Source organism: Bos grunniens, chromosome 24, assembly GCF_055505025.1.
Source record: "Bos grunniens cultivar Pamir isolate PY7600 chromosome 24, Bosgru_T2T1.0, whole genome shotgun sequence".
In the NCBI taxonomy this organism is placed as follows: Eukaryota; Metazoa; Chordata; class Mammalia; order Artiodactyla; family Bovidae; genus Bos; species Bos grunniens.
Window position 1 is genome coordinate 25,431,532 of NC_141188.1, and position 144,179 is coordinate 25,575,710.

A 144,179-nucleotide genomic window follows, 5' to 3' on the forward strand; every position below is an offset into this window, starting at 1 on the left:
TGATATATTTAGTCCTTTACTTCTTTATTCTGCCTTCCTTTTAGTCTGACGAAGTGCCAGATCTGATGAGCTCTTGTTAATGGTCCGCCATCTTCACTTCTACATCCAGGCTTCTGAATAGTGATGGAGAACATTACACAATAATCCATATTTGAGATATTATGCATTCATGGTCTCCAACCTCAATGGGACCTTTAATAGTGCTCTGAAATCATTCTATTTGTCAACCTGAACCTTCTCTAGTATTCTTTGGTGGCTTCTCCAGTCCTCTCTTTTGTTTAGGTTTCCAAATCCTCCTCCTCACTACTCTTTCATCTCTTACTCCTCAAAGAAAATAGGAGACAAAATAACAGAAATACCTCAAACCCCCTTATCTCACCTATGAACATTCTTGAATTCCACAAACACAATCTCTTTGTCCTTCTGTGGAATATTTCCCCCTTCACCACAATGGCTCCCCCTTCACCTGCACTCCATCTTCTGCCTTTGCAAGGATCTTGTTCCAGCAGGCATTTTTCTCACCATCCTATCTTCCAGATCCCCTTTTTTTCTTAACTCACTCCTATCAACATTTAAAATATTGATTTTTCTTGTTTTCAGGAAATTTTTTTTCATTGCATGCATACTCTTAAATATATCCATCCCCCTTTCAGTTTCTCTTCTCATTACACTTAACATCTGAAAAGAGTTGCCTAAATTTATTATCTCTGATTCCTCACCTCCCAAATACTCATTCATTCTTTGCAGTCTGTATTTGGCCCCCATTATTCTAATGCCAAAGACTGCTCATACTACTGAACAATTGCACTCATCTCACACGCTAGTAAAGTAATGCTCAAAATTCTCCAAACCAGGCTTCAGCAATATGTGAACTGTGAACTTCCAGATGTTCAAACTGGTTTTAGAAAAGGCAGAGGAACCAGAGATCAAATTGCCAACATCTGCTGGATCATGGAAAAAGCAAGAGAATTCCAGAAAAACATCTATTTCTGCTTTATTGATTATGCCAAAGCTTTTGACGGTGTGGATCACAATAAACTGTGGAAAATTCTGAAAGAGATGGGAATCAGACCACCTGACCTGCCTCTTGAGAAACCTATATGCAGGTCAGGAAGCAACAGTTAGAACTGGACATGGAACAACAGACTGGTTCCAAATAGGAAAAGGAGTTCGTCAAGGCTGTATATTGTCACCCTGCTTATTTAACTTCTATGCAGAGTACGTCATGAGAAACACTGGGCTGGAAGGAGCGCAAGCTGGAATCAAGATTGCTGGGAGAAATATCAGTAATCTCAGATATGCAGATGACACCACTCTTAATGGGTGGCTCAGAGGGTAAAGAGTCTGCCTACAATGCGGGAGACCTGGGTTCAATCCCTGGGTTGGGAAGATCTGCTGGAGAAGGAAATGGCACCCCACTCCAGTGTTCTTGCCTGGAAAATAGCATGGATGAAGGAGCCTGGTTTCAGTCTACAGACTACGGTCCATGGAGTCGCAAAGAGTCAGACATGACTGAGCAACTTCACTTTCATTTTATGGCAGAAAGTGAAGAGGAACTAAAAAGCCTGTTGATGAAAGTGAAAGAGGAGAGTCAAAAAGTTGGCTTAAAGCTCAACATTCAGAAAACGAAAATCATGGTATCAGGTCCCATCACTTCATGGGAAATAGATGGGGAAACAGTGGAAACAGTGTCAGACTTTATTTTTGGGGGCTCCAAAATCACTGCAGATGGTGACTGCAGCCATGAAATTAAACGCACTTACTCCTTGGAAGTAAAGTTATGACCAACTTAGATAGCATATTGAAAAGCAGAGACATTACTTTGCCAACAAAGGTCCATCTAGTCAAGGCTATGGTTTTTCCAGTAGTCATGTATGGATGTGTGAAGAAAGCTGAGTGCCGAAGAATTGATGCTTTTGAACTGTGGCATTGGAGAAGACTCTTGAGAGTCCCTTGGACTGCAAGGAGATCCAACCAGTCCATTCTAAAGGAGACCAGTCCTGGGTGTTCTTTGGAAGGACTGATGCTAAAGCTGAATCTCCAGTACTTTGGCCACCTGATGTGAAGAGTTGACTCATTGGAAAAGACTCTGATGCTGGGAGGGATTGGGGGCAGGAGGAGAAGGGGACAACAGATGATGAGATGGCTGGATGGCATCACTGACTCAACGGACATGAGTTTGAGTGAACTCCGGGAGTTGGTGATGGACAGGAAGGCCTGGCGTGCTGCAGTTCATGGAGTCACAGAGAGTCGGACATGACTGAGTGAGTGAACTGAACTGAACTGAACTGATTCTAATGAAAATATCTTCAGAAAAGTAACTTGTTTTTTTCTGTTATCTGTTGCTTCATGCATGCGTGTACACACACACACATACCAGAACTTTGTGGCTAGAACAAGACATTTATAGTTTTAGCAGTTATACTTAAATCTTTGAGACATTTTACATCCAGGAGACATGTATGTACTTGAAGCCAAAGATAATGGTGGATTAAAAATTGCTACCCTGCTCCTTTCTATCTCCTTACCTTAACAGACAGTCTATTCTCTCAACCTTTAAACATAGACTTGGACTTGTGACTTGTTTTAAACAACAAATGTATCAGAAGAAGTGTCATACAGCTTCTAAGAAAAGTCTCAAGAGGCCTTGAAGCTTCTGCCTTTGCTCTCCTGGTGCCATAAGTTCACCAGGTAAAGAAGCATAATCTAGCCTCCTTGAAGATGAATGACCAAGTAGAGGGACAGGCCCAAGCTACAGCAGTCACAAAGCATCACTTGTGAGTGAGGTTGTCTTGAACAAACTATCCTAGTCAAGGGGCCAGATGACTGCATTAGTTTGAGGTCATATTAGTGACCAAAAAATCACACAGCTGAGCCCATCATACATTGGTGACTGACAAAATTATGAGCAAATAAAATGGGGATTGTTTTTAGCCACTGCGTTTAAGAATGGTTATTATGCAGCAGTAACTCTGCATTGTTGAATATGACCCTAAAGTATACAGGCATATCTGCATATTATGCCACAAATTGTGAGTAAAAGTGAGTAAATTGGAAAATTTGATTCTGTATATTGTTGAAAATGAAACTTGCTCCTTCTAATTTACATGCTTCATAATATACTTTTATATTTGGTAGGTAGTTCCATCCTTTTTTTTTTTTTTTTCATTTTTAAGTGTCTTTGACTATTCTGTTTTAAAATTTATTTGGCTGCATTGGGTCTTAGTTGCAGCACGTGAGATCTTTGTTGCCTCATGCGGGACCGTTTGTTAAGGTGCATGGACTCTCTAGTTGTGGCAAGTGGGCTCCGGTGGTTGCAGCACACAGGCTGTCTAGTCGTGGCATGCAGGCTTAGGTGCTTGGCAGCCTGTGGGATCTTAGTAACCAATCAGGAGTTGAACCTGTGTCCCCTGTATTTTAAGGCAGATTTTTAACGACTGGACAGCCAGGAAAGTCCCTAAACTCTCACATACATGGGTAATGAAATGATTACTTATTTTAGTCTGTTTTATATTTGAATAATGACACTCATGTGTGCATGCGTGCTAAGTTGCTTCAGTTGTGTCCAACCCCTTGCGACCCGCCAGGCTCCTCTGTCCATAGGATTCTCCAGGAAAGAATACTGGGGTGGGTGGCCATTTCCTCCTGCAGGGGAATCTTCCCGACCCAGGGATCGAACCTGCATCTCCTGAGACTCCTGTGTTGACAGGCAGTTCTTTATTGCTAGCGCAGTTGGGAAGTCCAAAGAAACTCATACCAAATTTCGTTTTTCTCTTTTATAATATTGTGGAGAAAAGATATATATGCCTTCAATTTATTATTATATTCACTTATGTTCATTCCAGTATTTCTGTTATATTTGAATAAATTCTTATTTTTCATGTTATAAACTTCTTTCAAATATTTGGATACTCTTTTTTGTCCTTGTATTTATAAATGATAAACCAGACTGATTACTGGTTGCTGGCATAAGTTTTTGCTGTTTTTTGTTGCTGTTATTATTTGTTTGATTTTTAGCAACTATCAGAGTCTGCTTACCTCAAAGGCTTTTGTCCAGCATATAAAAATTTCTACTCAGGCTCTGTGTAAATAGGAAGTAGTATGCTTAGGCAAGAAAGTTGTGGGCCTTTCCTTTTGCCTTAATAAGCTTACTTTTGGGTTCATAGCCCCTTATAATCTTTTCACTCATTTGTTCATCTGCTTTTGTTTTCCCACATGGACTTATTTGCATCTATCTATGTAAGATTCTGCCGGTTGGGGAGGCTCTATTTTGCTTCTCTCTAGAGCAATAACTTAAGTTCTTAGATATTCTCTCCAACTTGGGCATATCTCCAATGTGATTGGAGAATTTTTCTCATGGCAATGTCTAGAGGGTAACTTTTTGGCTGTGTATTCTGGATTCTTTGGATGGAAAGCAGCAGACTGCCGTGACCTATCTCATCACAGGCAGCCCCTCCATTATTTACTTTGGTTCAGTTCAGTTCAGTTCAGTCGCTCAGTTGTGTCTGACTCTTCGTGACCCCATGGACTGCAGCATGCCAGGCTTCCCTGTCCATCACCAACTCCCAGAGTTTACCTAAACTCATGTCCATTGAGTTGGTGATACAGTCCAACCATCTCATCCTCTGTCGTTCCCTTCGCCTCTTGCCCTCAATGTTTCCCAGCATCAGGATCTTTTCTAATGAGTCAGTTCTTCACATCAGGTGGCCAGAGTATTAGAGTTTCAGCTTCAGCATCAGTCCTTCCAAAGAATATTCAGGACTGATTTCATATAGCACTGACTGGTTTGATCTCCTTGCAGTCCAAGGGATTCTCAGAGTCTTCTCCAGCACCACAGTTCAAAAGCATCGATTCTGTGGCACTCAGCTTTGTTTATAGTCTAACTCTCATATCCATACAAGACTACTGGAAAAACCATAGCTTTGACTAGACGGACCTTTCTTGGCAAAATAATGTCTCTGCTTTTTAATATGCTGTCTAGGTTGGTCATTACTTTTCTTCCAAGGAGCAAGTGTCTTTTGCTTTCATGGCTGCAGTTACCTCCTGCAGTGATTTTGGAGTCCAAATAAATAAATAAATAAATAAAGTCTGCCACTGTTTCCACTGTTTTCCCACCTATTTGCCATGAAGTGATGGGACCAGATGCCATGATCTTAGTTTTCTGAATATTGAGCTTCAAGCCAACTTTTTCACTCTCCTCTTTCACTTTCATCAAGAGGCTCTTTAGTGCTTCTTTGCATTCTGCCATAAGGGTGGTGTCATCTGCATATCTGAGGTTATTGATATTTCTCCTGGCAATTTTGATTCCAGCTTGTGCTTCATCCAGCCCAGCATTTCTCATGATGTACTCTGCATATAAGTTAGATAAGCAGGGTGTCAATATACAGCCTTGACGTACTCCTTTTCCTATTTGGAACCAGTCTGTTGTTCCATGTCCACTTCTAACTGTTGCTTCCTGACCTGCATACAGATTTCTCAAGAGGCAGGTCAGGTGGTCTGGTATTCCCATCTCTTGACAAATTTGTTGTGGTCCACAAAATCAAAGGCTTTGGCATATTTCAATAAAGCAGAAGTAGATAATTTTCTGGAACTCTCTTTCTTTTTCTATGATTCAACGGATGTTGGCAATTTGATTTCTGCTTCCTCTGCCTTTTCTAAACCCAGTCATGTCTGACTCTTTGTGACCCCATGGACTGTAGCCTACCAGGGTCCTCTGTCCATGGAATTCTTCAGGAAAGAATACTGGAGTGGGTTGCAATTTCCTTCTCCAGGGAACCTTCCCAACCCAGGGATCGAACCCAGGTCTCCCACATTGCAGACAGACACTTTACCGTGTGAGCCACCAAGGAAGCATTTACTTTGGTTATCAGCAGCTTATTCTCACATACTGGGAATTTTTCATGAGTTCCACACAGAAACTTTTCACCTTCCCTGAAATGGTCTCCACTTGTTTCTTTTTAAAAAAATTTATTTATTTCTTTTTAATTGGAGGATAATTGCCTTATAATATTGTATTGATTTCTGCCATACATCAACATGAATCAGCCATAGGTATACATACGTCCCTTCTCTCTTGAGCCTCCCTTGCACCTCCCACTCCATCCCACCCCTCTCTGTTGTCACAGGGCGCTGGGTTTGAGCCCCTTGCTTCACAGAGCAAAGTCCCACTGACTATCTGTTTTATATATGGTAATGTTTATGTTTCAGTGTTACTCTTCCAATTCATCACTTCCTCTCCTTCCCCACTGTGTAGTCTGTTCTTTATGGCTGCATCTCCATTACTGCCCTGCAAATAGGTTCATCGGTATCATTTTTTTAGATTGCGTATATATGCATTAATATGTGATATTTATTTTTCTCTTTCTGACTTAGTTCACTCTGTATATTAGGCTCTAGGTTCATCCATCTCATTAGAACTAACTCAAATGTGTCCCTTTTAATGGCGGAAGAATATTCTATTGTGTATTTGTACCGCAACTCCTTTATCCATTCATCTGTTGATGGATATCTAGGTTGCTTCCATGTCCTCGCTTCCACTGGTCTCTTCTGAGTTATACTTTTCTTTGCTCCATTTTTACCATCAGTCTCATCTGATTACTCTGTTTCTGAAAATTCTCAAATATATTGTCCAGTGATCTTACTTATGTGCCTGTATATTTTTCTCCAAAATTTTGGTGTGATATGGGAATTGAGATCACGTATGTCTGATTTAAAATGTTGAATTGGATATTATCCATGAAATCCATAACACTCTAGCTATATATTCTGTGTTTTTGGTAGTTTGTACCTTTTATAGCCCAAGGTAGTGTTAGAATACATCTGTACAACATAACTCCTACCAAGGATTTTATAATCCAGCAGCGGGATAATTCTACGAAAAACTAAATATTTGTAAACTTAACATGTAATTATGTGGTTTCCACTTTATGGTAGGATATTGAAATTTAATGGATAGTATGCACTTCCGATTGTGTGGAAAGTCTGTTAGGAGAAAATGGAATTTGAACTGACTGTTAGGGTAAAGGTAAAGTTCAGAAACAGGTGAAGGGTGAGAACAGTTAAGTGAGACTGATAACAAAAGCATAAGGCTAGCTAAGATAAGGGTATGCTTGTTGTGGAAACAACAGAGTATAATTTGACAGGAACAGGAGAATGTAAAGTAGAGTGTTTACAATTTTGTCAGTGAGTTAAGGTGTTAGTTAAATCTATTATTGATTTGAGATGTTAAAAATTTGACTTTCATCTTTTATTTTGACAGTTTGAAACTTCTTTGGAAGAATGGTAAGAACATTTCACGCTTCTTTTACATTTTTATGTTCAAATTTTTATGATTAATCTGGTGTAGGTAAGTTTATTTCAAAAGAAAAAAGATATTGAGAGCAGAATTTTATGTTATGTATTAATATTTATTTTTAAAAATGTAAGAATCAGGATGTCACTGGAAATAACAGAATAGGAATCTCCAGGGCTCTGTCCTATCATAAAAGCATCTATAACTTTTGGCAAAAATTGGTCAGAGTCACCTTCTGCAAAAATCTGAAATCTAGTTCAAAACTTGCAACAATAAGGGGAAAAGTTAATGCAGAAGGAGTGACTGTCTTGCCTGAAGGAAGGGCTGTGGCATTTGATATGTCCCACTTGCCATCTTCCAACTCTCAGATCAGTGGTGGTCATGAAGCAATAGCCTGAACTTGTGCAGATTGCTAGTGCCAGATGGAACAATATACATCTTATTCTCAAAGAATTATAGTTCAGTGTTTTGACAAGTCTGATGACTCCCTAAAGGGACTAACACAAAGATTGACTTTGTTTTTCCTGATTTAGAGAAATTACAGAGCTGGAGCCACCTCCAGGCAGTGTTTGCTGAAAGTATTTAAGGTCATATACTTGTCACCAGTGTCTAAGATTGTGGATAATTTGGGACAGACACTGAAAATATCAGAATGCCTGGGGATGAAGAATTTGGGGAAAGAGATATTATAAATGGGGGAATATGATTTTTCAAAGTTCTCATTTATATTGGAGAATTAAAAAATGCACAAATATGAACAGTGTTGGACATATGCTCAGGAAAGCCCAAGAAGACTTAATCTTTTATCTCTGGCTAGCCTTAGGATCTACACAGGCAAGAATTGAAGGTAGAGGCAGAGTTATAAACATCCTGAATAAGCATGAAAGAAGTACTCCAACTAAGAGCCAGTCCGCTAAGATTGGGAGCAAGCGTATAGTTTTCCCTTTTTCTTTTCTTTTTTTTTTTTCCTGACCTCAAATATTTAAGGTAACTTGGATAAAACTCAAGTTCACCAATAAGCTAAGAAACACTTTGGTGACCCCAAGTGAAAAAGAATGTGATATTAATACTACAGTAAGTGTTTGGAAGAATCGCTAAACAAACAAAAGCAACCCACAACAAACATCAAAAATAAACACAATAGAGGGATGGTAATCTTATTTTCATATCACATTGAGTACTCAAAATTTCCAGGTTTTTATAAAAATTATGAGGCAGGGGAAGAATAAAAGAAAATTTACTCCCATTATTAAGGGGAAAAACAAATGAAGAAAATACTCTGAGGAAGCATGACATTGTGCTTATTGGACGAAGACTTTAAATCAACTGTCTCAAATATCCTCAAAGGGATAAACTGTGGACAAAAATACAACAAAACCAGGAGATTAATGTCTCAACAAATATAGAATATCAATGAAGAAAAAGAAATTATAAGGAAGATCCAAATAGACATTTTGGAGCTAAAAGGTACAATAACTGAAATGAAAAACTAGAGATGTTCATCAGCTGAGGAGGAAACCTAGAAAATTCATATATATAAATAAATTAGACAGCATGCTATAAAAAACCAGAGAGACAATTTGTAATCTCTGGAAGTAATTAAAAGCACTTTGAGATGAATGAGAATCAAAACACTGTGTATCACAACTGAAGAGATGAAGTAAAAGCAGTGCCCAGAGAAAAATTCATAGCCATAAATGATTATACTAAAAGAAAGACACCTAATCCAGTAACCTAACTGTATGATCTAAGATCAAGAACAAAACAAGGATAGCCATCTTGCCACTTTTATTGAACATTGGAACCCTCATACAATGCTACTGGGAATGAAGAAGTGGACCAACCACTGTGAAAATGTTTGCTGTTTCCTCAAAAAGCTAAACCTAGAATTACCATATGACCCAGCAATTCCACTCTGATATATGTACCCAAAAGATTTCAAAACCAGTGTTCACCCAAAAACTTCTGTATAAATGCTTGTTATCATCAGTATTCACAATAGCCAAAAGGTAGAAACAACCTCAAATCCTTCAATGGACTCATAGATTAATAAACAATGGTATATCTGTACAATGGAATATTATTCAATTATAAAAAGTAATGAAGTTCTGATACATGCTACAACATGGGTAAAATGAAATATTCTGCTTTGGTATTAGTTATTTTCTTGTGACTTTTATCAGAGGAAGTGTGCTTCTTTTTATACACATTGGAAAGGGCTGCACTGGTGACTCAGTGGTGAAGAATTCACCTGCCAATGCAGGAGACATGTGTTCAATCCCTGGTCCAGGAAGATCCCACATGCCCTGCAGCAACTAAAGTCTATGTGCCGCAACTACTGATCTTGTGCTCTAGAGCTAGGAAATGCAACTACTGAGCCCATGTGCAGCAATAAAGATGTAGCACAGTCAAAAATAGAGTAAATATAAAATAAATACAATTAAAACTAGTCTAGTATTCAACAATTGGACCAGATAAATACTGATAATGAGAAATGTTTCCTTATTCAATATATGGAACTTTCACTAGCAAAGTTCTTCAGAAAAGAAAATTTGGATATTTTTCTAAAACATTATTAACTTCAAATATGAAATCATACTTTTGCTCCTTACATTTTGTATTGTCTTCCCAGAAACTGCTAAACTGTAATTGGAGAAATAACTCTCAAATTATTTTCAGTAAGTTCTCTTTTTTTTCCTGATAGCAACTTTCTCAGAAGAGACTAATATCATTTAAAAAAAATACTGCTTTACTATCTCTCAAAAAATTTCAAGTCATTTTAACAAATTCTAAATTACTGTTAATCTACCATGAAGTATAAATGTCATTACCAATTAGAATTTTGCTATTTTAATTTCTTAAGTAGTACCATTATCATGTATAGTAAGTGTCACTGTAGACATTTAAAACTCATTGTAAAAACATCACCTAAAATTTGTTTGACTAACTGTAAGTACTGCTGCTGCTGCAAAGTTGCTTCAGTCATCTCCGACTCTGTGCAACCCCATAGATGGTAGCCCACCAGGCTCCCCGGTTCCTGGGATTCTCCAGGCAAGAACACTGGAGTGGGTTGCCATTTCCTTCTCCAGTGCATGAAAGTGAGACTTGAAAGTGAAGTCACTCAGTCGTGGCCAACTCTTAGCGACCCCATGGGCTGCAGCCCACCAGGCTCCTCCGTCCATGGGATTTTCCAGGCTAGAGTACTGGAGCGGGGTGCCATTGCCTTCTCCGAACTGTAAGTACAGTCCTTCTTTATTAATTGATTGCTTCTTTTCTGTTATAAAGGAGCAGAACTTCTTTCACAGAAGACCTGAAAAAAGATCTGAGTGTTGCTACACTGGTGAAAGAGCCCAAACCAGAAGAATTGAGAGGTAAGACTGTAACTCATATAGATAAGCAGAATTACATTTAAAAGCTCATTAGCTTTTCATTTATGTATTTCTGATATTCACAAGAGTCATGTATGAGTTTTATAATTCTTTTGAGTGTCTAGCAGAAGTAAGAGCCTTCTGTACTGTTTGATTAAATACTTGTTCAACAAATATGTATTAATTACTATAATATACTATATACTGCTCTAGGTCCTTCCCTGTCTACTTCTCAGGAAGTAAATGGTAATCCAGTACTGTCCATTAGGACTTTCTGTGATAATAGAAATATGTTTTGTCTCATTGTCCAGTAGGGTAACTACTAGCCACATGTAGCTTGCGAGCACTTAAAATGTGGTGACACTGAGGAATTTAAATGTTAAGTTTAACTTTAACTTGCATTTAAATGTAAATTAATCACATGTGGTTCATGGCTACCATATTGGACATTACAGCTTATATATATATATAAATATATATATATATATATATATGGTTCAGTTCAGTTCAGTTGCTCAGTTGTGTCTGGCTCTTTATGACCCCATGAACCACAGCACGCCAGACCTCCCTGTCCATCACCAACTCCCAGAGTCCACCCAAACCCATGTCCATTGAGTTGGTGATGCCATCCAACCATCTCATCCTCTGTTGTCCCCTTCTCCTCCTGCCCTCAATCTTTCCCAGCATCAGGGTCTTTTCAAATGAGTCAGCTCTTCACATCAGGTGGCCAAAGTATTGGAGATTCAGCTTCAACATCAGTCCTTCCAATGAACACCCAGGACTGATCTTCTTTAGGATAGACTGGTTGGATATCCTTGCAGTCCAAGGGACTCTCAAGAGTCTTCTCCAACACCACAGCTCAAAAGCATCAGTTCTTCGGTGCTCAGCTTTCTTTACAGTCCAACTCTCACATCCATACATGACCACTGGAAAAACCATAGCCCTGAAGACTAGCCTTCTAGCACAATTTTCAAATATAAATGTATAAAACTTTTATACTGGTATAAAAATTTGTATTAAAAATTATTTCAACATATTTGAATATATCTTTGACATTATTTTAAACACTTCTTCCTACTTATGCAACAAAACTTTGTTAAATGCCTTCCTTTAGTGAAGGATAACTAATAAACTCAGGACTCTGTAAAAGCATGAACATTTTGTATTTGCCTTTTATAATGAAAGTGAAAATCTGATTCAATTATTTCTTAAGTTTTCAGTAACAAATTCTAGGAGAAAATATCAATGTATTAATGGTCACAATAACTAATTCCAATTATGTTTATTATAAACATGTATATTTAACTCTAAAACACAAGGCAGTATCAGGATGAGGAACATTTATTGTAATTGTTTCCACTGATAAAAATGGGATTTTCCAGGTGGCTCAATAGGTAATGAATCCACCTTCAAGGCAGGGATATGCAGGAGATGTGGGTTTGATCCCTGGGTCGGGAAGATCCGCTGGAGGAGTGCATGGCAACCCTCTCCAGTATTCTTGCCTGGAGAAACCTATGGACAGAGGAGCGTGAGTCTTTCCATAGGGTTGCAAAAAGTCGGACATGGCTGAAACGCCTGAGCACACCCACACCCTAATAAAAATGCAGGTGGTTGCTCACTTATTCAACATGAAACAAAAAAACTAATTGAGATGGTATTCTGGAAAAAAATCCAGAGAGATGTTAAATAGAATTGGAGACACCTTAAGTTATACACCTGGAGAAGGCAATGGCAACCCACTCCAGTACTCTTGCCTGGAAAATCCTGTGGGCGGAGGAGCCTGGTAGGCTGCAGTCCATGCGGTTGCTAGGAGTCGGACACGACTGAGCGAATTCACTTTCACTTTTCACTTTCATGCATTGGAGAAGGAAATGGCAACCCACTCCATAGCATTTGTTTTAGACTGCTATTGTAGAAACAGTATAAAAGACATCTTGTATAATGGACACCTTTGGTAAAACACATATATATCTAATCAGAAGTGCTTCAATTTTAAGTGGCATTAACTCCATCATATCTTTCCAACTGAAGCCCTGTTATAGAAATTGAATGAACGCTGATTGGAGAACAGTGTTTAATAAGTATGTTGTAATAAAAAACAGACCGTTTATTAGAAGATAAAGTGTCTAAGATATTGTGGAATTTGAAAAATAAAGACAATAGACCAAATAAATAAAACCCAAATAAAAGATCAGGCTGGAAAAAGTTAATTTTGTGCATTACAATAGAAAAACCTTTTTCTCAAGAATTCTTTTCAAGCATATGCTGAATTTCTTTAACAAGCCCACTAGGTTAGAAATAAAAACTGTGTGAGTGGTGAGCTTGTACTAATAACCATTATGTAATACTATTTTCCAGCAAAAAGTAATGTCTTTATTGTTCAAAAGAAAGAGAAAACAAAATAAAAGAAAGTTTACTGTTAGTTGCCTTTCTTCCTGATCCAGTTTCACTGTTTGTCCTCCAGCCTCAGCTCTTTAGAGGCTTTGCCTTTTTTGACACTCTGTTTATATCTTTTTGTCATGTCACATTTTGGCAAAAGCCACTGTTTACAAGTATGAATTTCACCAGAATAGGAGTCATATCCATCTTTCTTACTGACCAACCTCCAGGGAGAGAGCATATTGTCTAGAATGTAACAGGCTCTCTACCCATTTCTTGCATAAATAGATGAATGAATACCCATGTTAATCATTTTGTTAACATTAAACCTTATCATTCCAGAGCTGTGAAGCAGGAGTCCCAAATGTTTTCATAAAGAAGTTAATTGTATTATAACTGAATAAATAGAATTTGTAAACGATGATGAATTTCTGGCAAGGCTAACTAGGGATGTTATTATCTGATAAGATAAAGAATATAAAGTGTCTTGTTCCTAAGAACCATCTGAGGATTTTCAGTATTTATCTGATGTAATCACTAGGGTTTGCTTTTCCCATAGAGTAGGAGAAAACAGAAGCATATTTTCAAAATAAAGCTCTATAATACAGCTTGTGAATGGAACATGTTTTTTTTCCACTCAAAAATATTATGTGTGAAGCTAGTGGTTGAGACTTAGTTACTCTGATTGTCATAAAATATCCATTTCAAAATCTGTCTTCAAAGGTTATAATTAATGTTATGATTGTATTATAATGAAACTTGTCTTTACAAGGCTCATTCATTTTTCTAAAATTCTCTTGGTAAATGTATAAATATTAAAAGATAGCAATACAACTGGTTCCCTAGCTCCCCCTTCCACTACCATCCAGCTTACAGGCTGATTTTATTAGCAAATATGAATACATATTTCCCTTTTAAGATGAAAAGTGTCCTGACTTGAAGCAAAAAATGGAAACATTGCTATCAGAGGCCATCCATCTCATTAAAAGTCTGGAGACCGATCGGGCAGAAGCTGAAGAAGCTTTACAACGACAAAAATCAAGAAAGAAAAGGATTACCACACAAATTGATTCTTGGTCAATCTGGAAACTTCAAGAAATCCCATTAGCTGTGCAGAACGGTAATAATCAGGATTTTTCATATTGTCATTTAGTTTATTGGAGAGGCATGGATGATTAATTGACCTCTGAATTAAAAAATTACTTGTGCTTAAAGTGACCATATTATATTGCATGCAAACCAGTGTATATTTGAAACATACTATTAGTGATAATGCTGTGTTTGCAGACATAAATTGGGACTTCACTGAACAAACCTGGACCAGCTGTCATTTGGTATTTGTTGGAAATTCCATTGAATTTATGGTACCCAAGGAGCATGCAAACATTTGGCACATATTTCCTGTAATGACTATAATATTTCAGTTACTAGAAATTTAAAGTGATTTCCAGTTGGTGGCATCAGCTACATATTTAAACCTAGGAAAATGAGAGACATCTAAGTGATATTTTAGGAATTATATGCATCTTCTTTTGTGAATTCAATGGTAAATTCACATTGGGAACTTCTAGCAAGCACAGAAACCTAGGATGTTTCCAAAAGTCATGTAGAGTGCACTGGGACGACCCAAAGGGATGGTACGGAGAGGAAGGAGGAGGAGGGTTCAGGATGAGGAACACGTGTATACCTGTGGCAGATTCATGTTGATATACGACAAAACCAATGCAATATTGTAAAGTTAAAAAAAAAAAAAGAACTAAAAAAAAAACCATGAAAAAAAAAGTCATGTAGATAACACATGTTTAAAAGGGAAAACTCTATCTTTTAAGTTACAGAAGGAGGGACATGTGATCAAGTGTTAAATAATCTAAAGGTTTTGGATTTTTCATTTTCAAATGTGGTATTTATCAAGCATACCAGACTACTTGATCCTTCTGAGGCTGGAAGCTTTTCTATGTTCTCATAGGGTAACAGCTTTAATTCAGGGTCCACATGCTTTATAAATGGGTGACATTAAGATTCTTATATAACCCATAATTTAAACCAAAACACCGAGAGAAAAAAAGATGATATTAGTTACTGCTGTTAGTCACATTCTTCAGGCAATAGAAGTAACATGTCTAAATCACAGATGTGTGACAAGAAACTCTCTTTATCCAAAGGAGAGGGTAATGAGCTACTGCTCTTTCTTCTGATGACTCTCCTTGATACTGAGCTGTTTGTATTTTCTATAGAAGTCAGTTAGACTTCAACTGCTTTTGTTGCCTCTGTTAGGATTCTTGAAGTTATACTGGTTCTAGACCAGTGAATTAGACCATTACTAATTTCTTAGCTTGAGTTTGATATCTAAATCTTTATAAGTTTTAAATATGGGTTTTTATTTCTTTGAAGTCATTATTTTTCTACCCAGAGTCCAGATAATGAGTTTTCTATTCATGTGTATTTAAGTCCAAAATTGTTAACATACTTTTAATAGCTAATTTAATTTATTTACTGGTTTTGAATCTCTTTTCTCTTTCTTCTTGAGTCAGTTTTCATCATTTGAGCCTTGTAAATAATTTGTCCATGTCACTGTAATTGTTTTATTTGCTTGCCCAATCTTGTTCCTAATAACTGTTTTGATATTTATAATAGCAGTAAAGATGACATATCTTTTGTACTTGATTTTGGTAATTTGTACTTTCTCACTCTCTTTTCTTCCCATCTTGGTTTATCAAAAGGCACAACAATTTTGTTGATCTATTTAAAAATTCAATGTTTGCTTGATTTCTCATATTTTTTTTAGCTTTGGTATAATTGATTTCTTCTCTGATTTCCTTTCTCATGCTTTCTTTGGGAGTTATTTAACGTACTATTTTTCTCTTCATAAAGTGGAAGCCTTGATTATTTGTTCAATACCTTTCTTCTTTTCTAGAGCAGACATCTGAGAACTGAAGTTACTTTTAGAACTTTATTAGTTGGATTTCATACATATTCATATGCTATGAGCTTATTTTAATTAGGTAAAATATTTTAAAAATTATTTTTGTGATTTCTTTTTGGATCTATTATTTATTTAGACATTGCTGTTTAGTTTGAAATTCTTTAGGGATATTTTGCAATTTTTCCCCAACCTTTTTTTCTTTTGATTTCTAATTTAATTTAGAAACATTTTATTCACATTAAAATTGTTTAGAATAAAAATTATTCAGCATTTTAAATATTTTGGAGAATATTCTGTGTTTGGTCAAAATTAATGTACATTCTGTTGTTTGGTGAAGTATCTATAAATGTGTTAATTGGTTGATGGTGCTGTTTAAGGCTACTCTCTCTGATTTCTCTGTGTAGTTGTTTATTGAGTTGTTGTGAGTTGGGTGTTGAAATCTCCAACTATGGTTTCTCTGGTGAATCTGAGAAGAAACTAATGATACCAAAACTTTTTCAATTGCCAGGTTTTGTTCATTTATTTTAATTTTTAAAAAATCTTGAGTAAAAGACCCTGATAAGTTTTAAATAAATTAAGAAATGCACTACAACCAACATTTAAGTTTGGAATGGGACTTTTTTGGCGATTAGGCATCAGTGACAGATTTAGCCATGAGGGAATCCCTGAAATCCTAATATCCTTCTGTTCCCATTTTGATCCATCTATTTGGTACAGGAGACTTGGGGATAAAGCCTGAGTCTCAACCAAATGACAAGTCCGGTTAGAAGTCATTACATGAAGCTGAGAGTCCAAAGGTCTCCATTCCAGCATTAAGCATGAATCATGAGTAAATCTATTGCTGCAGTTGAATAGCAAAGAAAGTTGCTTGTTTCACTTAGTTAGTCGAGAAAAGCAGACAGTATTCCAAGAATTCTTAAAATACTGATCTAAATGGATTTGGGACTGATATTGGAGAAGGCAACGGCAACCCACTCCAGTATTCTTGCTTGGAAAATCCCATGGGCCGAGGAGCCTGGCGGGCTACAGTCCATGGGGTCGCTAGCAGTTGGGCACGACTGAGCAATTTCATTTTCACTTTTCACTTTCATGCATTGGAGAAGGAAATGGCAACCCACTCCAGTACTCTTGCCTGGAGAATCCCAGGGACGGGGGAGCCTGGTGGGCTGCCGTCTGTGAGGTCGAACAGAGTCGGACACGACTGAAGCGACTTAGCAGCAGCAGCATTCCTGCTGTCTGTGAGTCTGAAAATACACAGTGGAGAATATCATTTAAATGTTCTGTGGGCTGGTGGTAAAGCTAGGCATCTTCAGGAACAAAGACAGATGTTCTTTTTTGAAAGACTGAAAATTCGATCTAGGTATCAGGGAACTGTCTCAGAGTCTCAAGATAAGAAATAGCTTCCCCCCCCCAAAAAAGAGAAAAGAAATAGCCCAATATCAAGTATCATAAAACACAAGAATACAGATTCGGTAAGTGTAAGTTAGTAGAAACAGACAGCGTAATCTTACTCAAAAAGTTTTCAGATATTGGATTGCACATGACATTATAAAATTATTTTATTTAATGGGCTTCCCTGATGGCTCATGGTAAGAATCCTCCTGCTAATGCAGGACACCCAGACTCAATCCCTGGATTAGGAAGATCCCTTAGAGGAGGAAATGGCAACCTACTCCAGTATTCTTGCCTGGAAAAATCACATGGACAAAGGAGCCTGGCAGGCTACAGTCCATGGTATTGCAGAGAGTTGAACATGACTTAGCAACTGAGAATATTTAATATGTTTTATGAAATAAAAAGAGAAGTCTGAAAATAAAAGCAAGGACTAAGAGACTATTTTTAAAAGAAAGAAAAATGGGAATAAAAAAGACTTACTAGAAATTAAAAATCTACTACTTGAAATTAAAGACTCAATAACTGGTTAAATGGTCTGTTAGACTAAGGAACAGAAAAGTAATAAAAATAAATCCAGAAAAATTTACATGAAATGCATCAAAGGTACACAAGGAGAAGGAAAATATGAATTAAATACTTAAAGACAAGGATGATGAATATCTAATAGAAGATAATTAAGGAGATAATGATGATAATACTTAATGGGATGGTGACTGACTTTTTAAAACAAAAATACTACTGTCTAATTAGGATAAAATTAAAAGTGAATGGTGTCAAACATTTCACAAATATAAGAAATTAGAAAACATTTAGAACTGTATCATTAAAACTTATTAAAATTATTTTCACATAAATGAAAAAAGCTAAATTATTATTTAAAGAAAAGTCAATAGCTTTTATCATATTTGGGGAAGAAGATGATATCAAAATTATTGAAATATATAACTAGAAAAATAAAAGCAAAATAAATACAAAGAAAAAACAGAAAGCCAATAACAAAATAGTTAAATAATGAAATATATACAATTCTGAAGAGCTAAATGTTAGATCAATAAAAGAATAATCAGATCAGATCAGATTAGTCGCTCAGTCGTGTCTGACTTTTTGCGACGCCATGAATCACAGCATGCCAGGCCTCCCTGTCCATCACCAACTCCCGGAGTTCACCCAGACTCACGTCCATCGAGTCAGTGATGGCATCCAGCCATCTCATCCTCTGTCATCCCCTTCTCCTCCTGTCCCCAATCCCTCCCAGCATCAGAGTCTTTTCCAATGAGTCAACTCTTTGCATGAGGTGGCCAAAGTACTGGAGTTTCAGCTTTAGCATCATTCCTTCCAAAGAAATCCCAGGGTTGATCTCCTTCAGAATGGACTGGTTGGATCTCCTTGCAGTCCAAGGGACTCTCAAGAGTCCTCTCCAACACCACAGTTCAAAGGCATCAATTCTTCGGCATTCAGCCTTCTTCACAGTCCACTTCTCACATCCATACATGACCACAGGAAAAACCATAGCCTTGACTAGACGAACCTTTGTTGGCAAAGTCATGTGTCTGCTTTTGAATATGCTATCTAGGTTGGTCATAACTTTCCTTCCAAGGAGTAAGTGTCTTTTAATTTCATGGCTGCAGTCACCATCTGTAGTGATTTTGGAGCCCAGAAAAATAAAGTCTGACACGTTTCCACTGTTTCCCCATCTATCTCCTATGAAGTGATGGGATCGGATGCCATGATCTTCGTTTTCTGAATGTTGAGCTTTAAGCCAACTTTTTCACTCTCCACTTTCACTTTCATCAAGAGGCTTTTGAGTTCCTGTTCACTTTCTGCCATAAGGGTGGTGTCATCTGCATATCTGAGGTTATTGATATTTCTCCCGGCAATCTTGATTCCAGCTTGTGTTTCTTCCAGCCCAGCATTTCTCATGATGTACTCTGCATAGAAGTTAAATAAACAGGGTGACAGTATACAGCCTTGATGAACTCCTTTTCCTATTTGGAACCAGTCTGTTGTTCCATGTCCAGTTCTAACTGTTGCTTCCTGACCCGCATACAAATTTCTTAAGAGGCAGATCAGGTGGTCTGGTATTCCCATCTCTTTCAGAATTTTCCACAGTTTATTGTGATCCATACAGTCAAAGGCTTTGGCATAGTCAAGAAAGCAGAAATAGATGTTTTTCTGGAACTCTCTTGCTTCTTCCATGATCCAGAGGATGTTGGCAATTTGATCTCTGGTTCCTCTGCCTTTTCTAAAACCAGCTTGAACATCAGGAAGTTCATGGTTCACATATTGCTGAAGCCTGGCTTGGAGAATTTTGAGCATTACTTTACTAGCATGTGAGATGAGTGCAATTGTGCGGTAGTTTGAGCATTCTTTGGCATTGCCTTTCTTTGGAATTGGAATGAAAACTGACCTTTTCCAGTCCTGTGGCCACTGCTGAGTTTTCCATATTTGCTGGCATATTGAGTGCCACACTTTCACAGCATCATCTTTCAGGATTTGGAATAGCTCAACTGGAATTCCATCACTTCCACTCGCTTTGTTCATAGTGATGCTTTTTAAGGCCCACTTGACTTCACATTCCAGGATGTCTGGCTCTAGGTCAGTGATCACACCATCGTGATTATCTGGGTCATGAAGATCTTTTTTGTACAGTTCTTCTGTATATTCTTGCCATCTCTTCTTAATATGTTCTGCTTCTGTTAGGTCCATACCATTTCTGTCCTTTATTGAGTCCATCTTTGCATGAAATGTTCCTTTGGTATCTCTGATTTTCTTGAAGAGATCTCTAGTCTTTCCCATTCTGTTGTTTTCCTCTATTTCTTTGCATTGATTGCTGAAGAAGGCTTTCTTATCTCTTCTTGCTATTGTTTGGTACTCTTCATTCAGATGTTTATATCTTTCCTTTTCTCCTTTGCTTTTCGCTTCTCTTCTGTTCACAGATACTTGTAAGGCCTCCCCAGACAGCCATTTTGCTTTTTTGCATTTCTTTTCCATAGGGATGGTCTTGATCCCTGTTTCCTGTACAGTGTCATGAACCTCATTCCATAGTTCATCAGGCACTCTATCTATCAGATCTAGGCCCTTAAATCTATTTCTCACTTCCACTGTATAATCATAAGGGATTTGATTTAGGTCATACCTGAATGGTCTAGTGGTTTTCCCTACTTTCTTCAGTTTAAGTCTGAATTTGGCAATAAGGAGTTCATGGTCTGAGCCACAGTCAGCTCCTGGTCTTGTTTTTGCTGACTGTATAGAGCTTCTCCATCTTTGGCTGCAAATAATATAATCAATCTGATTTCAGTGTTGACCATCTGGTGATGTCCATATATAGAGTCTTCTCTTGTGCTGTTGGAAGAGGGTGTTTGTTATGACCAGTGCATTTTCTTGGCAAAACTCTATTAGTCTTTGCCCTGCTTCATTCCGTATTCCAAGGCCAAATTTGCCGGTTACTCCAGGTGTTTCTTGACTTCCTACTTTTGCATTCCAGTCTCCTGTAATGAAAAGGACATCTTTTTTGGGCGTTAGTTCATAAGGTCTTGTAGGTCTTCATAGAACTGTTCAACTTCAGTTTCTTCAGCATTACCGATTGGGGCATAGACTTGGATTACTGTGATATTGAATGGTTTGCCTTGGAAACAAATAGAGATCATTCTGTCATTTTTGAGATTGCATCCAAGTACTGCATTTCGGACTCTTTTGTTGACCATGATGGCCACTCCATTTCTTCTGAGGGATTCCTGCCCGCAGTAGGAGATATAATGGTCATCTGAGTTAAATTCACCCATTCCAGTCCATTTCAGTTCACTGAATCCTAGAATGTCGACATTCACTCTTGCCATCTCTTGTTTGACCACTTCCAATTTGCCTTGATTCATGGACATGACATTCCAGGTTCCTATACAATATTGCTCTTTACAGCATTGGACCTTGCTTCTATCACCAGTCACATCCACAGCTGGGTATTGTTTTTGCTTTGGCTCCATCCCTTCATTCTTTCTCAAGTTATTTGTCCACTGATCTCCAGTAGCATATTGGGCACCTACCAGCCTGGGGAGTTCATCTTTCAGTGTCCATCTTTTTGCCTTTTCATACTGTTCATGGGGTTCTCAAGGCAAGAATACTGAAGTGGTTTGCCATTCCCTTCTCCAAAAGAATAATAATAAAGGAAATAATGGAATACCAATGGCAAGATTAATGAAGAACACAGAGAAAATATATGAGTAAATCCAATTAGAAATGCAGATGGTATCTAAAAATGGAGCAGTGATTAATAATAAGGAAGATATACAGAACAAATGCCTTAGAGTATTATTGAAACCTTGATGAACTGGATAAATTAACAGAAAAAAAATGGACTGATGAATAGATAGCCAAATATACATATAGCCATTAAAGGAAAGATATTGACTTAATAAATAAAAATCCTTTCTTGCAAAACACACACGTGCATGCATACGTACATACTAGGGCAATAAAACTTTACATGCAATTTCAAACTTCCACAAAATCATAGAGAACAGAAATTAAAGAAACTACAACAGATACAAGATGCTAGCATAAATTGTAAGGCAAATTAGATGAATACAGTACAAATATGCAAAATTACAGGCCAAAATCATGAGCATATATGCAAAGTATCCTCAGTGAATCCGACACCAAAACCCACCAAGAAGTTTATTTTAAAAAAGATGGAAAGATCCCCAAGCTAGCCAACTGAAGTTTATTCCAAGAGTTCAAGGTTAGGGTAACCTTAGAAACTTAATGATATAATGAGGAAATCTTTTATATAGTTTCTCTAAAATTGTCCTAGTCTGTTAATCGACATTTAATTTAATTTATAATTTGTTTCTATTTTATTTAAAAGAAATTTCCGTATGTACCATTTCAGATATTTTTATATGGAACAAAAGTTTTTTATCCATTTATTCAAATTCCCATTTCTATTGTTTGAGAACGTTTTGTCATTTCTTCCTATAGGCCGTGCTATACTCAAGGTAGGTCTGTCACTAGATCTGTGCATCTTTGTTTGTCTTAATTTTGCTGTGTGAGATCATTCTGATTTCACTATAAGATTTATTTTTGTGGATAAACATTATTTCTTATATTAATATTGATTTTTATGAGTTATTATTTTTATAATTTCAAGTGATTTTTGTAGTTTAATCCCTTTGATGGTGAATGAAGGAATACTAAAATAATTTAAGGACCTCCCAGGCTGCCCAAGAGTTTAGACTCTGCACTTCCACTGCAGGGAGCATGGGTTCCATCTGTGATAGGGGAACTAGGATCCTGCATGCCACATGGCATGGTCAAAACATAAAAATAAAAAACAAGTAATTTCTGAAACTAAAATATTTAATCAGTTCAGTTCAGTTGTTCAGTTACGTCCGACTCTTTGCGACCCCATGGACTGCAGCATGCTAAGCCTCCCTGTCCATCACCAACTCCCGGAGTTTACTCAAACTCATGTCCTTTGAGTTGGTGATGCCATCCAACTATCTCATCCTCTATGGTCCCCTTCTCCTCCTTCCTTCAATCTTTCCTAGCATCAGGGTCTTTTCAAGTGAGTCAGTTCTTCACATCAGGTGGCCAAGTATTGGAGTTTCAGCTTCAACATCAGCCCTTCCAATGAACATTAAGGATTTCCTTTAAGGATGGACTGGTTGGATCTCCTTGCAGTCCAAGGGACTATCAAGAGTCTTCTCCAACACCACAGTTCAAAAGCATCAATTCTTTGGCACTCAGCTTTCTTTATAGTCCAACTCTCACTTCCATACATGGCTACTGGAAAAACCATAGCCTTGACTATACGGACCTTTGTTGGCAAAGTAATGCCTCTGCTTTTTTATATTCATATTTCATATCTACTATCAAACAAAGATGTCCTTCTGGAGCTTTTGTTTTAAATTTAGATTTTCTTTTTGTCCTTTCACCGTATGTCTAGAACATGAGGCCTATTTGAGAGATATAATAGAACTACGATGGCACTTTGAAGATAAAACTCGTCAACGAAAACATCTGGAAGAGCAAAAGGAGAAATTAGCAGAAACTAATTCAAAGCTTAAAGCAGACATAGACTATATGATTAAACAGCACCCTCTACTGCTTGCAAAGCGAGACCACGAACTTATATCTCTGAGGGAATATTACCAGAAAAAATTTGAGGTAAGTGAATAAAGAAATGGCTGTACATTTTACAGATTGTTTCTTAATTATAAGATTTCAGCTCTAAGAAGTTAACATACGTTGAAAGGTTCCATTCTCATTGAAAATTGGCCTACTATTTATCTTTTAAAGAAATTATCAATCAATACAGTTGATTGATATTCATTTAAAGTGTGTCTTCTTACCTTACGTTTAAACTTAAAAATATTAATTGTATTTAGTCTGTCTACTAATATGATTTTGGAGGTATTAAACAATGTGGTATTCAGTTCAGTTCAGTTCAGTCGCTCAGTTGTGTCCGACTCCTTGCGACCCCATGAATTTGAAGCTATAAATTGAACTGAGAAAGAATGGAAGTATACTATATCAGTAAACTTCATTCCTGATGAAAACAAAAAACCTACATGTAAAGTCTTTTTAATGATTAACATTTAATCTCCTCTTGTGGGATCATATCATAGAAAAATAAATTATTTCTCATGGCTACTAAATGGACAAATTTAATTTTGTATCATGTTTGTTCTTGATCATTTAAAGTTAGTAAATTAAGTCATTAAATGTCTCCTATACTTGTTCCATTTTCCTTCATCATTCTCCAAAAGATAACCTCATCATGAACTTCTGTTTCCAGCCAAAATTTGAACAATTTTATACACACATATACATCTTATATACACTACATACTGTTTATCAAACATTCTGTAACTTTCTGTAATGTTTTTTGTTTGCTGTGTGCTTAGTTGTTCAGTCATGTATGACTCTCTGTGACCCCGGGGACTGTAGTCTGCCAGGCTTCTCCTACTGGCAGGGTATAGCCTTCCAGGCTCCTCTGTCCAAGGGAATTCTCTTGGTGTGAATACTGGAGTAGGTTGCCATGCCCTTCTACAGGGAACTTTCCCAACCCAGGGATCAAACCCAGGTCTCCCATGTTGCAGGCGGATTCTTTATCATCTGAGCCACCAGAGAAGCCCGAGAATACTGGAGTGGGTAACCTATCCTTTCTCCAGAGGATCTTCCCGACCCAGGAATCAAGCCAGTGTCTCCTACATTGCAGGTGGATTCTTTACCAGCTGAGCTATTTATTTTTTAATCTGACGTTATTCTGGAGCTCCAGCTACTATCGATATACACAGATTTAGTCCATTCATTTTACTTTCCAATTCCACCAAATAGATATCTCTGGTCTTGTGTGTTATTTCCCATATTTAGCTACAGTGCTGATTTGACTATAAACAATAAGAAGCCCTGATCATGTTCCTTTTTGTGCATGTGAATTTTTCTTGGCTACATGTCTAGTGGAGTATTTACTGAGTCCTGGGTTATATACACTTTCAACTTCATTAGTTAAAATCACACTGCTCTCCAGAGTGTCTTTGACAGTTTATATTCTTAAAGTAGTAGCAGTGCTGGAGATGTCCCATTTATCTACTATAAACAAGGGTTCTAGCAGTATCCTTTTTTTAATCATAATAGACCCCTTATTTAATACTGGACAGGGAAGCCTGACATGCTGTAGTCCATGGGGTCGCAAAAAGTTGGAAACAACTAAGTGACTGAACAAAAAACAACAAGTAGCCCCCGTTAGTTGGATGGCAGTGTGTCAGGGTAAAGGTCATTTCTCAATTTGCCTTTACTCATGATATTTCTAATGCGATGCACGTAGTGGTTATACAGGGTTTTTCTGGGAAAGCTTTTTGAAATGGACTGACTCAGTCAGAAGCCACACCCTTTTGTATTCAGCCATTTTGTAAACTTACAGCAACCCCGATATGACAGCTGCAGTTCTGACGTACATTTTATAGCACAGGGCAACCTTGAGAATGGAGGCCAGTATCCACGATGGCTGAATAGAAAGGCAGAAGAAGCCGTGTATCCATTTCTGGGAGAAAAAAAGAAACTGAAGTCTTGTTCATTTGACTTATTTCTCCTACAAACAAAGCCAATCCTAACTGTTACACCTTACATTTTTGTCAAGGTTTTGTTGTGACACTTTAAATTTTGTCAGTAGGTGTGTGAATTGGTATCCCTAAAGTAATTTTAGTGTGTTTCTCCCTGATAGTGGACATAGATATGCCTAGGGAGGGAAAGCACAGTTGTTGAAGATCACACTTGCGAATGGGTTCAGTTCAGTTCACTCAAGAGTCGTGTCCAACTCTTTGCGACCCCATGGACTGCCACACGCCAGGCTTCCCTGTCTATCATGAACTCCCGGAGCTCACTCAAACTCATGTCCATTGAGTCAATGATGCCATCAACCATCTCATCCTCTGTTGTCCCCTTCTCCTCCTGCCTTCAAACTTTTCCAGGATCAGGGTCTTTTCCAATGAGTCAGTTCTTCACATCAGGTGGCCAAAGTATTGGAGTTTTAGCTTCAGCATCAGTCCTTCCAATAAATATTCAGGACTGATTTCCTTGAGGACTGACTGCTTGGATCTCCTTGCAGTCCAAGGGACTCTCAAGAGTCTCCTCCAACACCAAGGTTCAAAGGCATCAATTCTTCAGTGTTCAGATTTCTTTATGGTCCAACACTCACACATCCATACACGGCTACTGGAAAAACCATAGCTTTGACTAGACGGACCTTTTGTTGGCAAAAGTAATGTCTCTGCTTTGCTATCTAGGATGGTCATAGCTTTTCTTCCAAGGAGCAAGCGTGTTTTAATTTTATGGCTGCAGTCATCATCTGCAGTGATTTTGGACCCCAGGAAAATAAAGTCGGTCACTATTTCCATTGTTTCCCCATTTACTTGCCATGAAGTGATGGGACTGGATGCCATGATCTTAGTTTTTGAAAGTTGAGTTTTAAGCCAACTTTTTCACTCTCCACTTTCACTTTCATCAAGAGGCTCTTTAGTTCCTCTTCACTTTCTGCAATAAGGGTAGTGTCATCTGCAAATCTGAGGTTATTGATATTTCTCCCGGCAATACTGATTCCAGCTTGTGCTTCATCCAGCCCAGCATTTTGCTTGATGTATTCTGCATATAAGTTAAATAAGCAGGGTGACAGTATACAGCTTTGACGTATTCCTTTCCCAATTTGGAACCAGTTCATTGTTCCATGTCCAGTTATAACTGTTGCTTCTTGACCTGCATACAGATTTCTCAGGCGGCAGGTAAGGTGATCTGGTATTCTAATCGCTTGAAGAATTTTCCACAGATTTTTGTGATCTAGGCAGTCAAAGGCTTTGGCATAATCAATAAAGCAGAAGTAGATGGATGTTTTTGGAATTCTCTTGATTTTCTTATGATCCAATGGATATTGAGAATTTGATCTCTGGTTCCTCTGCTTTTTCTAAATCCAGCTTGAACATCTGGAAGTTCTCTGTTCACGTACTGTTGAAGCCAGGCTTGGAGAATTTTGGGCATTACTTTGCTAGTGTGTGAGATGAGTATAATTGTGTGGTAGTTTGAACATTCTTTGGCATTGCCCTTCTTTGGGACTGGAATGAAAACTGACCTTGTCCAGTCTTGTGACCACTGATGATTTTTCCAAATTTGCTGGCAATATTGAGTGCAGCACTGTTGCAGCATCATCTTTTCAGATTTGAAATAGCTCAACTGGAATTTAATCACCTCCACTAGCTTTGTTCATAGTGATGCTTCCTAAGGCCCTCTTGACTTTGCATTCCAGGATATCTGGCTCTAGGTGAGTGATCACACCTTCATGGTTTTCTGGGTCATGAAGATCTTTGTTGTATAGTTCTTCTGTGTATTCTTGCCACCTCTTCTAAATATCATCTGCTTCTGTTAGGTCCGTACCATTTCTGTCCTTTATCGTGCTCATCTTTGCATGAAATGTCCCCTTGGTATCTCTAATTTTCTTGAAGAGTTCTCTAGTCTTTTCCATTCTATTGTTTTCCTCTACTTCTTTGCACTGACCACTGAGGAAGTCTTTCTTATCTCTCCTTGCTATTCTTTGGAATTTTGCATTCAAATGGGTATATCTTTACTTTTCTCCTTTGCCCTTTGTGTCTCTTCTTTTCTCAGCTATTTGTAAGGCCTCCTCAGACAACCATTTTGCCTTTTTGCATTTCTTTTTCTTGCAGATGGTCTTGATCACTGCCTCCTATATAGTGTCACGAACCTCTGGCCATAGTTCTTCAGGCACTCTGTCTATCAGATTTAATCCCTTGAATCTATTTGTCAGTTTCACTGTATCATCCTAAGTGTTTTGATATATTCATACCTGAATGGTCTAGTGGTTTTCCCTACTGTCTTCAATTTAAGTCTGAACTTTGCAATTAGAAGTTCATGATCTGAGCCACAGTCAGCTCCCAATCTTGTTTTTGTTGATTATAGAGCTTCTCCATCTTTGGCTGCAAAGAATATAATCAATCTAAATTCGGTATTGACCATCTGGTGAATGGGAGGAAAATTTAAAAATATATTCTTGCAGATCAAGAAAATAGTAACCTTTGTGTAGAGATTATCAGTGGTGCTCTGATGGTTGATATTTTCTGTAAACTTGACTGGGCCAGGATGCTCAGGTTTTGATCAGATATTATTCTAGGTGTTTTGTGAAGTTTTTTATCTTTTTGGATGAGATTAACATTTAAATCAATAATCTTTTAATAAAGTAGATAGGCAAGAAAAATAAATAAAAGGATCTAGACTGGAAAAGAAGTAAAATTATTTGCAGAAGACACATTCTTCTATATAGAAAATTGGAAAGAATTCACAAAACAAACTATAGAGTAAAAACAAGTTTAATGAAGTTGTAGATTCAATCTCAATACAAAACTCAGTTTTATTTTCATATACTAGTTGTGAAGAATACAAAAATGGAGTTAAGAAAACAGTTTTCTTTGATAAAATATGAATAAATTTAACCAATAAGCTGAAAGACTTGTTCACTAAAAACTATAATGTTTTGCTGAAATCAATTAAATTAGACTTAAATGAACAGAAAAGTAACCCATGTTCACAGATTTGACTTTATATTGTTTAGATGTCAGTAGTACCCATAGCTATCTTCAGATTAAATGGAGTTTCTGACAGAGTCTCAAAGAGCTTTTTGCAGAAATGGGAAAGCCTGTTCTAACATTCATTTAAAGTTGTAGGAGGTCGCAAATAGCCAAAACAGTCTTGAAAAGGAAGGACACCTTTGAGGACTCACAGCTTCTGATTTCAAAACTAACTACAAAGCTTTAAGAAGCAAAAATGAGTGTCATTTAATAAATACAGGAAAGTAGTTCAGTGGAGTAGTGTTGAGATTCTAGAAATAAACCAATATATCTGTGGTTAGTTGATTTTGACAAGGGTGCCGAGACCAATTGTTGAAATGAGTAGTCTCTTCAATACATGGTAATGGGACATTGGATATCCACATGCATTCAAAGAGTAAAGTTGGACCTCTGCTTCCTAGCACATACAAAAATTAATTTAAAATGGATCATAACTTTACACATAACAACTAAAACTATAAAACTCTTAAAAGGAAAGTGAAGTCACTCGGTCGTGTCTGACTCTTTGCGACCCCTTAGACTGTAGCCTACCAGGCTCCTCCATCCATGGGATTTTCCAGGCAATAGTACTGGAGTGGATTGCCATTTCCTTCTCCAGGGGATCTTCCCAACCCGGGGCTCAAACCCAGGTCTCCCGCATTGTAGACAGATGCTTTACCGTCTGAGCCACTTAAAAGGAAACTTGTGGATAAATCTTTATGACCTAGAATTTGAGAATGAATTTAGATATGACACTAAAAGCATAAGCAACATTAGAGAAACTGGACTTCATCAAAATTAAAACCTTTTGTACAGCTAGGTACACTATCAAAAAGGTAAAAAAACAACCTACAGAATGAGAGAAAATATTGCAAATTATATATAATTTTATTTTAATGTATGTACTAGTTATATATTAATTTTGTACTAATATATACTTATTATATAGTAATATTATATTAATATATACTAATTCTATATTAATATATCTTCCTACAGATTTGTAGTAAGTTTTAAAATCAGAAAGTGTGAGTTCTCTAAGGTGCCCTTCCTTTTCAAGACTGTTCTGGCTACCTGAGGACGCCCCTGCAATTTCGTATGAATGTTAAAATAGGCTTTTCCATTTCTGCAAAGAGCTTTTTGAGACTTCATCAGAGGTTGCATTTCATCTGAAGATAGCTTTGGGTACTACCGACACCTTAAAAACATGTAGTACCCAGAATATATGAAGAACTTTTATAATTCAACAGCTAAAAAAGATAAACACCCCATTTTAAAATGGACAAAAGACTTAAGTAGATGTATCTCTGAAAGACAGAAATGAGCAGCAAACACATGAAATGACAGATGCTCAACATCATTAGCCATCAGGAAAATTCAAACCAAAACCACAATGATGTAACTACTCATGCCCATTAGGATGCGATTAAAAATAGAGTGCAAAATAACCAGTTTGGGTGAGGATGTAGAGAAACTTGAACCATTGTACTTTGCTGAACGTAAAATGGTGCAGCCACTGTAGAAAACAGCTTGGTGTTTCCTAAAAAAGTAAAATAGAATTAACATATGCTTTAGCAACTCCAAGCCAAGATATATACCCCTAAAGAATTGAAAACTGATGTTAAAAAACAAAACCTTGTGCAGAAATGTGCTTACCAGCACTGTCTACAATAGACAAAAAGCAAAATCATTCCAGTGCCCATCAATTGATGTATGACTAAACAAAATGTGATATAACCATACCATGGAGTAATAGTCAGTCATAAAAAGAATGAAATACTGGTACAGATCATAACATGGATAAACTTCAAAACATTATGCTAAATAAATAAGCCAGACACAAAAGATCGCATATTATATGATTTCATTTACCTGAAATATCCAGAATAGGTAAATCCATAAAGACAGAAAGCAAATTAGATTGCTAGGGGCTCGGGGAAGTGTAAGATAGAGTTTTGCTTGTAATAAAGCTTTGCTTTTTCTGTTTTATTCCGCTGTCTTGACTGAGACCTTAGCTAGAGGCCTGCTGAAGTAACCCAGCTACTTAAATAATGCAAGACCTCTTGTCAATGTGCTTGAGCCTCAGTACATTGCAAACCAACCTCAGTGGCTTAAGGTGACTTTCAGATTCTACAAGCAGCTTAATCACATAACACAGTGGAGCCACAGAAATATTGTTAACATCAATGTAGAGAGTATCCATGTGGGACAGCTGAACCACTCCCACAATGAGCCAGCCAAGGAGCTTTCCATATGAATTTGCCTCATACGATATAAGCAAAACCCCCGAACCTGAGATCACCCCAGCAATACCTACAGGACAGATTGGATACAGGGAGTTATTTCTTGCTTTTCTTCCTTTCATGGTGTAAATTTCCTGAGCTCTGTGTTTGCTTATCTTATCATCTTGGTATAATCCTTGCTCTCTGCTTGACTGTATAGCCCTGCATTCCTGTGCCTAAAGGAAAATCTTGTAGTTTACTAAAATCTGTGCTATTCTAAAAATTAATGTGAACATAAAGAACACTATTGCATAGGAACCTGGAATGTTAGGTCCATGAATCAAGGTAAATTGGAAGTGGTCAAACAGGAGATGGCAAGAGTGAACATCAACATTTTAGGAATCAGCGAACTAAAATGGACTGGAATGGGTGAATTTAACTCAGATGACCATTATATTTACTCCTGTGGGCAAGAATCCCTTAGAAGAAATAGAGTAGCCCTCATAGTCAACAGAAGAATCCTAAATACTGTACTTGAGTGCAGTCTCAAAAATGACAGAATGATCTCTGTTCATTTCCAAGCCAAACCATTCAATATCACAGTAATCCAAGTCTATGCCCCAACCACTAATGCCAAAGAACCTGAATTTAAACTGTTCTATGATGACCTATAGGACTTTCTAGAACTAACACCAAAAAAGATGCCCTTGTCATCATAGTGAACTGGAACGCAAAAGTAGGAAGTCAAGAGATACCTGGAGTAACAGGCAAGTTTGGCCTTGGAGTACAAAATGAAGCAGGGCAAAGGCTGACAGAGTTTTGCCAAGAGAATGCACTGGTCATAGCAAAGACCCTCTTCCAACAACACAAGATATGAATCTACACGTAGACATCACCAGATGGTTAATACCAAAATCAGATTGATTATATTCTTTGTAGTCAAGGATGGAGAAGCTATATACAGTCAGCAAAAACAAGACCAGGAGCTGACTGTGGCACAGACCATGAACTCCTTATTGCCAAATTCAGACTTCAATTGAAGGAAGTAGGGTAAACCACTAGACCATTCAGGTATGAAATATATCAAATCACTTAGGATTATACAGTGAAAGTGACAAACAGATTCAAGGAATTAGATCTGACAGAGTGCCTTAAGAAATATGGCCAGAGTTTTGTGACATTGTATAGTAGGCAGTGATCAAAACCGTCTGCAAGAAAAAGAAATGCAAAAAGGCAAAATGGTTGTCTGAGGAGGGCTTGCAAAGAGAAAAGAAGAGAAAGCTAAAGGCAAAGGAGAAAAGGAAAGATATACCCATTTGAATGCAAAATTCCAAAGACTAGCAAGGAGAGATAAGAAAGACTTCCTCAGTGGTCAGTGCAAAGAAATAGAAGAAAACAATAGAATGGGAAAGACTTGAGAACTCTCCAAGAAAATTAGAGATACCAAGGGAACATTTCATGCAAAGATGAGCACGATAAAAGACAGAAATGGTATGGACCTAACAGAAGCAGATGATATTTAGAAGAGGTGGCAAGAATACACAGAAGTATACAACAAAGATCTTCATGACCCAGAAAACCATGAAGGTGTGATCACTCACCTAGAGCCAGATATCCTGGAATGCAAAGTCAAGAGGGCCTTAGGAAGCATCACTATGAACAAAGCTAGTGGAGGTAATCGAATTCCAGTTGAGGTATTTAAAATCATTAAAAGATGATGCTGTTAAAGTGCCATATACAATATGCCAGCAAATTTGGAAAACTCATCAGTGGCTACAGGACTGGAATAGGTCAGTTTTCTCATTCAACCCAAAGAAAGGCAATGCCAAAGAATGTTCAAATTACCACACAATTACACTCATCTCACACGCTAGCAAAGTAATACTCAAAATTCTCCAAGCCTGGCTTCAACAGTACGTGAACAGAGCAATTCTAAATGTTCATGCTGGATTTAGAAAAGGCAGAGGTACCAGAGTCAAATTGCCAACATCCATTGGATCATAGAAAAACAGGAGAATTCCAGAAAAACATCTACTTCTGCTTTATTGACTACGCCAAAGCCTTTGACTGTCTAGATCACAACAAACTGTGGAAAATTCTTCAAGAGATGGGAATACCAGATCACATTACCTGCCTCCAGAGAAGTCCGTATGCAGGTCAAGAAGCAACCATTAAAACTGGATGTAGAACAACGAACTGGTTCCAAACTGGGAAAGGAATACATCCAGGCTTTATATTGTCACACTCTTTATTTAAGATATAAGCAGAGTACATCATGCAAATTGCCAGACTGGATGAAGCACAAGCTGGAATCAAGATTGCCAGGAGAAATATCAATAACCTCAGGTATGCAGATGACACCACCCTTATGGCAGAAAGGAACAAGGAACTAAAGTGCCTCTTGATGAAAGTGAAAGAGGAAAGTGAAAAGCTGGCTTAAAACTCAACATTCAAAAAACTAATATCATGGCATCTGATCCCATCACTTCATGGCAAATAGATGGTGAAACAATGGAAACAGTGACAGACTTTATTTTCTTGGACTCCAAAATCACTGCAGATGATGACTGCAGCTGTGAAATTAAAAGATGCTTGCTCCTTGAGAGAAAAGAAATGACCATCCTAGACAGCATATTAAAAACCAGAGATATTACTTTGCCTACAAAGGTCTATCTAGTCAAAGGTATGGTTTTTCCAGCAGTCATGTATGGATGTGAGAACTGTAGTACAAAAAAAGCTGAGCACCAAATAATTGATGCTTTTGAACTGTGGTGTTGGAGGAAACTCTTGAGAGTCCCTTGGACTTGCAAGTATATCCAAGCAGTCCATCCTAAAGGAAATCAGTCCTGAATATTCTTTGGATGGAGTGATGCTAAAGATGAAGCTTCAACACTTTGGCCACCTGATGCAAAGAACGTACTCATTGGAAAAGACCCTGATACTGGGAAAGATTGAGGGCAGGAGGAGAAGGGGATGACAGAGAATGAGATGGTTGGATGGCATTACTGACTCAATGGACGTGAGTTTGAGTAAACTCTGGGAGTTTGTGATGAATAGGGAAGCCTGGCATGCTGCAGTCCATGGGGTAGCAAAGAGTCAGACACGATTGAATGACTCAACTGAACTGAAGGACAGTTTTGCCTCCCTGTTGGCTCAGATGATAAAGAATTTGACTGCAATGTGGGAGACCCGGGTTTGATCTCTAGGTCAGGATCATCCTCTGGAGAAGGGCATGGCAACCCACTCCAGCATTCTCGAGAATCCCATGGACAGAGTAGCCCTGTGGGCTATAGTCCATGGGGCCGCAAAGAGGCAGACACGTTTGAGCAACTCTCACTCACTCAACTCAAGTACAGTTTTATTTCCTTCTGTTCATAATCTGTATACATTTTGCTGTATTGCTTTTAATAAGGCTTGGTCCTTTCTTGGCCAAGATCTCCAGTGACTGAAGTAAAGTATTAATTGCTCAGTTGTGTATGACTCTTTGGGACCCCATGCCCTCCAGATTCCTTTGTCTGTGGAATTCTCCAGGCAAGAATATTGGAGTGGGTAGCCATTTCCTTCTGCAGGGAATCTTCCTGACAGGGATTGAACCCAGGTCTCCTGCATTGCTGACTGTAAGTGGTAATATTTTGCATCATTGTCACAGTCCCGGTTTCAAAGGGGAAGCATTAAAACAATCTTTTTTATATTCAGGAAGATGTTACATCTTACTCAAGATGTTGCTAGATTTGATTTGCTAATTATTTGCTTAGGGGATTAAGTCTAAGTTCATGAATAAGAAAATAGTATAATTGTTTAATACTGTCCTTGTCAGGTTTTGTTTTTAAGGGTTTGCTAGGAGAAGGCGATGGCACCCCACTCCAGTACTCTTGCCTGGAAAATCCCATGGATGGAGGAGCCTGGCAGGCTGCAGTCCATGGGGTCGCTGAGGGTCGGACACGACTGAGCGACTTCACTTTCACTTTTCACTTTCATGCATTGGAGAAGGAAATGGCAATCCACTCCAGTGTTCTTGCCTGGAGAATCCCAGGGACTGGGGAGCCTGGTGGGCTGCCGTCTATGGGGTCTCACAGAGTCGGACACGACTGAAGTGACGCAGCAGCAGCAGCAGCAGCAGATTTAAAGGTAACTTGGGAGTATTTCTTCTTTCTCTACTATCTGGAAGAGTTTGCAAAAGACTAAGATTATTGATGGCATCTAGCTAAAGTTTTCCAGTTTTGTTTTTTGTTTGTTTTGGAAAGGTTTTTAATTACAAATTAAATTTCCTCAATAAGACTCTTCTATTTATTCCTGTGTCCATTTTGGTTATTTCTAGTTTTATAAGATTATGTCCATTTCATCAAAATTTTGTACTTTTTTTGGAACAGAGACTTTCTTAGTATTCTTTTGTTTCCTATGCTGTACTGTGCTTAATTCTTCACTTCTGTCTGACTCTTTGCAACCCCATGGACTGTAGCCCACCAGGCCCCTTTGTCCATGGGGAGTCTCCAGTTGCAAATGCCAGAGTGGGTTGCCATGCCCTCCTCCAGGGGATCTTCCTAACTCAGGGATCAAGCCCAGGTCTCCTGCATTGCAGGCAGATTCTTAACCATCTGAGCCACCAGGGAAGCCCAACAATACTACAGTGGGTAGCCTATCCTACTCCAGGAATACTTCCCAACGCAGGAATCGAACCAGAGTCTCCTGCATTGAAGGCGGATTCTTTATCAGCTGAGTTACCAGGGAAGCCTATTTTGTTTCCTATAAGTCTATAGAATATGTTGTTTAGTTGCTCAGTCGTGTCTGACTGTTTTGTAACCCCATGGACTTCAGCCCGCTGGGCTTCTATGTCCATGGGATTTTTCAGGCAAGAATACTGGAGTGGGATGCCATTTCCTACTCCAGGGAATCTTTCTGATCCAGGGATACAACCCATGTCTCCTGCAAGTCTCCTGCACTGCAGGCAGATTCTTTATTGCTTAGCCACTGGGGATATATAGTGGTCTCCTTTTTCATTCCTGGTATTTATTTGTGCCTTCTCTTTTTTTTCTCTTAAACATGACACATTTCATCCATCACCATACAGTTAACACATTTCACCCATTTGGCCTCCCCTTTCTCTCTGTTGTCTGTACCTGCATGTTTGTTTTGGTTTGGTTTGTTCACTTACTTGGATGTTTTTGTTTGTTTTTTATATTCTGCATATGAGCTAAATCATATGATATTTGTCTTTTCTCCATGTGACTTATTTCTCTTAGCAGAATACCCTCAAGGTCTTCCATGTTGTCACAAATGGCAAGATTTCTTTTTTTGTGATTGAGTAGTATGCTTTCAAACCAGTCAATCCTAAAGGAAATCAACCCTGAATATTCTTTGGAAGGACTGGTAATGAAGCTGAAGTTCCAGTACTTTGGCCACCTAATGCAAGGAACCAACTCATTAGAACAGGTCCTGATGTTGGGAAAGATTGAGGGCAAGAGGAAAAGTGGGTGATAGAGGATGAGACGGTTAGATGGCATCACTAACTCAGTGGACATGAGTTTGAGCAAACTCAGGGAGATAGTCGCTTCAGGACAGGGAAGCCTGGCGTGCTGCAGTTCATGTTGCAAAGAGTCAGATATGACTTAGTGACTGAACAACAGCAACAAGTATTCATTCTATATACCACATCTCTTTATGCATTCATTCCTTGATGGAATCTTCAATTGTGTGGCTATTATAAATAGTGGTGCAGTGAACACAAGGGTGCTTATATCTTTTCAAATTAGTGTTTTCACATAACTTGGGTTAATACCCCAAAGTGGACTAGCTGGTCATATCCTAGTCCTCTTCTTAATTTTTCGAGGTGTCTCTCTACTGTTTTCCATAGTGGCTGCACTAATTTACATTCCCACTAACAGTGCTCAGGGTTCTCTTTTTTCCACATTCTCTCAACACCTGTTATTTCATCTTTTATTTTTTTGTATATATAATAACCATCATCATGGTCATGAGGTAAAATCTCATGGTGTTAATTTTTTCATTTCCATAATACTTAGTAATGTTGAACACTTTTTCATGTATGTGCCTATTGGTCATCTGTATATCTTCTTCAGAAAAATGTGTACTGCTGTCCACCTGAAACTAATGCAACATTGTAAATCAATTATACCCTAATAAGAATTTAAAAAAGAATGTAACAAGACGACAGGACCCCCCAAAGAAGTCTATTCAGCCCTTCGGCCCATTTTTAAAAATCATGGTTGATTTACAATGTTGTATTGATTTCTGCTGTACATCAAAATGATTCAGTTAACATGTACATACATATATATTATTTTTTTTATTCTTTTCCATTATAGCTTATCACAGAATATTGAATATAGTTCCTTGTGCTATACAGTAGGACTTGTTGTTTATCCCCTTTGCCCATTTTTATTTGAGTATTTGGTTTTATTGCTGTTGACATGTATGAGTTCTTTATATATTTGGATATTAACCTCATATTGAATATATGATTTGCAAATACCTTCTCCTATTGGGTAGGTTGTCTTTTTGTTTTGTTGATGGTTTCCTTTGCTGTACAGATTATGTAATTATGTATCAGATCAGATCAGTCACTCAGTCATGTCCAACTCTTTGCGACCCCATGAATAGCAGCACGCCAGGCCTCCCTGTCCATCACCAACCCCCAGAGTTCACTCAGACTCACATCCATCGAGGCAGTGATGCCATCCAGCCATCTCATCGTCTGTCATCCCCTTCTCCTCCTGCCCCCAATCCCTCCCAGCATCAGTCTTTTCCAATGAGTCAACTCTTCTCATGAGGTGGCCAAAGTACTGGAGTTTCAGCTTTAGCATCATTCCTTCCAAAGAAATCCCAGGGCTGATCTCCTTCAGAATGGACTGGTTGGATCTCCTTGCAGTCCAAGGGACTCTCAAGAGCCTTCTCCAACACCACAGTTCAAAAGCATCAATTCTTCTGTGCTCAGCCTTCTTCACAGTCCAACTCTCACATCCATACATGTCCACAGGAAAAACAGCCTTGACTAGACGAACCTTTGTTGGCAAAGTAATGTCTCTGCTTTTCAATATGCTATCTAGGTTGGTTATAACTTTCTTTCCAAGGAGTAAGCATCTTTTAATTTCATGGCTGTAGTCACCATCTGTAGTGATTTTGGAGCCCAGAAAAATACAGTCTGACACTGTTTCCACTGTTTCCCATCTATTTCCCATGAAGTGGTGGGACTAGATGCCATGATCTTCGTTTTCTGAATGCTGAGCTTTAAGCCAACTTTTTCACTCTCCACTTTCACTTTCATCAAGAGGCTTTTGAGTTCCTCTTCACTTTCTGCCATAAGGGTGGTGTCATCTGCATATCTGAGGTTATTGATATTTCTCCCGGCAATCTTGATTCCAGCTTGTGTTTCTTCCAGTCCAGCATTTCTCATGATGTACTCTGCATATAAGTTAAATAAGCAGGGTGACAATATACAGCCTTGATGTACTCCTTTTCCTATTTGGAACCAGTCTGTTGTTCCATGTCCAGTTCTAACTGTTGCTTCCTGACCTGCATACAAATTTCTCAAGAGGCAGGTCAGGTGGTCTGGTATGCCCATCTCTTTCAGAATTTTCCACAGTTTATTGTGATCCACACAGTCAAAGGCTTTGGCATAGTCAAGAAAGCAGAAATAGATGTTTTTCTGGAACTCTCTTGCTTTTTCCATGATCCAGCGGATGTTGGCAATTTGATCTCTGGTTCCTCTGCCTTTTCTAAAACCAGCTTGAACATCAGGAAGTTCATGGTTCACATATTGCTGAAGCCTGGCTTGGAGAATTTTGAGCATTACTTTACTAGCATGTGAGATGAGTGCAATTGTGCGGTAGTTTGAGCATTCTTTGGCATTGCCTTTCTTTGGGATTGGAATGAAAACTGACCTTTTCTAGTCCTGTGGCCACTGCTGAGTTTTCCCAATTTGCTGGCATATTGAGTGCAGCACTTTCACAGCATCATCTTTCAGGATTTGGAATAGCTCAACTGGAATTCTATCACCTCCACTAGCTTTGTTGGTAGTGATGCTTTCTAAGGCCCACTTGACTTCACATTCCAGGATGTCTGGCTCTAGGTCAGTGATCACACCATCGTGATTATCTGGGTCATGAAGATCTTTTTTGTACAGTTCTTCTGTGTATTCTTGCCACCTCTTCTTAATGTCTTCTGCTTCTGTTAGGTCCATACCATTTCTGTCCTTTATTGAGCCCATCTTTGCATGAAATGTTCCTTTGGTATCTCTGATTTTCTTGAAGAGATCTCTAGTCTTTCCCATTCTGTTGTTTTCCTCTATTTCTTTGCATTGATCGCTGAAGAAGGCTTTCTTATCTCTTCTTGCTATTCTTTGAAACTCTGCATTCTGATGTTTATATCTTTCCTTTTCTCCCTTGCTTTTCTCTTCCCTTCTTTTCACAGCTATTTGTAAGGCCTCCCCAGACAGCCATTATGTATACATGAACTTTAAACATGTCCACAGATGAATTACAGTTGAATACAAAGGTAAATTTTTTTAAATTTTATTTTATTTTTAAACTTTAAAATATTGTATTAGTTTTGCCAAATATTGAAATGAATTCGCCACAGGTATACCCACGTTCCCCATTTTTAAATCCATACTTTCCTATATACCAGAAACAAATCTGAAAAAAAAAAGTTTACTAAAAAATAGCATTCACTAAAGCATAAAATATAAAATATCTAGAATAAATGTAACAAATGACATGCACAGCCTCTATTAAGAAAACTATGAATATTTCTGAGAGAATTTGAGAAGTGCTATATTGATAAATGATGTTAATACCTTAAAAGGCTAAATTTTGTAAAATTCTCTCCAAAATGTTCTGTAAATTGAATGCAGTCACAAAATCTCAACAGGTCTCTTTGTGGAGCTTGACAAGCTAATTCTTCTTTTTTTTATTATTATTTTTTTAAAATTTTAAATTATTTAACTTTACAATATTGTATTGGTTTTGCCATATATCAAAATGAATCCGCCACAGGTATACCTGTGTTCCCCATCCTGAACCTTCCTCCCTCCTCCCTCCCCATACCATCCCTCTGGGTTGTCCCAGTGCACCAGCCCCAAGCATCTAGTATCGTGCATCGAACCTGGACTGGCGATTCATTTCATATATGATATTATACTTATTTCAATGCCATTCTCCCAATTCATCCCACCCTCTCCCTTTCCCACAGAGTCCAAAAGACTGTTCTATACATCAGTGTCTCTTTTGCTGTCTCGTATACAGGGTTATTGTTAGCATCTTTCTAAATTCCATATATATGCGTTAGTATACTGTATTGGTGTTTTTCTTTCTGGCTTACTTCACTCTGTATAATAGGCTCCAGTTTCATCCACCTCATTAGAACTGATTCAAATATATTATTTTTAATGGCTGAGTAATACTCCATTGTGTATATGTACCACAGCTTTCTTATCCATTCATCTGCTGATGGGCATCTAGGTTGCTTCCATGTCCTGGCTATTATAAACAGTGCTGTGATGAACATTGGGGTACATGTGTCTCTTTCAATTCTGGTTTCCTTAGTGTGTATGCCCAGCAGTGGGATTGCTAGATCATAAGGCAGTTCTATTTCCAGTCTTTTAAGGAATCTCCACACTGTTCTCCATAGTGGCTGTACTAGTTTGCATTCCCACCAATAGTGTAAGAGGGCTCCCTTTTCTCCACACCCTCTCCAGCATTTATTGGACAAGCTAATTCTAAAATGTATGTGATGTATGCATGCAGCAGAATATAATTCAGCCTTAAAAAAAGAAGGAAAACTGCCATATTTGACAGCATGGATGAACCTGGAGAGCATTATTATGCTAAGTACTAAAGAGGTCACAGATGAATACTGCATGATTCCACTTGTATAAGACATCTGTAAAAGCTACCTTCATAGAAGCAGAGAGGGTGATTGGTAGGGACTTGAGGGGAGATGGAGAGCTGCTTTTCAGTGGGTGTGAAGATTTAGTCATGCAAGATGAGGAAGTGCTAGAGATCTGCTGCCATCATAATGCCTGCAGTTTACTGCATTGTACACTTTGTTGTTGGACTCTGTGCCACCGTGGACTGTAGCCTACCAGGCTCCTCTGTATGGGATTTCCCAGGCAGGAATACTGGAGTGGGTTGCCATTTCCTTCTCCAGGGGATCTTGTACACTGAAAAATTTGTTAAAGGATAGACAATCATGTTAAATGTTCCTTTCACAATAAAACCAATACAATGAGATAAAACTGATATTAATGAAAATTGTTGCTTTATTTAGGCGCGTACTGCTTCGTGTTGATCCACCACTCGGCCCCTGGTGAAAGGACTGCTCACTACCTAGTACCTTCTTCTACTCCTCACCCTCTGGCTTTCCAACAGGACATTCTGAACGGTCGTTCCTTCCAACCACGACAGCTACAACCACTGTTTCCCTTTAGTTTGACAGAGAAACGAGAGCTAGAGAGAGAAGGGAGGTTTATGATCTCTAATAATTAATGAAAACAATAAAAATGGAATATTTTGGATCCTTGCATGAAGATAATAATGGCTATTTATGAGTGAGAAGATTATAAGTGATTTTTTCATTTTTCATTTTTTCATTGGTGTTGTATGATTTTTTACAATAAAGTATTTGACCAAAAAGAGCAAATAAAAAGTCTTAGTTTTTGTAGGCGAAAAGATAATGATTTTATTTTGGTCGTATTAAATGGGATAGTGAAGTTATCTTCTCCGGTAACTCTTGTACATCCCTAGTATTGATGCCTGTCAGGGTATATAAGAAATCTGAAACTCTGCTGTGCTAAACAATAGACTAAATAGGGAACAAAAATCAATATAAAGAATGTTTATAATCTACATCAGAACTACTCTAAAACCTTTCTCTGATCTTTCTGTGGTCTGATTATTTTAATTAGCCATTAAGTGCTTAGATTAGCATACATATTTTTATTTCTAGGTAATGGAAATATACAAACAAGTTCACGGAGAACTTCTAGAAGCCATAGACAATCTTGAAAAAGCCAAACTCAGAGTTAAACAAAACAGAATAGAAATGGAAAGGGATATTCGTGATGATGAAATAAGCATGGCTGCCTACAAGTAAGTATTTTCCACAAATGTTTTTTATGGCATTTAAAATGAAAATATTAATTAAAAATGTGATATATATTCCTGTATAAGAAATTCAGATAAAGAGAAAGGAAATTATCCAAATTTCCACATCTGTCTTATTACCAAGTTAATATATAAATTAAAATATATGTCTTTTACGTATGTTAAACTACGTGTGTATGAATTCCTAAAGCAGTATTTTTCTCTGTCATTTTAAAGCTCTTCATACATATTGCCAAATTGCCTATGGATATGCTATAATAATATATATCCCTGCTAACAATGTAAAAGAGTTACTATTTGAAAAGTATTCCAGAATGGGATAGTATAAGAATAAATTATATAGCCTTGTGTTAATTATAAACATAGCATCTCATTAATTAACTCATATTTATTTCCTTTCTAATAGCCTGGAATATTTTAAATGAACATAGATTAATTATATTTTGTGTATTATTGACTTTTTATTACATTTCTAATGTATTTGAATTTTACGACATCCATCTAGTTCTTAGTTTGGTTTAAAATTATTTATGTTTCTGTGTGATATAAAAGTCTTTATTTATTCAAACTTACAAATCATTTAGTATAGAAAAAGTCACATTCATTATGGAGCTAGAGTCAAATAAATGTTAGTAAAATAAAGAACAAATATTTATACATTATCCTGTGATCTGGATAACATGCATTTATTAAGATGTTTATATTTTCTCATATCTGATGTCTGTTTCAATATATGCTTACTTGTGTATCTTTTGCTATTTTGTTCATTGTTTTGGGATTGTTTTTATAGATTTTTTTGTCCCTTTATTCTTACCTTGTTCTCTTATAATTGATGACTATCTTTAGTGTTATGTTTGGATTTCTTTTTGCTTTTTTATGTTTCTAACCATCATAAATTTTGGTTTGTGGTTTCCCTGGGCATTTTCTATAGCCATCTATATCTTTATACTTGACTCTTAAAAGTTGCTGATCCCTTACTTCCAAAGGCTTGTAAAGAAATCTGCATATGCTCTCCCACCTCACAGTTACTGTTTTTGGTATCATATTTTCCATATAATTATTTTGTATGTTCCTTAGCTATTGATTGTGAATGTATTTTGTTATACTGCTTTTAACATTTCTAGTAACTTGTGTGTAGATGATTTCTACCTTTACTGTATGATTGCACTTAATGGGAAATAGATGGGGAAACAGGGGAAACAGTGTCAGACTTTATTTTTGGGGGGGCTCCAAAATCACTGCAGATGGTGACTGCAGCCATGAAATTAAAAGACGCTTACTCCTTGGAAGAAAAGTTATGACCAACCTAGATAGCATATTCAAAAGCAGAGACATTACTTTGCCAACAAAGGTTCATCTAGTCAAGGCTATGGTTTTTCCTGTGGTCATATATGGATGTGAGAAGTGGACTGTGAATAAGGCTGAGCGCCGAAGAATTGATGCTTTTGAATTGTGGTGTTGGAGAGAACTCTTGAGAGTCCCTTGGACTGCAAGGAGATCCAACCAGTCCATTCTGAAGGAGATCAGCCCTGGGATTTCTTTGGAAGGAATGATGCTAAAGCTGAAACTCCAGTACTTGGCCACCTCATGCGAAGAGTTGACTCATTGGAAAAGACTCTGATGCTGGGAGGGATTGGGGGCAGGAAGAGAAAGGGACGACAGAGGATGAGATGGCTGGATGGCATCACTGACTTGATGGATGTGAGTCTGGGTGAACTCAGGGAGTTGGTGATGGACAGGGAGGCCTGGCGTGCTGCGATTCATGGGGTCACAAAGAGTCGGACGCGACTGAGCTACTGAACTGAACTGAATTCCCTTTTTCATTTTGTAATTTTTATGTATTTAATTGTGGCCTTTTCTTTTTTGCTTAGAAAAGTTACTTTTACAAATCTTTCAAGGCTGGTTTGTGATACTGAACTCTTTTAGGCTTGGTTTTCTATCTGTTCATCCAATCTGAATGAGAGCCTTGCTCAGTATTTTTTATTGTAGTTTTTTCTTTCATCACTTTAAATATATCATGCCACTCCTTCTGGCCTGTGAAGTTTCTATTGAAAAGTCACCTGATAGCCTTATGGGAGTTGCCTTATATGTTATTTGTTGCTTTTCCCTTGTTGCTTTTTAATATTTTCTCTATATGGGCTTCCTAGATGGCTCAGTGGTAAAGAATTCCCTTGACAATGCAGGAGGCATGGGATCGATCTCTGGGTTGTGGAGATCTCCTGGAGAAGGAAATGACAACCTACTCAAGTATTCTTGCCTGTAAAAATTCCATGGACAGAGGAGCCTGGCAAACTATAGCCCATGGGGTCATAAAAGAATCAGACATAATTTAGTGATTAAATAACAACTTGATCTTAAATTTTTACAGTTTTAATTACAGTGTGTCTTGGTGTGTTTCTTTTTGAGTTAATCCTGTTTGGTACTTTCTTTGATTCCTGGAGTTGGATGTCTGTTTCATTTTTCATGGTTGGGAGGTTTTCAGCTATTATTTATTCAAATATGTTCTCAGCATCTTTCTCTTTTCTCCTTCCAGAACACCTATAATGTGAATATTAGTGCACTTGGTATTGTTTCAGAGGTCTATAAAATTGTTCTCATTTCTTCTCATTCTTTTTTTCTTTTTTCTGTTCACCACCAGTGATTTCCACTCCTTTGTATTCTAGCTCACTGACCCACACCTCTGTATCATTTAGACATTTATTGATTCATTCTGGTATATTTTGCATTTCCATTTATGTATTTTTCATCTCAGTTTGGTTGTGCTTTAGATTTTCTCTCTTTTCAAAACTTCTAACTTCTTGCTCTGTGTATCCATTCTTCTTCCAAGTTTTTTGACCATCTTTACAGTCACTACTTTTAACTCCTTCTGAGATAGATTGCCTAGCTCCACTTCACTTAGTTCTTCATTTGGGATTTTATCTTGTTCCATGTTTGGAATATATTCTTCTGTCTCCTCATTTTCCCTAAATTGCTGTTTGTTTGTTTTTCTGTGTATCTGGTAGGTTGGTTACATTTCCTGACTTTGTAGAAGTGACCTTTTGTGTATATCTTATGCATCCCAGTAGCACACTCCCCTCTCATCACCCAAACTAAGTGCTCTAGGGGATTTCCCTATGAAGGGTGGGTCCTTCTGCTGTGGTGGGCTGCTTGTTTTGGGCACTCTGATAAGCTTTTTTGGGCCCCTCTCTGATGGGTTGGCAAGTTCTGCCTTGTGTGGAGGGTGATGACTGCTAGTTGCTGAGACTGGGTCATGAGGTCACTGACTATGGAAACTCAGGGATTCCTGGGCTAGTGCATGTTCACTGGTGGGTAGAATCACAGTCCAAAAGTTGTTCTCTGGTTGTTGCCTGCCCACAGGTGGGTGGAGCCAGGTCTTGGGCTTAGTTCCAGCCTACCAATGGGCAGAGCTAGATTGTGGAGTCTGGTTGCAGGACCCAGGGATCACAGAGCTGGTGTTAGATCACTGGTGGAAGCAGTGGTGACTGACACAGTTGAGCATGGGGCCTAGGGTATCCTCAAGCTTGTGTTGGTCTCCTAATAGGCAGGGCCAGGGTCCAGTTGGTTCCAGGACAAGTTTTGGGCTGCTGATGGGCAGGCTAGGTCTACATGATGCTGGGTCTTGACTTGCTTGAGTCTGATGTCTACTCTGTGGTGAATGAGGCTGGTCCAGAGGCTAGAGCAGGCTCCTTGGAGGGCAGGACCAGGGCCCTGGGGATTCTGGGACTTGTGTCTGTCCACTAGTGTTAAAGTTGGGTCCTAGGCCTTCTGGAAGGCAGAGCCATTTCCAGAGGTGGCTGAGGGCTCAGGGGTCTTAGGCGGCTATCTCCTGATGGATGAAACTGTGTCCCTGACCAGTTAGATGATTGTCCTGAACTGTCTCAGGATTCCACAATGGTAGTTGCTAGTACCAGTGTCCACATGGTAGATGGAGCTCTCCAAATTGCTGCCATCCCTGTCTTTGCTCCTAGGGTGGGCTGCAGTTGCCTCCTGCTCCTCTGTGAGTCTCTCTAAGATTAGCATGTAGGTCTGGCCTAGGATCCTTTCAAATTACTGTTCATGCCCTGGATCCCACAGTGTGTGAGGTTTTGTGTGTGCCATTTAAGAGTGAAATCTGCATTTCTCTCAATTCTCTGGGACTCCCAAAGGTCAGCCCCCTCAGCCTTCCAAGCCAAATGCTCTGGGAAGTTCGTCTTCCTGGTGCAGGACTCCCAGGCTGAGGAGGTTGATGGGGGGCTCAGACCTGTTATTCTTTTAGGAGAATCTCTGAAATGTAATTATGCTCCAGTTTGTGGGACAGCCTCCCAGGAGTATGATAACTGACTCTATCACTAGACTGCTCCTTCTACTCATCTCAGTGTGATTCCTTCTTTATGTCTCTAGTTGTAGAAGAAACTTTTTGGTAGGTCGGTCTTTTGCACTGATGGTCGTTCTGTAGATAGCTGTGATTTCGGTATGCTCACAAGAGGAGGTAACTCAGGGTCTTTCTACTCCATCATCTTGTCCTCTCTCAAAACATATTATATAATGAATGCAATCATTTTCATAACTCACCTGATTTGTTATATTTGCACTGTCATTCAGTTACATATGTTTTCCAATTTTCCGCTGATCTAGGAAAGCCTTGTGCTGTGCTAAGTTGCTTCAGTCATGTCCAACTCTGTGCGACCCTCTGGACTGCAGCCCACCAGGCTTCTGTGTCCATGGGATTCTGAAGGCAAGAGTACTGGTGTGGGTTGCCATGCCCTTCTCCAGGGGATCTTCCCCTCCTAGAGATGTTTTCTGATTTGCCACCAATATAGTAAAGCCTCAGCTGAGACAACTGGGGAGATTTGACTCTACCCTGTTTCTCCAGTCTGTTAGAAATATTCTCAGGATAATGGGAGAGGAGTAAGAGCAAGCAAGCACACTCAGACAGGAACTTTGTAAGTCTCCGATTGCATCCTTTTTTGGTAACATTCAAATCACTACAGCAAGTCAAATGACTAAGGTCAAAGTCAGTTAGACAAACCTACAAAGTTATATGGCCAGGAAGTGAAGGCAGGAACTTCATTTGAGACTGTAATGCTCTCAATTTTCTATACTCTTTTTCTTAATTTACATATCTTGAAGCTGTTGATTATGTTTCTGTATCTCTCTCTTATTTTAATCATTTATCTATTTCTGTCTCTGTACATATACACTATACGTATAGTCAACATTTCATTAATCTGTTTGGCACAAACAGATGTTAGTGCATATTAATTACAAATGAAATATTCTACATCTTGTAACATTTTCTAAAATTTTTGCTTCTCAGTTTTGGATATAAAAATTAGCTGGTGATGTTTATAGATAATATTTAAATAGGACCCAAAGGCATATTTTTATTAATTCCTTTACTTAATATTATTTATTGCACCATATAACTTACTTGTTAATTTTCTTCTCATTTAATCATATTTTCTAAAAATTCTGTTATAAGCATTAGTGAGTCGTAAATGATTTACTAAGTAAAATGTTAAAGATATGTTTAATTTCCCTTCACTATTTTTTTAGTTTGTTGAGAATGAGTAGACGTATAGAAACACAATTATATGTGCTATCAAATGCATAGATTTATGATTTTTATCTACATGTATATGTATATTCATTTATGTCACCATGCCTCAGGTTAAGATATAAAAAGTTTCCAGCATATAGAATTTTTTTTTTAATTTTCCTTCTCAGTTCATACTTTTCCCTGAAAGAGGTAAGTACCATTCTGACTTCTATCACCATGGTTAGTTTGGTCTGTTCTTGAATTCTGTATAAATGAAAAAAAGCATATATTCTTTTGTGTCTTGATTGCTCTACTTTATAGTAATTCTTTAAAGGTAAAATGATTCTTCCCATTTTATTCTTCTAAATTTATTTCTGATTTAGCAAATATGAGAATAATGAAATCTGAAGTATCAGTGGGGGCAACTTTTGCACTGAAAAATTCTTGAAAGGCTGAGGAGTCGATCACATTAGTTTTTAAGTAATAGAGATAACTAAGATAATATACTTAGTTCCTGCATTTCACGGGGCAGGGTGACTGCTCATTTCTTGCTCAGTCAAAATCTATAGTTTATTATCTGCACTGGGAAATGGATAATATTGAGAGAAGAAAAATTAACTTCAAATGAAGCAAATTGAACCACACATGTATGTTTTAAATGCTGAGACTCCTAACCACTCATTATTGATCTGGAAGATCAATAGAATTCTGATAGGAAACTTGTACTCTCCAGGTTTGAAAGGGTAAAGAAGAATCTTCTTGCTCATTTGTTTGTTGCTTTAATTTTGATTTCTGTTGTAAGATTATATCTTTCAGTTTAATTTGACTCTACTCCTAAAATTAGAGTTAGTGCATGAGAGGCTGGGCCAATTCAATAAGCACACCATATATTTATTGGTCACTAGCATTTATTCTCTTGTGAATTCTTGTTTATCTTATCTGCTCGTTTGTCTATTGGGTAATTTTTCCATTCCATTTTGCATTATAGAATTTTATCAAATGCAAATGATTTACTCTTTAATCTCTTATATGGGTTTCAGGTAAATCTACCACTCTATTATTTTGCTTATGGTTTCTTAAAAAAGTTAGGCTTACCTGTATAACTTGCTAATATTTTCTGCAAATGACATTTTTGTCATTTTCTCACCATATTTTTTCATGCATTTCATATTTTCTCATGCATTATTTTTTCATGCATTCACTGTATTAATTTCATGCACTATAAGACCATACTTTAAAGTGACTTTTATACTTGGAACTTGTTTTCTTCCTACCAGATAAGATAAAGGATTATGTAGTTTTACAGATCAACACTGGTCTTTTTTGTGAAACGTCGCCTAGGAACAAAAATCTCCTCAGCAATTACTTTTCCTTAAGTAAGCCCCTTGTTTTCCTGAACTGCAGTTTACTCCTTTTTGCTACTGTGACTGTCAGGGAGACAAGACAGTAAACAGGGGTTTATATATTTTTTTAATTTTTTAAAGATTTTTTTAATGTGTACCATTTTCCCCCATACTTATTTATTTTGAATTGAAGGAAAATTGCTTCATAATACTGTGTTGGCCTCTGTCACACATCAGCATGAGTCAACCACAGGTATCCATATGTCCCTCCCTCTTTACCTCCCTCCCACCTCCCACCCCTTCCCACCACTCTTGATACGGACTATTTTAAAAGTTTTACTGAATTTGATACAATATTGTTCCTGTTTTATGGTTTTGTTCTTTGGCTGTGAGGCATGTAGGATATTAGCTCCCTGACCAGGGATCAAACCCGCACCCTATTGCACTGGAAGAAGAAGTCTTAACCACTGGACTGTCTAGGAAGTCCCAGAGCTTTAATAATGTATGGTCTGTCCACTTTTACAGCTTCTTCTCTTCTCTTCTTTTTTTCTGCTTTTTAATTTTTATTTTATTTTTTTAACTTTACAATTTTTCTGCTTTTTTAAAATTGCCTTTCCATCCCCGTACTATCCAGGCTCTGAATCAAAGGTGCTTCCTAGGTCTCTCACTTGAAATCAAATCAACTGGTAGCTTATTTTAAAAATTTACAAATCATTCACTTTTTTTTCAGGTCTTTCCATCAGAAACATAATTTTTTTTTTCCTCCCTATTTACTTCTTTATATCTAAGTGGTACTTTTCAGGAGCTCTTTTGGGTTGAAAAGCCTTTAGGAATAGATAAATTCCGTTGATCTGTATTGTTAAGTCAGGAACAAATTCAAATATAATTTAAAATATAGTTTCCCCTTCAATGTGGATAAAGTCAACTGTGTTTTTTCTCTTAGGAAAGAGATAGATAAACTTAGCAATCTGTTCAATTTCTACTGTACATCAATACAAGATATTAATATTAATATTGAGGAGAATGAAGAGGCAGTGACCGAAGTATTGAGAGAAACAAAGTCATCAAAAAATGAATTAACTGCTTTAGAAAAAACTGTAAGTTTTCATAATTAACATTTAAAAAAATACTGACATTAGCTTTGTACTATGGCTACTTGAACTTGTAATTTAGAGTATTTATTTATATATTAATATTGAACCACCTATGTCACTAAGGGGCTTCCTTATTGTTTTTTGTGTATCTCTCTTTCTATTCTCTTTTTGTTTCCTCTAATTAACATCTTTATCTCAATACTTAATGTTTACATTAATAAACTTGTATAATGAGTTTTGATTATCTATTATGATGAATCCCCTAATCTTATATTTCCTTTTGAGTTTTAGGTTATTTTTTTTTATTAGAGTTATAATTGGAATCACATTCACTTATGGATTGTATGATGGGGATATGAAATCTGTATGATGGGATCCTTAAACATAAACATGATCTATCTCTCCATTTATTTGGGTAGTTTTACTAAACTGGACCTTAACCAATTTCTTGGAACTTTGTCAAAGGCAAACTCTGTCTGTGATCATTCTTAGACAAATTAAACCTTCTGTCTCCACTAAATATTAAGTTGATTTTTAATGTAAATACTTTTTTAAAATACAGGTAGTACAGGCAGTATGTATTATTTATATTTCCTTAAGACTGATTTGTTTAATACTATATAGGTAACTTGCATAAATTTTTGGTTTTGGAAAAATGTTTTCTCTGATAGTAGAGTGCAATTCTAAATAGGTTTATTTTGTAAATTGTGATAGTTGTGTTATTTAACTGTTTTATATCTCTGATTTGTTTTTTGACTAATGTATCAATTGTTGTGAAAGCTATATTAAAATATATCTCAGTATGATAGTGTATTTCTTTATTATTTCTTAATTATTTTGCCTTATATAATTTGAAACCATATATTTAGATGAAACTCACTTTAGAATGTTTAAAGTTGATTTTTTTCTTAAGATGTATTTTATTTACATGTTTTCGGGCTACTAATTGCTAGAATTTTTGGAACACATATTGCATTTACTGGATGTGAAGCATAATCAATATCATTAGATTCTTAATGAACAGTTTAAGGGCCATTTGATCTTTTCCTGACATATATTCTATTTTTCATGTTATGTCCATATTATTTAATAATTGGAAGGAATGATGCTAAAGCTGAAACTCCAGTACTTTGGCCACCTCATGCGAAGAGTTGACTCATTGGAAAAGACTCTGATGCTGGGAGGGATTGGGGGCAGGAGGAGAAGGGGACAACAGAGGATGAGATGGCTGGATGGCATCACAGACTTGATGGATGTGAGTCTGAGTGAACTCTGGGAGTTGGTGATGGACAGGGAGGCCTGGCGTGCTGTGATTCATGGGGTCACAAAGAGTTGGACACAACTGAATGACTGAACTGAACTGAACTGAACTGATGTTAGGATAATTTCTCATTAATTTAAACAATAAATGTTTGATAATATTCCAAGTTTAACACACAGCTCTTTCTGTTTATCAGACATCTCTGATTTAGCACTGTTTTGTTTCTTGTTACTAAAGTATATCTTCTATAAGCTTCTTTAGTGAGTCAGAGTTGAAATTCTCAGAATTTTCTTTCTCTGAAAAGTTCATATTTTGTTCTTATTTATGCAGTGTACGGAATATGCACCTGAATTAAGATTGGAGTGATTTACACCACTGCATAGGCAATGTAGAATAATCCAGAAATAAGCAAGCCTGAAAACACTGAAACACACTGGACTGAAGTGTCAGAAGGGATGAGATGGGATAAGGGAGTTGGAAGAAACTGATCTAAAATAGGTAGATTTAGATCCACCCTGTGAACTCGTGGGCTGCAGCACACTAGGCTTCCCTGTCCTTCACTATCTCCCAAGTTTGCTCAAACTCACATCCATTGAGTTGGTGATGCCATCAACCAACCTCATTCTCTGTTGCCCCGTTTTCATCCTGCCCTCAATCTTTCCCAGTATCAGGGTCTTTTCCAGTGAGTCAGCTCTTCCCATTAGGTGGCCAAAGTATTGGAGATTCAGCATCAATCCTTCCATGGAATTTTCCAGGGAATTCCCAATATTCCAGGGAATATTCAGGATTGATTTCCTTTAGGATTGACTGGGGAGAAGGCAATGGCAACCCATTCCAGTACTCTTGCCTGGCAAATCCCATGGAAGGAGGAGCCTCATAGGCTGCAGTCCATGGGGTCGCTAGGAGTCAGACATGACTGAGCGACTTCACTTTGACTTTTAACTTTCATGCACTGGAGAAGGAAATGGCAACCCACTCCAGTGTTCTTGCCTGGAGAATCCCAGGGATGGGGGAGCCTGGTGGGCTGCCGTCTCTGGGGTCGCACAGAGTTGGACATGACTGAAGCGACTTAGCAGCAGCAGCAGCAGCAGCAGGATTGACTGGTTTGATCTCCTTGCTGTCCAAGGGGCTCTCAAGAGTCTTCTCCAGTACCCTAGTTTGAACTCATCAATTATTCAGTGCTCAGCCTTCTTTATGGTCCAACTCTCATATCCATGCATGATTACTGCAAAAATCATGGCTTTGACTATATGGATCTTTGTTGACAAAGTGATATCATGAGATTTTTAATACACTGTCTTGGTTTGTCATAGTTTTTCTTCCAAGGAGCAAGCATCTTTTAATTTCATGACTGCAGTTACTGTCCACAGTGATTTTGGAGCCAAGAAAATGAAATCTGTCACTGTTTCTACTTTTTACCCATCTATTTGCCAAGGGGCTCTCAAGAGTCTTCTCCAACACCACAGTTCAAAAGCATCAATTCTTCACTGCTCAGCTTTCTTTATAGTTCAGCTCTCACATCCATACATGACTGCTGGAAAAACCATAGCCTTGACTAGACAGAGCTTTGTTGACAAAGTAATGTCTCTGCTTTTTAATATATTGTCTAGGTTGGTTGTAGCTTTTCTTTCAAGGAGCAAGCATCTTTTAATTTCATGGCTGCAGTCACCATCTGCAGTGATTTTGGAGCCCAAGAGAATAAAGTCTGTCACTGTTTCCATTGTTTCGCCATCTACTTGCCACGAAGTGATGGGACCGGATGCCATGATCTTAGTTTTTTGAATGCTGAGTTTTAAGCCAAATTTTTCAGTCTCCTTTTCACCTTCATCAAGAGGCTCTTTAGTTTCTCTTCACTTTCTGCCACTAGGGTGGCGACATCTGCATATCTGAGGTTATCGATGTTTCTTCTGGCAATCTTGATTCCTAACTGAGATTCATCCAGCCCTGCATTTCACATGATGTACTGTGCATATAAGTTAAGTAAGCAAAGTGATAATATACAGCCTTGACATATTCCTTCCCGATTTTGAACCAGTTCGTTGTTCATATCCAGTTCTGACTTTACTTCTTGACCTGCATACAGATTTCTAAGGAGGCAGGTGAAGTGTCAATGTTTAACTCTTCTCATCCTTTCAATCCTACTGCTGTCTGACTGAATCCTCTCATTTTAAACTTCAATATGAAAGGAGACAAATTCTTGGAAATTGAGGGAAAATCACTTTAACTTGTGAGTCTAGATAACACTTGATGAGGTGGAATGTAGTAGAGTGCAGACATTGAAATAAAGTATAGTGTTGTCAAATAGTTATGAGCTCAGTTTTCTAATCGGAGAAGGCAATGGCACCCCACTCCAGTACTCTTGCCTGGAAAATCCCATGGATGGAGGAGCCTGGTAGGCTGTGTAGTTCATGGGGTCGCTAAGAGTCAGACACGACTGAGCGACTTCCTTTTCACTTTTCACTTTCATGCACTGGAGAAGGAAATGGCAACCCACTCCAGTGTTCTTGCCTGGAGAATCCCAGGAATGGGGGAGCCTGGTGGGCTGCCATCTACGGAGTCGCACAGAGTCGGACACGACTGAAGCGACTTAGCAGCAGCAGCAGCAGTCTTCTAATCATGTTGAAATTTATCATTTATAAAAATGTCACTGTTAATAAAATATTGTCAAAGGGGAAATTTATTCACTAAACCTAAAATAACCTTTTTTTTTTGATCATTTCTAAAAATGGCATGTCTGGTCCTTCATAACATAACATTATTTTGATGAGATATTATGAATGTATTTACAAGGTTAGTAATGTTTTTCAATTATAGAAATCATTTGTGAACTATCATATTTTATAGAGATGATGAGAGCATGATGAAGTTTAGATATATTTTTTCTGTGTTTGGCTTATTATAAAAAACCTTTGAGCTGTATTTTCAAAGTGGGCATATTAAACACTCAGTTAAAAGCAATGTTGTGCATCATTTCCAGGCATTGTTTTTTGGTATGCAATCGGTACTTTTAGTTCTGGAGGAAAAGAAAAGATTTTTGCTGCCTAATTGCACATACAACCTAACTGATCTTTTAAAATTTCAGGGCATATCATGCTTTCAATTTAGAATCTTTGCTTCATTAATGTACATTTTTCTGTATTTGTATTGTCACTGTATCTAGGAAAACAAATTTTTTCCTTCTCATTTCTACAAACAATAGCTCCTATAAAGTAGAAAACATTTAAAAATTGGTTAAGTACTTTAAAAAAGTTGTCAAGATCAAATTCGTCTTAAATGTAAAAATAAAGCTGCTTTTCTATGATTTTTCCCAATGTTTTCTTTGAAGTCTAATTCTTCCATAGCTCAGGAATTTTTTTTAGTATCATTATCTGCAATTCTTTGTTTCTTGTAGTATTAAAGAAACAGCCACCTACAGTTCATTTTATCCAGTCACTTGATAAAGTAATACAAAAATAACTTTCAAAGATACAGAAATTCTTTGTGATTTTCATATTTTATTGAACAATTATAGGTGTACAAAAATTTAATCTCTAATATACTTTACAGATAAAGGTTGTAAATAAGTGAATTACTTTTGTATATATGTGATATTTTTATATTTTTGGATATTGTCTTTTTAGTAGAAATTTAATATTTATTGATAAATTATTGATCTAGGGTACTATAAGTATAAATCCAAATATCAAAAAATACCTATTACAGTATACCTTTTGATTAACATTTTATCTCAAAATCTTTCAAATTAAATAATTTTGTATTAAAAACAAGCCAGCAATTGCTATTGATGCTATTAATTTACTAAATAGGAAACCAGTCTAAAAAAGCTAAGTGGGATTTCCGTGACGGTGCAGGGGTGCGGGCCCTGCTTCCACTGCGGGGACACGGGTTCTATCCCTAGAAAGTGAACTGAAATTCCTCATTTCATGTGGTAGGGCCAAAACACAAAAAGTAAAAAATGATTTTTAAAAAAGAGCTTGAAGAAGAAAAGCTGAGTGATTTTTCTCCAACAAAGTTGTGTTACAGTGAAACTGCAATACAATTTTTATTATTGTTTTATTCTATAGTTTTTATGAATTATATGGGTAAAATGTGATAATGTGTAAAATTACAGATTGCTAGTTTTTTAGCCATAAGATTTTAATCTCTTTTTATTTTATTGTGTGGCATATGTGTAAAATATAAGTAACAACATCTATGAATTTGGCTTTATTTCAATTTTTATTTTAGAGGAATGGTTCATGTTATCTAAATATTGATTTCAAACATATGCTTGCTATCATTTTAAAGATTTTAAAAGTATTCTTAGGTTATGAAATCTATCAGGAATAGATGATTACTTACACAGAATACTTTGTAAGCATCTGTGAAGATGATTTTAAATGGTTTCTCATTTGACCTATTGAAACAATGTATTATATTAAAATTAAACCATTTTAAAATTCCTGGGGTGAACTCTGCTTGGTTATGGTTTATTGTTCTTTTAATTTACTGCTGAGTTTGATTTGTAATTATTTTATTTAGGATTTTATATCCATATTCATAAATCAGTCTGTATTTCAGTGTTCTTAATTTGTGCTGTATTTGACAGATTTTCTTATCAGGATTATACTGGCTTTATAAATGAATTGTGAAGCTTTTCTTCCTTTCTTATTACCTGGAGAATTAATATAGATTTAAGTAAACTTTTTCTTAAAACTTTAATAGGACATCTTGGTGAAAAATGATCATTGTTTTTATTTTTTTCAATTGTTTGAATTATTGCTTTATTTTTATGGACAGTTGTTTTACTTTGTCATGATTAGTTTTATTAGGATATATGTTTCTCCTTGATATCTCTATAATTTTTGATGGACCTAGAAATAATCAAAGTGGATTAAAATTTTCAAATCTAATATAACATTATATAAAATGTTCTTTTATACTCATCTCTTATTTTTAATTATATGTGTATTTTTCACTTTCTAAATGAAATTGTTCAAATTTTTAAAAATTGAATTAAAAAGTAAAGATGACTCTTGGATTAGCAATTCTACAGTCTTCCAGCTTCTGAAATAGTAATGTATGTTTCTGTAGTTATAATTTTCTTTTTATTTCTTTAGGTTTATTCTCTTTATTTTTACTTTCCACCTCCCTATTTTGAATGCTTCATGTTTTATTTTTGAATCTTACCCTAAGCTACATTTCATTTCTTGTACTTTGCAAGAAAAGCCCTTGAAAGGATTTTCTGTGTTCATTGTTTCTATTTCTCTCCTTACATTCCCACTTTAGATGATTCCCAGTCAGGCTTTCACCACTACACTACACTGTAATTGCTGCTAATGGATCCTATTTCCTTCTTTACGATCCTCATAAAATCTGGTGGAATTCATTACACAAACTATTATCTTAAATTATTTTATACACTTTTTAAATGGCATGAATACTTAATGTTTATCCCTTAAAGTTTAGAATACACTCATGTGAGGAGCAGAAATTACTGATCTATGATCTCACTATTTAAATGTAGTCACTGTTAACATTTTGTTTTATATAGACAGACCTTATGATATATTTTGAAAGGATATTATCATATGCATAGAATAATTGATGACATTTCTCCTTATATAAAAACTTACTGCAAAATCATATTTTAAAATACAACTTTAATGATTGAGAGTTTCTTAGACTCTTATTATTGCACATTTAAGACGTTTTCAGTTTTTAGGTATTGTAAACAAAGCTGTGATAAATGTCTCTAAAACTTTTAAATATTAATATAAGTCCTTATTTTAACAAAAATATTTTAATGGAAAAATAATAAAAGTTGAATTGTGCTAGTGTTAATTCAAGTAAAAGCTATATGCCTTATATTCTGATAAGGCTTACATGATTTACCTGCATTTTAATATTTTTTTTCCAAAATTCTGAAAACTTTTCACTTTGCCCTTTTTACAGCTCACTTTTTAATGAAAATATTTCCATTAATTGAATTAATTGTTCTTATCTTCAGTTAATGTACATGTAGCACTTGTCTCTAGAAACTTCTTTCTCTTGGCTTTTGGAACACAGACTATTCTTCTTACTTTTCTGGAAGCTTGTTCTCAGTTTCCTTCACCCATGTCTCTTTATCTCCCCAAACTCCAAACATCTGAGATTCCAGGGGCTTAGTCTTTTATTATAAGCTTTGTATATCTAACTGTCAACTCAATCTCCCTTTAGATGTTTAGTGGGTATCTCAGGCTTTACTTTTTGAAAATTAAACTTGATGTCCAGTTTCTTCATAACCTGCAATTCGAGTTTATTGCTGTTCAGTCCTTGCAGTTTTTCCGACCAAGTCCCTCAAAATACATGTTAAAATTATATATTTATTTATGTGGAGAATTACTTGTCCAAAGATGCATATATTCAGTTTTCATAGATCATTACAATTTTTTTCCAAAGTAGTTATACATTTTCTACTCAGACCACCGTGTGTGAGAATTCCAGCCTCAGATTAGCATCATCATCTAATATTATCTTTTATTTATCTTTAACTATAAGACTTTTGTTGAATTTATCCTGTTGTGGTTTCAAATTTGCATTTCTCTGATGACTCATGAGGTTGAGAATTTTTAAAGCAATTCACGTAGAATGTTGTTTTAGTCTATCATAGTATTGGACTCATATTTCTCCTCCACATTATGGTTGTGACCTTCACTTTACACCTTTTAGATACTCAATTATCTTATCTGAAAAACTAGATGTGTGTTAATTTAATATGTTAATACTCTACAGGAGAGATTAGGGATTAAGGTGTTGATTAAAGGGAAGGTACTTCGTTCAGTTGTCAAAATTATTCACTGAATTAGTTCAGACCACCAAATACACATGCCTGCTCTCAGATTTGTAAATGGATGATCAACCATTTTTCTCTAATATGGGATTTTCTAAAATCTCCACTCTCCTCTTGAATTAAATTAGAACTTCATGTCTTCCTGGGTGAAAAATTCATGGCTTAGGAGAAAATTTTCTGGGAAGACATTTTGTACTGGGAGAGCTCTGTATCAAAAAAATAGAGACATCCTTGCAAATGGAGTCACACAAAAAACTAACAGATAGGTGAGATAATGACAATTTTGTGGGAATGAGGATTTGAAAGCATTCCAGATCAGTGGAATGCTCTGGTGGCTCCCTTTGGTGGCTTCCCAACTGATGGATTTCTCCCTAATAGATTAATATGATATTCAAGATTAATATGAGCCTATTATTATATAATAGACTCAGACTCATTGGTAAAGAATCCCACCTGCCAAGCATGAAATGCAGAAGACCGGAATTCGATCCCTGAGTCAGGAAGACCCCCTGGAGACGGAAATGGTAACCCACTCCAGTATTCTTGTCTGGAAAATTCCGTGAACAGAGGAGCCTGGTGGATACAGTCCATGGGGTTGGAATGAGTCGAAAGAAACTGAGCACGCAAGGCTATTATGAACCTGGAGGGAAGGATTAGGACAAGTTCAAACGCACAAAGCTCACACCTCTCACTCAGATTAAACTGTTATCTTAATAGGTGCTCCCCATTTGCTGCAAGCCTTCTTTCAATTTTCAAAGTTCTGAAAAAGCTAATTTTGGCTTTTTTTGAGCCAGATTTCTCATTACCTTTATGGAGAAGAGCTTTCAGATGTTTTTAATCCACCACATCCACCGATATCCTTCATGAGGACTAACTATATCTCAGATTTTTCTCAGTCTTAACTTCTCCTTCAGTGTTGTTTATGTCGTCTTTTGCCACACAACTTTTGTAAAATATGCCATTGGATACATCACAAATCTTGGTTTGTTTGGAGAGGTAACATTCTCTTTCAGTCCAAGATTATGCAAATAGAATCATATTGTTTAATTTGTACTGTTTTTGTGTTTGTATTTAGGTTTCCTCAATCTGAAATTTATGTTTGTTATGAAGTCAGTTGAATGTGAAATAGAAATATCACTTTTTTTTTCTTTTAAACAGAAGTTCTATATTATTCTAACCCATTAATTAAATAACTTCTTTCTCACTGAATTCAAATACTTTAAAAAATGAATTCAGATTGTGAGGCTCTAGTTTTTCCTTCTTTCTTTATTGCAATGCCAAAAATAAATACTCCTTTAATATAGTGGTATTATAAGATGTTTTAATATCTGGTAGCAAGTTTCAAATATTCTTATTTTTCAGATACCTCTTGTCTAGCTTCACATACATTTCTTCCATATGAATTTCATTTCATGAAGTTTCAAAGGAAATACTCCTTTTTATTTTGTCTATATTAATTATGGGATAACTGACAGTATATTAAACATTTCTATGAAATGTTTTTTCTTGACATGACGTAGTGACTAAACAATAACTGCTACTGCTGCTGCTAAGTCGCTTCAGTCGTGTCCGACTCTGTGCGACCCCATAGATGGCAGCCCACCAGGCTCCCCCGTCCCTGGGATTCTCCAGGCAAGAACACTGGAGTGGGTTGCCATTTCCTTCTCCAATGCATGAAAGTGAAAAGTGAAAGTGAAGATGCTCAGTCATGTCTGACTCTTTAGCGACCCCATGGACTGCAGCCTACCAGGCTCCTCCATCCATGGGATTTTCCAGGCAAGAGTACTGGAGTGGGGTGCCATTGCCGTCTCCGAAACAATAACAACAAGCTTCTAAATAAGAATTTTTGTTTGCTGTATTATAGGTCCTCCCTTTTGTGTTGAATTTATTTCCAAATATTATGTTTTTGAGAAAAGTTTTTAAATATTGTTGTAATGCTTTTAACAGATTAGTACCTTTGTAGGTAAACACTATTAATTCTCTTATGCTATCTCCCCCAAATTTATTTATTGTGATCTTAAATAGAATATTTTACCTTCCTAGGTATTCAATCATACCATCTAAAATTGAAGGCATATATTCATATTCAGTATTATACTAGTAACATTTGGTTTCTTTATCCACTTGGATTTAGCTAAATTTCACAAAACATGATTAATAACAGTGGTGATGAAAGATAATGTGGCCTCATTTTTGAGTTCAGTGGGCGTGGGTTCAGCATTTTATGATTTATTTTGATATTACATGTTGGTTCTTTATATTTGGGTATGTTTTCCTTTTGCTAGGTGAAAAATTATGGAAACTAGTGAGTTTGTCAATGGCTTTTTTGTGGCATTTTGGCCATCTTCATGTTATTTTCTTCTTTAATTTGTTGATAGGAGTATTGGCAATTTAAATTTTCTAATTTTTATCAATTCTTAAAAGTAAAATACGTTCTATCTTATCAAGATTAATTATTCATTTTAATACTGTTAGACTTGCTAAATTGTATTTGGAATCTTGCATCAGTTTTCATAATGGAAACAGCCTGCATTGTTATTTTATAATATTTAAATTAATATTTAAGTTACTGTAGTTGCATAATTTGAAAGATAATTTATTTCTTACTTTACAAAAGAATGGAAAGCACCACAACTTATTTTGTGTATGTATGTATTTTTTCTTTAGCTAGATGATTTGAAAAGGCTTTATGATCAACTACACTGGAAGAGAAAAATTTATGAAAGTGAATATTTGGAAGTACTTAATAATTTTTATGCCACGGTAAGTTGATGTTTCCATATTTCCCACTAGAGCTTCATTCTGTTTTCCCAACTACTATCTTACACAACTAAAAGTAATTTCATTATTACACATTTTTTTTCTTTTTAAGTTATGTAAACATGTATAAATGATTCTGTTTTTTTTTTAAGAAATCAACATGGGATACTGAACTTTCTAATATTGCAAAGGATTTTTCTGATATTTCAATAGCATGTTCTCAATTGGTGGAAGAAAATAAAAGACTCAGTACTGATATTGACACTGTACTAGGTTATATCAATGACAGGTAATACCGCCAATATGCTTTTCATTCTTATGTAACATATCTAATATGTTAAATATGATAAATGACTTCATCTTGTTTTCCTTCATTTGTGGGTGGTGTAATGGTGTTTGTGTTTATGATTAACTCACATTTTATTTCTATCCCAAATGTTGCTCTTTAATCATTCTGAATCCCTTTAGAAAAATTAACATAGTGAAAAAATGATCTTATAAGAAGTTTTACACTCATTCATATCACTTCCTTTTAACATGTTCTCTTATACTCAAAAAATACTTTAAAATATGTCTAATCAATCTCATGATCTCCTTCAGTCAATACTCAATTCTTCCCTGAAACTGATAAACTAGATTTCTTGGCTCAAAAACCTATGAATTTTCTTGATTCCTCTTTTTATTTCAACCCTCATAGTCAACATGTTAACAGGAAATGTTCCACATACTAAATAAATTTTTAATCTGTCTGGTTCATTCTACACCAGAAGAACTTTGGTACAAACTGAACTTATGATGTTTTCCAAAACTGGTTTTGTGTAGCATCGGTGGTATAGTGGTGAGCATAGCTCCCTTTCAATGCTGATTTTCCTGCAGTAACTATGTTCCCTTTTTAATGCATTATCTACATTATGGTTAGTGCATTCTTTTTTTCTTCTAATTTTTAAACTAAATATGATCCATTTCCCTCCATACTTACACTGATTTTAGCAGGGTGAGGGGACAAAGGTCCCACCTTAATGTATCCCACAAGGTCCCTCAGTAGGCAGGTAGGCCTGGTTCTGCAACACAAGGTTCATCCTTATTCAGTTCAGTTCAGTTCAGTTCAGTCGCTCAGTCATGTCCGACTCTTTGCGACCCCATGAATTGCATCCTTATTACTTGGTTCAAATATAGTGTCCTTACTTCAGCTTCTCCTCCTTGTTACTTTTTTTTCTCCAGCCTCTAAGGTGTTTTCATGCTAATTTCTTTTCAATAAATGCTATTCCTTTAACTTCTACTTAGCAAATTGCTGTCTATCCTGAAGATTACAGCTGAGGAGTCAGTTCTGGGAAGCCTTCATTGATTGTCCGGTTAAATCCAGTTCCTCTAGTATGTGTGTAGATGGCACATTTTCTCTTCTGCTTCATATCACTTGTCAAATTTGCAGGGTTTTTGTATGTAAATATTTGACTGATGTCCATCTTCCTTAACAAATGGTAAGACATAAGCCATGGCCATATTTTCTTCATCACTGAATCTTCATCATCAAGCATAGTTCCTGACCCATACTATGCTGCTGCTGCTGCTGCTAAGTCACTTCGGTCGTGTCCAACTCTGTGCGACCCCATAGATGGCAGCCCACCAGGCTCCCCTGTCCCTGGGATTCTCTAGGCAAGAACACTGGAGTGGGCTGCCATTTCCTTCTCTAATACATGAAAGGAAAAGTGAAAGGGAAGTCGTTCAGCTGTGTCCGACTCTTAGCAACCCCATGGACTGCAGCCCACCAGGCTCCTCCATCCATGGGATTCTCCAGGTGAGAATACTGGAGTGGGGTACCAGTGCCTTCTCCCCATGCTATGCTATCCATTATTAATTATTGAAAGGAGGGGAAGCAGAAAGAATAGAGAGAGGTGATGATGATACTGGGCAATTGTATATGACGTTTGATACGATTTCTTTGTGCTTATTTTATCTTTGGATGATAGAATGAAACCGTTTGTAAAATTCATCTGTATGTTAAACATACTATTTTAAAGAAAGCAAAAAGAACATTGTTTTTTAAAGGATAACCTAAAATTGTAGCTGTATACTTTATTAAGAAAGAGAACCAGAGGAGAAGAAAAGTCTGAAAAGTTGGTAAGCTAATGACAAGACAGCTTTGGAGGAAAGGAAAAGAGTGTGAGAGTTAACTTCATTAGATTATCCAGCAGTAATGAGCATCCGCCAAGACTTAGTGGTTCGTGCATGCTACATCGTTTGTCATGTCTGACTCTGTGTGACCCTATGGACTGTATGCTGCCAGGCTCCTCTGCCCATGGGATTTTCCAGGGAGGAATACTGGAGTGGGTTGCCATGACCTTCTCCAGGGGATCTTCCTGACTCAGGGATCAAACCCACGTCTCTGTCTCCTGCATTGGCAGGTGTGTTCTTTACCACTAGCGCCACCTGTGAAGCCCAGTGGTATACAAGTATAAAGGTCTATTTCTCATTCATACTGAAGCTGAGCTGTGTCTGCTGTGTGTGCTTCATGTTATTTCTGCCTCTTAGATCCAGGTGAGGGATCAGATCCTTCTAGGGCATGTTGCTTTGGTAGCACAAGTGCATTAGTGAGATCACTCAGTGGCTCTACAGCTTCCATAAAAGATGAAAAATTTTACTTCTGTTCATACTCCATTGACCAAAACAAGTCATATGGCCAAGTCCAATGTTAACCAGGCAGGAAGTCTCATCTTAAAAAGATAGATAATGAACTATTGGGACCAATAGTACAGGAAGTGGGAATGTAACCATGGTTATAGAGAAGAATTTCCATAGTATACATTATGCTTGTTCATGTAATACCTTAAGATGTCACTTACTACTTTTTTTTCTCAAATTTGTATCTGAAACTTAAAATTAAATCAGTGATTTTAGCAGCAGATTGAGAAGAAGCAATGTTGAAGAGAAAAGTGGTGAAAGGTTTGCAGAATGAAAGAGAAATTGAAAGATGTGCAGATAAGATCATAGCTGCCATGTGTCTAAGTAATGTTCCAAAAGAAGAGAAAACAAAGGACCAAGGCAAAATGTGATCACATAAGTCAGCAGTTCATATGTCACAGAAGTTCTTAGGATAATCTTGTTTTTGCAAGTCTCTTACTAAGATAGATAGATGCAAAAATACTCATTTCCAAATTTCATTTGCTTTACTTCCAAGTCTTCTAAATCATTTTATGATTCTTTGTTTTTTGCAGATGTTTAAAGCTTATCTTTTGCTTCTTAAACATGATATGAATAGTGATTTTACAATCTATGTCTGATAATGTAAATATGTGTAATTTTGTTATTTGCTTCTGTATCTTATTCTTCTAGCTGATGCTTTTGCTGTCTCTTACCCTTGTGTTCTTGGCTATCTTTAATGTGAGTTGTCCATTTTCTTTTGGAAACTATATGTGGGAAATCTTTGAGTCCTAGGGAAAAGTTGTTAATCATTTGCATCTTTGTATTTTTGAGAGTGGTTCTGCTTTTCAGTTTGTTTCCTTGGATATGCCCAAGACTTTTTTTTTTTTAATTTCCCAAACTATGATATTCAAAGCTCCATTTTATCAAATTTCCAGGGCATTCAGAGCAAAAGCATCTTGTATGATCTTTTTAGCACCTTGATTGTAATGCATTTTTAGTGTAGAGAAGAAAATGTAAAATGTACAAAAACAGACTGAAAACCTAAAATCATGTCAATAGAAGTAATCACTATTAATATATTGCTATTTCTTTCTTGATGAAACTGTGTGTTTGATTTTATTCCCATCATGGTATAGTTGAATTCTTGTCATATTGTTATACAGATTTCAAATACATCATTTAAATATCTAAATATCTATACAAAAGTCATTTTATATGGGTGAACCTTAATTTTTGTGAGAATTACTCTAATATTTAGATTTTATTTTTATGACTTATTTTAAATATATATGATTTTTTGTTTAGAAATATTTCTTAGCATCATTGCTATTTACAAATGTTAAATAGATTTATAGGCGAAGATTGGCTGTAATACTTTGAAGTTCCTAACACCTCTCTAAAACTGCTTCCCAGACTCTACCACTTACTGAAGCTGAGCAGTACATGAACTTGTTGCACCTATGCTAACATGAAGATATTAATTAAATAATTAAGTATATGATCTATTGTTCCTATATAGTCCATTTATTAAATGGAAATATTAAAAGATAGATGCAATTTTCAAGAAACTTTGTTCAGTACTCTGTGTATAACAAATATCTGCAAGACCTTTCGGTGATGATGATGGTATATGATTACTTACCTTGGAGTAGCAGTGCATAATTTAATAATTTTGTCTTTCACATAAGCCAGCATCCATTTACCATGGCCCCCTTGTATCTGGGACTTTTGATGTGAGCACATAATTTTACTTGATTGCTTACTCACATGACAGGCTTCAGCAACCCACGTCAAGGAAATAAACTTGTTTAAGATGACTTGAAGTTGATTTAGTTTGCTGAAGTTAACTGTGTGGTATGAATTTCTATATAGCCATTTTCTTACATTTAAACTCTGTAAAATATTCTAAATACCTACTTCTAATGCTCTACCATACCTCAAGCAAGAAAATGCCACTGTAACTGCAGTGAGCCAAAGATGGGCTTGATCACTGAGGGAAATGAGCAAAAGGCTATTGAACACTATAAAGACAGACTGATATATTTTATGAAATATGTTTATCAAGAGTTAACAGGATGGTAATTTATTTGCAGAGATAGCAGTTAGAATATGATTGAAATTGTTGAACAGCCTAGAATACTTAGAATGATCCCTAGAATACTTAGGGTACTGTGTTTTTCATACTCGTGTAGCTATATCTTATCAGCCTATTAATCTGAGTTACTTCTTAGGAGTAGAGATATAGAATATGATTTTTTAAGCATTTAGCAGCAAACTTTTGAATGAAAATGCTTAAGCTATTTTGGTTTTACTTTATTTTTTAAGTTTTCAGATATTAAAAGAGAAAATGGTGTATGCCCTATTCAAACTTAACTACTCAGAGATGCATTAGCCTACTTTAGACTTTTTAAAAAGGGATTGAAATCTTGCAAGTAAGTAGCCCTTCCTGTTTCTGTTCTCTCCCTGTTCAGAAGCAATCAAAATCTGAATTTGGTCTCTATTAAAGTACGTATTAAAACTTGGATTCTCAGTTCTTAGACCTCCAGATTCCTAACCATCTTGTCTTCTACCTCACACGAACCATCTTGTCATTTCCAACATTGGAGTTACCTGCTGATCTTGATTTTAAGAATCCACTCCCTGACAACCAGAACCTATCTCTTCAGCTTACTTCCTCTCGTACTATGTCGCTGCAGCAATTATATGACCCTTTATGATGATTAGTCTCTCATCCCTAGTGTATTTGTATATCCCCTTCTTGTCTTCCTTCCTTTTATATACAACCTACTTGTAATCAAAATAAGCATTCATTTAAAATAACTTCCAAAACTTTGTTTCTATGACCTGAAAGTATATCTTTGGACTAAACCAGGATCCTAACAGTTGATTGTGGCTAAGAAAACACAACTGTGCTAACTGTCATCATGGGTGGATACTGGTTTGGTGGACCCTAAAAGGTTATACAGGAGAAGGAAATGACAACCCACTCCAGTACTCTTGCCTGGAAAATCCCACGTATGGAGGAGCCTAGTAGGCTACAGTCCATGGGGTTGCAAAGAGTTGGACACGACTGAGCGACTTCACTATCACTTTCAAAGGTTATAGAAGGCGAAGCCTCTTTATGAAAGAAGGAGCGTAAAATTATAATACAGAGGGCCCATAGCTATTTTAATGTCGCTTGACAGAAGATAAATTATATTAGAAAAGGAAAAATAGAGAAAACAGTCTTATAGACTGTTGTGGTTATAATATCTCATTTTTGCAAACTTAACAAAAACATATGACCATGTAAAAATACCATTAGGGGCACTCAAAGGACTTTTTAAGGGCTAGGGGTCAGTTAGAGGCCCTCATATTTAAGCTTCATTAACATTGGAATACATTTGCCCTTGAGTATAACTTAAATTCTATAAGTCTCAAGCGATATTTAACACACCAAGAAATTTCTAGACACTTCAGTTTTTCTGACAACTGTTTCATATCTTCTCATTCACCTCAATCCTAATATGCACATTACCTCATTTTAAGCTAATAATCTCCCATTGTAATTCATAAAGAACATACATGCAATTAAATGGGAATTACCTTTTCTCTTACCAACCTATTTGCATCTGTCTTCACACATTCTGATACAATAATGGACGACTCTTCTGTACAGGCGGAAAAAGCAATGGCACCCCACTGCAGCACTCTTGCCTGGAAAGTCCCATGGACGGAGGAGCCTGGTGGGCTGCAGTCCATGGGGTCGCTAAGAGTCGGACCCGACTGAGTGACTTCACTTTCACTTTTTACTTTCATGCATTGGAGAAGGAAATGGCAACCCAGTGTTCTTGCCTGGAGAATCCCAGGGACGGGGGAGCCTGGTGGGCTGCCGTCTATGGGGTCGCACAGAGTCGGACACGACTGAAGTGACTTAGCAGCAGCAGCAGCAGCTTCTGTACAGGAGTGCTCACTACCAATGTACTTGCCACATGGACGCTATTCTCGCTTAATACACTCAGAGGCTTGACACAATTTTTTCCTCTTTTCCATGAATTATTGTTATTTTTCTCTATTTTAATACTTTATTAACATTGTATAATATTGCTCAGCTTATAAAAAGCAAACACAAGATAAAGCAGAGCACTGCATCCCCAAAATGCCCTTCCATTCTTTGTGAGAAAAATCTTATTCAAATAGACACTGCTGTTTCCATAAACTCACACCTCAGTTTCTATTCAATCCATATTCATTCAAACAAGGATTTTCTCAAGGTATCATATTCTAGATCTGAAGTGATTTTTTCTCATTAGTTTGAAAGTATTATTCATTTTATTCTTTCATTTAATCTTTAAACTATTGTACACATGTAAGGTGTATATCATGATGATTTGAATGTACATAAGTGAAAGTAAAGTTGCTCAGTCTTATCTGACTCTTTGCGACCCCATGGACTGTAGCCTACTGGGTTCCATTGTCCATGGGATTTTCCAAGCAAGAGTACTGAAGTGGGTTGCAATTTCCTTGAATGTACATAGTGAAATGATTATCCCAATCAAGCTAACTAAGACATTATCTCATGCAGTTACCTTCTGTGTGTATGCGTGTGGTATGAAAGTGAAGGTCACTCAGTGTGTCCGACTCTTTGCAACCCCATGGACTATATAGTCTCTGAATTCTCCAGGCCAGAATACTGGCTATTGAGATATACAGTCTTAGCAAATTTCCTGTATTTAATACAGTATTATTTTTACTACTATTAATTATAATCATCATGTTTTACATTAAATCTGAGCTTACCTGTATTTCATTTAGTTTTGCTTGATAAGACATCTGATGATATTTGGATATCATTTCTTTGTAGATAATCTGTTTTTTTCTGTCTGGGAAGTTTAGAATTTTCTCTTCGTATTTTCAGAGTTCTGAAATTTCACAGTCGCACACACATCTACAGGGGTGTGTGTTTCTGGGTGTCTAATATATCCAGTTTAGTACTAAGTGGGACTTTTCAATTTAATGACCCATCCTGGTTTTCAGTACTGGAAATTTTTCACATAAAATTTTGTTACATACACCTCCTATCATTTTATTTAAAATTTTTTCAGTGTTATTGAGGTGCAAATGACAAAATTGTATACATTAAAAGCATGAAATGTGACGATTTGACATACATATACCTTGTGAAATAATTACCAGACCTCAGTGACCTCACAGAGTTACTTTTTTGGTTTCTTTTGTAGTGGCTGTCCTTAAGGCCCTAACTGCTGCTTTGCTTTCCAGTTCCATTTCTATTCTACAAAAATGGTTACCTCATTTGTGAGTGTAACTATATATACTTTCTGTATTTTCTTATATTGTATGCCTCAGTGACTTGTATTTGGAACAAAGACAGTACCCAGTGTGGGCAGTAACTGCCATAGAACCTAGTGGACAACCGGTCTGTGGACAACTAGTATGGACAGCTAATATGGACATCTAGTGTGCCATCGGAGAAGGCAATGGCACCCCACTCCAGTACTCTTGCCTGGAGAATCCCATGGACGGAGGAGCCTGGTGGGCTGCAGTCCATGGGGTCGCTAGGAATCAGACACGACTGAGTGACTTCACTTTCACTTTTCACTTTCATGCATTGGAGAAGGAAATGGCAACCCACTCCAGTGTTCTTGCCTGGTGGGCTGCCGTCTGTGGGGTCGCACAGAGTCGGACACGACTGAAGTGACTTAGCAGCAGCAGCAGTGTGCCACAGAATCTTGTACTTCTCTGTGTCTTTGAGAATCTTACAGTGATATTAGTGTCTTACCTTCCTTTTTTCCCTACCAACTCTTTTCCCTTAGCTATTGGTTTTCTTTTTGAGAGTTTTAGTTGTTTTCTTTTGTTGAGTTTTGTTGTTTCTCTTTTTCATGGGCTGAATTTTTCTTGAATTTTATTATTCTTGGTAGCAATGTTATGTAGGATTAGAAAGGATGGGTGGCTATAGAAGGAAATCAGTGCTCTGAAATTTGAGCATCTTGGTTTGCCAAACCTTTCTTATTAATATGCTTTTTCTCCTAATATTGAGCACAGCTTAACAATTAGAAGTAGCCTTCAGGAGAAGCAGGAAAAGAAATGGAATTTTGGGATGTATTTTTTCTCTTAGTTTAGATTAAGTATATGGTCATTTTGTATTTTTGGCAACATAAAATACGATTTTGTTCCCTTTTATCATTATTAAATATATTTGCCTCAATATATCCTCTTTTGGAATATATCAATATTTATGCTTTGTTTATTTTTTTTTTACAGTATAAGGAAAAAATCAGAGCTTGAGTCCGAAATCCAATCTCTGCTGAAAATGAGGTCAAGAAATGAAGAGTTTCTTAAACAACTATACAACGAAGCTTATAACATCGGTGCTATTTATCACCTAACCAGATTTAAAACAGAGGAATTAGAACAGAAAGTAGCAGAAGTGAGAAGAAAATTCAAGGTTTGTGTCTCTGTGTTCTTCTTAGTTATAAAAAGGGTAATGAGCCTGAACTTTATTGATTCAATATTGATAGATTTTCATTTAAACTGTATTAGTTTTTTTCAGAAAAGTCACTCCTATAAATCAGAAGAAAAATCAACTTTTCTTTAGAGGTCAGCCTTAATAGAAGAGAAATGGGGCTCAATGTAGCTAATCAACACTTGTGCCTACTCTTTTCTATCACCAACCTTAAACTAGCTGGATCACCAGAAGAGAGTGCTGCTTGGTTCAGTTTCCTCCTACATATCTAACATGTAAAATAGTTTCTGTCTCTGGCAGGAAGAAAGGACGATGGGAAGAGTACCTACATTAGACCTGCAAGTTATTAGCTTCCAGAGCACCAAGCGATTAGTTGACCACAGCGCTGTGAAAACAACTGCTTATAGACCTCAAATTCACTCCTAAGTGAGAGAGATGACAAATAGCCACTCCCTGCCACTTGAAATAGAGACTAGCAAAGTCAACTTCATTTTACCACACCTGAAGGACCACTTTAACAGGCTACTTTTGTCCACCACACATCACATCCGAACCTCTCCCATCTTTGACATATTTTTGGTGGGGGGTGGGTGGCTGTCCTGCGTCTTTGTTGCTGAGAGCGGACTTTCTCTAGTCGTGGTGAGCAGGGGCTGCTCTCAGTTGCAGTGCTTGGGCTTCTCCTTGTGGAAACTTCTCTTGTTGCAGAGCATGGGCTCCAGGGAGCACGGGCTGTAGTAGTTGTGGTGTATGTGGGCTAAGTTGCCCTGCATCACGTGGGATCTTAGTTTCCAGACCAGGAGTTGAACCTGTATCCCCTGCATTGGCAGGAAAATTCTTAAACACTGAACCACCAGGGAAGTCCTACAGCATTCTTTTTTTAATTAAAGATTTTGGTTATACAAGTATCTGTAACATGTAGAATCTACATTTCTGTCCAGGCCCTGTAGTAGAACTATTTTCAGTGAAGACTTTGTCTTGTGCTATCTAACCTTAGGACATGTAGATTGCCTTCCCATAAGTGGTTCTGTATTGAAAGATCAGGATTTTCTTCCCACACTGAGACCAGCTGTCCGGCTGACTTGGTGTGCTATGGCTTGTGTCTCGTCCCATGGGTTATTTATTGAATGGGATTCTAGTATCTTATTTATTCCAAAATTAGTAAATAAAAACTATATATAGCAAAAATTAATCTCAAAATTATTTTAGAAATGTGGCAGTGATTATGCTCTTTATAATTTAATTTTTCATTAATATGTGTGTATCTATGGCCATCGATTAATTTTTTCATTGAAACTGTCAGTGAAAATGCCATGCACTGATTTGGCCATTTAACAATGTTTTATTTTTTTCAGTTGACAGGAAACCCTTAATATTCATGTATTTGTCCCATAGCTGTAACAACCTACTTTAATTCTTCACATGTATTGCTTCACTAATCTGAGGCACTCACTTATTAAGAAGGTTGTTGTATTGAACTGTTTATTTTTTTCTAAATTTTCCTGATGCCATAAACTACAATTTGTAGGTTAAGTGCAAATTTGATTTGACTCCACTGTACTTGCTTTGCCAAGGCAAAGTGTCTCTCTGGCTAGATCAAGCAGAATTGAAGGAGTTGTTCATCAGATTCTTTATCACCCTGTGGTAGCTGAGAGATAACTAGACAGAAGTAACAGAATGAAATTACTCCATTCAGTAAATACTCCCTATTGTTAAACATGTCTGCTAATCTCTGAATTGAATATATATAGGACACTAAATTTCTGTGATGTATTTATGTGGTCAGAATGGTGGTAACTTAAAAGCAAATTTATAGCTAGTTCTTAGATAATTTGTATTTGTAGTAATTTATTTTTTACAATTTCTCCCTTTGTAATGAACCACTGTATTTCATTGACTAATTAAGGAAAGTCTATATAATCTTCTGAGTCAGGGCATCATGTTTTCCTTGCAGAAAATTTTGTGTATTTGTTGATCCTGGCCTGAAATTAGTCCTTAGTACATGTCTTCCAGAAATTAACTACAACCAAACCACCTCTGAGCTAGATTTGAAAAATAACCTTCTAGTGTCTTAGAAGTAGACTTTCTGAATTGTATTTTTCAAATGCATCATAAAATGCCCCAATAAGTTTTAGGCAACTTAGACTAGAAGCAACTCTGAACAATCAAAATATCTAGCAGTTTCTGGAATTTTCCAGCTGTTGTAAATGATTTGCCACAGTATTTCCATACATTCAATCCTAATAACTGGTCTATTCAGAAAAGACATGATTAGCCAAGTCCTAGTACTCTCACCTGGAAAATTTCATGGATGGAGGAGCCTGGTAGGCTGCAGTCCATGGGGTCGTGAAGAGTCGGACACGACTGATCGACTTCCCTTTCACTTTTCACTTTCATGCATTGGAGAAGGAAATGGCAACCCACTCCAGTGTTCTTGCCTGGAGAATCCCAGGGACAGGGGAATCTGGTGGGCTTCCATCTACGGGGTCACACAGAGTCGGACACGACTGAAGCGACTTGGCAACAGCAAGATAAAATTAGCTAATAGTAATGGCAGATGAATCAATAAAAGGGAAAAGTGTGTTCAATTATGGTGTGACCAGAAAACCATCCAGTGTTATCTGGAGAATGTGATATTGTAAAAAATAAATCTTGAAAGCTCTCATCAGATGTTAAGAACTTCTTAACACTTCAGTAGAAGATTTCTTTGCAAGCTGCAGGAATTTGCAGGGCTTTTTGCTCAGACATATTGCAAGTTTGGTAGAAAAGTAAAATATGAAGCCACTCTGATTCCAGAATAAACTTATAGTGTTAGAACTAAGTGGAAACTTAGTAGAAAAGAAGGATGGCAGTAGAAAGCGTGACAGAGTTTTCTGCAAGCTTATTATATGCGGGTCTCTTTATACAAGTTAATTTAACATTCATAATTCTGTGTGGTTGTTTTTAATATGCTCACTTTGGAGTTATTAATACACTTATTTTAGAGTGATTTGCCAAACTAGCATGGCTTTTAGGTAGCTGTGGTGACTTTGGGGACAAGATCTTCTGATGCTGGTCTTGGAATAAACTAGTCAACCGGATACTAACTAAACATACACTCTGAACAACAAAGATTCAGTTAGGTTCAAAAATTCAAAATAACCATAGCAGGGATCATTTTTAAGACTTTGGGTTTTTTTAGGGTGGCATTAGGGTCACAGCAAAATTGAGTTGAATCACAGAGCATTTTAACTGCCCTAAAAATCTTGTATGCTCCTCCTCTTCATTCCTTTCCCAAAACCATGGCAACCACTGATCTTTTACTCCATACTTTCACCTTTTCCACATTGTCCTATAGTTGAGATCATGCAATAGGTAGCCTTTTCAGATTGATTTCTTTCATTTACTAATATGCATTTAAGGCTTCTCTGTGTGTTTTCATGACATACAGTAGCTCATTTCTTTTTAGCACTGAATAATATGCTACTATCTGGATGCCACAGTTTATCCATTCATCTATTGATAAGTATCTGGATTGCTTCCAAGTATTGGCAGCTATAAATAAAGTCACTATAAACATCCGTGTGCAGGTGTTTGTGTGGATCTGTGTTTCCAACTCCTTTGCATAAATACCAAGTAATGTGATTGCTGGATCTTACAATAAGAATATAGTTTTGTCTCAGACCAAAACGTCTTCCAGAGTGGTTGGATCATCTGTTTCTTCTGTGAATTTTGGAAGACTGTGCCTCTCAATGAATTGGTGATTATCTAGGTTATATAATTCTTAAGCAAATAAATGTACATGGGATTTGTAGTGATGTCTCTTTTTTCATTCTTTTCTTTTGCATATTTTGTATTTAATTTGCTGTTGTTTTTATAGATTTCTAAGGTGGAAACCTAGGTTTTTGATGTTAGATCTTTCTTATTTTCTGATATATGTATTCAGCGCTGTGAATTTCCTTCTTAAGTACTGCTTTTACTGCATATCACAAATTTCGGTAAATTATATCCCCATATTTATTTAGTTCAAAATATTTTAAAATCTTTTGTGCTTGATTCTTTGTGTATTATTTTAAAATGTGTTTCAGTTCAGTTCAGTTCAATTCAGTCACTCAGTTGTGTCCGACTCTTTGCAACCCCATGAATCGCAGCACGCCAGGCCTCCCTGTCCATCACCAACTCCCAGAGTTCACTCAAACTCACGTCCATCGAGTCGGTGATGCCATCCAGCCATCTCATCCTTTGTCATCCCCTTCTCCTCCTGCCCCCAATCCCTCCCAGCATCAGAGTCTTTTCCAATGAGTCAACTCTTCGCATGAGGTGTCCAAAGTACTGGAGTTTCAACTTTAGCATCATTCCTTCCAAAGAACACTCAGGACCGATCTTCTTTAGAGTGGACTGGTTGGATCTCCTTGCAGTCCAAGGGACTCTCAAGAGTCTTCTCCAACACCACAGTTTAAAAGCATCAATTCTTTGGCGCTCAGCTTTCTTCACAGTCCAACTCTCACATCTGTACATGACCACAGGACAAACCATAGCCTTGACTAGACGACCTTTGTCTCTACATATTTTGGAATTTTCTGGTTATCTTTCTGTTATTGATTTCTAGTTTAATTCCATTGTGGTCTGATCACAGATATTGTATGATTCTGTTTCAAAAATTTAGATGTTTAAGGGTTATTTTTTCTTTTTTTAAATTGAAGTGTAATTGATTTACAATGTTGTGCTAGTTTCTTGTACAGTAATGTTCAGTTCAGTCGCTCAGTCATGTCCAACTCTTTGCGACCCCATGAATCGCAGCACGCCAGGCCTCCCTGTCCATCACCAACTCCCAGAGTTCACCCAAACTCATGTGCATCAAGTCGGTGATGCCATCCAGCCATCTCATCCTCTGTTGTCCCCTTCTCCTCCTGCCCCCAATCCCTCCCAGCATCAGAGTCTTTTCCAATGAGTCAACTCTTTGCATGAGGTGGCCAAAGTATTGGAGTTTCAGCCTCAGCATCTGTCTTTCCAATGAACATCCAGGACTGATCTCCTTTAGGATGGACTGGTTGGATATCCTTGCAATCCAAGGGACTCTCAAGAGTCTTCTCCAATACCACGGCTCAAAAGCATCAGTTCTTCGGCACTCAGCTTTCTTCACAGTCCAACTCTCACATCTATACATGACCACAGGAAAAACCATAGCCTTGACTAGACGAACCTTTGTTGGCAAAGTAATGTCTCTGCTTTTCAATATGCTATCTAGGTTGGTCATAACTTTCCTTCCAAGGAGTAAGCATCTTTCATGGCTGCAATCACCATCTGCAGTGATTTTGGAGCCCAAAAAATAAAGTCTGACACTGTTTCCACTGTTTCTCCATCTATTTGCCATGAAGTGATGGGACCGGTTGCCATGATCTTCATTTTCTGGATGTTGAGTTTTAAGCCAACTTTTTCACTCTCCACTTTCACTTTCATCAACAGGCTTTTGAGTTCCTCTTCACTTTCTGCCATAAGGGTGGTGTCATCTGCATATCTGAGGTTATTGATATTTCTCCCGGCAATCTTGATTCCAGCTTGTGTAGTTTAGTAGAGGATACTAAATATAGTTCCCTGTGCTATACAGTACATTCTTTATCTATTTATATACGATAGTTTGTATCTGCTAACCCCAAACTCCTAATTTATTCCTCCCCCCCTTCCCCTTGGGTAATGATAATTTTTTTCTATGTCTGTGAGTCTGTTCTGTTTCATGAATAAGTTCATTTCTGTCATATTTTAGATTATACATATAAGTGATATCATATGGAATTTGTCTCTCTCTGTTTGACTTATTTCATTTAGTATTTAATTCGTACGTTCATCCATGTTTCTGCAAATAGCATTATGTCATTCTTTTTCATGGCCAAGTAGTGTTTTTTAAGTGTCACTTTTAATGCTATGTGAAAAAGACAATGTGTTATGTCCTTAGACTGTTCTAGGCCACAATAATATGGTCTATAACTTTAAAGTTTAGAAGTTTGTTAGTTTCCTTGAGTTTTTTTCCTCCAATTATTTCAAGCAACCCGGAACTTTTTTTAGTGAAAAATCTTGGCTCTCACTTCAACTATTTGTTCATTTCTGAATCAAAATTTATAGACCCTTTATTTGACTAAAGTAAAAGTCAGAACCTACTGAGCAAGTCCATTTCAATTAACAGAACAAAGCTTTAATAAGCCAAAATTTGATTTGTGCACTGTACAGCTTCTATCCCAATTCCAGGTAAGACTGATGATATTTTTTTTTTGCAGTTCTTAAGTTTATTTTTATTGAAATATAGTTGCTTTACAATCTTGGGTTAATTTCTGCTGTACAGTGAAGTGGATCAGCTATATGTATAATACAACCCCTCTTTTTTGGATTTCCTTCCAATGTAGGTCATCACAGAGTATTGAGTAGAGGGTTCCCTGTGCTATACAGTAGCTTCTCATTAGTTATCTATATATGTCAATCCCAGTCTCCCACCACCCCTTCCCCCTTGGTATCCATACATTTGTTCTCTTTATCTGTGTCTCTATTTCTGCTTTGCAAATAAATTCATCTGTATCATTTTTCTAGATTTCACATATATGCAATATTATAATATTTCTTTTTTCTCTTTCTGACTTCACACTGCATGACAGTCTCTTGGTCCATCCACATCTCTGCAGATGGCATCATTTAATTCCTTTTTATGGCTGAGTAATACTCCAGTGTGTGTGTGTGTGTGTGTGTGTGTGTGTGTGCAGATTTATCCACTCCTTCATTGATGGACATTTAGGTTGCTTCCACGTCCAGGCTATTGTAAACAGTGCTTCAGTGAACACTGGCGTGCTTGTATCTTTTTGAGTTATGGTTTTCTCTGGGTATATGCCCAGGAGTGCATTTGTTGGGTCATATGGTAGCTCTGTTTTTAGTTTTATAAGAACCTCTGTACTGTTCTCCATAGTGACTGTACCAGTTTACATTCTCAGCAACATTGTAAGAGGGTCCCTTTTTTCCATACTTCTCTCCAGCGTTTATTGTTTGTAGATTTTTTGATGTTGGCTCTTCTGACTGTTGTGAGGTGCTACCTCATTGTAGTTTTGATTTGCATTTCTCTAATTTTTAATTAGTGATGTTGAGCATATTTTCATATGTTTGTTGGCCCTCTGTAAGTCTTTTTTTTGGAGAAATGTCTACAGTGGAAAAGAGACAGTCTCTTCAATAAGGGATTCTGGGAAGACTGGACAGCTACATATGAAAGAATGATGTTAGAACACTCTAACACCATACATAAAAATAAACTCAAAGTGGAATAAAGACCTAAATATAAGGCCAGACACTATAAACCTCTTAGAAGAAAACATATTCAGAACACTTTTGGACATAAATTGCAGCAAGATCTTTTTGACTCACCTCTTGGAGTAATGAAAATAAAAATAAATGAGTGAGACCTAACTAAACTTAAAAGATTTTTCACAGCAGAGGTAGCCATAAACAAGATGAAAAGATAACCTTTAGATTTGGAGAAAATATTTGCAAATGAAGTAGCTGACAAGGGATTAATCTCCAAAATATGCAAACAGCTCATGACACTCAATATTAAAAAACAAGGCAAACAAACCAATCAAAAAATGGACAGAAGACATGATGGTATTTATGAAATGATCATATAATGACTATTCTGATATTTTTTCATTTACATTCTTGAGGGCTTATGTCTCTTATTGAAATCTAGAGGATATTACTTTTTACCATCTGCTACGGCCTCTATTGAATTATGAACTGATACTATGTCCTTGGCTTTTAACAAAGGCTGGTAAAAGTATGTTCAAAGTTGACCATTGGTACTTAGGTTTTTCATACTAGTGAGAAAGTGGTCAGACTGTTCAAAATGGTCAAAAATCAATGCACCTGGTTTACTTTAGATTTCAGAATTAAGAGAAAAATTTTCTTGATATAAATTTTATTCCTTCTCTTATTAATAATTCCCATGGATGGATGAGCCTGGTGGGCTGCAGTCCATGGGGCCGCTAAGAGTTGGACACAACTGAGTGACTTCACCTTCACTTTTCACTTTCCTGCATTGAAGAAGGAAATGGCAACCCACTCCAGTGTTCTTGCCTGGAGAATCCCAAGGACCTGGGAGCCTGGTGGGCTGCCGTCTATGGGGTCGCACAGAGTCGGACGTGACTTAAGTGACTTAGCAGTATTAATAATTAAGCATGCTCTAAAGTTTCATGTGTCCCTCTATTTTAAGTAACCTAGAAGCTCAGAGTCACTTGTGCTTTATTTTTTTAATTATTATTATTAATTTTTTTTTTACTTTACAATATCATATTAGTTTTGCCATACATCAACATGCATCCGCCACAGGTGTACACATGTTCCCCATCCTGAACCCTTCTCCCCGCTCCCCATACCATCCCTCTGGGTCATCCCAGTGCACCAGCCCCAAGCTTCCTGTATCCTGCATCGAACCTGGACTGGCGATTAGTTTCTTATATGATACTGTGCATGTTTTAATGCCATTCTCCAAAATCATCCCACCCTCTCCCTCTCCCACAGAGTTATGCTTTAAATTGATAGCATAGTCACTCTTTATCTCTCTCTGATCACTATTTTCATTCTTTTTCTTTTGTCCCATTGGATTTTAGTTTACTAAGATTCTTCTCTACTACATTCAGAGGAGGAATACTTCAGCAAAGTTGAATGAAAGGAAGTCATTAATTGTTATATTGGGGCCTCCAATTAGTGGTACCTGTTTACTGGGGTAAAGTGTTATGGTACAGATAAAACAGAAATAGAATGAAGGTATTTTAAGGCTTAAGTCCTTCAAAAGGCAACTAGGTGTTCCCTTAGTTAAGTACCAGTTTATTTTCCTGACACATGTATGTGGGAGTAGTAAATAGACCTGGAAGGTATGATATAAATAAAGCATATTGATGGCACAAACATTTGAGAACAAAATTAAACTTTATTTGACTTGTTGCAAAAACTATATGAAAATATAACTTCCATTCCTAGTCTACTGGATTAGAGCTTTGTTTGCCAGAAAAGAGGTGATGAATTAACTCTTTCATATTTCCATTTAAATCTGTGAATTTTGTTTCTTTTTCTCTCTTTTCAAATGGATATGTGATTTTGTTGAAAGAGTATAGGTTTTGGAGTTAAATGTTTCATAATTTAAATTCCTGTTCTGCTAAGTATTTGTTTTGAAAATATTGAGAATATTGCTTAACCATATTGAGCCTAGGCTTTTCATCTGTTAAATGTGTATAACAATACTTACATTGTGCCTTGTGTGATAAAGGAATAATATTGAATATAAAATGTTTCGGAGCCTGACAGATGATATATTTTCAAAAATATTAGGGATAAACAACTTAAAAAATATTTCATAGAATAGGGCTACTTTTATTTTTTTAGGATAATAGTCTTCAATAACTGACTTGCACTTTAACTCAAGTCTGTCTCCTGATAAACATGTAGATTCTACATAACATATTGAAAGTAATCTATTTGTTGAATGCTTAATTTGAATATCTCCTTCAGTCTACTACTTTGTATGCATTATCTTCTACTCTGACAGTAATTTTGTGAAAAAAGAACATGTTATGCCAATTTTACATAAAACTAATGTTTGATAAAGGCAAAGACATATCAGTATGCGACTCTCATAAGCTGCTGGAGTATCCAGCTCAGTATAAATTAATAGAACCTTTCTGAAAAGTTAATTTATCAATAATAAGTAAAGAATTTAAAGTGTATTCATATCTATAATTCATTAACATTATTTATAAAAATAGGACTTAAAATCACCAGATAACAAAGATAAACAGAAGCTATATAGATGCAATTTAAAGGTGTTTTATGATTAATTATATAATAACTGCCAGAAAATATGTTACAGGGGGACAAGGATTATTGTCTATTTTGTACACTGCTGCATCCCTAGGTCTAACAGTACTTAGAACAAAGTAAGTACTCAGTAAATTTTTATGGAAAGCTTGAGTACATATTTAACATACAGTGGGAAAATTTAAATACACAGATTTCTAGGTAATAGAATAATAGTTAAATATATGAGTACAAGGATAAATTGTGAGTTCATTTCATTTAGAATTTTTAAAAATTAATGAAAGTCCTCTTTTTTAAGTGGCTGAAAAAGAACTTATAAGGGTAATTTTAACCAAGATAGTATTCAATGCCTAGACCTAAAAACGAATGCACCAAAAAGTCAAAATGTGTATCTCTGGCTTTACGGTTTCATTTTAATTTTTTTAGTTTTAAAATATTTCTACAAAAAGCACATACACCTTCATAAAAAATGGTAGATGAAATAGTACTGTTGTGTTTACTTTTGGATAGAACCAGGTTGGGTGAGCTGCATCCTGGACTTGCTTTAGGGTCCTGACCACCTAAAACTGCCCTAGCAATTCACAGCCAGAGCTGCCCTGCACCACTAACTCATCCCAGCCCACCTGCAGAAATCCCAAATTTTGCTTTACGGTTTTAATTCTTAAAGTCTATTTCTCTCTCTTCGTGTCTCATACCTTATGTAATGAATTCTACAACCTTCCTTAGTGCCCCTTTTGTCACTGGAAATAAAAGGGATGAAACATCCGTGATTATGAGCTTAGATCTATTTATGTTTAGTTTCTCCTTCCATTTTCTCTTTAAACATGGGTCTCTGGACTTCAGCTGTCCTTTCTGCTCGTGCAGAAGTCGCTTCCATTAGAATAGCTCTCTGCTGCCACCTGCTGGTTTCTGGCTGCTAAAGCCGGGCAGCAAGTCAACCACTGGGATGGTTTCAGCGTAGGCTCTTCCGAGCCTCTGAGATGCTGTCACTCGCTTTCCCTCAGCTTCTTTCAAACTCTTCAAAGCTATCTTTTTAATACATTTTTATTCCTTTTCTCCAAAACCATATTTGAGTAGTTGTGACAGAGACCTTATAGCCACGAAGTGTAGATTATTTATTGTCTAGCCTTTTACAGGGAAAGCTTACAGACCCTGGTCTGAAGCATGTAGGAAGAGCAGATGCAGGGGATATTCACAGCCCGTAGGGATGCGGGAACGTACCCACATGATAGTTGTGGAAGAAGCTGTTCTCCTGCAAAGCAGGGTAAGGCATTATAGAAGAGGGCGGCTGTGTTCAGTAGGTGGCCCAGAAGCAGAGAACCTTGGTGTAGGTTGACTGGAGTGTGAACAGAGTTGCTGGGTGGAGAACCTGGCTGAGGGCTGGAGGTTCCTCGCAGACCAGCCGACATCAGTTGTGCATGAGGAAGGGGAAATTAGTCAGAACCAAAACAAGGCTGGGAATCCCCTTTGCTTGTAAGCCCCTCTGAGCCCTCTACTGATAAAGCCTCACTTTACTCCAGCTGGCAGAAGAAAACTGTTCACTGTTCATGCACAAGACCCAGCTCCAGTATCTCAAATCAGAGTTAAGAGTGCAATGAGAGCTAAGAGACAGTAATTAGGAAACTGGCACAAATATACAGTCCACACACACACTTCTCTGATTTGGTTGGTTGCCACATGCTTGAGTTATAACACATTGCATTTGTTATCACTTTTAAATTCCCTTTAATCGTATAATGTCCCTTACACTTCTGTTTAGTTTGTCTCTCATTACACAGACATTTTTTAAGGAGTCAAGGCCAGTTACTTTGCAGAATTTCTCTCAGTGTGGATTGATCTTTGTGTTTACTCATGATTAGATTCAGAGAAAACACTTGTGGCAGGAATATTACATAAGTTATAATATTGTATCAATAAGACATATTACAAAACACACGGTGTAAGTTTGTCTCATAACCAGTGACAGTTGGTGTTGTGGTTCAGTCCCTAAGTCGTGTCTGACTCTTTGCCACCCCATGGACTGTACAGCATGCAGTCCTCCCTTGGCCTTCACTGTCTCCCAGAGTTTGCTTAGATTCATGCCCATTGAGTCGGTCATGAAATCTAACCATCTCATCCTCTGCCGCCCTCTCCTCTTTTTGCCTTCAATCTTTCCCATCTTCAGAGTGTTTTCCAGTGAGTCAGTTCTCCACATCAGGTGACCAAAGTGATAATAGTGATAGTAAGTTTGATCATTTGGTTAAAGTTGTGGTTTATCCATCCTCCTGCTATAATTAACAAGTACTCAACTGAGTGATAATCTTCCCTAGTAGCTCAGATGGTAAAGAATCCGCCTACAGTGTGGGAGACCTGGGTTCAATCCCTGGGTTAGGAAGATCCCCTGGAGAAAGGATAGGGTACCCACTTCAGTATTCTGGCCTGGAGAATCCCATAGATTCTCCATAGAATCCCAGTCCATGGGGTGCCAAAGAGTTGAACACAACTAAGCGGACTTTCATTTTTACTTTCAACTGAGTGATATTGTAAGAATATGGAACTGTTTCCAAAAAGTTCACCCAGTGGACTTAGCATTCATTGATAATTCTTGGTTGAATTATAGGTGTGAAATGATGATGCTTCTGGGCTTTCATTCCCTTTACTGTACTTTGGCAGTTTGAAAAACCAAAAAGCCTGGCCTGGGTTGGGCTGCAGAGTGCATTCCTGAGAAAGGCAGTCTGCTTTCAGTGCTTATCCAGTTACCCATTTCCCTACATCTTGGGGAAAATGTCCTGTAGGCTTTGTTTCATTCTTTCTCCTCAAGATGCTGTTTATGAGTGAGAATCTGTGTGATAGCTGGATGAATCCCAAGTTTCTCATTATATAGAAAGACATTTTAAAAACATATTTTTAAATGTGAAAAGCCCTGAAATTTTACAATTCATATCCCAGCCTAGGGACTAATTTTTGTTGTTGTTGTTATTTATTAATGCATTTGTTCAATAAGTTGTTCATTCAATAGAGATTATGTGCCAGACAGAGGACTAAAAGCTGAGAAGAGGAGGTGGCTTAATTCAGAGTGCTGTGTAGTAGCCCAGGCTTCAATGTCAAGCAGCTTGGCATTGATACTTGTTGAATCTTAGTCATGTGGCAACTGCCATGACATTTGTGACCTTAGTTTTCTCATCTTTGAATCGTAGGCCTGGCATGCTGCATTCCATTGGGTTACTAAGAGTCAGACATGACTGGGTGACTGAACAACAACAACAGTTGTAGCTAAGTCACTAAATGGATATGATGACTCATATACACGTGTGTGTTGCACGAACACATACACACACGACACACAGGCAGCCCTCACTTTCCGCAGCCTCAAGTTAACTGAAACTTGTGCATCTCTGATCATTTTGCAAGGTCCCTACATGGATCAATAGGGGTGCCTAGATGACACCACCCTTATGGCAGAAAGTGAAGAGAAACTCAAAAGCCTCTTGATGAAAGTGAAAGTGGAGAGTGAAAAAGTTGGCTTAAAGCTCAACATTCAGAAAACGAAGATCATGACATCCGGTCCCACCACTTCATGGGAAATAGATGGGGAAACAGTGGAAACAGCGTCAGACTTTATTTTTGGGGGCTCCAAAATCACTACAGATGGTGACTGCAGCCATGAAATTAAAAGACGCTTACTCCTTGGAAGGAAAGTTACGACCAACCTAGATAGCATATTCAAAAGCAGAGACATTACTTTGCCAACAAAGGTCCGTCTAGTCAAGGCTATGTTTTTCCTGTGGTCATGTATGGATGTGAGAGTTGGACTGTGAAGAAGGCTGAGCGCTGAAGAATTGATGCTTTTGAACTGTGGTGTTGGAGAAGACTCTTGAGAGTCCCTTGGACTGCAAGGAGATCCAACCAGTCCATTCTGAAGGAGATCAGCCCTGGGATTTCTTTGGAAGGACTGATGCTGAAGCTGAAACTCCAGTACTTTGGCCACCTCATGCGAAGAGTTGACTCATTGGAAAAGACTCTGATGCTGGGAGGGATTGGGGGCAGGAGGAGAAGGGGACAACAGAGGATGAGATGGCTGGATGGCATCACTGACTCGATGGACGTGAGTCTCAGTGAACTCTGGGAGTTGGTGATGGACAGGGAGGCCTGGCGTGCTGCGATTCATGGGGTCGCAAAGAGTCGGACATATAAAATATTCTAGGAAATTCCGTGGGATACAGCATATTCTCAAAAAAATGGTACTTAGGTGATTAAATCTGGGAATCTTTTTACAACTACTGTAGCTCATTGTCGTTGTCCAGTCTCTCTTTTTGAATGTTTTCAATGATAAGCAATCAGTATTTTGCTAAGAACACTACACTCTGGTTCTTATGTTAAGCCTACAGTAATTCATACCCATTTTAAAAGCCTACAGTAATTCATACCCATTTTAGCCTGCTACTGTTTTTTTTGCAGTGACATAATCCATGCTGCAGAATTTAAAAAGAAGCATCTCCCTAGTGTTCATAACCTTCTAAGCAGACTCTGTTTTAGAGCCAGGTGTCATGTCACTGGAGCCTTCCCAGCTGGCAGTAATGGTAAAGAATCCGCCGCAATACAGGAGATGTAAGAGACATGGGTTCAATCCCTGGGTCGGGAAGATCCCCTAGAGGAAGGCATGGCAACCCATTCCAGTATTCTTGCCTGGAGAATCCCACGTACAAGGGAGCCTGGTGAGCTACCATCCACGAGGTCGCAAAGAGGTGGACAGGAAGCAACCTAGCTTGCACGCGCACATGGCCTCACTGGCAGATTGGTGTGTCTATAACACAGAGTCTCATTCGAGTCCTCTGTCTGTGGAACAGGTGGCTGAGTTACAGAGTCCAGCAGTCCAGTTGCTTAGAAAGCCTAATGGAAAAGCAGACTTCGCAAAGGAAGGGACAGGGCAGTCAGAAGGCTCTGCACTAAATATTTCAGTCACATTGAAGGATCCTACGTATCCAGGCGTCGCTGAGATCCTAAGGCAATGAAATAAAGTCCCTGGGCTCTCTATGTGGATTAGCATCCTGCTTCCCATGTGTGCTAGATTTTTGCATTCTGGTAATTTATATAATCTGTCCCAATTTTCCCATTTGCAAAAGGGGACAATACTAGCGATTTCATGGATTTCGTTGTGAGGTTAAAACAAACTCTACATAGTAGGCAGGTAATAATACTTTGCCTATAAGTCTTAGTAGCACTAATGATAGCTTTATCATTGAGGGGACTCGTGACAGAAGCTTCATGGACGTAACTGCCCAGATTCTACTTCAGAAATCAGTTGTCACTTTGCTTGAGGTCATTCCCCTTCCAGGTGCAGCAAAGCTGGGGGCCTGTTCTTGCTCCAGGACACCCCATGGTGTTGACCAAGATTCTTGTTGGGGATGCTTTGTATTAAGAGCTCAGCCTATGTTTTTGCTTAATCCTGCATCATCTCTCATCTTCTTTCTATTTTTCCCATCATGCCCCCTCTCCAGTCCAACAGGAGTTGATTCCAAGTACACGCCTTGATAAGAATTCTGCACTCAAAACCCCACCACCTCAGAGTCAGCTTTACAGGGAATGCTTCTTGTGACAACAGGAAGGGATGACAAATAGGTCCCCTCACTCAGATGTTGCACTGTGGCCTGTGTGCACCTCTGACCCTCAGAGCTCACCTTAATGTCAGTCTTAGGCTAATTCTCGGGTTCTTGAAGGTCATAGTAACTTGGTAGCTCTCCTAGGAACTGGTCAACTTCCCAGCATTTGGCCAGTGCCCGGATGGACAGAGTATGCTTTCAGGAAGGGGGTAGTACCGAGGGAAGGGCTTGAACATCTGGCTGGAAACATGCCCTGTGGCCGGTGGAAGTTGAAATCGGCAGCCCAGTCAGTAACAAGGACTGGGTTGGCCAAAAAATCCATTCGGCCATTTCCATACCATCGTCCAGAAAAATCCGAATGACTGTTTTGGCCAACCCAGTAGTTTCCCTTCTGGTGACCTGTCATTTGACCTTGCTCTGAGTCATGGAGGTTTGGGGGCATGGTAGAAAGCAGAGCTTAAAGAGTTCCCTGAGAGGCGAGAGTGAAGCTCCAGATGTTGTCTTGCAGGAAGTGCATGTTGATCCACTGGTAATAGGTTGAGTTGGTTTTGTATAGAAATACAGGTTTCAAAATTTGATGGGACTCTTCCCTTCTTTTCAAAGAAATGCAATTGTTTTACTCTTGCATCTTCAGACTTCTAGCCTATTTTATTATAATGTCTCATATACTGGCTTCTCGGGTGGCAGAGTGGTAAAGAATTTGCCTGCCAGTGCAGGAGAGGCAGGAGACTCCTTGAGTTCAGTCCCTGAGTCGGGAAGATCCCCTGGAGGAGGAAATGCAACCCACTCCAGCATTCTTGCCTGGGAAATCCAGTGGACAGAGGAGCCTGGCGAGCTACAGTCCATGGGGTCACAGAGCATTGTACACGAGGAACTGAGCACACATACTGCCTACAGTTTTTATTGGCCTCATTTATGCAAATTCTTTTTGCATGATGTTAATTTATGTAAGTTCAGGAACTTGAATTCACTTAAACAATAGAGTTCTCTCTTTACTGACAATTAAAAAAAAACTTAAAAGGATGAATGAATCTTAAGGAAACACTAATTAATCCCCATTGCAGCCCAAGTAACCTTCCTAAAACACACACCTTGTTTAACATTCTTCACTAATTTTCTTATTGTGCCTTAAAGATTCTACATAAGCTGATAGTTTATCTCTTCAGCTTAATGCCGTACCATTTTGCAATTTATCTCCTTGATAAACACACACACACACATTTTTCAGTTACTATTTTGAAATACAGTATATTTTTTCTAGTCTATAGAGTCATTTGTAATTTGGTTCCCTTAATACTAAATGTTTAACTAGTTGATAAAACTGTTATCTGTTATATTAGAAGAGGCAACTAATTTCTTTTAAATTATCAAAATACATCATTGAATAAATTGGCTTTAGATATAGGTATATCCTTGGGTGAAGTAATATATTAAAGGTATTGCCTTCTTTATCTCCTCTTTTCTTCTTTGGAGTTATCTTGCTTTACTTTAGAAGAGTGTAATTTTGATGGGTTGCTATACTAAGGAAATGGGTTGTAGGAGAGACTTATTGACTTGTTTCTTAAGAATGTCTGTGTAGACTCTGTGATATGGTAGGGGTTCAGTAATGAAGGAGGAATTTTAGAGAACTTCAACAGTTCTTCTTTACAAAGCCGTACATCTTTTTTTAATATAGAGGACAGCTTAAATCCAGGACAATTCCTCCCTCAAATAAGGTGTTCCAAGAGGTAATTCTAAACACAGAAGGAAATTTTTGAGTTATTTCTAAATCTGGTTGTGTGATAATATAAAGTACAACTATAAAGACATTAAGACTCTCTATCCAAGTATCAAATAGAAAATTTTTTCCACATGTTTTTTGTCCACCATCTTTCAAGGAATGATTTTTTAAAATAAGAAACAGCCAAAGAGAAAATTTTTTCTAGCCACGTGGAGAATTTGATCATGTTTTGTAAAGTCTAAACTTGAATTCATCTGTCCCGCTTTCAAAATGGAATGTGTTCATTCTGGAAAATAGTGAAAGAAGATTGATATTTTTTAAAAGAGTAATTGAAGACTATCTAGTTTTTCCTTTTTGATTTTCTTATTTTGATATTTTAGTTCAAGTTTATAACATACAATTAATTGAACAGATATTCTGTATTCTATTTCCTGGTATTGTATCACTTACTAACTGTGCTTCAGATAACATCAGGATTTTATTTATTTATCTTTTAATTATAATACTCAGTGTGTAGTGAACAGTTAGTCTTCATTTTAACCTAAGTAAAATGTATTTTGTGTTAGCAGTTGTCTTAAAATGTTTTGTGACTTTTCATACATAAAACCTCCTTTCGTTTTAAAAAAAATTGATAATGTACAGGGCAGAGAAGACTTCCTGAAGAAACTCACTCGAGGTGAAGTGGCTAATGGAATGATGATTCAGGTAAACCCAATTGGTTTCAATATTTTATTCTTTTAATTTGCAGTTTACTTAGCATTTTAAATTTGCCTGTAATGAGGCATCTTTTCACTACTTGGTTTGCAAGCCAGCAGTTTTCTGTCCTTAGTTGATGACAGTTGCCCTCTGTGTACGACTAGCAGCATCTGATCATGCGTAAAGAAACTGACCTCTCGTATACATATCTCATTTTGTGGCTTAATGGGAATTTCTGCCAGTCTGGTAAAAGGGCAGTGTCTCTTTAGTTTGCCTTGTGGTGATGTTATGTTTTCTTTAGTCTTAGTGTCTTTCAGCTGAATTCTTTTATTTAAGACTGAAAAAAAAATATGCTATGATATTTCTACATAAAGATTTTGAAACTAAAATATTATAGCTAGCAGGGCTTCCCTGGTGGCTCAGATGGTAAAGAATCTGCCTGCAATGTGGGAGATCTGGGTTGGGAAGACCCCATGGAGAAGGGAACAGCTACCCACTCCAGTATTCTTGCCTGGAGAAAGCCATGGACAGAAGAGCCTGGCAGGCTGGAGGCCATGAGTTCACAGAGCTGGACAGGACTGGATGACTTTGACTTCCACTGTTTAGCTATAAACATTAGCTATAAACACTGCATAGCTATTTCTTTACTTTTTAAAATCTTTGTCTACCACCTGCATATCTTTTGGATCCCAGATTAGGTGTTCTGAACCCTGGCATGTTTCTAGATTGCCTCCCCTTCAGAAATACATAAGTATTTGAAACCATTACTATAAAAAGAGGAAAATCAACACATAAAACAGTCCAAAACAGGTTATTAAAAAATATTTGAGATTATCTGTACTTCTGTTCTTCTCTGAAGCGAACACAAATTTTGTAATTTTTTTCTGTTGGCAAATTTGATATTTTCAAACATATAAAAGCAATGTCTCTCAAATTCTGTATGTTTGAAAGTGCCAAATTGTCTCATTTTTTTCTCACTGTTTATAAGCCCAATAATTCAGTAATATTCCAGATCTTTTTGCTTAATAGTTTTTGAATTTATTTTTATTGGTTTTATTTAGTCTTAGACTGCAGGACTTACATATATTACAAAATTTGTCATTAAAGTGTTCTCTAACTTTATTATCCTCCAATACATAAGAATATTTTATTTCTATTGTCTATTTTTTCTCATTTTTTATAATAATGCCTTTAAATATGCTGTATTTTAATAATATCTTTAAATATACACTCTGTAAATATACTATATTTCTACCTATTGCTTTTTTATGGTGGCATTTACTGTTTTGATTTTTAAATATTACTACCCAGCACAGGATAAAGTCTCAATAAATGTTTAGGTAATTAATAACAATGAATTATTTAATAATCTTTGCTGGCAGAAAAAACTCTTTTCCCTTCAAGAAGAACAGACACTTGAGAAGCAGGACCTTATGAGAAAGAAAGCAATCTATTCCCTAGCACTGGCAGAAATGGAGAAACCACTGCTTAAACTAGAAGAAGAAGCTGAAAAAATCAAAACTTGCCACCAAGAACATGCTGACGTAAGCATTTATCATTAATCCAGAAACTAATTTGCAGGAATATTTAGGTCGCTAAATCATTTATGCAATTTACAGTATCATTTGGAAAATTAGGATTTCATATCGGAAGAAGTAAAAGCATGGACAAAATAAGCAACTATTCTAGGACCACACAAGTGGTCTACAGTGGAATTACATAGCAAGACAGTATTAATGCTATTTCCTGGAACCCTTTACTTAGAATATACCTAGGAAAAGCAAATTCCAAATGAATGAGTGGTGATTTTTCTGGTATGATTACCCACTGTAGGGAATTTAATTCAAAGTCTTCACTGCTTGTTAGTAAAATTCCAAAGCTGTGCTTGTTCAAATATGAAAGATAATGCGTCCTGACATTTTCATGGTAAATCTGTGATGTGTATAGATGAAGTGAAGACAGCTGGGATAAAAAATAAGCAAATGTTGATAAAATATTTTCAGAACAACAAGTTTATGGCAGTAACTGATATTACTAGCCCTTCCCAAAAAAAGATTTAATAGAAAAAATATGTATACATCATATCATTAGTCTTTTGAAGAAGTAGAAGGTGTGGTAAGAGTTATACATTCTTGTCCTCAGCTGAAGGGAGAACACGCATATATTCGTTTGGGGCATTTTGGCAACAGAATTGTCTTTTATTTGCAAATGATGATGTGACTTTGTATTTGTACACTGTACTACTTTTCAGAATTTCATTTATTAAAAACTTTGTGATTTTCAGTTTCCTTATTATGAAATTTTATTTTGATCTTCAAAGCATCTCTCTAAAATAAGCAAGAGAGAATTTAGCTGTAACATAGAATGAGAAAACTTGAGCCTACCTGCATGAAGCAACTTGTACAAGGGCATAAACCATGGAAACAACAAATTCTGAGTGTACATCTCAACTTAGGACTTCCAGTGCTTATCCCAGCGCTCCCGTAATGAATATATAACCAGTATTAAGAACCAGTGAGATAAATTATTTTAACAATGGCTCCTCCTTACACTAATGATAGGAGTTTATTAGTTACATCAAAGCCTTGGTGTAATCATCTGAGAATAATAATGAATACCAGAAAAGATTAATGACTTTTATTCTTTTATTTTATACTAGCCACTGTTTTCTACTTTCTTGTAGTTCAGTAATCAATTTGGTTTATTATTCTTTAGCGGTGTATAAATTATGAACACTATTAATTTAACATAAATTCTTGGAAGAATAAGTTTTCACACACTATGAGTACTGAAAATTTGGAGTTTTAATTTTGATTAAAATGTTTAAATATTGTCAGGAAAATTTATTATTTCGATGTGAGTTTATTAGTTATTACTTAGCTAAAATTGATTAGCATTTTATTTTCTTTGGTTATTCAAGTTGATATTAGGATTATGGATATCATAGTATGTTTTTGTGATTCATGTGTGGTCATCCTTTCCTTTTACACCAAAATATATGTTGTTGTTATTAAAATAGTCGCTTGGGAACTATCAATCCTAAACCCAGACAATTGGACTATTAATATTGCACATCTTAATTTCTAAATTGTCCTATAGTTGCTAGATGAAGTACTTGAGAAGAGAGGAGAAGTTAAAAGAAATGTAGAAAAAACTAAGAAAAAATTGCAAAGAAAGGGGAAGAAAACCCAGGATGCAATAATAAAAACTGAGGTAAGAAATTTAATGTCAAAAATTTACTTTGAATTTGCAGCCTCTTCATGTAAATGAAAACTATTCCAGCAAATTTAATTTTAGATGAGTGTCTGTCATTTATAATTGGTTGCAGTAAATTGATTTTGCATCCATGTGTGCACACAGGAGTGCCCACGTGTACCTACACACACACACACACAGACACAGAGTCTCTGTGTCTTCATTTTCTTTCTTACAGTGTCTTTCCCACTGGGCTAGTGTATCTTCCCATTACCTTTCCTAAATTCCTAGAGGGATTTGTAGTGTCTTAGACAGTACCATGTTTCTGAAGATGAGACCAGTGTACAGACTAAAGCATTTGTTAATATCTGACATGTTACCCTCAAGCTGGTATGTAGGCTGCGTGAACCAACTGGCTGTATAACAGAGGGCTTTAACATACCATTTAAAGCATTGTCTTTAACTTTCCATCCTCTGAATATATTTTAAAGGTAGCACCAATAGCTACTACTAGTCAGACAAGACTTAGAGACTGAACAACAACCACCACCACCAAGAGGATTTGTCAGTGAACAGCATATGGGCCATGAGGTAGAGGTGCGATTGTGTTTAAATAAAGCTAAACCTAGGGCCACAAAAGAAATATTTTTAAACATTACCAAGGAAAACAATATGTATAATAATAATAACATGTTAATGTTTTACATTTTTAAGAAATATTTTACATGATTATAAGTGCTCAGACCTATTAACTAATTTCATCTTCATGATAATTCTATGAAGAGTGTGCTATTATTATCTCCATTCTGTGGTTGAAGAATCTGATGCACAGTTTTTTAATTAACTTGCTCAGTTTCACACACCTTCTTAATGATGGTGTTGAGATTCATTATATCTGGCACTAGAATCTATTTATGCTCTTAACTATTACATTATACTGGTCAAATCATACAGGTTACTTTTTGACCCTAATAAAGTAAAATCATAACTCAATACCAACATTATAACAAAAAATGATATGTAGACCACTGGAAATATTTTTTAATCACGTTTTCATTATTTACTTCTGTGTTAAGAATATTTAGAAATACAATTTACATTTTACTTACAAGTGACTGATGATAAAGTATAAGGCAAAATTTATGAGATGGGCCAATGTTACAATTTGGTATTACCAATAAAGTATTTTGGTAAAAACAACTGAAAGTATTTGGCATACCTACTAAAGGCAAAGAGAACGTATTATGAGAAGAATTATAAGAGGCATAATTATATACAAAATTGCATAACAATTTATCTTAAAATCTTGATGAATTGTATAATTTATCTATAAAAGACAAAAAAGCATCACTACGAACAAAGCTAGTGGAGATGCTGGAATTCCAGTTGAGCTATTCCAAATCCTGAAAGATTTGCAAATCCTGAAAGATATGCTGTGAAAGAGCTGCACTCAATATGCCAGCAAATTTGGAAAACTCAGCAGTGGCCACAGGACTAGAAAAGGTCAGTTTTCATTCCAATCCCAAAGAAAGGCAATGCCAAAGAATGCTCAAACTACTGCACAATTGCACTCACCTCACATGCTAGTAAAGTAATGCTCAAAATTCTCCAAGCCAGGCTTCAGCAATATGTGAACCATGAACTTCCTGATGTTCAAGCTGGTTTTAGAAAAGGCAGAGGAACCAGAGATCAAATTGCCAACATCCGCTGGATCATGGAAAAAGCAAGAGAGTTCCAGAAAAACATCTATTTCTGCTTTATTGACTATGCCAAAGCCTTTGACTGTGTGTATCACAATCAACTGTGGAAAATTCTGAAAGAGATGGGCATACCAGACCACCTGACCTGCCTCTTGAGAAATTTGTATGCAGGTCAGGAAGCAACAGTTAGAACTGGACGTGGAACAACGACTGGTTCCAAATAGGAAAAGGAGTTCATCAAGGCTGTATATTGTCACCCTGTTTATTTAACTTATATGCAGAGTACATCATGAGAAACGTTGGACTGCAAGAAACACAAGCTGGAATCAAGATTGCGGGGAGAAATATCAATCACCTCAGATATGCAGATGACACCACCCTTATGGCAGAAAGTGAAGAGGAACTCAAAAGCCTCTTGATGAAAGTGAAAGTGGAAAGTGAAAAAGTTGACTTAAAGCTCAACATTCAGAAAAGGAAGATCATGGCATCCGGTCCCATCACTTCATGGGAAATAGATGGGGAAACAGTGGAAACAGTGTCAAACTTTATTTTGGGGGGCTCCAAAATCACTGCAGATGGTGACTGCAGCCATGAAATTAAAAGATGCTTACTCCTTGGAAGGAAAGTTATGACCAACCTAGATAGCATATTTAAAAGCAGAGACATTACTTTGCCAACAAAGGTTCGTCTAGTCAAGGCTATGGTTTTTCCTGTGGTCATGTATGGATGTGAGAGTTGGACTGTGAAGAAGGCTGAGTGCCGAAGAATTGATGCTTTTGAACTGTGGTGTTGGAGAAGACTCTTGAGAGTCCCTTGGACTGCAAGGAGATCCAACCAGTCCATTCTGAAGGAGATCAGCCCTGGGATTACTTTGGAAGGAATGATGCTAAAGCTGAAACTCCAGTACTTTGGCCACCTCAATCGAAGAGTTGACTCATTGGAAAAGACTCTGATGCTGGGAGGGATTGGGGGCAGGAGGAGAAGGGGATGACAGAGGATGAGATGGCTGGATGGCATCACTGACTCGATGGACGTGAGTCTGGGTGAACTCCAGGAGTTGGTGATGGACAGGGAGGCCTGGCGTGCTGGGATTCATGGGGTCGCAAGGAGTTGGACACGACTGAGCGACTGATCTGATCTGAAGAAAAAATTAGCAAAAATAGATCAATAACAATAAAATTGGTGTAATTTTAGTAAAGGCAAGGACAAACATAGATACTTTATAAGCCTCCCTACAAAAACCAGGTTCAGAGCATAAGAAGGCATGGAAAGTGTTTAAATTTATTATGTTAAAATATAACCCTGAAACCATAACTGAAAAATACATAAGTGATCTCACTTATGAACATAAATGACAGTTTAAAATATATTGTGAATTGAATTTTGCAATATGCTGAAAAGAATATACTATGCAAAATAAGACTCTTTTGATGAATGTGATGATGACTCAACAAAAATATATAGTTCACTGCATGTACAGAAATGAAAGTTCACTTAAAATTGATAAAATTCAAAAGCCACTTTTATTTTTTTAAAAAAGACTTAACTTGATAACATGTGTAATAGTATCTACCAGTATCTTCCAGCAGACATGATGTTTAATTATAAATCATTATGTGCATTTCCATTAACATCAGGGTAAAAGCATTCAGGCCAGCTCTCACTACCCAGCATACTACTGTTCTTAATAACAAAGCACTTGTAACATGTGTCACAAAAGAGAAAACATATGTGTTCAAGACTGCAGTGGAATGCCTCCAGAGTTCTTCTATCCACATCTTCATATTTACTAAAATATTAATTAAAAATTGCCAAAGATGGTATATCTAACAAACACAAATAAATTTCAGTGGAAAACATGGCTGAATACCTTGTGTGTGTGCTCAGCATCATAGAAGTTACTAAGAGTTGGAGGATTAGAGAAGAAGGCTTCTTTGTCTTTTGTTTGTCCTTCACATTAATTTGTCTTTCCAATTACCGTTGAGTACTTCAATTCAGTTCAGTTCAGTTCAGTCGCTCAGTCGTGTCCAACTCCTTAAGACCCCATGAATCGCAGCATTCAAAAGCATCAATTCTTCGGTGCTCAGCCTTCTTCACAGTCCAACTCTCACATCCATACATGACCACAGGAAAAACCATAGCCTTGAGTAGATGGACCTTTGTTGGCAAAGTAATGTCTCTGCTTTTGAATATGCTATCTAGGTTGGTCATAACTTTCCTTCCAAGGAGTAAGCGTCTTTTAATTTCATGGCTGCAATCACCATCTGCAGTGATTTTGGAGCCCAGAAAAATAAAGTCTGACACTGTTTCCACTGTTTCCCCATCTATTTCCCATGAAGTGATGGGACTAGATGCCATGATCTTCGTTTTCTGAATGTTGAGCTTTAAGCCAACTTTTTCACTTAAAATGTCTTAAATATTGTTGGAAGTTTCTGGAGTTGGGGAAGTAAAAGGAGAACTTGGTTCACTCAAGAAATACATCATCTTGTTGGGATCAGACAGCCTTAATATACTGTGAGCAGAACCATGACAGCAGTGTAATAGTGTGGGAAGAGTCAAGCAGGAGTAAACACAGATGAATCGAGGGCATCCAGGAGGATTTTTCAGAGGAGGTGATGTGTAAGAACAAGAACTACTAATAGAAGAACCGGAGGTTGAATATTTGCCTTGCTATGATGTTGTAGACAACAGAGATGATATACACAAAAAGGCTGAAAGAATAATTGGCGCTAGAAGCATTTAACAAATGGTTCCCATGACTTTTATTATTATATAGTTTTTAATTTGATGAAGAAATTAAGTTAGGACATTTTAGAAACAGACCTTGTGTTTGCAAAGCAAAGAGGTCATGGGAGAACGCTATGTGTTTGTGGAATTGCAAGCACTTTGGCATGACCAGAGAGCAGATTACCTGTTAATAAGACTGAAAAAAGATTAAGTTGGTGAGAAGGCTAATGCCTAGATGAAGGAATGCCTGTGTGTCATGCTGTGGAACTCTATTCTAAAGGAAATTGCAGACATTATTAATAGCATATGTTAAGTCCTCATTATGTCGATTGGTATATAAACAGTACTCTGTGTTCCCGGCAGCTCAGATGGTAAAGAATCTGCCTGCAATGCAGGAGACCTGGGTTTGATGCCTGGGTCAGGAAGATCCCCTGGAGAAGAGAATGGCTTTCCTTCTCCTTCAGTATTCTTTCCTGGAGTATTCCATGGACAGAGGAGCCTGGCGGGCTACAGTTCACAGGGTCACAAAGATTTGACTGAGTAACTGACACCTTCACTTTCACTTTTCATAGCAGCATTGCTACCCTCTAAGAACCTAAGTTAGACAAATAATTTTATCTTTTACTCTGCATAAACATTCAGTCATGGCCCAAGCTAAATAGTATTACTGAATTTTTGCTATGTTTAGCCCCATATTAAATCTTAGGTGTAGAACCTGGAAATAGTACATTTAGATAATGTGAAAACATTAATTAAATCTTAAATAAATATTTAAAATTTTATTTGAAATCAATAATTTAGAATCTGAATATAATTTGTATTATCTACTATTTTGAAAATATGTGGTTTCATAGTTTTTTAGATAAAGTAATTAAAAATGTTGTATAGTAAAGCATTAATTAACTTCGTTTCAGATTTCCAGAACCTTCCAAGTCTAGGCATGAAACTGTCTTTGGGTGGAGAGCCTCAAAATTGCTGAAACATGTTACCAGGCTAGAGAAAAAAATGACCCCCCCAAATTATAAATGTGTTGTTTATGCCTAAATTCCAGTTTGCTCTGGTGACACTTCAGCATTCATAAAGGCTCACTAATGGTTCTTGGGGTCTCCCAATTTTGCATACTCAGGATACACAGACATATACTCTTGATTGACATGTGGCATCTAACAATTTCTTTTCTCATTGTGGGATATCTCTAATATTTTTGATGCCATGGAAGGGGATATGGTGCTCACATTTATCAAAGCCTCACTATGAGTGAGTGGGTGAAAGTCACTCAGTTGTGTCCAGCTCTTTGCAACTGCATGGACTATGCAGTCCATGGAATTCTCCAAGTCAGAATGCTGGAGTGGGTAGCCTTTCCCTTCTCCAGGGGATCTTCCCAACCCAGGGATCAAACCCAGGTCTCCCACATTGCCAGTGGATTCTTTATCCACTGAGCCACAAGGGAAGTCCAAGAATACTGGAGTGGGTAGCGTATCCCTTCTTCAGTAGATCTTCCCGAACCAGGAATTGAACCAGGGTCTCCTGCACTGCAGGAAAATTCTTTACTAACTGAGCTATCAGGGAAGCCTGATGTTGCCTATGAAAAGCAACAGATATACTTTTTGCTTTTCACCGCTGTCAGCAGAAAGTGCACTGTCTCTTTCCTTTACTGTAAAATCTCTGGCACCACCTTCAGCATCACTGAATTGGTGGTCTAAGTTGTTGACACCGTTGCTTCTGAAATCTCAGTTTCCTATGAAAATCTTCATTTAAGATTTAAGGCGTTTATGGAATCTGAACTGAAAGTCAAGAGTAGTAGAGAACATGCCGGACCCACAGTTGCCCATTGTCTCTGACTCGTTCTTACTTATTTTTACCCATATTTGTGCCTTTTCACACTTTTTTTAGGTTTAATTTTCTCCTAGAAATAACATAATATTTTAGGGGGTCCATTGAAGAATCCTTGTCAGCTGGCTTGACTATATTCTGGTAGCAAACAAACAAACCCAAATCATCTCATTTATTAGTGGAAAAATTCCAGAGCTTCCAGAAAAAAAAAAATAAAAGTGAATGTTATGAAAATTCAAATACAGTACTCAGTGTTCCAAATCTTGGACAAAGAGAAGATTTTTATAGGAAAATAAGTATACAAGGTTAGCAATTCATTCTTCTTGAAACCTGTAAGAATAGAGAAAGAATTATGAAGCATGTGAGGGGAAAATGGAGGAAAATAGGAGCAAAGGGAGCAGCTGAGACTGGAATCCATTGCTAGAAGTTGGGCCAGATGTGGAGTCAGAAACCTGCATTGAGTTGATCACACAGTCAGGAAACCAGCCAGTCAATGTAGACACCAACAGCCATGAAGGGGTCATGCAAAAAAAGACACCAAATCAGATCTCCAGTCTTGGATTGGACCAGCCAGCCTTGGGGAATTATGCTGGTATTAAACATTGACCTCTTTTTCTTAAACCTCAGAACAATATATATTCATGCCTGCCTTCAGGATACATGTTTCATAACCAGTGACCACATGCTGACATATTAAAAGACATGTCCTTCAGGTGTGCAGATGTGTGTGGGTGGGCAGGGCAGGAGATGAGTTAGTGCAGAGTAGAGAGGGAGAGAGAATTGATGGTTCTAACCCATCTTTTAGGAAACCTGATCAGATGTAATGCTTGAGGAAAGAACATAAACCTGAATTGTTGTTTGCTTTGATTAGATGTAGAGCCTCTTGATAAAAGTAAAAGAGGAGGGTGAAAAAGTTGGCTTAAAACTCAACATTCAGAAACTAAGATCATTGCATCTGGTCCCATCACTTCATGGCAAATAGATGGGGAAACAATGGAAACAGTGAGAGACTTAATTTTTTGGTGTTCCAAAATCACTGCAGGTAGTGACTGCAGCCATGAAATTAAAAGACCCTTGCTCCTTGGAAGAAAAGTTATGACCAACCTAGACAGCATATTAAAAAGCAGAGACATTACTTCGCCAACAAAGGTCTGTCTAGTCAAAGCTATGGTTTTTCTAGTAGTCATGTATGGATGTGAGAGTTGAACTATAAAGAAAGCTGAGCACCAAAGAATTGATGTTTTTGAACTGTGGTGTTGGAGAAGACTCTTGAGAGTCCCTTGGACTGCAAGGAGATCCAACCAGTCCATCCTAAAGGAAATCAGTCCTGAATATTCATTGGGAGGACTGATGCTGAAGCTGAAACTCCAATACTTTGGCCACCTGATGTAAGAACCGACTCATTGGAAAAGACCCTAATGCTGGGAAAGATTGAAGGCGAGAGGAGAAGGGAAAAAACAGGATGAGATTGTTGGATGGCATCACTGATGCAATGGACATGAGTTTGGGTAAGCTCCAGGAGTTGGTGATGGACAGGGAAGCCTGGCATGCTGCACTCCATGGGGTCACAAAGAGTCAGACATGACTGAGTGAATGAACTGAGCTGATTCTCTTGTTTCCCCAAATGCCTTTATTTTTAATTGAAGGAAAATTGCTTCACAATAATGTGTTGGCCTCTGCCATACATCAACATGAGTTAGCCATAGGTATACATGTGTCCCCTCCCTCTTTAACTACTGTTTGCTTTTAATTGCTTACATGGCCAAAAACTATTTGTGTTCCTAAATTGCAAGAATTTGAAACTTCTAGTATTTAAAATACTCCTGATTTTTTCCCCCAGGATAAACGCTCACAAATTTTTAAAGAAATAGAGACCACTAAAAGTAAAACAATTGTTTATCATTCAAAAATCATTCAACTGAATAAGAACTTAGAACAAAAAGAAAAAGAAAAGATTGCTTTTGATCACACACTTGACTATTTAAAGTAAGTACTTTAAATTTATCGAAATATTAAACACTTACTATATCAGTTATAAAAGAGATGTGATCAAATTTCCCTGTTTAAAATTTATTCCTGGAATGATATATATTTTCTGTCATGATCTGGTGTGAAATATACAGGTGATATTTTATAATTTTTGTATAAACACATGATTATAAATTGCTTTCATTTTTTGTTGCTCCTCTGGGTTTATTCTTATTTAAACAACTTCTAATGTTTCTCCTTTTCCAAGCATAAGAATTTTTATTTGTTATGAAATTCATAATCTCTCCCACTAATTTCAGTATTTCTCACTTATATGAAATGGTTAATAATATATGTTTTTTTTTTCACCCAACCTTTTTTTTAATTATTTTTATGTTTAAACTTTACAATATTGTATTAGTTTTGCCAAATATTGAAATGAATCCGCCACAGGTATACCTGTGTTCCCCATCCTGAACCCTTCTCCCTCCTCCCTCCCCATACCCTCCCTCTGGGTCTTCCCAGTGCACCAGCCCCAAGCATCCAGTATCATGCATCAAACCTGGACTGGTGACTCGTTTCATACATGATATTATACATGTTTCACTGCTATTCTCCCAAATCTCCCCACCCTCTCCCTCTCCCACAGAGTCCATAAGACTGATCTATACATCAGTGTCTCTTTTGCCTGTCGTACACAGGGTTATTGTTAGCATCTTTCTAAATTCCATATATATGTGTTAGTATACTGTATTGGTATTTTTATTTCTGGCTTACTTCACTCTGTATAATAGGTTCCAGTTTCATCCATCTCATTAGAACTGATTCAAATGTATTCTTTTTAATGGCTGAGTAATACTCCATTGTGTATATGTACCACAGCTTTCTTATCCATTCATCTGCTGATGGGCATCTAGGTTGCTTCCATGTCCTGGCTATTATAAACAGTGCTGCGATGAACATTGGGGTACACGTGTCTCTTTCCCTTCTGGTTTCCTCAGTGTGTATGCCCAGCAGTGGGATTGCTGGATCATAAGGCAGTTCTATTTCCAGTCTTTTAAGGAATCTCCACACTGTTCTCCATAGTGGCTGTACTAGTTTGCATTCCCACCTACAGTGTAAGAGGGTTCCCTTTTCTCCACACCCTCTCCAGCATTTATTGCTTGTAGACTTATGGATCACAGCCATTCTGACTGGTGTGAAATGGTACCTCATAGTGGTTTTGATTTGCATTTCTCTGATAATGAGTGATGTTGAGCATCTTTTCATGTGTTTGTTAGCCTTCTGTATGTCTTCTTTGGAGAAATATCTATTTAGTTCTTTGGCCCATTTTTTGATTGGGTCATTTATTTTTCTGGAGTTGAGCTGTAGGAGTTGCTTGTATATTTTTGAGATTAGTTGTTTGTCCGTTGCTTCATTTACTATTATTTTCTCCCATTCTGAAAGCTGCCTTTTTACCTTGCTAATAGTTTCCTTTGTTGTGCAGAAGCTTTTAAGGTTAATTAGGTCCCATTTGTTTATTTTTGCTTTTATTTCCAATATTCTGGGAGGTGGGTCATAGAGGATCCTGCTGTGATGTATGTCAGAGAGTGTTTTGCCTATGTTCTCCTCTAGGAGTTTTATAGTTTCTGGTCTTACGTTGAGATCTTTAATCCATTTTGAGTTTATTTTTGTGTATGGTGTTAGAAAGTGTTCTAGTTTCATTCTTTTACAAGTGGTTGACCAGTTTTCCCAGCACCACTTGTTAAAGAGATTGTCTTTAATCCATTGTATATTCTTGCCTCCTTTGTCAAAGATAAGGTGTCCATATGTGCGTGGATTTATCTCTGGGCTTTCTATTTTGTTCCATTGATCAATATTTCTGTCTTTGTGCCAGTACCATACTGTCTTGATAACTGTGGCTTTGTAGTAGAGCCTGAAGTCAGACAGGTTGATTCCTCCAGTTCCATTCTTCTTTCTCAAGATAGCTTTGGCTATTCGAGGTTTTTTGTATTTCCATACAAATTGTGAAATTATTTGTTCTAGCTCTGTGAAGAATACTGTTGGTAGCTTGATAGGGATTGCATTGAATCTATAAATTTCTTTGGGTAGTATACTCATTTTCACTATATTGATTCTTCCAATCCATGAACATGGTATATTTCTCCATCTATTAGTGTCCTCTTTGATTTCTTTCACCAGTATTTTATAGTTTTCTATATATAGGTCTTTAGTTTCTTTAGGTAGATATATTCCTAAGTATTTTATTCTTTCCGTTGCAATGGTGAATGGAATTGTTTCCTTAATTTCTCTTTCAGTTTTCTCATTATTAGTGTATAGGAATGCAAGGGATTTCTGTGTGTTGATTTTATATCCTACAACTTTACTATAATCACTGATTATTTCTAGTAATTTTCTGGTGGACTCTTTAGGGTTTTCTATGTAGAGGATCATGTCATCTGCAAACAGTGAGAGTTTTACTTCTTCTTTTCCAATTTGGATTCCTTTTATTTCTTTTTCTGCTCTGATTGCTGTGGCCAAAACTTCCAAAACTATGTTGAATAGTAATGGTGAAAGTGGGCACCCTTGTCTTGTTCCTGACTTTAGAGGAAATGCTTTCAATTTTTCACCATTGAGGATAATGTTTGCTGTGGGTTTGTCATATATAGCTTTTATTATGTTGAGGTATGTTCCTTCTATTCCTGCTTTCTGGAGAGTTTTTATCATAAATGGATGTTGAATTTTGTCAAAGGCTTTCTCTGCATCTATTGAGATAATCATATGGTTTTTATTTTTCAATTTGTTAATGTGGTGTATAACATTGATTGATTTGCAGATATGGAAGAATCCTTGCATCCCTGGGATAAAGCCCACTTGGTCATGGTATATGATCTTTTTAGTGTGTTGTTGGATTCTGATTGCTAGAATTTTGTTAAGGATTTTTGCATCTATGTTCATCAGTGATATTGGCCCGTAGTTTTCTTTTTTTGTGGGATCTTTGTCAGGTTTTGGTATTAGGGTGATGGTGGCCTCATAGAATGAGTTTGGAAGTTTACCTTCCTCTGCAATATTCTGGAAGAGTTTGAGCAGGATAGGTATTAGCTCTTCTCTAAATTTTTGGTAGAATTCAGCTGTGAAGCCGTCTGGACCTGGGCTTTTGTTTGCTGGAAGATTCTTGATTACAGTTTCAATTTCCGTGCTTATGATAGGTCTGTTAAGATTTTCTATTTCTTCCTGGTCCAGTTTTGGAAAGTTGTACTTTTCTAAGAATTTGTCCATTTCTTCCACGTTGTCCATTTTATTGGCATATAATTGTTGATAGTAGTCTCTTATTATCCTTTGTATTTCTGTGTTGTCTGTTGTGATCTCTCCATTTTCATTTCTAATTTTATTGATTTGATTTTTCTCCCTTTGTTTCTTGATGAGTCTGGCTAATGGTTTGTCAATTTTATTTATCCTTTCAAAGAACCAGCTTTTGGCTTTGTTGATTTTTGCTATGGTCTCTTTTGTTTCTTTTGCATTTATTTCTGCTCTAATTTTTAAGATTTCTTTCCTTCTACTAACCCTGGGGTTCTTCATTTCTTCCTTTTCTAGTTGTTTTAGGTGTAGGGTTAGGTTATTTATTTGACTTTTTTCTTGTTTCTTGAGGTGTGCCTGTATTGCTATGAACTTTCCCCTTAGGACTGCTTTTAAAGTGTCCCACAGGTTTTGAGTTGTTGTGTTTTCATTTTCATTAGTTTCTATGCAAATTTTGATTTCTTCTGTGATTTGTTGGTTATTCAGCAGAGTGTTGTTCATCCTCCATATGTTGGAATTTTTAATAGTTTTTCTCCTGTAATTGAGATCTAATCTTACTGCATTGTGGTCAGAAAAGATGCTTGGAATGATTTCTATTTTTTTGAATTTACCAAGGCTAGATTTATGGCCCAGGATGTGATCTATCCTGGAGAAGGTTCCATGTGCGCTTGAGAAAAAGGTGAAATTCATTGTTTTGGGATGAAATGTCCTATAGATATCAATTAGGTCTAACTGGTCTATTGTATCGTTTAACGTTTGTGTTTCCTTGTTAATTTTCTGTTTAGTTGATCTATCCATAGGTGTGAGTGGGGTATTAAAGTCTCCCACTATTATTGTGTTATTGTTAATTTCTCCTTTCATACTTGTTAGCATTTGTCTTACATATTGTGGTGCTCCCGTGTTGGGTGCATATATATTTATAATTGTTATATCTTCTTCTTGGATTGATCCTTTGATCATTATGTAGTGACCATCTTTATCTCTTTTCACAGCCTTTGTTTTAAAGTCTATTTTATCTGATATAAGTATTGCTACTCCTGCTTTCTTTTGGTCCCTATTTGCATGGAAAATCTTTTTCCAGCCCTTCACTTTCAGTCTGTATGTGTCCCCTGTTTTGAGGTGGGTTTCTTGTAGACAACATATGTAGGGGTCTTGTTTTTGTATCCATTCAGCCAGTCTTTGTCTTTTGGTTGGAGCATTCAACCCATTTACGTTTGAGGTAATTACTGATAAGTATGATCCCGTTGCCATTTACTTGATTGTTTTGGGTTCAAGTTTATACACCGTTTTTGTGTTTCCCATCTAGAGAATATCCTTTAGTATTTGTTGGAGAGCTGGTTTGGTGGTGCTGAATTCTCTCAGCTTTTGCTTGTCTGAGAAGCTTTTGATTTCTCCTTCATATTTGAATGAGATCTTTGCTGGGTACAATAATCTGGGCTGTAGGTTATTTTCTTTCATCACTTTAAGTATGTCTTGCCATTCCCTCCTGGCTTGAAGAGTTTCTATTGAAAGATCAGCTGTTATCCTTATGGGAATTCCCTTGTGTGTTATTTGTTGTTTTTCCCTTGCTGCTTTTAATATTTGTTCTTTGTGTTTGATCTTTGTTAATTTGATTAATATGTGTCTTGGGGTGTTTCGCCTTGGGTTTATCCTGTTTGGGACTCTCTGGGTTTCTTGGACTTGGGTGATTATTTCCTTCCCCATTTTAGGGAAGTTTTCAACTATTATCTCTTCAAGTATTTTCTCATGGTCTTTCTTTTTGTCTTCTTCTGGGACCCCTATGATTCGAATATTGTAGCATTTAATATTGTCCTGGAGGTCTCTGAGATTGTCCTCATTTCTTTTAATGTGTTTTTCTTTTATCCTCTCTGATTCATTTATTTCTACCATTCTATCTTCTAATTCACTAATCCTATCTTCTGCCTCTGTTATTCTACTATTTGTTGCCTCCAGAGTGTTTTTTCTTTTTAATTTTATTTTATTTTTAAACTTTACATAATTGTATTAGTTTTGCCAAATATAGAAATGAATCCGCCACAGGTATACACGTGCTCCCCATCCTGAACCCTCCTCCCTCCTCCCTCCCCACCCTCTGGGTCATCCCAGTGCACCAGCCCCAAGCATCCAGTATCGTGCATCGAACCTGGACTGGCATCTCGTTTCATACATGATATTTTACGTGTTTCAATGCCATTCTCCCAAATCTTCCCACCCTCTCCCTCTCCCACAGAGTCCATAAGACTGTTCTATACATCAGTGTCTCTTTTGCTGTCTTGTATACAGAGTGTTTTTAATTTCATTTATTGCATTATTCATTTTATATTGACTCTCTTTATTTCTTCTAGGTCCTTGTTAAACCTTTCTTGCATCTTCTCAATCTTTGTCTCCAAGCTATTTATCTGTGATTCCATTTTGGTTTCAAGATTTTGGATCAATTTCACTATCGTTATTCGGAATTCTTTATCAAGTAGATTCCCTATCTCTTCCTCTTTTGTTTGGTTTGGTGGGCATTTATCCTGTTCCTTTATCTGCTGGATATTCCTCTGTCTCTTCATCTTGTTTAAATTGCTGAGTTTGGGGTGTCCTTTCTGTATTCTGGCAGTTTGTGGAGTTCTCTTTATTGTGGCATTTCCTCGCTCTGTGTGGGTTTGTACAGGTTGCTTGTCAAGGTTTCTTGGTTAGGGAAGCTTGTGTCGGTGTTCTGGTGGGTGGAGCTGTATTTCTTCTCTCTCCTTTCGAAGACTTGGGTTGCTTTTCTGGGTGCCTGATGTCCTCTGCCGGCATTCAGAAGTTGTTTTGTGGAATTTACTCGGCGTTTAAATGTTCTTTTGATGAATCTGTGGGGAAGAAAGTGTTCTCCCTGTCCTACTCCTCTGCCATCTTAGCTCCTCCCTCACCCAACCTTTTTGATAACATTTTTGAGGTAAGAATATAGAAATAGATATTGTATAAAAACTTCATGGAATGTACTTACATTAATTGTCTTAAAAATGCCTCTTGAACAGTCCCCTCATTAGTCATAGGCATACCTGACAAAGGCCTTTCCCTTTCAGAATGATCATGCTTTAAGGCTTACTGTATCCATAGGCCCGCCCTCCCCACTGAGAAACTACATATTCTTCCTTTACTCCTCTTGGTTCTTATTTTCTAACACATTGAGAACAGAATTTGGAGGACTACTGGAGGAATTTACATTGGGCACGTTTAAAAGTGATGGTTTGATTTAAATATAGAAAGCTAATACACCATTAGCAAATCATAACACTTGAGGGATTAAAATATCAGAAAAACATTATGCACGGTCTAATATACTATGTATTAATATCTTAATGGAGTCAAATCAATGAACTCCACAGGATTTGTTTAGCTATTACCACAGGGTATAGGGTAAAAACTTATTTTCAAAATAATCATACAGCTTTATCTAAAAATTCCTGGATCATATTCAGAGTATCAGATAAGAAAGCAAGGAAACATTTTCTTTGAAAGATATTTATCCGTGTCATTTACTATCTTTAAAAATATTGGGGGCTTAAAGGGAAAAGCCTGAAATTATACAATTTACACTAAACTTGCAAAGATGTTCTAGGGGAGCTGACGAAATTTTTTTCTTCAAGATTCTTACCGTTTCAACTCTTATGTTTCCTTCCGTCCTGTACCTAGATTATATTGCCTTAAAGCAAGAATAGTCACCAAGTTTCAATGAATCAATTCCCTCCCTAAACTTGACTAACGTCTGCCTTTACCCTGGAAGAGGAGAAAAAGAACAGTGTGTCATTTACAAATCTATTAATTAACAGTGATGACAGTGTCAAATAAGATTTAAAGCTAATGTTGATTGACTTCCTAGTGTGCCAGGTACTTGGTAAGGGCAATCTAAGCACCTCTCTCATCCAGTTCTCACAGTAAATTCTTCTATCCAGTCAGAACATTCACACATGAATGCTGAAGGAACAGGCTCAGGGAAATCAAATGATTAAGACTGCAACAGTAGTTAGGAGTGGAACTACTCCAGTAAGGTTTGTCCTGTTCCAAACTGTATGCTCTTCTGATGGTGCAAATGGACTCCTGAACTAGGACTGGAACGGAAGATGACTGCAGATTAACTGTATTAGGGATAATCTACTGATTCTTTCACCTGGTGTCAATGTTGCTATTAGTGAATACTTCCATAGGACGTCACAGAAGAGTTATGGATGTTGTTAGTACGGGAGATGAAGTGGAAAAAACACGGGTGAGATAGATGAAAGGGGAGGACTTTATTCCATTTAAAAGAAGAGGCAGCCATCTAAAACATGTGACCAGAGTCATGTTTTCAAATTTGCTAATGACAGACAGCATAGAGAAAGAAGGGGAAAAAAGTGAGTATTTTGTGTTGAGCTGCTGAATCAAATACAGCTAGTCAGAACTGGATTTGAATTCTGGGTCTGTCATTTATTAATTAGCTTATATAAGCTTACTATACTGAAGTTTAGGTTTTTCATCTGTAAATGGCCATAATAATTATCCTTTCATGGGGTGGTTGTTGTGTTAAATGAGATATTATATTCAAAGTACTTTACCATTTTAGACCCTCAAAATTTTTAGTCCTGCTGCCTTTATAGCTAACTATGAAAATGATTCAATTTTCCATACCAGTAGAGACGATAACGAATGTGGGTAACATAAGACTGTGCTGAGTTTTTGCAACTCTGCTTATTCTGGATTCTGGGTTACTGATCAACTCTGGCAATTATTTCTAAAATACATTTATTTTTGCAGCATTGTTTTAACCACTTTTTAATGATTTTTTTCTACTTAATATAGTTCCTAATATAACTGATTTCACCATAAAAAATAATTTTACCTTTGAGTCAGGATGCACTTAATTGCAAATAAGTAAAATACATAGCAGCAGTGGCTCAGATGTTATAGCGTCTGCCTGCAATGTGGCAGACCCGAGTTCGATCCCTGGGTAGGGAAGATCCCTGGAGAAGGGAATGGCTACCCACTTCAGTAGTCTTGCCTGGAGAATTCCATGGACAGAGGAGCCTGGCAGGCTACAGTTCACGGGGTTGCGAAGAGTTGGACAGGACTGAGCAACTAACACTTTCTCTTTCACATATGTATTACACACACACACACACACACAAGCTTAAATAATAAGGAAGTTAATTATTTCACATAACAAGAGGCCTCTAGTTAGGGTAAGCTTCAAGGTTAGTTGATTCATCAGCTCAACATAGGTACTCATTTTTGTGTTTCTTTCTCTCCACTATGGCTGTTGTCAGCAAATTTGAAAGCAGGAGCCCTTGTTCACATTTAGTGAATGTGTGAGTGCCTTCTATATGGAATTCACCTCTTGCCTTTCATCTTATTGCACTATATGAAGTGAAGTGAAGTGAAGTGAAGTCGCTCAGTCGTGTCCGACTCTTTGCGACCCCATGGACTGTAGCCTACCAGGTTCCACCATCCATGGGGGTTTCCAGGCAAAGATACTAGAGTGGGTTGCCATTTCCTTCTCCAGGAGATCTTCCCCACCCAGGGATTGAACCCTGGTCTCCCACGTGGTAGGCATCGTAGGCAGACGCTTTACCATCTGAGCCACCTGGGAAGATCATATATATATATATATATATATATATATATATATAAAGTCTCTCAGTCATGTCTGACTCCTTGCGATCCCATGGCCTATATAGTCCATGGAATTCTCTAGGCAAAAATACTGGGATGGGTAGCCTTTCCCTTCTCCAGGGGATCTTCCCAACCCAGGGATTGAACCCAGGTCTCCCTCATTGTAGGCGGATTCTTTACCAACTGAGCTATCAGGGAAGCCCCAATATCTATGTTTACTGGTGAATAATGAGCCTCATGTTGGTTGGTTTAAGCTGATCAGAATGTACCCTTGGAGTTATGTGCTGTGTGGAGGGGGAGTTCTTTTGGAATGACAACAAAACAGAGGTGCCCTGAGTAAGGAGCCAAGAGAATCCACTGCATCTCCAGAAATCGTCTTCCACCTGGATCATTTAGATGTATGTCATGGGCACAGACATATGGAAAGGGTCAGGGAATTTTTCCATAGAAATTCAGTTCTAAGACGTTTTTCAGTGTTGCGTATTTTTAACTGTATCATAAATACATGTTAGAAAATTACATGTGAATTGAATAGTGGCAAATGCAAGTCTTTCTTTCTTCACAGTGACCAGTTTATAACCTTGAGAGAGAAAAAGGAACATGCACAAGCTGTGTTTGATCATCTTGTAAATGAGAAAAAAGCCTGTGAAGAGAGACTCTATGAGGAAGAACAGAGATACAGAACGTTATTTAACATGAGGCAAAAAACTCTGGCCAGTATTAAGGTGAGTATTACAGTGGGGCCATTTTAGAATGAAGGAAATGTAGTGATAATCACATTAACAGCACTCATCTTTCATCCTGAAGTAGCAAAGATGTTTAGATTTTTAAAATAAATATATTAGCATGATGAACATGCAACTTTTCTTTTTCATTTAATTCACTATAAGTGTTTATAATATATTCATAGAGCATATGAGTGCTGTATGCATTCTTCTCAGTGCATTTTATGTGCACTCTCATGTCTGTACTTTTACTCTGGGGTTTACTGATGGCAGGTTATATTTATTCCAGAGCCATTTTAATGTTTCTAATGGCAAATATGAAAACAGTTCATTTTGTTTCTGAATAAACATATTTTGAATGTTTACCAGCCACTTCTTTTTTAAAAAATAGAATGAGGATATTTCATGTTCTTTTCCTTTAAAAAAATCTTGCATATGTTTTAACTGAACTGTAAACCTGTCAGGAAAAAGGAGGGCGTATGGTAAAATGTTGTTTTTCTAGATCTGAAGTTTTAAGTTTTATTAAGCTATCCTTATTAAATTTTTGATATAAAATATCAGATATACCTTTAGTTAAGTGATTCACATCCCATTTTACATTTCATAATAATTTTTGTTGCATTTAATTGAAAGAATAAATACCATGTTTTTTAAAAATATAAATGTTACTATTATTTGATACAAAGCAGAAATTACAAAAGTAAACAACTCTACTGTTTTTATTAAAACTATTTCCTGCAAAACTTTATAAAAATTATATGTAATATCATAATATATTTTTATCAAATATTTTTGAGCCTGATATATATTAAATTATGATATACATTTTCTATGTATTCAATTACCTTTTTCCCTTTTAATATTTCAAAGATACTCCTAATATATTTTCAAAAAGATTATTTGGAACAAATATGCATCGAATAGACATGAATGTGAGTGAATGAACATACCATCTATAATGCTATTGCTGTGATTCCCTCCTATAAGAAAATCATTAGTAAAAGAATAATCATTTTATTAATCATGTGCCTCATAACATAACATTTTTCCATTTTAAATGTGGCCATTGCATAGAAAAAGATATAGTGGTTTCCTATTTTTGTTGTTGTTGTTTTTTTCATCTTAAAAATGTGAAAATAATTGGTGCCATCTAGCGGCAGGCAACAAATGCTGCCTCCTCTTGGAGGAGTTCCTGGGACTTGGATGGACTGAAGAAGCTTAAGCTCAAACTCAGCTCTCGAAACAAGAAGGTTTAAGTACTTACTGACTTAAGCATCATTCCCCACCTCATGTTTTATCACAGCAGTGGAAGTATTTGTTTGACTTCTACCACATTTTCCAATTGTACTGGAGCTGAGGACACAGTAGGATCCCAATAATCATTTATTGACTGGCATTTCAGCTCTTATATGGAATCATAATAATTAGTGAAATGCCAAATCATGTTAGCCGGAGAGAGAGATGAATGGAAAACCCTGTATAAGCAACCGCTCAGTAATTGAAAGCTTTGTTTCTTTTCGTTCAGACACTGCCTCTGTTTTCCCATTCTGAAGTATACCTACCCCCAGCCATGTGGGAACATCACATAATCTCAAGCTTGTTCCTGAGCACGGATCTCTATCTGAACTTGCTTTGTTCATCCATTTTTACTTCTTTATTGTCTTCTTAATCCTGCTATAATATGTATTTTTATAAGGACAGGAAATTTTCTGCCACATTCTTCTCTGTATCTTAAAAGCTCAGAACTATGCCTGGCACAAGAGAGGTGCTAAGATCCTCATTGGATGGCTGAATGAATTAAATGGATGAACATATGGTTTGCGGGGGCTAGTTTCACTGTCCACATGCATGATGATGGTTAAAAGCAGGAACATTTCAGAAATACTTTCCATACTACACCAGACTGATACTTCAGCAAATACTCATACTCATGCTGTATGCTGGAGAAGGCAATGGCACCCCACTCCAGTACTCTTGCCTGGAAAATCCCATGGACGGAGGAGCCTGGTAGGCTGCAGTCCATGGGGTCGCTGAGGGTTGGACACGACTGAGCGACTTCACTTTCACTTTTCACTTTCATGCACTGGAGAAAGAAATGGCAACCCACTCCAGTATTATTGCCTGGAGAATCCCAGGGACAGGGGAGCCTGGTGGGCTGCCGTCTGTGGGGTCGCACAGAGTTGGACACGACTGAAGCAACTTAGCAGCAGCAGCAGCAGCATGCTGTATGCAGAAACTGAATCTCAATCTCTCTCTCTCCCATCCTTTCTCCTAAATAATATCCAATACAGAAGAAATTTGCCATCTCTTCTCTTCCCTCTAGGTGACAATGGTTAAACTGTCTGTTTCTAGCAATTAAGGATTCTGCTGAGGATGTCAGTAATGCTTTTCAAATAACCTTTAATTTATATGAAATTGTCTCTTATCAGCACTCAGATCGTTCTTTCTTGTGTATTCACCTTATATGATCAGAAGAGTAGAGTTTGAACACGAAAAACTTAGAGATTGATATAGCTTATCATTAGTGACATTATCTATGACTGTGATCAGTTATTGGTGTTAAAGGGGCTTCCCTGGTGGCTCAGTTGGTAAAGAATCTGCCTGCAATGCAGGACACCTGGGTTCAATCGCTGGGCTAGGAAGATCCCCTGGAGGAGGGTATGGTGGCCCACTCCAGTATTCTTGCCTAGAGAATGCCTGTGGACAGAGGAGCCTGGCAGGCTGCAGTCCATGGGGTCACAAAGAGTTGGATACAACTGAGTGACTAAGCACATTGGTGTTAAAGAGTGGAAAGACAATGTACTCCTTCATAGAAAACATAGTCTCATCCCTATCTAGAAATTGGATGAATTTAAAAATTATAAATATAATGTAAAGCATTCCAAGAAAGAAACAAGCATTATTAGATATCATTATAAATATGATGTTATTAATCTGAGATGTCCCTGCTGGACAAAAAAATTGATCACTATTATGGACCGTTTAAGGAATTGCTTATTAAAACACTTTATGAAAGCCACAGTGGAATTAATTGAGGATGTGAGAAAACACACCAAGAATCAGAAATACAAACAGCTAATAAAATAAGAAAAATATACATAAACCTCTGAGAGCATACAGTGAAGTTCTAGAGCTAAATTTGGTCTTTTTCAGTTAGCAATTCCATATCAGATATCTTTAAATGATAGATTTCTTGAATATTGTTGAGTTTTTACTAACTGCCTGTAATTTACAAATACAGATTGTTTAAGATTAAAATTTATGTATCACATATTCATCAGAGTACTATAGCTATAGCTACTGATCTTCCTCTTTGCTTCTGGAAAGATCCAAACAAAACTGGAATTTAAAGCATTTTAATTTATCATGAGCCATCCTCAGAAGTCCCACTGTCTTTTCTGCATCAGTGCCTTTCTTTGGTGTTGGTTCAGTAGTCTTGCTGTCTCTGTAATTTAGGGTATGATATGAGTGGTACAGTGAACTACAGTGGATCTGTCGCAGACATGAGCAAATTCCAGATTGAATTCTAGCAGGGACAGTCTCCCAATACTTTGTATGGTTTATTACTTTTTCTTTTGCTTCATATTCCCCATTCTCAGAAAATACCACTTCCTTTGTCTATTTCTGTTTCAGGTTCAGCTAATAAGTCATGTCTTAACTCTTTCATATGATAAGTTCTTAGGTTGATAGAGAGGCAGTGATTCTGTAACTTATTGGACAGCCAGATACAGAAACAGTAAAAATCAGAAACGAATTTATTCTGAGATCATTTTAAAGATTATACGATTTTAAAAATTATTCTCCTATTGATCACAAATAATTTTTTCTTAAATACCTTTTATTTAACTTGTATGGGGTTATCAAATATTAATATGATCAAGGCCACTTTTCCCCCAGTAGGTAATGTTTGAGCAAATAAATTAATGAAATGTTTTGTTGTTGTTGGGTAGTTGCTAAACCATGTCTGACTCTTTTGAGACCCCATGGACGGAAACTCACCAGGCTCCTTATCCATGGGGATTCTTCAGGCAAAAATACTGGAGTGGGTTGCCATTTCCTCCTCCAATAAAATGTTTAGTTCAAACTAATTATGTTTTTTTGTGGCATAAAATTTCCTGTATTTCAGTCTACTTGAATGTTGCTGTCTATTGGTAGCACGTTCAAATTTCCTTCAGGAATTAATTTGTGAGTTTTACCTTATTTATAGTATTAAATGATCAATTTGGTCATAATACTTTTTATATAATCACACTTCTCTCCCATTTATTGTTCTAAAGTTAATATTCTCAACCTTTGCTCATCTCATTAGACTAATCTAATCCATATAGTCAAAGCTATGATTTTTTCAGTAGTCACGTATGGATGTGAGATTTGGACTATAAAGAAAGCTGAGCACAGAAGAATGGAAGGTTTTGAACTGTGGTGTTGGAGAAGACTCTTGAGAGTCCCTTGGACTGCAAGGAGAGCCAACCAGTCCATTCTAAAGGAAATGCATTGGAAGGACTGATGCTGACGCTGAAGCTCCAACACTTTGGCCACCTGATGCGAAGAACTAAATCATTAGAAAAGACCCTGATGTTGGGAAAGATTGAAGATGGGAGAGAAGGGGATGACAGAGGATGAGATGGTTGGTTGGCATCACCGACTCAATGGACATGACTTTGAGTAAGCTCCGGGAATTGGTGATGGACAGGGAGGCCTTGTGTGCCACAGTCCATGGGGTCGCAAAGAGTTGAATACAACTGAGTGACGAACTGAACTGAATTTTGCATTTTGCTATCAACTATTGCAGCTTATTTTTTAGACGTGCATTTATAACCTTTATAGAGCAATACTTAGAATAATTTTGCTTTTTCAATTTATTCTGATTTAGTAATTAGTTTATATGATAGTTTTTTTGATTCTTGCTCTTGCAACTTGTTTAATGCTTTCTGTGTTGACATTACCTTTCTATTTTGTCATTATTCCTTTTTTGGTATATTACATGCCATGGTTTGACTTTTTTTTTTTTGCCTTTAATAATGTAATATGGAGCCATTCTACATTTAGTTATATCGTTGCTGTTCAGTCGCTAAGTCTTGTCTGACTCTTTGTGACCCTGTGGACTGCAGCACACCAGGCTTCCCTGTCCTTCACTGTCTCCTGGAGTTTGCTCAAATTCATGTCCATTGAGTCGGTAATGCTATCTAACTATCTCATCCTCTTTTGCTCCCTTCTCTTCCTGCCCTCAATCTTTCCCAGCATAATGGCCTTTTCCAGTGAATAGGCTCTTCCTATCAGGTGGCCAAAGTATTGGAGCTTCAGCTTCAGCATCAGTGCTTGCAGTGAATATTCAGGGTTGATTTCCTTTAGGATTGATGGTCTGATCTCCTTGCTATGCAAGGGACTCTCAAGAGCCTTCTCCAGCACCACAATTCTAAAGCATCAATTCTTCACTGCTCAGCATTCTTTTATGGTCCAATTCTCTCATCCGTGCATGACCACTGGAAAAACCATAGCTTTCCCTATACAGGCTTTTCCAGCAAAGTGATGTCTCTGCTTTTTAATACACTGTCTAGTTTTATCATAACTTTCTTCCAAGGAGCAAGTGTCTTTGAATTTCATGGATGCAGTCACCGTTGGACTTCCTTGGTGGCTCAGATGGTAAAGAATCTGCCAGCCATGCAGAGACTGGCATTCTATCCCTGGGTCCGGAAGATCCTGTGGAGAAGGGAATAGCCAACTACCCACTCCAGTATTCTTGCCTGGAGAATCCCATGGACACAGGATCCAGAGGTGCTATAGTCCATAGGGTCACAAAGAGTTGGACACAACTGAGCAACTAACACTTTCACTTTAATTATAATATTTTTTAAAATTTGCATCTAAATGTGCTCTAATATTAGTAATGCTGATAAACTATGAAAGATAAAGCTGAGAATGTAGGTTTGGGATATGACATGAAGACCCAGCTGGAAAGTTTACACTTAATTTGTAAAGCAGTGGGAGAGATGAAGAATTTTTGTGGAGTGCAATGTGGTTAGACATAGGCTGTAGCAAGATCAATTCAACAGCATTTTGTAGGATAACATGAAAAGAAATAAATCACAAGTTGCCAATATCAGTTACCAAAAAGTGCATTTATCCTCAGAGGGAAGAGATAAGACACAAATGGGTCAGGAACAAGGATTATAGGCTTAACAGTGACTGATGTCAAAGTGGATGTGATATGCAAATAAAGGAGCAGACTATATAGGAGGTGACTTGAAAAAATACAGTAGCATTTATAGGAAAAATAACTTTTTGATGATTGGCTTGCTGAGAAGATGGTCTGCTTTGGACAGTGGATACTATGCAAGTAAAAACTGAGAGAAGAGTTGAAATGAAGAAGATTGATGAGTCAGACCCCATGTTGATAGTTGAAGACGTGACAGCTTATGAAACCTTTGACCAAAAGTAGCCCACCAGGCTCCTCTGTTCATGGGATTCTCCAGGCAAGAATACTGGAGTGGGTTGCTGTGCCCTCTTCCAGGGGATCTTCCCAACCCAGGGATTAAACCCAGGGCTCAAACCCACATCTCATATGTCTCCTGCTTTGGCAGGCGGGTTCTTTACCACTAGCGCCACCTGTGTTAGATAAATGATGATGATGATAAAGCCTGGATGTCCAGGTTGTCATATTATTATCTCTCTGGGGCTCTGCAGCCCAACTAGAGCTCACTACTCAAAACACAAAGCCTGTCCTTCCATCCAGATGCACTAGCCTCACTCATGAGGTCAGAATTTCACTTCCGCAGGGATCAACAGTGCCAAACTTTGACAAAATGTTGGGTTACACATTCTTAATTTGGCCATTAGGAGAACATCAGTGGTAGAAAGAGTGACATCAGCAGATTGATAAAGAAAGGAGATTAAATGTAAAAGTGAAAGTAGAAAAAGCATTGAAAGAAGTTAGAGAAGTCAATTCTAGAATACTCTTTCAAGAGCTTTGCTAATAAAGGAACTTCTATATCTCTATTTGCTTGCAAATTGTCCCAGGTATGTTTTTCAGCAAAAGATAAAGAGACAAAATTGGGGGAAAGATTGTATTGAGTGCTGCTTTCTAAGTCACTTCAGTCATGTCCAACTCTTTGCGACCCTATGGACTGTAGCCCACCAGGCTCCTCTGTCCATGGGATTCTCCAGGTAAAAATACTGGAGTGGGTAACCATGCCCTCCTCCAGGGGTTTTTCTCCACCTTGAACCCACATTTCTTATGTCTCCTACATTGGCAGGTGGGTTCTTTACCACTAGTGCCACCTGGGTAAAGGTGATGCTTTACATGTTATGTAATGCATTTTTGCTTAAATGCTTCGTGCCCATTCCAATTTGTGATGCCTTTGAGGAAGAGAATAATGCCTCACTCAGGTGAGCACACTTTCAGAGTCCATCACAACTTCTAGGACAGAAGAAGAATTCAATATTCACTGAATGGAATTTCAAATGAAGTGATGTGACTCCTAAAAGAATCAGTGAAAGAGTGACATTTGTATTTCAATTTACTGTGGAAAAGAAGAAGGACATGGTTATTCCTCCATTCATCCATCTATCCATTTAATTATCCATTTTGAAGTCATGTACTAAGAATCAGAATCTGGGTGAGATTCTAAACATGGTGAATATAGGCTATTCACCTACTCTGTCTCACCAGCTCATTTAGCTTCACAGAGTAGTGGTGAAGAAACAGATACAAGTAGGTTAAAATAAGATACAACAACTGCTTTTCTTGAATTAAGCATAGAATTTGCTGGAACCCAGGAAGAAGACCTTGAAGGAAATCTGAGAAAGCTTGCTATGATGATAGTAGCAGACCTGAATCTTGGAGAGTGGGAGCAAGTTAGCCAAGGAAAGAATACTTAAAGTAGTGAAAACAATAGGAGAAAAGGCTCATGTCAAACATGAGGAGGCATTTAGGGAATTGGAGGTAATGTATTATGTTTGAAAAATCATTGATAAGAAGAGTAAACAAAGCTACCATAGCAGTGGAGGAAAATCCCACTAAAATTAACAGAGATTTCCACAGGTCTGCCATGGCATATTGTATGGGGCTAATGGGTCAGGGGTAGACGGACACATTTGATTCCCATCAGCAGTTAAGAGTTGGGAAGGGCCTGAGGTGCTGAGACTGGGCTCTAAAGACTGTCATCAAAGAGTCTTGTTCCTATACCCCAATATGGTGAGGCACATATTTCTTTTTCTCTGTATTCCATGACATATAGTAGTGGTTGGCGGTCATTGATCGCATGTAATCAGTTGAAGAGGAATTAATGATTTGGATGCAGTGGTGCGTGCTAAGTCGCTTCAGTTATGTCTGACTTTTTGATACCCTATGAATTGTAGCCCTCCAGGCTCCTCTGTCCATGGGATTCTCCAGGCAAGAATACTGGAGTGGGTTGTCATTTCCTTCTCAGGGGATTTTCCTGACCTAGGGATCAAACCCGCATCTCCTTCTTAGCAGGTGGATTCTTTACCACTGAGCTACCAGGGAAGAACTTGATGGTTATTTGGCCAGATAGTGAGCAAAATGATAGACATATATGTTGTTTATTGACAACAGAATGGTTAGTGGGGTCAGCATCGAAAGTAATAGAATATGGACTTCAGAAAAGGCTTGAAACTGGATTAAACCAAATATGAGATACATTTGGAGGAGTTACCTGGAGTCCAGTGCCTGAGTTCATGTAAGAATCTTGAACCGAAGGAATAAGAGTTTGAATGGTAATATTATTGTGAGAACTATGAGTGTATATATATATATATATATATATATATATATAGATATATATCATCAGAAATTTCAAAAAATCTTTAATATAAAGAATGATAGAGAAGAGAATGAATCTTGGGTTGGGTGATTATGAATGTGGAAAAGGCAGCAATAGAGAAACAAAAGGCTGAGAGGCTGTAGTCAGGAAATGATGGTACCATTCTACATGATAGCACAGTCAGAAGGGTGTCCATGGGTATGAAATGTTAATGGGACGTGGAATTGAAGTTAACTAGATTTGAGTAAGTCCATAAACTCTAAGATTAAAATGTTGGATAGGTCATCCAGATAGATATTGTAGTAAAACAGAATGATGGAGAACAAGGGATAGACAGGAAGAGACGATTGGGTCCCCTGGGCCCGAGTCTTCACCCAGTGTGGGAAAATGACCAGCAAATTATGAAATGACAGGGAAGCAGAGTGAGAGAAGGTTGAGGGTTATATTCTTTAATCAGTATAAAATTCAAAACAAGCAGTATATTTACATAAGCATTGAGGAATAATGATTTGGAAGTGCTAATGGAGAGTTAGAATTATTCTAGCTGCGACTAGACCCTCTAGTATGTGGGGCCTTGGGAAATTAGCATTCTTTATTCAGGCCCAGATTTTGTTAATGCAAACACTTGTTTCTGGAATTGTGCGATGAGAATGAATTGTGATAGGAGCTTGTTTGACAATGAATAGTATTTCCAGAGTTCATACTGGAAATGTTTAGATGGGAGTAATGGTTTAGTTCAATAGTCAGTAAATATTGAATTCCTACTACATCAACTATTCTAGAGGCTGAGAATTCTTCAGATAAAGCACAGATCTTAACTCTTGGAAGCATAACAGCCTCATAGAGGGGAGAAAATCACAACATAATGTTAATAGGTTTTGCTAACCAGAGACAGAATCAAAGGAAGAGTGTGTTAAGATACAGCCTTTAAATATTGTCAACTTTCTCCTACTCATCAAAAAAAATTTCAAAAACAGAAAGTGAATTACTGAGGCCACCAAGATTTTATATATTTTTTCACCTATACCATTAATAAAAGCATCAACAAAGTTACATTGTATTTTATGTTATTATAAATACATACTTATATATCATAACCTGCAATCAAGAACTTTAAAAAGTATCACTTAAAAAAAAAGTATCACTTATAAAATGGCTACACATTGCTGAATAGCATAATACTTTATTATTTTTATTTTGGTTGTACATATAAATGAAAGAACCTGAACTGTCCTGTCCATCTTCTTTTAAACTGTACGAATATTACTTGAGTTGTTACCTTCAGGAAGGTCATCTCTTCCTGCTTTCAGAAAAAATGAGTTTAACGTTTAAACTCATAATGAGTTTAATGAGCATAAATGAGATCTCTATCAGGTTATAATGGCCATAAGCATAGATCTTAGCCCAAAGTGCTCTAGCGCAGCCAGGAAACTGCATTTACAAAGGTTTCTAGTTTGTTTCAGTGTTTGTATCAGTGGCTTTTCTTAGTAGGTATAAGCACCATGAACTCCCATTTAAACTTAGAATTTTTTAATCTGGCCCTGATGCTCTGACAAATACCCCAGATATGACTTATACAGTGTCCTGTGGGGAGCATTGTTAACATTGCCCAAATAGCCTTCCTACTGATTTATTTGCTAATAGACAACTTACATACCTGGCCTCCCGAGGGAGCTGCATGTCTCAAATTTGGGCGCCATGATAATAACAACAGTTTGAGAGAAAATGAAATAGGCTGTAAAGAGAGAGGAAATGGAATATACAAACTATTGTGTGGTGTCATGTTCATTTTCAGTACTATATAAAATAATGAAAATGTTTTTCAATAACCTGTGTCGATTTTTATAATGTGAAACATACTTTGTGGAAAAAGACAATGAATGAACAAAACCAAAAAATTAGTAGAAATATTTTTCCTTTTGACTCAAATTTCTGCATTGTTTTCAGTAAGTCCAGACTAGAGTTGAATTCTGAAAAAGAGTAACTTTGCTATAAAGGATGTTAATTTCTACCTTTGGCAACTTTGAAGTTCCTCTTTCAGGGTTCACAGACAAGGATTATCCTTGATAAAGAATCTAGTGTGGTAGGCAGCAAAGGTTTTATTTTTCGTATTCCCCCTTAAACTGAACTTTCCCATAGTCACTCAGGTTTTCAGTTGCCCATCTGGGATTAAAATGGGTGTGCTTTCTGGTATGTGCATGGTCAGTCAGTCATGTCTGACTCCTTATGATCCCGTGGACTATAGCCCGTCAGGCTCCTCTGTCCATGGGATTCTCCAGGCAAGAATCCTGGAGTGGGTTGGCATTTCCTTCTCCAGGGAATCTTCCCAAACCAGGGATCAAACCTGTGTGTCTTATATCTCCTGCATTGGCAGATTGCCTAGGCTTTGTTTATACAAACTGGTAGAATCTTTCAATTCTTTTGATGCCCCTTGTGCATACTTACAGGTTATAAGTCACACTTTGTATCTGACCCCTGAGTCATCCCAGAACTTGAGTCTGATTTTAAGTCTAGAAGCAATGAGGTGCGTTGGGGATGTGTCTTAAGGACATCAGCATTCCTGTGAAAGGAGTTGATGTTGAGAGGTCATTAGATTCTTCATTCAAGAAGAGAGCAGTCTTCTATTGATAGGGGAGGCTGCTAGTAAAGAGAAGCTGGATATGGAGCAGTGGAGAGCACTGACAAGCTATGTCCACCCATCACTGCCTCTTCCCATCACTGTATCTGGCTGCAGTGACCTTCTGAAAGCTTTACAACCAGGGCTTCGCCTCTTCCTTCCCGAATCTGTCACCCATTCTTCATTTGTAACTTCTAACACAAAGTTACAGAGGGGAGGGTATTCTCGGAGTTTCCAGATTAACAGTTGAAAATAACACAGTCAAGCAGAAGGTTCAAATATTAAGCTCTGTGCAATTTTTCTCTTTCAGAAGTGAGGTAGATTAACTTTCTTGAGAATTTATAAAAAAAAAATGATCATCTTAAAACCCCAAGGTGAAGCTAGGCAAGGAAACTCAGGGAGCAGTTTTCTACTGATGAAGAAGCATATGGACCAATAGACTTTAATTTCTACTGTTAAGTTTCTGTTCTATTTTTAAAAGCAGAATTAGAACATTGCAAATTAAAAAAAAAAAAAAAGTGGAGGAGGGGGGAACCTTTGTCAATGTTTCAGTCACTCCACAGGTGAGAAAATCCTGAAAAAGGGCATGGCAACCCTCTCCAGTATTCTTGCTTGAAGAAGCCCTTAGATAGAGGACCCTGGCGGGCTACAGTTCAGAGGGTCGCACAGAGTCAGACACAACTGAAGTGATTTAACACACACAGGTGAGAAAATGCTCTCTCAGATTGCTAACACACACACTGTGATCAGTGTAACCACACTCCATCTAGACCACACACAGAGGGGTTGGTCTAGGATTGGCTGTCACCATATAAGACAACTAGGCTGAAATTAAGATAAATTAAGTAAGTGAAAACAAGCTGCCATTTAAGAGTAAATAACCAGCCAATAAACCGGACTTTATCTTCTTGGTCTCCAAAATCACTATGTATGGTGACTGCAGCCATGAAATTGAAAGACACTTGCTTCTTGGAAGAAAAGCTATGACAGCCTAGACAGCATATTAAAAAGCAGAGACACCACTTTGCAAACAAAGGTCCATATAGTTAAAGCTATGGTTTTTCCATGTACAGATATGAGAGTTGGACCATAACGAAGGCTGAGGGCCAAAGAATTGATGCTTCCAAACTGTGGTGCTGGAGAAGACTCTTGAGAGTCCCTTGGACAGCAAGGAGATCAAACCAGTCAATCCTGAAGGAAATCAACCCTGAATATTCATTAGAAGGACTGATGTTGAAACTCTAATACTTTGACCCACTGATGGGAAGAGCCAACTCACAGGAAAAGATCCTGATACTGGAAAAGATTGAAGGCAGGAGGAGAAGGGAGTGACAGAGGATAAGATGGTTGAATGGCATTACTGACTCAATGGACATGATTTTGAGCAAACTCCTGGAGATAGTGAAGGACAGGGAGGCCAGGTGTGCTGCAGTCCGTGGGGTTGCAAAGAGGCAGACACAACTGAGTGACCGAACAACCACAACCACCAGCCATAAATATATATCTACTTTTTCACTTTGTCTAAGGCAACTTTTTAGATTGAAAATGAAAATCATTTCCTATTAGAAAGATACATTGATATGTGATTCTAAACATCATGAATGGCAAACCAAGTTTTGTTGTGTACATATAAATATAAGCGTACGAAGCATTTGGAAACAGGCCTTATCAACTGCAACAGATGTATTTAACTTGAACTTAGTGTGGAACTTGGCACTTATTAGGCAATGAATAAATTCTTACTAGAGGCCTGAGTAGATGAATGATGGAATCATTGTGGAAGGTCAAAGATGAACACTATAAACCCAGATTTTGTTGTTATTATTATTTTTGTTGTTGGCTAGTGGTTTTATTATTTCAGACTAAACTTACTTTCTCTGTCTAGTGATAATCATTCTGGTGAATCATCAAGGCAGGAAAATAAAGTTGGGAACTACTGATCCATAGATTTTTTTTAGGATAATAATTTCTATGTAAGATCTTCCTTAAAATTTATAGTATAGAGCCCTCTAACTTCTCTGTCTTCATTTGAGGGTATTTAAGATATACTAAATTAAGTGGTTACCAGTTTAGAATTTCTCCTTGTACTAAATGTATCTAAATTTCTCTTTGTTGGAAAAATTTATAATGTGTATTCTCTGCATTTGTTTACTGTCGTCCTCCTTTGTAACACCTTTCCACTTTTGGCTTTAGCATTATTTTCAAAAAAAATTTTTTTTTTTAAATTTCTAAAAGAGGTGATTTATTTCCCCACAGTCTGTGGTTTAATACTATAGCCAATATAAACCAGATAGTAGAAAAGATAACACATTCTGGAGCATAATATTTGGGAATGCTTTGTTTTTTCATGTTTGCGGAGATTGAAAGATTGCCTGAATTGTACTCACAGTGTGCTCGTATCCCTTTCACCCTTATCTCTTTTCTGCATTTTCTCATTTGTCATGGAAGGTTCTTCACTTATTTGTTCTTTTAAGCAAGGCTTTTCCTGTCACACTGTTTACTCTGGGAGAGATTGGGATTTTCTCTGCTCCTTCATCCTTGCAAATTTCCTTTTGTATTTCCCACTTTGCCCTTCCCTGCAGTAATTGTGACGGAGGGTGAACCCATCACTCTCAGCCCCTCTTGAGTGACTGCTTCCAACTGCAATGCACCTTTCTGGCAAGGAGGGGGCTAGCGAGTCACATATCCTGCAAGCTTAGCCCCAGAGATCTGGTGGGTATTTTTCCAAGGTTGCTGTTTTCTGACTTCAGGGAGGACAGACTGTGTCCAGCTCTCTGTTTGGGTCTTTGGGGTCTGGTGTAAATGCAAATCAACCTTTCTCTTCTGTCTCACTTGAGTGCAACTTGCTACAAGAGGCAGTAATACCACAGTGACCTGATTTCATTAAGTAACTGTGAGCAGGTTAAGTGAACCTGAATGATGGCCACTCTGCTTCTTGAAAGAATATATACTTTTTCATTTGTAATACTTGATCCTAATAACTGGGCATAGTTTTCATCATTTGTTTAGTAAACTAGAAAGTAATTTAATATTACAGAATATACTCTGATTGTATCTAGTTCATCTCTATTGGAAACCTAATTGGAGGCGATTGATTCATAAGACAGAATCCTATATGATCCTGGGTCTGTGAAATGCACCCCTCCCACCAAAAAAACATAGACCAGTGTTGGAGAAAGACACAACTGGACTCCATTGTCTACAGCACCTTTCTTTTTTAAACTTACCAGGTTCGTCACTTCCTGATTAATGTAATAATACTAATGAAAGTAATCCATGTATATTCAACTGACTTCTTGTCCATTCTCTTGTTCTATGCTTCATATGTGAAATGGTCATAGCTTTTGGTTCCTTCTAAGTAGTTACCTTTATGTTCCGAGTAACACTTTCCCTTTTTTTTGCCTATGTACAACAACATTTTACTATATTTCATAGTTAAATGATAGTGGTGTTCCAAAGTAAATATATTAACAGTACTCTTCAAACTGATATCTACTAATATTATGTACTGTGAACAAAAGAGAATAATTCTTGACATATTCCATGCTTGTGCACAAGTCATTGACATTTGTGACAGTTGGAAAAAAATGTACCATGTATAGTGAAAACAAATCGAAACCTGCAAATGAGACTTAAGCTGAGAATAACTTACATCTAATAGTTATAATTCAAGCCATAGAAATATCAACAGGCACAGGTTCTAGGTTGGAGTAGAAAACAGAGGACAGACATGTATTTTAACGTAAATGGGATCACTTTAATAAAAAGTAAAATAGCAGATGTTAATCCCCCCAAAGTGATTTTTCATTGAAAATTTGTAACAAGTTCTGTTGCTTCCTAAAGGCTACCTGAACACATCATGACAATTCTATAGATCAGAGTGCAATGAAGTACGAGTGAGTAATAACCACTGACTAGAGAAACTTGTAGAATAAATCTATTTAATTGCATATTTAAGATGAGCTTCGCTCCTGTGTGGGGGGAACAGAGCCCAGTGCCCTATCACAAGCCCACCAGTGCCAGTGTCAGTGAGCTGTGTGAGTTGTCTCTATGGGTTGTAAATTGGATCCCCTCAGTGACCAGTTAATGTTTTCTGTATTTACGGCAGTATTTCTGTTTTTCACAGCCACCAGGGCACTTTGGCAACATAAAAATTTAAAAATAATTTTTAGCAATCATACCGTGCCAATTTTTTATAGTTAAAGGGGCTCATTTAAATTGGAAAACCTGCTAGTCTGAAATTTTCATCTGAAGGATTACCACCAGCCAGAGCTACTTGTCTGATGAGGGTTTCACATGGCTTATCTAATGTGAAATCTCCATGTGGTATATAGTTTCATTAAACGGTGATCAAGAATACATTAGTTCAAAACAAGAAAAGGCAATGGAGCTTAATCCGCCAGGCATCTTGGCGCAACAACTTTAAAAGAGTTATTGAAGTGAAACAATTTGAGAATTAAAAGTCTTCCACTTATACAAGACTCCTGTCAAAAGCTTAAAAGTCAGCCTTTCCATTTTTGCTGTTTCTGTTTGTATACCGGGAAAAAAATGCCCCTGAAACAATATTTTGAATGTTGTAGAGGCAATAAAATGCATATATCAGTGAAATAACCTAATCCATTAAAAAATAGATTTATCAAGATAGAGAAAATAAAACAACTGGTAGATAATGCTGAAATAAACAGAGAAATGAATTCTTTAGAGAGAAAAAACATGAGAAACAAGTGTCTGTATGAGGTAATGAAAACTGGAAATAATACGGTTTGTATTTGAGTTTTAAAAACAATAGCATTAGCTCCTCCTGTTTGAGAATTGATCATTAAATCAAATGTTCACATTGCAAATATACTATTTGAACATGCATTAAGATGTATTTATAATTCATATATGTATCTACAGTGATGTTAATAATTTTATATTTTAATATACAGAAATTAACAATTATGTTAAATTATTTTAGAATTATATTCTTTCTGTACACCATGGCAATATATAATAGAGCAGTAACTATTGAAACAAATATTCATAAGATTAATTTGATGTGTAGTGTTGACACTGATGGGGGAAGCCTTTCACATACATTCCTGTGATCCAACTAGTCATTTTCATCCATTAATGCTTGATGAAAAATGTATTAGCTTATGTCAGGAAATCTCAAATCCCAGCTTCAAAGATTTGAAAGATTCCTAGGGTGCTTCAGCACAAGGTATAAAGAGTGATATTTTCAAAGTATCACTTCAAATATATTTATAATAAAGATTCTGAAATTTGTTATATTGGACTATGGTTAAAAAGACAAATTTGTCATTTAATTTCTCAAAATTTAATTTTACTTAGTACTTTACAAATATTACAATAGCTTGAATTTAATAGATTGGCTTCTGGAAGTATCTACCACTAAATCTTATTTTTCTACTTGTTATTCAGCTTGGATTTAAAGATACCATAAAGTGCATACTTCCCTACATTTTTCCACCAGCATATTTCAACCTTAATCTTGAAGGAACTGTGTCTAATGGTGTAAAGATATTTCAGGTTATGTGTTATTTAATCTGAGTTCTCTTGTGAAAAGTGATATATTCCATGATAAAAACTGAGAGTTATAAACATTTTTTTTTAAAATCTCAAGCAATATGTGTCAGCTGTTTTGCATTTTTGCTGTTTTTCTTGCAAGTCACAATGACACAAACCCCCCAGATTCTGTGGCTTCTTATGTTTCTCTTGTAGATAAACTTCAAATTTTGAACATTTCTATTGTAGTATAATATGCTGTAATTATAAAACTGCCTTCTTATCTGGTGTGGTATTTGCCACTAAAGAATATTATAGCTTAGGAATTTCATGAGCAGTCACTTCTTTATCCTGATATGTCATTTGCATTTTATATTTTCCTGTTTTGTTGTTGGACAGCTTTTCAAAGAAATTAATAAAGTTCATGTAGTTGGCAGCACGTATAGCAACACAGAATTTAGGCACTCCCTAAATTCAATCAGAGTTTAGATAAAACACAGACTACATTAATGTATGGGCGCTGTTATAACCTCTATTAATATAGTTGAAAGCCGTCGAGCACCAGTGACTCTCAGAAACATAAAAAAGTTTGTATTAAAAATCACTGAACAGTACAAAAATGGGAACAATACATATAAATTAAATTCAGCACTCAACTTTATAAAACACCTTTCTTTATAAAAGATGGCCTATGTTTGCATGCTTTCCATGTTGCAGTAAATACAAGGTTTTTAACTGGGAGTATTGAGTATTCAGATGCTTAGTGCTTATTCAATGATTTTTCTCCTTAGGTTAAAAGAATAAGAAATTTTTCCCCAAGCACTAACCTACTTTTATTTTCATAGTGTTAGGGGGCCCTTTTAAAGGAAGTTAGTAATAAGAATGGCAGTATTTACTCTTGTCTGCATTTGAGTGGTTCACAGCTGAGCACTCCTCTTGTGTATTCAGTGACAAATGGCAATCACTTTATCATTTATCTTATGACAAATAGCAGATTCAGCCACAAACTGCTGGCCGTAGCAAACTTACAGGATGAAGTTCTTTATTGTTTATGGTTTGTGAGTTGATGTATTCATGCCTTGTTTATTTGTGAAATGAACAAAAATCAGTAAGCAGGCATGAACAGAAATTTGGCCACGCAATCAATTGTACGTTTTTTTCCTCCAGTCTTCCAAGGACCTTACAAGGAAATTCGCTGAACTAGGTCTAAGCTGTAAGCTGCCTTTAGAAAAAAAAAAAAAAGTCATTAGAGGATGCACCAAATTGTGACATTATGCCCTTAAGCCAAAATAACAGTGAATGGAGTTCCTACCTCACATTAACCTCCCAGAATAAGGGTCTTAAATTTGATAGCAAGCTATTGTTGTAGACAAGAGGCATTGGCCAACAGTAGAAAGAAATTACCCCAATATGCTCTCGCAATTTAAGCAGTATGTTAAAGTTTTTACTCTTTGTTTCACATAGTTAAGGGAAATTTGCAAATTAACTAATGCGTTAATGTAAATTGTACCTGAATTGCATATCCTGACTGTTGTGATTGCACATATGCTAAAGGGTTTTATTAATTTAACTCCGGTAATTCATATATAAGGAAATTTTGAAGTAGGTCACATTGTGTGACACGTTTGATATTGAAGTGCATGATACTAGATAATGACAAGAGTGCTTTAAAAATTCTAACAGTACAATAGGCAAAAAAAGGTGTAATTTCTAATTTTAAATTTGCTTTCTTCCAAACTGTCTTTGAGAAACTTAATATGGCTCTCAGTGGCTTGTATTTTACTATTAGCATACTGTTTGAGTCATGGTGCATTATGCTGGGTCTAATTAAATGTATAAAAATGACTGATTTATAATATTAGTGAAAAATCACTAATAATCATAATCCAGTTACTAGAAAATGTTAGTATAAGATTTTCTTTCTTTTCTTTAAGGATAAAGGGAAATAAAGAAGGGCCTTGTATATATGAATAGGAAAATTAGTACCTATGTGGATATGGGATACAGTTTTTATATCTAAACTGCTAATAACAAATCAGCAAAATAAATTACTACACAAAAGATAACACTAATTTTCAAAACTCAATAGGAAAAGATGTTTTAATGTAAAATAAATGGTGGATTCAGTGAAATTTTAACATAAATTTATTTTAAATTCATATTCTTAATGTTTACTATAAAGGTCATTTGATATATAGTCTAAAACAAAAAAAAATTGCCTACTTTAATTTGAATAGTCTGTAAGCAAATGTCTATACATTCCATATTTGCTATTATAAAAAAGCAAGTACTTATGTGTAATATGTTTGTGATCATTTATATCCTGAAAAACTCTGCCAGAAAAACTAACCAAAAACTAAAAGCCCAACAAAACAAAATCTTACCAGTTAACGTCCATGAAGTTTGTAGACTAGTGGTGTTAAAACTAATATTCTGAAAGGAAACCAAAGTTAGAGGTCCAGAAAAAGCTATTATGCAGCTCTGAGATTTGCATATGCTATCTGCTTGGCTCATCAGAGGTGAATGATCGTTTCCACTGCACTTAGTTACAGGCCAATCTAGATGCAGTTATTTGCATAAACAATTTGATTGGTAAACATTGCTCTATACCTCTGTGTTGAAAACTTTTGGGGGAAAAAGAGACTTTTTTTTTTAACTTTATAAATCCATACTTGTGTATATTTCCTTTGTGTGATGACAGAAAATAGAAGACAAAGAGGAATGATATACAAGTGAAATTCGTTAAGCAGATAATGCCAACTAGAATACAAACCATAGTTTGTTGTTATATGAATTAAGCCTGGAAAATCCCATGGACAGAGAAGCCAGGCGGGCTACAATGCGTAGGGTCGCAAGGAGTTGAACATGACTGAAGCAAGTTAGCACACAATAAAAGTCTTTACTGAAATTACTCTGAAAAAAGAAGTCATCAGTGAACTCACTAACCACTAATGTATGAATGAATCTTTATATTCTTTTCCTGCTACATCTGTATTTTACAAAGCTGTAATGATTGTATACTTAACATTTAATACATTTTTTTTCACTTAGCAAAAGATCATTTTTCATGGTGCTCTGTATTTCTAAAAACAATATTTTTATTTAATGCTTTAGTTTTTCATCAAATAATATATTCATCAAACATCCCTTGAGTGACTAACATGTGCCAGACGTTGTGCTGAAATGTGGATGTAAAATTGTTACCACTGTGTCTCTGCCTTGAAATATAGACTGGAAGAGAAAAGTGGAATGAGGAAAACCAACAAATGCAAGGTGATAAATGAGGAGAGAATTGAATAGTTCAAGAAGAAGGGCATCTATATCAAAATACAGCCCATGGAGGGTTTCCTCATGAAGCTGACTTTGAGCTCAACTTTCATCTATATTTCAAAGAATAGGTAAAAGCTACTTACATAGAAACAATGTATGATAGAAAGTTGGATGGTATTTTTTCGCAGAAAAAAAAAAAAGCAGTATTGAAAACATGATGTATTCCTAAATAGATCAGGTTGGCAAGAGTGGCAGTGGGGAGGGCTGAGATGTAAATGGCATCCTGAACTGTGTTTGAAAGTGAAAGTGAAGTCGCTCCATCATGTCCGACTCTTTGCGACCCCATGGACTGTAGCCCACCAGGCTCCTACATCCATGGGATTTTCCAGGCAAGAATACTGGAGTGGGTTGCCATTTCCTTCTCCAGAGGATCTTCCCAACCCAAGGATCGAATCGGGTCTCCTGCATTGTAGGCAGACACTTTACTGTCTGAACCCACCAGGGAAGTCTATGTTTGAACATTATACTAAAAGGGAAGCCAGTGAAAGGTTTTAAGGTGCTCATGGATACAGTTGTTTTGACCCTTTATAAAGAGGGTAACTTGAGCATCAGTGTAAAGATTGATTTGAGGCAGGAACAAGTTTAGAAGCAGAAGTACCAGGAAGGAGGTTCTTAAACCGCATGCTAAGTCGCTTCAGTGGTGTCCAACTCTTTGTGACCCCATGGACTATAGCTTGCTCCTCTGTCCATGGGATTCTCCAGGCAAGAATACTGGAGTGGGTTGCCATTTCCTTCTCCAGGGGATCTTCCCGACCCAGAAATCGAACCCAGGTCTCCTGCATTGCAGGCAGACGCTTTACCCTCTGAGCCACCAGGGAAGCCACCTGGGAAGCCCAACTAAACTGATACACATCTAATCTTGAAGTAATAAAGATTGTTTCAAGGAAAGAACTGAAAATAGGCATGAATAAGAGGAGGACTTTTCAGGGAAAAACTAATGGGGCATAGTGAAACCTTGGTCACTAATTGAATGTAGGAACCAATGGGAAAGAGGAGTTGAGAATAAATCTCGGGTTTCTGGCTTGAGAAACTGGGTAAGTGGCAGTTCGTTTACAGAGAGCAGAGACTAAGGAAAAATGAGTATGGGGAAAACACGATTATGGTTCTGTTTTGAAAATATTGAGCTTGGGTTGCCTATGCCATCCAAATGGAGAAGGAGATTTTGCTATACATCTCTGAATTCTAGTAGCAAGAATTGTTCTGGAGTTTTGGGAAGCATCTGCAAATGGGAAAATGCAGTGAGAGTTCATAGCAGGAGGTTAAGGATATGGAGTAATTTGTTATTGTTGTTGTTCAGTTACTCAGTTGTGACTCTTAAGTCTTGTCTGACTCTTTGCAACCCTATGAACTGCAGCCCCCCAGGCTGCTCTGTCCTTCACTATCTCCCAGAGTTTGCTCAAACTCATGTCCATTGAGTCAGTGATGCCATCCAACCATCTCATCCTCTGTTGTCCCTTCTCTTCCCTCAATCTTTCCCAGCACCAGGGTCTTTTCCATTGAGTCCGCTCTTTAGATCAGATGGCCAAAGTATTAGGGTGTAACCTTCAGCATCAGTCCTTCCAATGAATATTCAAGGTTGATTTCCTTCAGAATTGATTGGTTTGATCTCCTTGCTGTCCAAGGGACCCTCAAGAGTCTTCTCCAGCACTGCAGTTTGAAAGCATCAGTTCTTCAACGCTCAGTGTTCTTTATGGTCCAACTCTCACATCCGTACATGACTACTGGAAAAATGGGAATGGTAATATTTCATGTGAATGTGAGAATTTAGTGAACATGAATATTTTGAGACTCTTATGAAGAGTCACGATCAAGAGATAAGAGAAAAGCTAAGAATCGATATAAAAGTAAAAAGCATCAACAAATTATTTCAATAGAAAAGAGGTAGTCAAACATGTCAAATATTGCATGACAGTACAAGAAGCTAGAGATAATTAATAGAACATAGGTACTTTAACAAATTCAGTGAAATAGAGCAGGCAGAAGCCATATTTCAGGGGCTGAAGAGTAAGTAGAAGGTGAGAAAGTAGAAAGATTCAGTATAGATTATTCTTTCAAATGCACAGAGTTTATCATAAAGTGCTAAATTAGTTACTAGGCTAACCAAATAAAATAAAGTTTTTTTTAATCTGGGAGCTTTTGAACATGTTAATTTCCTGAGAAGAGATATCCAATAGAGGAAGTAATGTTAATACTTTTCCCTAGAGCAAAAGTGATGACTCCCAAAGCCAAATCCCCAAGGATGTGGAATGGGAATTGGAACACAGAGCCCAAAGTGTGGCACAGGCCTTGGGTGGAAGGCCTGTCTTCCAGGAAGGAGGAAGAGATACGTCTGAGGAAGCAGATATATTTTCAAATGGGTCAGATTGGTTCTTAAATAAAAATGAAAACATTGTTGGGTGAATCCAGAAGTTTATGTAGAGGGCTGGAGTTGAAAAAGTTGAAGCAGGGATGCAACTGGAAGTTTTCAGAAGTGGAATATTTTTGGGTGACAAGACTTTAGGTGTGCCAAAGAGTTTGGATGATAAAAATAGCAATGGACATGATTTTCTGGAATTTGCAACTGTCTAAGGGACAATTTTGGTTGGACCTACTCCATGGATGTTGAAGTCATAGAAGATAACTCTGATATTAGAGTTGTAGGGCAGATGATCAACCAGCTTCTAAAGTCTTCAACAAAAATAGGAAGATGACAATGAGTAAGAGAAAGGAGGTATGCATTCTTCAGGAATAACAAATAGAAACATCAACAATTTAGAAAAAACAAAGATATACATGAAGAAGCAAAATACGTTCCATTAAATAGATTTCAAGATAGAAGTAACTTTGGCCTTTCTCCTCGAGAAACCGTAGATTTTCTAGAAGATAAAAACATAAACAAAAGGCAGTTGACAGGATAATAAAGTAAAAGACCACTTAAAGGTGCCAGATTTATATGCCATTCTCTTAGTAAAGAAAGGCCATGAGATTTGTTTAAGGAGGAATACCCCCAGCAAGGTTTCAGTGCTTAGGAAGTAGTATTTGTTGATCTTCAGTTGCTTAGTCCTGTCCAACTCTCTGTGACCCCATGGACTTCAAAATGCTAGACTCCTCTGTCCTTCACTATCTCCTGGAGTTTGCTCAAATTCAAAGACCATTGAGTCAACAGTGCCATCTAACCAAGTAGTATGCCTGTGTATTAAAAAATATATAAGTATAATTATGAATGCATATATGTATATAAATATGTAATTAATCATGATTACTCCTTTTTTGAAAGTTTTTTTTTAAATAAGTATATAGTTTATTTTTAAAATTTTACTTATTTTTGGCTGCACTGGGTCTTTGTTGCTGTGTGGACTTCCTCTAGTTGTGGTGAGGGGAGGGCCTTGTGGTGAGTTTGCATCTCATTGCGGTGGCTTCTCCTGGTTGCAGAACATGGGCTCTAGAGTGCAGTCTCAGTAGTCATGGCAAGGGGCTTAGTCGTTCTGTGGTATGAGGAATCTTCCCAGACCTGGGACTGAACACGTGTCCCCTTCATCGGCAGGCGGACTCTTAATCACTGAACCACCAGGAAATTCCCATCATTATTCAGTTTTTACTCAAACCACATTTAAATACATTTGATTTGCATACTAATTTATTTGTATTTATATACTTATATACAGTCAACTGTATATACCCTGGAGGAGGAAATGGCAATCCACTCCAGTATTATTGCCTAGAGAATCCTATGGACAGAGAAGCCTGGGAGGCTATAGTTCATAGAGTGGCAAAGACTTGAACACAACTGCAGCACACAACTATATATAATATAAATATATAATGAAAGAGTCTTTGGAGCCTAGAAAAGAAAACAACAGTTTCAAAGGCCCCTTGCTGAATCATCTAACTTTGGAGAAAACAGAACAGAACTTTAGGTCCTGCCCTGATGCTCCAGGCTGGTTGCATCTATCTGGGACTTATCTTCCCCTGTCCAGAAACCTTCCACCCTCTACACCTGCCCAGAAGACTTATCACCCCCTGCCCAACTACAAATGCCATCTCAACTAAAGTATACCCAAAACATCCTGCCTGATTAACGTTTCCCTTATTGCTTACACAAACCTCCCTAAAATTTGAAGCCTTCCTGATCCCTCTCCGCGCTCAGCCTGGTCGTTAGGCTGACTGTCGCCTCTCCTTGCCTGAATAAAGGTAACCTACTTCTGCTGAGGTCATCTTTCCTTTTTTTGCCTCGGCCTGAACATATAAGATATATTTTACGCAGTTTGAATCAAAACTGAGTCATCATGAATTTTCCAGGCACAAAAAAATGTTTGTTAGCTAATCTAAATAAACGTGAACAGCTCAGAGGTCAAGGAGAGGCATCCAGAGTAAAATACCAGTTGTATTAAAGAACCATGCTCTGTTGCTTTAAGAGCAGATCATTGCATGGGTAACTTGAGGTAGTTTGAAAATCACAAATAAACTTGATAGTATAACAGATTCAATTCATTGCCACCCATTATCTTAGGCACAAGGGACACAGCCCCTAGGAAGCCCTGAGCCCTCAGTTTCACTCTTTGCAAAGACGGGTCATTCTCTCAGCCTTTTCCCCTGAGCTTGTCAACCATAAGCCCAGCACAGCCAGGTGCTGTGTATGTGGTGCTTCTATAATTAGCAGCAAGCAACTGCAGACATTGTCAGAAACAGAAACTCTCTACAGCAGCCAAACCTTGACTGAAAACAGTCTTTAGCCAGAATTGCTATTCAGTCTATCCACTGTTTTTAGATATTATAAACTCTTTTTGAATTAAACCAACAGAGAGCTGTTCACGACCATGTATTATCTCTTCTCCATAGAATTACTACCTTGAGGGTCACTGTAAGAAATGGCTCTGGTGAAGCTCATTGCTGTGTTCACTGCAAAAGGGATGTTGTCCATTAAATTCATAGTATCTACTTTAAGAACAGAAATTTCTGTCAGGTGTAAGTATTGGGACCAGTGAATAGTATTTATCCTGCAGACTGTTTTTGATCTGCAGGGCATTGACTGACCAGGTTTCCCTTTTAATAGTGTCTGCTGGAAAGCTTAGACTTATATTTGTGACTTGCTTACAGGAAGTGTGTGGGTACTGTTTTATGCCCCATGCTTGCTTATTCCTTGCTGGGGGTTTTTTGGTTTTTTTTTTTCCTGAGCTAGTTTCAGTATATTTCTTTTTCTGTGTTGTTTGCACTTATAAATAGATGGGAATCCTCTCTCAGGATGGAGTAGGAAAGAGAGAAAGAAGGAGAGGAAGGAAGATTGTATTCCATGCAAAATACTGTAATAAAGATATGAGTGAAAAGGGAACCTGCCTCTGTTTACTTACAGTCCAGTATGGTTAAGCAATTCACAGACAAACTTTAATATAAAAGAGAAACAATATTTTGTTCTAGAAAATAACATGCTATGATAAGATAAAGACTCTGGAGGGTTCATTTGACAGCAAGGACATCAAGCCAGTCAATCCAAAAGGAAATCAACCCTGAATATTCATTGGAAGGACTGATGCTAAAGCTAAAGCTGCAATACTTTGCTACATGATGTGAAGAACTGACTCATTGGAAAAGACCTGATGCTGGGAAAGGTTGAGAGCAGGAGGAGAAGGGGCCAACAGAGGCTCAGGTGGTTAGATGGCATCACCAACTCAATGGACGTGAGTTTGAGCAAACTCAGGTGGATAGTGAAGGACAAGGAAGCCTGGTGTGCTGCAGTGCATGGCATCACAAAGAGTCAGAACGACTTAGCCACTGAATGACTACAAAACAAATGAAGTTATAGTGAGAATGGTCAGAGTAATGCAATACTTTATAAATACACTGAAAATATTCCTTTAATTGATTCTCATCTAAGATACACAGATCTATTTCCAAGATAGAAAAACTTGAGCCATACTAAAAATAGTATGTATATGTATCAATTTTGTAACATTAAATATTTTATCTATTTCTATCATTCTATATTTATATAGCTTAAAATTCTACTTGTAATTTTAGCACCTACTTATTTATCACAGTGCTTATTCTGTTAAATGTTTTGCACCATCTGTATAGAATGCTAAAATTTCTTCCATAGTGGATGTCATTGTTTTTATGTTGTATACATAAGACCCAAATATTTCAAAAGCTATAGTTATCGATTGCAAATTGCACTTTCAAGAGTCATTATTTCATCCTAAAACTATGAAACTAAAAAGAACCCTAAAAGAGCCATTCTCCTCTAGAATCAGAACAAGAAACATTTCAGTTCAGTTCAGTTCAGTAGCTCAGTTGTCCGCCTCTTTGTGACCCCATGAACCGCAGACCACCAGGCCTCCCTGTACAAAACCAACTCCCAAAGTTTACCCAAACTCATGTCCATTGAGTTGGTGATGCCATCCAACCATCTCATCCTCTGTCGTCCCCTTCGCCTCCTGCCCCCAATCCCTCCCAGCATCAGAGTCTTTTCAAATGAGTCAGCTCTTCACATCAGGTGGCCAAAGTATTGGAGATTCAGCTTCAGCATCAGTCCTTCCAATGAACACCCAGAACTGATCTCCTTTAGGATGGACTGGTTGAATTGCCTTGCAGTCCAAGGGACTGTCAAGAGTCTTCTCCAACACCACAGTTCAAAAGAATCAATTCTTCGGTGCTCAGCTTTCTTTATAGTCCAACTCTCACATCCATACATGACTACTGGAAAAACCATAGCCTTGACTAGACAGACCTTTGTTGACAAAGTAATGTCTCTGCTTTTGAATATACTGTCTAGGTTGGTCATAACTTTCCTTCCAAGAAGTAAGCGTCTTTTAATTTCATGGCTGCAGTCACCATCTGCAGTGATTTTGGAGCCCCCAAAAATAAAGTCAGCCACTGTTTCCACTATTTCCCCATCTATTTCCCATGAAGTGATAGGACCAGATGCCATGATCTTAGTTTTCTGAATGTTGAGCTTTAAGCCAACATTTTCACTCTCCTCTTTCACTTTCATCAAGAGGCTCTTTAGTTCCTCTTCACTTTCTGCCATAAGGGTGGTGTCATCTACATATCTGAGGTTATTGATATTTCTCCCGGCAATCTTGATTCCAGCTTGTGTTTCTTCCAGCCCAGCGTTTCTCATGATGTACTCTGCATAGAAGTTAAATAAGCAGGGTGACAATATACAGCCTTGACGTACTCCTTTTCCTATTTGGAATCAGTCTATTGTTCCATGTCCAGTTCTAACTGTTGCTTCCTGATCTGCATATAGGTTTCTCAAGAGGCAGGTCAGGTGGTCTGGTATGCCCATCTCTTTCAGAATTTTCCACAGTTGATTGTGATCCACACAGTCAAAGGCTTTGGCATAGTCAATAAAGCAGAAGTAGATGTTTTTCTGGAACTCTCTTGCTTTTTTGATGATCCAGCGGATGTTGGTAATTTGATCTCTGGTTCCTCTGCCTTTTCTAAAACCAGCTTGAACATCTGGAAGTTCATGGTTCACGTATTGCTGAAGCCTGGCTTGGAGAATTTTGAGCATTACTTTACTAGCGTGTGAGATGAGTGCAATTGTGCGGCAGTTTGAGCATTCTTTGGCATTGCCTTTCTTTGGGATTGGAATGAAACCTGACCTTTTCCAGTCCTGTGGCCACTGCTGAGTTTTCCCAATTTGCTGGCATATTGAGTACAACACTTTCACAGCATCATCTTTCAGGATTTGGAATAGCTCAACTGGAATTCCATCACCTCCACTGGCTTTGTTCGTAGTGATGCTTTCTAAGGCCCACTTGACTTCACATTCCAGGATGTCTGGCTCAAGGTGAGTGATCACACCATCATGATTATCTGGGTCATGAATATCTTTTTTTGTATAATTCTTCTGTGTATTCTTGCCACCTCTTCTTAATATCTTCTGCTTCTCTCAGTTCCCTATCATTTCTGTCCTTTATCGAGCCCATCTTTGCATGAAATGCTCTCTTGGTATCTCTAATTTTCCTGAAGAGATCTCTAGTCTTTCCCATTCTATTGTTTTCCTCTATTTCTTTGCACTGATCACTGAGGAAGGCTTTCCTATCTCTCTTTGCTATTCTTTGGAACTCTGCATTCAAATGGGCATATCTTTCCTTTTCTCCTTTGCTTTTCACTTCTCTTCTTTTGCAGCTATTTGTAAGGCCTCCTCAGACAACCATTTTGCTTTTTTGCATTTCTTTTTCTTGGAGATGGTCTTGATCCTGCCTCCTGTACAATGTCACTAACCTCTGTCCATAGTTCATCAGGCACGCTATCAGATCTACTCCCTTAAATTTATTTCTCACTTCCGCTGTATAATCATAAGGGATTTGATTTAGGTCATATCTGAATGGTCTAGTGGTTTTCCCCACTTTCTTCAATTTACATCTGAATTTGGCAATAAGGAGTTCATGATCTGAGCCACAGTCAGCTCCTGGTCATGTTTTTGCTGTATAGAGCTTCTTCATCTTTGGCTGCAAAGAATATAATCAATCTGATTTTGGTGTTGACCATCTGGTGATGTCCATTTGTAGAGTCTTCTCTTGTGTTGTTGGAAGAGGGTGCTTGCTATGACCAGTGCATTTTCTTGGCAAAACTCTATTAGCCTTTGCCCTGCTTCATTCTGTACTCCAAGGCCAAATTTGCCTGTTACTCCAGGTGTTTCTTGACTTCCTACTTTTGCATTCCAGTCCCCTATAATGAAAAGGACATCTTTTTGGGTGTTAGTTCTAGAAGGTCTTGTAGGTCTTCATAGAACCATTCAACTTTAGCTTCTTCAGGATTACTGGTTGGGGCATAGACTTGGAATACCGTGATATTGAATGGTTTGCCTTGGAAATGAACAGAGATCATTCTGTTGTTTTTGAGATTGCACCCAAGTACTGCATTTCAGACTCTATTGTTGACTATGATGGCTACTCCATTTCTTCTAAGGGATTCCTGCCCACAGTAGCCAGTTTCAATATTTTATAAACAGGGATTTAGCACAGGTGACGATGGGTTGAGGGAGCCCTCGAACTCCATGAAATCATGTTTCCTACATGAGTTGTGAGAGTTTCTGAAGCCCAGCACTTTCCTGAGAAAATACTTGATGGCCTGCCTCACCATCTACAAAGCAGAGGAGCCAATTCAGGAAGCAAATGCCTGGGCTGCCCCAATAAAGAGGACATCTTTGAACTTAGAGAATCTTATAGCAGGATTTTTTTTTTTTTTTTTGGTGGAGGGTAGAGATCAGCTGCAGAGACTGAGGAAGGTCTTGACTGTTATTTAAAGGTAGTGGTGAATACAAAGTAATGCATGAGGTGGTCTTCCCTAAACTGACCCCCAAAGGAAACTAGATAGTCTTCAACAATTGAATTAAAATGATAACATTGGCATTTTTCCCTCTAGATAGTAAAATGATCTTGTCATTATGCATTTCCATTGTATGGGGACAAAGCATTGTTTAGCTGTTCTGAAGCTTAAAATCTGACATGTGTAGACAGGAAACAGCACACTGCTATCTAGCCTCTCAAACAAATGTCATTTTTATACATATTTTAAGCTAATGCTTGGATTCTGACAGGAAGAATATAAAAGCTGGTTCTATTCAACCACCCCTCTGCATTATATTTCAGTATAATCATGGATTTATTATTTCTGTCAACTTTCTAATTCTTCTTTTTGGGTAATACCAAGGACAGGTAGTTGAGAATGACACTTGAAGTTAGTGACATGAGACTGTGGCCCTTGCCTCCTGGTTATAGAAGCAGAATTCTTTTTAGTGACCCACCTGCATTCTGCACTTCCACAGTGTTTAAGCATTTCCAACCAGCCAAATTTTTCTATTATCAAAAATCAGTTAACTGCATGATTTACTCTGGCTGATCTGACTAGCTTAAATCTCCCAGTAAAATGTGTCCCTAAGAGGAATGAATTCTTAAATTAGCTGAAATTGCACTTTTGAGAAACTGAAACAGGTGTGATTTGAATGCACATTTTACTTAGGTTTTAATGCCTGATAGAAAAAGAAACTTGAATAGCTTAAACAGACTGTATTCTCTTGGCAAAATTTTCTTAACTCACCCCACAGTTTTATGCAGACCTAATAGTCTGACTGTTGAGATGTATTGATTTAAATAAAAGTCTTGACAATGACAATGGCCTTTGTCTTGTCTATCTAGATGTAGGCAGCCAGTTTGTGATCAGAACATAAGACAACCATGTGCTATCTAAATTCACAGAAAAACAATTGTCGAAACCCACAATTGCATGATAGGCTGAGAAATCTGATAAAAACAGCTTAAAACATTTGAATAACTGAATTGCATGCAGAATTTTTAACTGGGCTTATTTTATGCATTTATCAAAGTATTTTGGGTCCAGATAAATCCTGTCCACTCAAAGTTTTATAAACTAATGAGTATCCAATTCCCAATAATACTGGAATCCATCTCTAAAACTAGGTTAACTATTTGAGCTTCATGTTTCTGGGGTTTTTTAAAAGCAGAGACATTACTTTGCCAACAGAGGTCCATCTAGTCAAGGCTATGGTTTTTCCAGTGGTCAGGTATGGATGTGAGAGTTGGACTATAAAGAAAGCTGAGCACCGAAGAATTGATGCTTTTGAACTGTGGTGTTGGATAAGACTCTTGAGAGTCCCTTGGACTGCAAGGCGATCCAACCAGTCCATCCTAAAGGAGATCAGTCCTGGGTGTTCATTGGAAGGACCCATGCTGAAGCTGAAACTCCAATACTTTGGCTACCTCATGCGAAGAGTTGACTCATGGGAAAAGACCCTGATGCTGGGAGGGATTGGGGAGAGGAGGAGAAGGGGACGACAGAGGATGAGATGGCTGGATGGCATCACCAACTCTATGGACATGAGTTTGGGTAAACTTTGGGAGTTGGTGATGGGCAGGGAGGCCTGGCGTGCTGCAATTCATGGGGTTGCAAAGAGTCGGACACAACTGAGCATGTGAACTGAACTGAACTGAACTGAATGTTTATTTTTAATAACTATATTTTCTTAGATCTTATATAAACACATTCAGAAAATACTGGATATTTTTTTCAATTTTTTAAAAATGTTTTTAACTTATGATCAAGTATTTCCTCTACATGTTCAGTGTCTCTCATTGTCAAGAACAGCAGTTATCAAAGTGCGTTCTGCAAGACTTCTGAAGGGTGAGAGGTAGGTTCTGTGAAAATGAAACTATTTTCAAATAATACTCAGAGATTTTCTTTTGGACTAAGTGGGTAAAATTTCTGGTTTTTTACTTGAATGAAGGTAATGATGCAGACAGTATTTCTAATACTCAGTGTAGTCCTTACTGTCAGACACGTGCATGGCCCAATTTAATTAAGAATTTGGTGAACCTGCCTGCAATGCAGGAAACCCGAGTTTGATCCCTGAGTCAGGAAGATCCCCTGGAACAGGGACTGGCAACCCACCCCAGTATTCTTGTCTGGTGAATTCCATGGACAGAGGAGCCTGATAGGTTATAGTCCTTGGGGTTGCAAAGAATCAACACTACATGAGTGACCGAATGACACTTCACTTTTTCTTTCTTGGCAATGTAGTAAATATTAATTGTATTAAATCTCAACACTGGGGTATGTGCCTTTTTAATACTCTCTGATTAAATGTGAAATACATTTAAAACACTTTTGCTGAACACTGAAGTAGGTTCTCTAGGAAAAATACCTGTGTGATTTTCAAGTTGTGAGATGAACTGGATATTTTTATGGACCATCATTTTCATTTAAAAGAAAAAGTTACAGGCAAACTGTGGATATTCAGACTCAACTGCTTGACATACCTTTTCTTAAAAATGAACACAACAAGCCTGCCACTTCAAAGAGAACAAATCACAGCATTTGTGGCCAATGAAACAATTTGAACTTTCAAATGAAAATTAGAGTTTTGAAAAGCTTATACATGCCACTGTGAGCTTGAAAGCTTCATAAAACTTAGTTTGCTATTGACATAAGTGGTGACATCAACAAAGATGGTTTTTTGAAACTGCATGGTGAACATATCATATCCAACTCTTTTTTGACCGCATGACTATAGCCTGCCAGGCTCCTCTGTCCATGGGATTTCCCAAGCAAGAATACTGGAGAGGGTTGCCATGCTCTCCTCCAGGGGATCTTCTGGATCCAGGGATTGATTGCATGTCTCCTGCATTGACAGACAGATTCTTTATCACTGAGCCACTAGGGGAGCCCCAGTAAAGAGTTACTTTCAAACAAATTTTTAAAATAAAATGCTATTTTTTGAATACCTGAAATTTAAATTTCAATTGTCTTATGGAACTAAAGTACAAAATATCAAATTCACAATTAACAACCAGTTTTGTACCACTATGGATCGAAGGCAGTTCTAGGGCTACCATAATCTTCATAGTTTTCTTAGGAAAGAAGTAAAACATACCATTACGATCACTAAGAACCTTTGCAAATGAGACTGCATCATGGAAATATAGTCACCCACTTTGGGAAATGTATACAAATAATATTAGAAAGTCTTATGATCAGTGATAAGAAAGCAATTAAGCAGCTGTTGAGTTACATGAAACATACCTGCTTGTTTGACATACTTTTAGGAAAAGGAGTTAGATAAAAGCATCACTATTGTCAAGAAGCAGATACAACCAGTGTTTACAAAGCCTTCTCCAGAATCATTTTACTTAGTCTAAGAACAAACCCTCAGATAAGTAAGCATTTCAAATCCAGTGGTAAAAATGTTACACCTCTGTTTTATAAAACTGTAAGAGGCTCAGAATTACTTACTTCAAGAAGTAGCAATTTCTGTTGGCAAGATGCATGAAAAGTGTTAGCCTCATGGGAATCCATTTGTGACAACAGAGCAGAAAGCGGCCCCTGCTCTGACAATAAAAAAAGTGACAGATAATATAGAAGTAATCAATCTGAAAGGTATAGAATATTTAAACCATGAAATGCCTAAAAAGCCATAAGCGAGATCTTAAAATCAATATAGGATGCTACTGAAAGTCAGAGTAATGAGTCAAGAATAAGAATATTATACTGGTCCCAGGAAGGTTTTGTAAAATAACTATGTGTATTTTTAAAAGTAGCATAATTGCTAGCTTGTTTTTATAAAAAGAAAAAGAAATGATGCCAATATTTTATAATACTGAAAGTGATTTAAAAGACTCTCATACTTTTTTCTAGCATTTTAGTCTGTATTCAAGATCATCCTAAACTATTTTGATGAGAACAAAACACTATTAGTCCTTAAAAAAGTAAGATTGCAGAAAGCATAGAACCTAATAACCAGCCTGGGGAGATTTAATTGGCTTTATTAGTACTTCACTTAAAATATTCCTAGATGCAAGGAATGTAATTGTGTTAAATTACAGTATTACAAAGGCAGTAAATCACACATGTCAATGTGATTGACTTGAAAGTCAAAGGCAGAAATATTCTGGGGCTTAAATTAGAAGATCAACCACAGAAATTATGTGTGTCTGGGAAGAAAGAAAGGATGCTGTATTCTGGTACACTTCAGTTCAGTTTAGTTCAGTCACTCATTTGTGTCCGACTCTTTGCAACCCCATGAATTGCAGCACACCAGGCCTCCCTGTCCATCACCAACTCCCGGAGTTCACTCAGACTCACGTCCATCGAGTCAGTGATGCCATCCAGCCATCTCATCCTCTGTTGTCCCCTTCTCCTCCTGCCCCCAATCCCTCCCAGCATCAGAGTCTTTTCAAATGAGTCAACTTTTCACTTGAGGTGGCCAAAGTATTGGAGTTTCAGCTTTAGCATCATTCCTTCCAAAGAACACCCAGGAATGTTCTCCTTTAGAATGGACTGGTTGGATCTCCTTGCAGTCCATGGGACTCTCAAGAGTCTTCTCCAACACCACAGTTCAAAAGCACCAATTCTCCAGTGCTCAGCTTTCTTCACAGTCCAACTCGCACATTCATACATGACCACTGGAAAAACCATAGCCTTGACTAGATGGACCTTTGTTGACAAAGTAATGTCTCTGCTTTTGAATATGCTATCTAGGTTGGTCCAAGGAGTAAGCGTCTTTTAATTTCATGGCTGCAATCACCATCTGCAGTGATTTTGGAGCCCAAAAAACTAAAGTCTGACACTGTTTCCACTGTTTCCCCATCTATTTCCCATGAAGTGATGGGACCAGATGTCATAATTTTCGTTTTATGAACGTTGAGCTTTAAGCCAACTTTTTCACTCTCCTCTTTCACTTTCATCAAGAGGCTTTTTAGTTCCTCTTCACTTTCTGCCATAAGGGTGGTGTCATCTGCATATCTGAGGTTATTGATATTTCTCCCGGCAATCTTGATTCCAGCTTGTGTTTCTTCCAGCCCAGTGTTTCTCCTGATGTACTCTGCATAGAAGTTAAATAAGCAGGGTGACAATATACAGCCTTGACATACTCCTTTTCCTATTTGGAACCAGTCTGTTGTTCCATGTCCAGGTCTAACTGTTGCTTCCTGACCTGCATATAGGTTTCTCAAGAGGCAGGTCAGGTGGTCTGGTACACTTAGAACATCCTTTGTTTTTCCCATGAAGAAAGGAACATTTCTAGACATGTTGAAAACCAAGGGAGGTACTTGGCCATCATATTGATTTCTCAAACCAACCTTTTTCTTAAAAAAAGAAAATTCTTTATACATGACCTGAATTCAGTGTATTTTGGATAGAAAGTTGTAACCCATCTTTCTCATTTCTAGGATAAATATAGGGACAAGGTGTTTACAGTTTTTTCCTGGAATTAGATTTTATGAGGTAAGACTAGATAATTGTATTGCCATCTTGGTTTGCAGGTGGTATGGTAGGAGCAGGGATTCTGGGAAATCTTGTCCAGCCTCTTCCTATCTCTGATACTTCCTTTAGAAAACAAGGTCACATAGTCCTGTAGTGGAGGTCTTCACCTCTGCACACAACTCTGGCTCCTGCCAGAATCTTTCAACTCTAATTACACCATTTAAAACAATTCTCTACTTGGAGGGAGTCAAAAATTATAGAAAAATTAAGGAAATAAGAGGTTTTTTTTTTTTTTTAAAAAAAAGAAAAATAAAAAAAGAGAGAACTGGCTGTAGAAATGCTTTGCAACAGTCCAGAAATAGTGAAGCAGAATAAAAACTGCAAACAAAAGAGCCAACACTACTTTTCTTCTACATGCCCAGTAACCTTGCTACCTGAGAGATTATTTCCCTTTGATGGGAGATATTAGCACGTATATTACAGATTATTTACAAGAAAAAGATTTTCTAGATGACCAAACATCATTATTATTTCCAGTTGCTCTGAATCCCCAGTGACAACCTTTGTCACTTGATTCTTTCACTCAAGAGTTCTTTTGAAATATGGAGTGTTTTTAAAGTAAAACTTCCTTATCTTACGTAGAAGTAGTCCCTGAGAAAATGCATTTTAAATGCCTCATTGTATACAC

The 144,179-nt window shown here is 37.3% G+C and overlaps 1 protein-coding gene across 1 annotated transcript; it reads left to right on the top strand.

Annotated features, from left to right (window-relative positions):
• The first annotated feature begins 6,994 nt into the window (after positions 1–6,994).
• On the top strand, positions 6,995–70,119 carry CCDC178 (coiled-coil domain containing 178). Its single transcript, XM_086372363.1, has 12 exons — positions 6,995–7,018; positions 7,259–7,281; positions 10,577–10,662; positions 13,958–14,158; positions 23,298–23,518; positions 41,646–41,788; positions 45,949–46,110; positions 49,608–49,761; positions 60,498–60,593; positions 60,743–60,879; positions 69,492–69,675; positions 69,994–70,119. The coding sequence occupies exons 1-12, from the start codon at positions 6,995–6,997 to the stop codon at positions 70,117–70,119; spliced, it is 1,557 nt and encodes a 518-aa protein (XP_086228489.1).
• The last annotated feature ends 74,060 nt before the right edge of the window (positions 70,120–144,179 follow it).

Bases quoted from the DNA above. Each gene is read 5' to 3' on its own strand.
- CCDC178 (XM_086372363.1), top strand. From the start codon at position 6,995: ATGGAATTTGAACTGACTGTTAGG. The intron at 10,663-13,957 runs GTAAGACTGTAA...TTCCCTTTTAAG, and splicing joins CAAACCAGAAGAATTGAGAG to ATGAAAAGTGTCCTGACTTG. The intron at 23,519-41,645 runs GTAAGTGAATAA...TTTTATTTCTAG, and splicing joins ATTACCAGAAAAAATTTGAG to GTAATGGAAATATACAAACA.